This window comes from Pleuronectes platessa, chromosome 9 (assembly GCF_947347685.1).
Source record: "Pleuronectes platessa chromosome 9, fPlePla1.1, whole genome shotgun sequence".
In the NCBI taxonomy this organism is placed as follows: domain Eukaryota; kingdom Metazoa; phylum Chordata; class Actinopteri; order Pleuronectiformes; family Pleuronectidae; genus Pleuronectes; species Pleuronectes platessa.
The window spans coordinates 23,615,729-23,758,834 of NC_070634.1; the positions used below are offsets into that span (position 1 = coordinate 23,615,729).

The window sequence follows — 143,106 nt, forward strand, 5'->3', positions numbered from 1 at the left end:
GTAGTCAGTCCCTTTCCAAAAACGATATAGACCATTGAGTTACTTATAGCGAGTCCCATCCTCTTTGACCAGTTTACTGTGGGAGACATAAGGTTCTCCATCATGATGCGATAGCATAACTTTTTTACAGTTTTCTTTAGAATCATTCTGCATGTGCCTCGATGCAGTGGAAACCAGTCGCAATTCAAGATGTGCAGCTGGGACGTGGGAGTTAAGATTGATGGTCACTTGTCACTGGGAGCTTTTGGTTCTTTTTTTTTTTTTTTTATCTTGCTAACCAACGGCTCATATTGAAAGGTGATTTGGCGAGTTGGGGTCAAACAGGACAAAGCAGCTACCACAATATCGTATGACCACAGAACGACAAGTTGCTCTAACAACCGATTCATCACAATAACGGGGGGGGGCGGTTGATAAAAGAAGAACACAGACGACCGGCAGCCTTTGTTGCTTCGAACTGTCGACTTGACACTAGACAGGCGAACGGGAACGAGTGAATCACTTCCTGAAATCGACTTAAAGGGGGATCGGCCTCCGAGGCGACACTGGTTACAACACTGCCGGTCTGCGTGTTGAAGCGTGGCAGTGACGTGTGGCAGTGACGTGTGTTGATTCTAAACAAACACAGAGTTCAACTTGCATTCTGCCCTGATCTGTCCTCAAGGGGGATTTACAGTAGAGTGTTCTGACTCAACTCCACCTACTTCCAAAGGGCACGTAGAGGGGAGAAGGTCTGAAGAGGTCAAACTCCACTGGCATTATGGTGAAAAACTGAAGTAAGGCCTGAACCATTTAAACTGCTAGGGTTGCAGGAGGTTTCATCTCTCAAGGATGATGTAATGAGCGAACACTGAAGTCCTCCAGCAGATTCATGCTTGATCTCACCAGCCACCTGCACTTTGTGTAACTCTAAGGAAAAAGGAAGAATCATTGAACCTGTGAATCCACAGAAGGTTACGTTATTGTTGACCAAGAACAACTCAAGCTTTTCCTTGATGAGCTCAACAACGAGAAGCTCGAGGACGGTGGATTTCTCCTGAATGTCACACAAGCGTATGAAAAACAGATGGCCTCATTTAGAATCACTTTCCAAAGCTTGGAACTGCAAGATAAGCGAAATATCAGCTGAATGTCCATTTTCTAAAATGTAAAATATGCCTGCAAGAAGTGTAGACATGGTTTCAGACGAAAAGTGTTTGATTTGGGGAAAATGTTTTCCATCCCTTATTCAAGGTCGTGCTTGGTAATTTATCCTCAGTGTGCTTTATGTCAACGTGTCTGAAGAAAAGATGACATCAGGCTCTGGAAACATGATTTTGTGCTTCAGTACCTGCCCGACCTCCTGATCAAGAGCTCTGCCGACGTTTGCCTGGTCCTGGATCAGCCGCCTCAGCAGGGGTGTGCTCTGAAAATGGCCTCGTAAAAAAAAGAGAAAGAAACAGCTCTGCACGCAGCACGGTTGAGCCCTGCCCACAAAATCAAGACTAATTAAGCGCAAACCAACTTAAGACATTTCAAAGGGCAATTTTGTTAAATTGGAGGCATTATTTCCAATGGCTGTGTCTAAAAACAGCTGAGATTTACTTTTAAGAGCAAACAGTAACAAACGCACGGCTTTCGTGTGGTCACACCGAGCGACTTTATTGAGATCGAAAATTAAGAAAAACTGCCCGAAGTAAACGGGTGGTAATTAAACCCAGGGAAAGCTGTGACAAGAGGAGCAGCAGATGTGAAGGCAGCAGAAGTTACCACCCCGGCACTTTCATCCACTCGCTGGTGTTCCTACAGTTTCTAAACAATGGGCTGGTCTGCTTCAGAAGAGGTCACATAAAAAGGTCAATGGGCGTTGAACCCGAAACTGCAAGTGGTCACTGTAACCACAAGGTTCCCTGTAGGATGAAGTACTCCCTCTCTTTGAAGTGAGCCTCATGGCTGTACCGTCACATTTTCTGAAATATGAAATTGACCCTCTAATCCAATTCTTGACAAAAACATATTTTAACAAGACCAATCTGTTACACCACAAAGCTCTAAATCATATGAGCACAGATCATATTGTACAGCAACATGGCTTCAAACACGCACATTCAGATGAACACTTCTCACAGGGGCTAGTAAATGAGTTCGGGTCCCTTGCATCCTCCCTCACAGAGGGGATGCGCAGTCAGATGTGAGATCATGGCCCCCCGACTGCAGACGGGTGGAAAATGCGTCACCGCAGTCATCACAGTGCAGACATCAAAGGCGTCCTGTCCGGAGGGGTTAACATCCAAAGGGGGGGGGGGGGTTAGCAGAGGTTATAAAAACACATCTATAAACGCCGGCCCCCACCACCGGGGCCACGCTGTCAGTCACCTTGTTGTCCTAATGAACCGACGTCAAGTCAGAGGACGGCACAGGGAGGCTCCACACGCGTAATAACATTCTCACAGGGGAGACACGTCAGAGGTGTCAGGGGAAAAAACCAGCGTGTCAACGTCAGCGTTTATTAGCTGGTGGAAAAATTACACTAATGCTCTGACTGAAGCTCGAAGGAGAGGAGACATTCGCTGGTTTCCTTTAAATTAAGACAAACAGTCACGCTAAGGGACACGTTACCTAATTTGTGGTACGTTTAAAAAACACGTAGTTAAGAGGCTAATGTGCAGAGACTCCTTTTTAAATTGTTCGCAATCTAGTGACAGACAAAACAATCTCAACTTTAGGTAATTTTTTAGCTCTTAAATGCTATAATTTGACCAATTGGTGGTTTGTTTGTGAATTTGTTTGTCAGCAAGAACACACACACAATAAAAAACAAGCAGATTTCTTTCTGAGTGTTTACAAAATTTTCACCGTTTCCCCAAAGAACAATTCAAGGATGTTGATGAAAACAAAGCATTTCGTGTGATGAAGATTTTCAACAACAGTTTGAGGTAAAGAAAAAGCCTTGAAGCAGAGATATTCATAAAACAAAAATCTTTATTCAAGAAATTATGATTCCAGACAAGGTTATGATATAAACAGGAACATTGAAAGAACTGTCTGTATCCATCGTAATACACTTTGTGAAAATACTGAAACCACAGGTGATTGACTTCCTGTCAGATGCGTCTGTGTCCTCAATCACTTCATCATGAATATCTGGGTATTAGAGTTCCACTGCACAGCTGTCGGGAGCTTTAACCTGGTATGAAGAGACGCTGACTATTTCCCAGCCTCCTCTCCGGTCTTGCTGCCCATAGCGCTTTCTGTGCCAGTTGAAATATCATCGGTGGAACCAGTGATGTCCTCGTTTACACACTGATCCCTGCTGCTATCACCGTATTTATCCACACGTTCATCTGTGATAACCTGCGTGTCACCAGTGGAGCTTTTATCAGGCAAGTGAGTTTCTGCAGCATTATCTTCCTCCTCCTCCTCCTCCTCCTCCTCGTCACTACTGTCTGTAATCTCCCCCTCTTCTACCTCCTGCTCCCCCGATTCCCTCCTCGCCCGTTTCTCCCGTGGAGGTTCATTCTCCGGACTTGTCCCCCAGTCTCCCTCACGGCCGTGGGCTCCTTGTGTCGTGCGAGACCCGAGCGGGGATGGTGAAACTCTGGTCACATCTTCCTTCTTGTGGTCCACCTCTTCACCCTTTGTTGCAAAACCACTCCGGGCTGACGCAGGATCAGCTGAAACAATATGACCCCATTTGTGTGTTGCAAGATTACACAAGACTATTGCAACAGGATGATTCTGACTTGTTGTTTGAACTAATACACACAAGTGATCAGGGTGATCGTGAAAATTGTCGGGCACAGCTGGGGGGGGGGGGGGGGGGGGGGGGGCATGCTTGAACAGAAGGGGTGAGAAAGCGAGGGTCAGTGCAGACAGTTTGGGATTGATGACGCCATGTTTTTGGCTCCGTGCTCGTTTGCAGGATGAGGCAGCATGCCAAGCAATTAGTTATGTAATAAAGTAGGGTGGACGTGTGTGAAAGAAAGACGGCAGAGTAAACGACTGTAAAACAATAATTGTGAATTATAGCCAATACTCCCCAGAAAGATGTCCCCACAGTCTGGTGGATCATAAAACGCTCGAAACGATGTGCATGAACTAATGTGCGTTAAAATTTACTTTAAATCTCAGAGACGCTGGCCAACGGTTATCTAACTGAGGCTATGTTATGAAAGATTAATGCAATTCAACTTTTATTATGTGTGCTGTAATAGGAGAGAATTAAAAAGATGGCTGCCACTTAATGTAAAGGCTGTACGTTACTTTGACCACATAAATTTGAGGTTCGCTCACACACACACATCACGAGTTTGAGTTATTGATGCTGCGTTCTCAACGGGTCCATGAATAAAAACACACCTGCTGCAGTCAAATGTTGCTGGAGATGTTATTGGTGTGAACGTTTGAAAGCATGAGAATCAATTACAAGCTTAGATTTAGTTGGGTAAGAACATTTTAATAAACTTTTGGGATTAGTTGTGTTGTCTTCCAGGTCTCCGGCCCTGTTCAGGCCCGGTGTTAACATCTGTCTCGAGTGATTCGATCTCAAGCTCTAATTACAACTAAGATGAGATAAGTGACGCATGTGAGATCCGATCACTCAAAACACATTGGGAGGTGACCCGGGACACATCCCACTATTCTTTAAGCCGTGTTAACGCAAATGGAGACACTCAGCGGATGTCCTCTGACCCGATAAAGTTTAATAATGAACCTAAGTTCTTTGGTTTATTGGTACATTTGGTACATTTGGAACATTTCTCAGTGTTTTCTCATTCAGTAGTAAAATCCTATTTCCTAAGAGCAGCATGGAGCAATTTGTTTTTCGCTCAGCTTCTTCTTGCACCGGCAACAGAGTCGTCTGTATTCAAACGTCCTATCCCAAGACAAGTGTTGGGACGTGTTCTAACACCAGATGTGAAGTGAAGAACTTGCAGCTGTCCACTTGTGATCCGATCACTGGAGATGTCTGTTAATACCAAGTGTGAACAGGGCCTCTCAGGGAGATCTCTCAATTTGGGATACGGCTCCGTACTCGTCACGCCAGTCGTCACACGTGTTGATTCAACATGTGTTTCCTTGTTTCAGAAGCTGACACATTTCTCTCTGTGTAACGAGGCCAGCAGACACCAGTTTGTTGGAGAAACTTCTCACCATTGGTAGATTTGACCTCTCTCTAAAAGCACTGGCAGCCTGGAACTTAAAGCTGTGAAAGTGGCTTCAGTGTTTTGATGTTTGTTAATGAGGATAACCTTCTGACCTAAACCGACTGAAGGGCAGCTACAATTCAAAGTAAACTAATTGTTGAGACCAAGTTGCTGGAGTCAACAGTGTGTAGCTTCATGTAGTTTAGACACTGAGCGACTGGTTGCTTCCTGCACGGAGCACTCAGGAACATCAACAGGACTTTATCCTCACTGAACGTGCTGCAGCCGCGGGGAGCGATTGCTTGTTATCACTTCCTGCCCGGCTTCCCAGGCTCTGGCATGTTCAATCATCAGGATGTTTCTATGGTTAACATCGGAGCAAAACAGTGCAGCACCAAGGCCTTATCACTGAAAACACACACACACACACACACTCAGACTAAAATGACAGTATTCGTCATGTAGCCCGTCTGGGCCTGACAGAGTAATGATACTGGGTGACTGTGGTCTTTTCTGACCACACTAACCCGACTCAGAGAGACACTGTTTTGCCAACTGTGCAGATGTGAGTAGACGGAAATGGCTGAAAGCTTCTTCATGGTATAAACACTGGAAGAGACAAACAGGTGAGGCAGAGGAAGGCTGACCTGCTGCTCGCTCTTCTTCTGTCATCTGCCAAAACTCATGAGGTCACTGTTTAACACTAAGCCGTGTTCAATCCTCCGTTTGGCCATGGTCGCCGCTGAGGTTAACATGGTGTGCATGAGGCTGTGCAGAGCACACTCATTTCCGTTGGGGTAGCGTGTTACCATAGTGAAAAATACGGGAACAAGGAGACTCAAAGTCTCAGCTGGAAAAGGACATGATACAACTCAGCTGGAATCAAGGGAGTGGAGATAGGTTGGTTTGGGGCTACGCAGAATTTCATGCACACTTCTGTTTAGTGACAGAAAGATGGGATGAATATAGGGATGAAGAAATTATGTTTTGTAAGTACAGAAAGAGGAGGTTAGTGTGATGCAGAAAATAGCTTCAGGACAGGATGTAGGGAATTTGCAGAAGTTAAAATTAGATAAGGCTTCTTTTTTTTTTACCTGCTCCTTTTAGAGGATACTCCTTCCAATGCTCTCTGAGTACAACGTGCAGCACAGGATATTCAATCAGGGTTTTGTAACTCAGGTTGTCCCTCAGGCTCTTCTGAATGTCCAACTCGTGGTACCTATTTCACACAAACACACACAAAGACAAAGAGGAGTTTACAAGACAACGCAATTACATGATGCTAACGGTAAATTATGTGACATTAGACCCATTTTAGGTAATTTCACGTGTTTAGGTGCTCGGCAGGGAAACGTGGCCGGAACTCTTTCACCAGCAACTGCCGTTTTTCATTTCCAGCCGCGTATGGCATGTTGAGAGGATGAACATCTTCTGAGGATTGATACTGATTTGAGTCACTTCTTGGCAAAGTGAATTCCCTGGTTGGTGCTCGTCTCAAAAGATGAAAATTGGCTTTACAGAGATTCAGAAGTGTCCCTCTCAAGTACATCTCAAGTCCTCTAGCTCTTTGCATGAGATGACATCAGTCGAGTCTCATCTCTAAATAGCCCTGCCAAACATTAGCAATGTTCATAAATCCCTGAATGGTTAACTAGATGTTTCTGGGAGACGTGACGTTCCTCAACTGATTCATAACCATCCAGCTCAGGCTGTCATCACCGAACAGCAAGGCACCGTGTATTTTGGGTATATCTATTAACTGGCACTGTCGCTTCAAGATGTCAAGCCTCTGCCAGACTGACGATTACTGAGCCATTGTTTCTTTTGCTTGAAGCACCAGCAGACTGGGAACCAATGCGGGTAGACACCCACTCCCCCAGGGAATCATAGCCCTCTGCTGTAATGTGAACGTTTTTCACTGGATGGACGGTTTCCAGGAGAGCCCTCACTCCTGGGAGAGCTGGTCTTAGGTGGGCTGAAGATTGATTTCATATGATCCCGCAAATAAACGGCCGTGTTTTGGCACTTCCTCCTGGACGGCATCAAGGAAAGAAAGTAAGAGTCTGAAAACGCACAGGAAATGTCTTGCCACAGTACAATGAGTGGTTGCATGGTATTTCAGACAGACCTCGACATCAGAGAAGTATAAATAGCCTCTGGGAAGCTGGACACAAAAACATGGTGGAAGGATAATCTGTAGAAACCAGCTTGTGGAGCTGATACTGCAGCAGGATATCTAGGACTGCATCTTTTTGTAATGTGGTTGCAAATGGGGTTTCCATCAATTGTCTTTATGTCTAACGTCTGATAAATGGGATGTTCGTAGATGTTTTTGTATTTCTGTGAATAGCCAAGCAAAGAAACAGAACAATGGTAGAACATTGTGTCTCTTCATGGTGTCGATGGGATTACTAGAGCTGCGTCCATTTCTAGAAACACGGCTGGACGGCTCAGCCAAGAACATTCACACATCTGGTCTCTATACAGTGTCCTGGTGGATGAACAGAACAGAGACTGGTGTTCTCTTCAGGGAGTTCTTTCCCGCTCAATTGCCGTGTCGGGAGATGATGGACAGTAATGAACTAGTCCCCACTTGTGGCCATTGGATCCGTGGCATTATTCCCAATATTTTGACAGCTCAGCAGATCTTGGCTACTCTAGGACAGCGTGCTTTTCATTCTGCCTTCAAGGGAGGCAAATTCAGAACATGCATAAAGACTCTTTTCTGCAAATAACCTGGCCCGCGATCTCAGCATAACATCTGAGGCCGACTGCGATGGAGAATTCAGGACAACCACAAATTCATCCAGCAGAAATATTACCGCACTGTAACCGAGACACTGATGAATTAGGCAATATTAACTGCTGCTATTTATTCCCTGCTATTTTAGTAACAATACCCAGTACAAGCTCAGCGCTGCAGGAGACCTGAGGAAGCATCTGCTGTACAGAAAACCAACCTGAACATAGCTCCAGGCAGAGCGGAGGCAGAGCGGCTCGACGGGCTCAGGAGGGCTAAGGAGAGGGTTTGCCACAAATGTGGGAGAGAACAAACTGCTTGTGCAGGACAGAAACATCATTGTCCTTCAGGGCCCAAAACAGTGGTTAGAAAAGTAGACTGAGGTTTCCTTTTTCTGGCTGCTAATGTAAAACCAGCATCTCTTCTTCAAGTCAACACTGTATTAACGGGAGGTACGGGGAGATGGCATCTTCTGGATCTCTGGGGTGGAGTGAATACAAATAAACAGAAAGTAACACAAACACCCAGACGGGTATGAATGCTTCTCTTGATGCTCAGTCATCTTTCCAGTAAGAGGATGTTGACCAGTCACCCGTTTATGTTTAGTTTAGCACAAGAGCTCCTTTATTGGACCTGCTTGATATTCCCGTAGACCTTCGACAACAAATAATGCAATCACGACCTTTGTGTTGTACTTGGCAAATGGCAACTTAGTAGACACACTGGTGCCAACACTAATTAACTTTCACTGAGCAACAGCGCCCCCTGCAACCACACGTGGCTGCAACCACAAACTGGATGTGACCTCAGTTTGGGAGGGGTCTCTCTTCTTCTTCTGTGAGCTGCACTTTGGCCGTATTATGAAACTCCAGCAGGTCACGTAAGGTGATTCTCATTAGCACAAGCATCCTAGTTCCACCACAGGACAGTGTTGACAATAAACACTCACTAATAACTGAATGGCAAACCTCGACAGCTCCTCATTGTGCGAGTCCGGGCTTAAGGCTGTGCAGTTATGAGAGGAAACTGTGACTGAGGTCAGAGAGAGAGCGAGATTTACTCACTAGCGCAGACATGATAAGACACGGTCAATACATTCCTTCTTCGATTGTTTCCTTCATGACTGTGATTGTTCCAGGAAAGCGATTTTCGGAAATAACTAATAAAATATTTTTCCCAGGAAAGGCAATGCTGTAAAGGCAAGAACGGCTGTTATGACTCAATTATATAAACATTCCAAGATAAGGGCTCACCTCGATGTGACTCACCTGATACCAACCCCCTTAGTATCACTAAGTATGGGGGAAACTGGTAAAGCTGCAACACTGGGTGGATGTGGTGTGTATGTACAGGAACATACAGTTAGAAATGTAGGTTCTTGACATAAGTATTTATCTCAACAGGGATTAAATAACATTACATTAAATAAGGCCTTAGGTCATATTGAAGACAATAAACTACTTTTGTAATTAACCTATTTCTGGACCTATATTTAAGCAGCAAACTAATGACAAATATGTTATTACCTCCACTCAGGAGGTTATGCTTTCACCAATTTGTTGGTTTGTTTGTTGTCAACAAGATTAAGCTGAAACTACTCAATGGATTTACAGGAAACTTGGTGGAAGGATTGGAAATGGGGCGAGAGAGAAACCATTATAATTTGGTGGATAGAGGATTTGTTTGACTTTCTTAAACGTGGCAAGATTTGCGTTTTTTTGACATTTTCACCAATTTCTCAGAGAATATTTCACGGTTCTTGATGAACATATCAACAATGGGTTGATGATGAAGATGTGTGTGTGCACGTTTGGGTCTTAATGGAGGTATGTGCTCTATGTGTGCCATTCTAGTTTTTAAAGAAACTGTGTGCAGACACTTGCATAACTTCATACTATTCTTTCCTGGTGTTTTTTTGACCAGGACGACAGATTTTTAGTTTTTTTTCGCCGTGATGTACAGTTATAGCATTTCCCCCCAAAAACTTTATGGCAAATTCCAACTGTTGCATGTTTGTCATTCTGGGGGGAGACCCAGATGATCTCCAGGTGACTGACCTCACATGTGTTCAACGTATAGATGAGTAAATGTGGTTTTTCAGATAAAAAAATAAGATTTGTGAGTTAAATTCCTATTTAATGTAATTATGAAAGCATCATCAGAAACATGTGCACAGTTGTGAGCTATTACACACACACAGCCATGCATGTATACCTGTTACTACAGCCAGTGAGGGGAGGGAATCCATACGTTGAAAAAGCTTTCTGGCTTTCACGCTCCCTTTCTCTGGCTCACGCTGATATAATGTTACAGTGGGACACATCTGTGACTTGTTTGTGGTGTGTGAGTGTAATCAAGTCTTCATATGTAATCATGCAGGAGAAACTAGAGAAATATGGAAAAGATTATTAATCACAAATTTTGATTGCACCTATGTGTAATAATTATTCATTAAATGTCTAAGAACGACTAGAACCATGTTATATATTGTGTGGATATAGTGCTTCACGACGTCATTGAAGTAGATCTTTTGTTATTGTTTTTGGATGAAAGTGGTCAAAGCTACTTATTGCACGTTTAAGACCCACCTGTGAATGGTTTAAACCATTCTAGAGGCTTAAACGTGGTACTTTAAACATAAAACCAATATCTGACATTATTAATTGTGTTTAATTATCATCCATATCACTGGAGGCGGTGGACTAGTGGCAGAAACTTGGACTATGGGCAGAAAAGGTCTCTGGTTCGTCTCCACGGAGAAACAACAAAAAGACGAACCTGGATTGATCTGTCCAAAAATCCAAGAGGATTCTCCCTACCCTGTCTAGTGCCCTTGAGCAAGGCACCTTACTCCCCCAACATCTGCTCCCCGGGCGCCGTACATGGCTGCTCACTGCTCTGTGTGTCCTGCACCAGATGGGTCAAAAGCAGAGGTTAAATGTCCCTACATTGCATGAGTGTGCCTGTGCATGTGTTTGGGACTAATAAATGTATCTTAATCTTAATTTTTTTTTGTTTATCTAGTTTAGATCATAAAAATGTCAGTAGCTTTATGACCTTGCAGTATTTGTGATGTGCACAGTCTAGTACAACAAATACATAGTACTGTTGGATGTAATGTCATTATAATAAAGCTCCCGATGTTAAGGTGTGTGGTATTAGGAATAAATGAAAGATTTAAAAGCATTTAAACTCATTAAATTCATAAAGAGGTTTAGAGGTGACAACTCATACCAGCTCAAACTCGCACTGAGCTGCATCTCCGCTCATCTTTCAGTAATCCCTCTCTATGAGCTGCCATACGATATCATTTATCTTGTCAGAGTGTGTGTGCTGCCACGCCCACTGGGCAAACCAAGAAGCAGCGTGAGTGTTATGAGGATGAAGGATGGGAGCTTTCATGACGTTTCATTCTGGCCCAGGGGGGGGGGGGGTAATGATTATAAACACCGAGGATCATCATTCACTCCATGACTAAGTAGAAATGGAGGACAGCCAAAGCATTCGACAGTAGGCGAGGCAACAAATGAGTGCTACGAATACCATCATCGTGAAACCCTAATTAGACCCTCGTTAAAATATAGAGACAGGCTGAGGAAAGAGGAGACACAGGACACGAGGATGGAGACAGAAAGCGAGTGAGACAAAGAAAACAGGAGATTTAGATCCTATAAAAGAAAATGAAAAAAGTTGCGGACAGTTTTCTCGATCGATGGCGTCTCTCGTGTCTGAAACCCCTTCAGGCCTCGCTCCTGAGAGTCTGTGTAGCCTCGCAGGGATTTAGTGAATTTCTCAGTCACTGATGTCATGCTCATCAACGGATTATGTCGACTTGGTACATTCTGAATCAACCAGTCAGGACTGGCAGGCCCGATCAAACCGTCGCAGCCAAACATGGAGAGGAGGCCTGAGGAGTCGCAGCACGCAACGGTTTTATTTCCTGTAGCACTTTCAACAAGGCATCATTTGTATTTCAGAACTTTATACTGTGGAGAATATTAACTTTATTTCTTTAGTGAGCATATTTTTTTTTACTTATTTATTTTAAAGTGTAATATCAAACAACTCGAATCCCATCCTATATCCCTTCTCTATACTGTTGTACTAAATAAAGTCATAAATACTATAACAAAATGATAAATAAATAAATAACTCTTTAAAAACAAAGAATGTTTTTAAATTCCTTCAGGGCTTTAAAAACAGTAGTTAGAAAAGTAGACTGAGGTTTCCTTTTTCTGGCTGCTAATGTAAAACCAGCATCTCTTCTTCAAGTCAACACTGTATTAATGGGCGGGGGGGGGGGGGTGCAGACCCTGGGCGTGCTGCAAATACAGTCAATGTAATAAAAACTTGTTTCCATTCCAACCATATGATGATAGATGATTGGTTAATCTAAATAAAAAGATTGTGTTATTGGCTGAAAATGCTGAAGCATTACTACACTATATGATGTCATGTTCTGACTCCATAGTGGATCATGTTGATTCATTCTTTCAATATGATTATAAATTATGATAATTGTCCCGACTTCTTGATCGTGATTCCTTCATGATGTCAATGATATGACATATGATTGGAAATAACTGATTTCTGATTAAGATAATATTGATTAAACATAAGCCTTAGATTGTCTCTATTTATTGTTAATCATCTGGAAATGGTGAAAAATCCATTTATCTGTCCACACACACGCAAAAACAAGAGGCCTCACAAGTGGAGAGGCTTTTCTTCCTTGAACTGGAATAAACCCTGTTTACAGCAGGAATTCACCTTCTTCAACCCTTTGTGATCTTGATCTCTGCTTCAACTCATTCAACTCAGTTCATTTCAAGTCAACCGAGAATATTTGACATTGTTGAACATGTGAAATAAGACAGGAAACGAATCTCACCTCACGGAGTTGGCCTTCCTGCCCTCTGCCTTCAAGAAGACCTTCACGTGATTGGACGGGGCTTGCACGTACACCTTCAACCTGGACCAGAAGTTCACATCAACACGGGACATTAGAGACTCAAATCAAGTAAAGGGACAAGAACAAAAGATGTGGGTACATTAACTGTGCAGCTCTTCTAATAGCCACGGTAAAGGTGAAAAGACAAAGAGCCCATTGAGCACAACAGAGACCTAAATGTACACTTGTCTGGCACGTTGACTGATAGGCAGCATGCACGGGCTCTGAAGTATCTGGTGTAAGGGAAACTCCTGAATTGCTACTGACGGCCTCAGCACCCGAGCCTCGGGGAGTTAACCTCCGCTCACTTGACTCCAGGCGAAGCAGGGGCTGTGTCTAAATGGCTGGTGTCTGTTCAAAGAGCTCCACCCGTCTACAATATGCTTTACAGTAGTTTTACATTAGGCCGTTTACTGCTGATTGTTATCAGCACAAAGCTTAGGTCAGAAGAGTCAGATCGCCGCTGTGTGAGAGGGTCACATTCAAAATACAGAGAGTTTCCCGAAACCAAAGAGCTTCTTCAAAGTTCATGTCGGGAGAAACAGGAGCCCGGGAAATGAGAAAGAAAATGAAGCGAGGGCAAAATTGAAAAGATAAATGTGGGGAAAGAGGATCGGCAGGAATCAGACGGAACACGATGAGGAACTAAACGGATCCTGTGTGAGTGAAACTGGATGAAGTTGCTTGATATGAAAGATCAGGATGTAAAATTGCCTCAGAATAACTGGCCCATCGACTCAATGGAGAACATTAACACTCATGTGAGGATGCAGAGATCAGTGTCAAGTGTTAAATGCATTACATGACACATACCCTCCCATTATACAGAATATTTCCAATTTAAAAAGAAAATATTTCAAATTTGTTGTGGAAAGGAGAAAAGAGTCTTCAAAATAAAATACGCTTTTCCGTTCCTTTGTTTACAGGCAGACTGGATTTGTACCGAGTCTCTAACTGACGCATAATCCCTGAACACATTGCTGCCAAACTCAATTACAGGGGTTCTGGTCTGGCGTGACTTGATTCGGGTCATCAAAACCGAGGCCGCAGTAAAACAGCTGATATTTTTAGATGAAGAATGGTGTGTGTGTGGCCAGAAAGTAAATCTCAAACTTTACAGCCACTGCAGCTCTGTGCTTTAACGAGTTCTGCTGCTAATTAACCTTTTACTCGAGGCAATGTTGGAAAATAGAGAGAAATTATGTCTTGAGTCACATTAACAGTAAGACACTAATAAAAAACTGCTGCATATGATAAAGTGAGTGGTCGTGATCTCCTGTGAGACTTAGAAGTTAAAAAACTACTTTTATCTGCAATATTTAGCGAGAAAACTTTTTAAATATCCAGATTTCTAGACAGAGTTTGTTGTATTTGTTACAGCTGGCGGATTCTGGTTCAGGAAGCCGGGGATCATGGGTAAAATCCCATGATATCCGCTCGGACATGGACCCCAACAGAATGAATCCCCACTTGGCAACAGAGGGCGCTACTGCTCAGTAAAAGTTACATAATTTAGTTACATACTTTCTGATAATCGACCGATTGATCAACTAACGATTCTGGCTCTATTTTTAACAGCTGTTTCATATCTACAGCAGTGATGCTCAGGCTGCATGGGGAACAAGTCAGTTTTAAACAATACACTAAGCTCATAATCTGTGTAATGTGCCCGAGACGAGATGATGCAACTACAGACGAATGCAACTGCGTCACACTGGTGCTGAAATCGCTGGTTTGTGTTTATTATTATTACGCTATGCTGCTAAAAGTGCGGATATCACTGTAGCTACATTTCAACAGCAATTACCATGAGAAATTCAATTAGCTCGGTTTTCTCCTCTTTCTCCCTCCAGTTGTTATGAAGAAGAGAATCCACAAACTAAACACAGCTTCACAGCGGTTAACAACAGTGAAACTGCTCATTTGAACTTTGCAAGGGAAGAAAAAACAAGCCGTCATTACCCTTGAACTTAAAGGTCTTCCAAGCCACATATCAAACCAGTGTTGATTTCTGGGCCTGTTATTACATTGTTACGTTTTCTGTTTCTATTCACGAGTCCAGTGACTGAAGCAAAACAACCCAGCGCTTGTATTTCTACCACTGAATGCACGTCATTGATCTTCAGGTTTGTGGCTTTGCTCCACGATTCAGCAGGAGCTGTGGTCAGTGGCAATAAATCGAACTCAGAAACCCACAGTGGCACGGCTAAATATACTTCAGTCAATACCTGTGACTTACTGCCAAGAACTCAGACAAAGTTTTCATTTGAGCTCAAGAGCGCAGAGCGACCTGTAGCTGCCACTCCGGCACACAATGAGAAGAAAGACATAAGATGGAACAAAGCTCACTTCTGGCGAGTCACAGGGTCCGACTCGGTGGGATGGATGTAAGGCGTCAGGAGCTGCTTCAAGGTTTGACTGTCAGACACCCTACAACCAAAGAGAAGGTGGAGGAAAGAGCAAATGTGAGAGAAAACGTTAAAATCAACTTCAAACCACATCATGATTGTTACCTTGATAGTATTCTGACTATTGAAAGGGCCGTTGATACTCACCATTCATGCTCTAACTACATCGAGTATCTTCTTCACTAATTGGAATATTGTGACATGACTCACCTCCTCTGACTGAACTCTGTCTTGCTCTGGATAAACATGAACTTCAGATGCCACATGAATTGTTTTTCCCTGAATGAGACAAACAAAAACAGATTGTTAGTTTCTGCTTTTGTTATATATATATATATATATATATATATATATAAAGAAAACACAGTGTTGCTTGATGTCTGTTGTTCAACAGACCGATGAGGTCACCGGTGCTCTCCCAGTATCCCACAACACAAATGTCCTTGTTTGAATTCTGAGCATTAAATGGATTCAGACTTAATCTCTCCAAGACAATACGCCTGGCTGCTTCCAAGATCTTGTCCATCTGTGTGACTCTGTGTGTGTGTAAATGAATAAATGAGAGTTTCCATGGACACCCTGACATATACACTCAATACTGGGACAGCAGCTGGTGGATATCACAGAATGATCTCTTCTTCTGGGGTAATGCTTTGGGGCAGTAACTATTAAACGTGGTTGGGTTTTTTCTGGGTTGCTGGGCGTGCTCTACAACCAAACATTTATTCCCCAAACAGCAGCTGCTGTGCTCATATTTACTACTGTCACCAGGATTCAGAAATAGCCATAAAAAAAATCTAATATCTCAAACAGTGCAGGAGATACAAGTCGATGTGATTCCAGCCTCTTTAAATCTTTGAGATATTAGGAATTAATTACCAATAAATTGCTGATTACAGTGACTCAAGGTTATTCAAACTGTTAGATTGTTGAAGATAACAGATCATTTTTAAACGGATATACATAAGACAAGAATGACACAAATGCTCAAACAAGCATGCCAGGCCAGTAGGGGGCGATCAACATCAACGCATTGTCAAATACCACAGAAAAACCTTGTGAGCTCAGTGAGCTCACTCTCCTGATAACTGGTTGTTGTTGCTTCTGGTGCAACTTCATTACTCACGCAATAGTGGGCATGCACAAAGTAAACTTGATTGTACTTGTACACACGGATACACAGAAACCAGAGATTTAAAACATCTGCACTTTGAAAGACGTTTGTAAAAATCTCAGTTTTTTCGTGTCTTAGAATGTCGATTGTCTGTGGATAAGAGGCTCAAACTTCTGCAAACAATCCACCGGCTGTATCTGACTTGAAAGACAGGTATGACTTTGTAGATAAAGACAGAAACAGAATATATAAGCTACTGGCACATCCTCAGAAACCCGTCCAGAACAGTATACCACACATGCGGAGCCCTGAACATAACTACAAGGACTTGTGTTCACCAAGACCACAAAATTTGCCACACATAGGGTGGAGCCGATTCATCAACCACTTCTCCATCAGAGGAGGAGGACTGAGGCCTTGATGGATCTGAGGAGTGAAGATGAAACATACCCTCAGAGAGACGCAAGGTTTAATTGTAAAGTACATGCGAGAGACCTTGTTATTAAGGCTTTGGTCCTCACCGAGAGAGATTAAGAGCAGTTGGAGGTTTTCTTTTGATATGTTTAATATAAAACCTTTGTGTCCTCGGATTTCATATAATTCTGGGGGGTATAAAATGTTTTCTTTTTGAATAACACATATACAGATCATTCGGTGCATGTAGTGGAGGACTGTGGATCTTCACAATAAACCAGTAAATAAACAAGGTCATTACGATTCATGCCCTGAGGACCATTATCGTGCGTACTCAATGTCCTGCCAATCTCCGGGTCTCTGTTTTACTCTTGGCCAAATCGTGATGTAAAACTACAACCAGGCTCAGATGCAGCCAATTCCAAAGCTGCATTTGAATGTGAGAATGAATTTGACCCCAACTTGGCCCAAGATTAAAATATGTATTTTACATTTAATGTTATACCCATGTTCCTAAATGGAATCAGGAGAATAACCACAGCAAGTGTTTCATTCTCTTTGATATTATATTTATCACAAAACCCCCTATTTACTGACACAGTGGAATAACACAGCAAATAACGAACAAAACAAAGGAGAAGCTTATTGTCAGAGACTCCGTAATCAGCTACATGTGTATTTTGATTGTTGTGGTACTTGTTCTGTGGATCCAGGTGGAACCAATATGAATCAGGGGGCTTGTTTTTCTTTCTTGAAACAGAAACAGGATGGGTAAGAGTCGTTCAAAGAAAGACAAATATGTGCAGAACGGGCAGAAGACCCAATGAAAGGTAGATCTGAGTTATAAGAAGGGTGCGGAAGACAAGAGGCTGGGAGGAGATTCCCTACGTAATTGTGGGAGGTACCAATCACCTCTAACCCCTTAGTCAGAGGAATTTAGGTGTTTGCTAGGTTCAGGCAGTATTCTTTGGTTTGGTGTACGTGCACTTCGTAGAGGTGTGTGTCTGTGTGTGTGTTTGCAAGCACATAGGGAGGAGCACCAGGTGTGATGCCATTATTCTGTCATTACAACAAATGGAAACTATGTCTTTCATGGAAAAGAGGCTTGCCCAAAGATGCATGCAATAATTTCAGTCAAGGCCACAGTGCATACCTGGGATAAGAGCCATCATTCATTGTCAGGAGAAACGAGGAGAGAGCAGCACTTCCTGGTTCCTCAGCAGTTACTGTAATGCTGAAGGGCCTCGAGCAAAGCATTAAAACTCAAAAGGGAGAGAAGTGGCAAACAGTAGAAAGGTAGTTGTGTGGTGCAACTCCCTCCTAAGCACAGGAAAACATGCTTGTTTGAAAAAAGATTATGCACTTGAATCGCACAAAGATTATGCTGAAAGGTTTATACCCTCCACAGAATTCCTTGCCAAAAGAAATGTCCTGCCTTACATGTCCTGCGTTTAAGGGCATTTCTCTTTCAAGCAGGATTATTCATCAAATAGCTTGTTGGGCCACATGAACTAAGCCTGAGTGAATTAAATAGGATTCGTATAGAAATGGATAGAAATGTGTTTCATTGCTAATACGGTACAAGTGATTAACTACTCCTGGGATTAAATCCTGATTCCTTTAAATCTCTCGGTTCATGATCTATTGAATTTGTGTCAATCGGCCACTGTGTGTTTTGTGTTTGAATACACACGAGGAAGAATTGTCCCAGAGTCTAGATAATCTGAGGGTTGCCATGCAGGACAATTTAATAACAGCCCTAGAGGTAATATTGTGAGATCCAAATTTAAGATTCTGCCTCTTTTGTCTCACTATGAAACTTTGAAATTACTCAAATTATATTGAGTAGCATGGGGAGGGTTGAAGCGGTCACCCCTTGTTGCTTTCCAAGTTTGCTGTCTATGTTCTAAAATGACAGAACAATAACATTTTGTTTTTTCCAAGAAAATCAACACGCTTGACGTCTGAAAACATTAAACCCCTAAAGGCAAGTTTAGAGATAACCAGACTTTTAGAGGCTGTTGTCAACCCCAGCGAGAATGTTCTGTTCTTGCGGTTTGCATTTGTTGATTGGCTGGTTTGTTTGTTTGTCAGCAGGATAACTACTGAACATATTTTCACAAAACTTGGTGGAACAACGGAACATGGAACCAAGAAGAAACCCATTGAACCTGATGAGGATCAACCAAAAGGGGGCAGGTCCAAGTCATATGTAACATTGTGATTATGATATTTTTAACACTTTCACCAATTTCCTTTTGAATAATGCAGAGTTCTTGGAGACATTAGATATCAATGAGTGTGTGAATGTCAGGGCGACTAAATGGAATTGAAGTTGGTCCTTGGCGGAGGTGTGCTCTCTACTGAGTGGCCTTCCAGTTGTAATTGAACAGATTTTTAGGACTGATTTTACAATGCAATCTAGCAATTTCAGTTTTTTTCCCCATTACCAAAGCTCGCCTGAATTCAGGAAAAGTGTCAGTGATGAACCGGAGCACACTTCTGTCTTTTCACACACAAAAAAAATGCAGAGGATGTCGTCATTCCTGGCAACCATCAACTTGAAGAGCTGTATAAATACAAAGTCTGGTGTTTAGGCTGTAAGTGGACAAATTGTGACATTTTTGTGTAAATACATCATAAATATCTTACAAAAAATAACCAACAATATTCAGGCCTCAGTCTGCATGTATAACAAAGAACAAGAATGATATTTTGTACCCGAGTTTTAATAATAAAACATGTCAATCTCGTTTTACACAGTTAAGCTTCTTGTGGTCCAACAAGCTGTTTGATGAATAATCCCTTTTGGAGGAAAACTGCCCATTGACAAAAGGCCATGTTAGGTAGCAGACGGCTTATTGCAATGGAGTTCAGTTTAAATCTGTGAAATTCTAGAAGTAAATCTCTTTTTTTACAGGCATGTTTTCACGTTGGTTTTTTTCCTGTTAGTGCACTTCATGCATTCATTGGGAAGACGTGTAAGAACTCAATATTTTTTCATTTTTAATCTTTAGAAACCCTCATTTTTCATGTGTACAACAAAGTGTGTGATCATGAAAGCCGTTGAGGAGAAACTGTTAAAATGTTATTTCATAGATTAGTTGCTTTGAGTCAACAGAGGCATCCACATGTCTTAAGATCACTGGAGAGGGATCGGACAGCAGCTCTTTTGCTTTGCTTTACAACAGGTGGAAAACTTTCCCTTTCAATGACATGGTCGGCCGAACTAGTTTAAGTCCATTTGCTGCAGTGATCCGTGCAGGAGACGGAGAAATGAAGCAGACTGAGGAGGATGGATGAATTTATTAACAAGAACACACTCTGCTGGTTAAGAGATTAGAGTTGGTTATGTCATCAACACCGAAGAGCAGAAAGCCTTATTGGTGGTTTGGCAGTGAGAGCAGAAATCCATCTGGCTGGATTAAAGGCTGGACAGATCCAACACGAATGGCGCAATATGTGCAAAACCATGTGTCATCAGAGGCCGATGCCAGCAGTGGGGGGGCAAATTGGTGTCTTTGGGGCCTCATAACTGAGATACAACAAATAGTTTAAGTATCCAAGAGCTATGGTTGAATTCGAGGAAGGGAGGGGTTACAAATATTACCGTAAGACTCCTTCTTTCTGCTCTGGCATGAATCTTAATTTTCTTAGTCATCGCCTACTCACGCTGAAGAGGAAAAAGACCAAGGTGCCAACATGTATTGGGTCAAGAATAATAATTCAATAGCTGCTGATATATTTTTGTGTCCCCCTCTTGAGCTGTAGGATCAGTGTGGCATAAATAACGAGGGAAGGTTTCATGGCCAAAAGTCATTGACACTAAAGATCCTCAGTGCAAGAACAAAATAATGTCATAAAATTTTAACTACAAATCGAAAAACCAAATTATTAAAACGTAGTCAACCAAACGAGACACATGGCGAGTTCATTCCTTCTCGAGCTCCTGCAGCACATTCACGTCTCTGGTTAATTTACAGTTTGGAATGTCCCTTGGAGCCAGAGAGCGGCGTGTAGCCCACAGTTATTTGTGATGACAGCGTTCGCAACGCTGATGAAACGGCTGCCTGCCATTTCGATGGGAGTTTTTTTTCCTGGGATGGCAGCCGGCGTAGACTCTGTTCTGCATCAGCAGTGGTTAATCAAGCCAGTGACGGCCAGCAGGCTGTCTGATGGAGTCTTAAACAACCTTTGACGAAAGCTGCTGCTGCTGATTGTTACATTTGAACCAAATTTTTTGGAAGGCAGGAGGCGTGGGGCACTTGAGCATGCAACGTGATGAATAGTCATCTGTCAGCCATGAAATATGGCTCTGTCTGATTTAATTCACGATTGCATTTATTCCTCATGTGCAAGATTACATACCGCACTCAGATTTCTGCAAACCTGTGATGAATGTGGCTACGACATTACAGCATTTTGAAAATGGCATTAATTGGCCGAATGGAGGGACTGAGTTAATGCCCCACATCTACTGTTCCAGTAGCTGTGGACTGTTCATTTCTTTTTTGAACGTTTTCCTTTACTGCATTTTTTCTGTAGAGAAATGCAGCGAAGGGCTTGAACCCATGATGCTCCTGTAATGAGGCACTGGACCAGGTGAGGACCAGGGTTCTTACAGTATTATCATCTGATAGCAGTAGATCTAAGGGATCAGTGTTCTCCAGTGCCCGTGAACAAATACACAGTCTCCTTTAACTGAGAGAACTGAGTTAATTTAGTTTGATTCCAAATATTGCGACATACTGACATACATGGCACTGATCCCCACCAGCTCGTATTTCAATTTAATTGAGTTTTTTTTTTAGAAATAAGTTTAGTTATTGTGCACAACTCTGTAATATGTTGTCCAGTCCACTCAAGTGGTTGCTGGGAAAAATATCCTGCCACGCCAGGCTGAGGCTGTAGAAAACAGAGTTCCACCCTAACACAACTGCTCCACCATGTTCTGCCAAATGCCAGCTGTTATATACTTTCCCTCCAAGGGCTGGACCGAGAGGCAACCTGTATTTCTTCAAACTCTTTACTGTTCATACCTTGTTTTGGAAATTAGTCACCGGCAAGAGGTGGAAAGAAAGTAGCAGCGAGGCCATTACTTTGCGTACAAACATTTAAATCAGAGATACACACGCTAACTAACCCACACTCACACGCACTCACACACACCACCGCCAGGCATGAAAGTGTTCTCGTCAGCTGTCTGCCAGTAATGATCCTTCTCTGGCAGCGTGAGTGCGTAGCATGAATATGTCGCTAACCAGCTGCAGTCACACTGCTCCCACATCTGCTTCTTATATTATGTACTCGTTACATTCTGAAGCACGTTCCCTCTCGGCTCCTCACGATGTACTGTACAGCTTTCATCCCGTCCCTCGTGTCCATTTGCTGATCGGCGAATGGCACACAGTTGCGGTTAGTTGAATAATCTTCACTCACACTGAGACGTGGTGAGACTAACCAGACTAAACAAAGACATAAGACCGTGCAGCTGGTGCATGAGTCCTCTACGGATACTGTCATGGCAGAAGAAAAAAAAGAAGCATAAAGACTCTTCTTGTGTCTTCTGCTGGAGCAGTTTAGCTCATTTCCCAGAGGCTCAACCTCTTTGAAATAACTTCAACCCCTCAGAGACAAGCTGGTCCCTTCCTGCATAAACTGCCTGTCACCGTCTGACGAGTGTTAAGTTGGGAACGAGGGGCGTGCGGGCCCGGAGGGTGGGCAGAGTCCGCTGCTACAACCTGACATGATGTTGCCTCATCCTGAGCTGTGACGTGCACGTTTAAGTCACTGCCTGTGCACACCAGAGACAGACGTGTCACAGTGGCGGACTCCGAGGAGGGAGAAGAGGGTGGTGAAAGGGAAAGTAATGACATGAAACGAGCCCCAGGGAATAACAAAGGATTCTTTTAGTGGCAATCCTGATTGGCACCCAATGTTTTCCCATGGCATTTTAGACTCGTGAAACTTTAATATGCAGTTCAATAACCATTTTCCTCCCTGTCCTCCACAGGGGGATTAGAGTGGCACAGCTCGGGAGTCAAAAGAAAATGAGGAAGAAAAGGTGCCAAACATGAAGAGACCACCAGTGGAATCGAGTTTAATTGGAAAAAGGCCCATGTGAAAGAATTACTCGCTACTTCAGAGTCTCGAGGAAGCAATGAGCCTTGTCCTTTAAATTACTGCAAGACGCCGGTGTTGACTAAACTGAAATCATCTCCCATAAATCATTAAAGCAACAACAGGGACAAGTTAAATAACAACAGCATCTAGATGGTATTTTAATCTGTGAGTTACATTTTAATCTAGAGGATAATTTAGTGATAAAAACTTCTTTGGGTACTTGGTGTCTTTTTTCTCCAGTTTCTGATTATTTTCTCAGTTAAGCCAAAGTCTCCTTATTTAAAGATCTCTCACATCTCATGGCTTTAACCACTGACTCCTGTAAACAATCACTAATACTAACCAGCTACACCAGAGCACATTAAATAACTTATTATCAAAACAAATAACAATTACAATAAATAAATGATGAAACTAATTTCCAACACATCATAGCTGTGGAGATAAGACCGAGCAGTTACACGTTTAATAGTTAACTCTTTAACATGTAGAGTCTTGTGGACTCTTGGTCTTCAGTAATGAAAGGATAGTGAGTGTAATGACGTTTAAATACTTATGAAGGTGATTAAAAATGAAAAGATTAGGATCATTATCATATAATGACAAAAAGGCCAAAGGCATTATTAAAATGTGTCAATTACTGGTAAAACCCTATGTGGGTGGCGGAGGAGGGGGGGCAGCTCGTCCTCTGAATGGGTCGAAGCCCAAATTGCTTGAACCGTGTTAAAGGTGTGTTAAGATCACATTTACAGTGCAGCACATAGTAACGCTGCATGAATGAGTGTGTGAATGTGTGTGAATGGGTGAATACCAGTGTAAAATGCTTTAACCAGACTAATATACTGGGGGGGGGGGGGGGGGGTTTGTCTGCAGCTGTCTGCAGCTTGAAATTCAGATTAAGAGATCTTCAGCAGGAAGTGTGTGTGTGTGTGTGTGTGTGTGTGTGTGTGTGTGTGTGTGTGTGTGTGTGTGTTGTGTAAATACACAGACACTGATGATATCTGACAAGAGCCCACAGACTGGCTTCAGCTCCGCAGCTGGGGAAGACCCCCTGCTGTGCCCAGCTCAGTCAGTTATAGACTGGTGTAAATGCCAGTGAGACCCCCCCCCCCCCCTCAGGTGACTTTACATCACATTGACGTGATTAAATGTCCGTGTTTCGTCATCATGCCTGGAGATAACCTGAGGAGAGGCAGCACTGATGCGGCTGCTGTGAGGCTTAACAAGAGTGCCATCCTGTGGTTAAGTTAAACATCACTAATGAAGCTCGGTCTGCTGCAGACGACAGAGGACTCAGCCTCATCAGAAAATCATGACATGTTGCCATTGTGACCGAGCACAGCGGTAGTCTGACATTGTTCGATGCAACTTCGACTGAAATTCAAACACTGACTTTGTTCCACAGCATGTTCTTGTTTTCTCTTTTCTCTGATACGGTAGAACCGGTGAAGGACATTTAAGAAAATTATAAATACTCCACCATGGATGTTTTAATGTTTACATCCCTGTTTGTTTGTTTATTTATTTGTTGGCAGGATAATGCAAAAAAAAAACTCAATTTCAAACACGATGGAATTTATTTCCAATAAACTTGATTGAAGGTTTGGGGCCTGGAGAGAACTTGCTTTGGATCAGTTGTGAACTAACAGACAGATCCAGGTTTTTATCACTTTCTACACAATCGTGTGTTTGTTTGACCTTAACAGAGGTAAACACTCTACTTAGTGCAATTTCAGTTATTACCTCCATTAAGGAGATTACGTGTTTATTGGCGTTTGTTTGTCTGATAGTTAGCAGCATTGCAAAAATACTACTTTGTGGATGGATGCAGTTTGCTCAAACATGTTAATATCCGATTTGAAGTAAACGTGCAGGAATAAATACTCTGTATCTGAGCTACTTACTTTGAAAGGAAGAAGGTGGAGTTCTCCTTGCTCTTGGTGAAGGTGATAGGGAGGAACCTCAGAGTGATGTTCAACTTTCTGGCGTTGGCTGCCAGCCTCTTTGCCTAAATCACAGAGATGGTTCAAGTATAAATTAGATAAATTCACTGCTTTAAGTTTCTCAAATGTGAATATTGATGATTGTTTATCATTATATCTTTGATTTGGAGCTGACAAAAAACAAACATTTTGAAAGTGTTAATTAGGGCTTCAGAAAATTGGAATAGCCACAATTTTATAGCAAACACAAATCACTTAATAGATTCATATTATAGTGGAAAAAAGCCTCAACCCCCAGAGTATTTTATAGTAGTTTCCAAAAAGATATTGGTACATGTGTGGTTAAGTTTAGGCCTGACAACAGCAGATTCATATACACAAAAGCCATTTGATCTTTAATTAAGATTTCACAGCAGCACCAGACAATAATCTGATTAATCATAGATGCTGCTGATGAGATCGGCCATGTCCAGTGAAACAGGTCGTAAAGAGAAAGCCTCTGTTCTCATCCTTGGAACAGATTTTATTTTGGGACCACAGACTGTGTGACATTTCAGTTCAATGGAAACGTCAGTGGGGGGGGGGACGTCTTGTCTAAGAACAAATTGATCTAAATACCACACATCTGTTCTGCGTCCAATAATCCAGCCGGGCAAGTTTCATGAACAATCAAATTGAGGATGACCTGAACTTCTCTTTACCGCTCTCATCTAAATCTGAAAGGACAAGTCTTTCCTGTCTGGCTCTTCTTCATGACTTCAGATTGACGGGTAGAGAGACACAGTAAAGCAGATTTATTAAGAGCCGGGGCCAGACAAAGGGCCAATAACAGATCGCTGTGCTCGCAGTGATCTGGAATCAAATCAAATCTCTCCCGTCCTCCTGTGCCAAGCCTCTTTATTTTGATTGATTTGTGACCACAGGAACAGTCGCTGCCTGGAAGTGGATTTACCGACGCGCAGCCGCTCGCCTCCACTAACCAGTCGAGCAGCAGTTTACATCCACGTCCGTCCAGACTCATATAAGTCTAGTGAAGTCTCTGAAGGAATTAAATAAACAGTATTGAGTGTATTTTGTCATAATAAATGTATTTTTTGTGACTTTTGGCCATTAGTATGTTTTGATGAGGTTACAATGACCTTCACCTTTGACCATCACATTCTAGCCAGATCATCTCTGGAGCTAAATTTAAAGAAGCTTCCTTAAGACATTGCAGAGACAACATGTTCATGAGGTGATAAACATTTGTATACAGTCACAGTGACTTTGACCTTTGACTGAAGCCCAAACGACATTCACTTTTAGGGCAAGAGCGATTTGTAGATACCAATATAAGTAGGAAAAAAAGGTTCTTAGAGACCTCTACGTCGACAACCAAGTTACAATCAATTAATCTTTGAGTCTAAGTTCATTTGAAGAATTTCCCTCGAAGCAACCTTGAAATATTCTGTCACAGGAACCCGGGAAAAAACATATTTGATCACCAAACATGTTGAACTTGACCTTTTCAAACCAGAAGGTTGATTCTTGAGTCCAAGTGAACGTTTCTGCCAAAAACGAGAGGATTCCCTCGAAGGTGTTGTGGACGTTTCACAAGACAAACACAGGTTTTCTAATGGTCACAGTAGCTTTGACCTTCAACCACCAGAATCTAATCAGTTCCTCTTTGAGTTCAAGTGAATATTTGTTAAGGGTTAGAGAAATGTTAAGGAAATTCCTCAAAGCAAACTTGAAATGTCACATTCCACACCAGGCCACAAAAAGCTGTTCTGTGAGATCACAAGACATATTGACATTGACCTTTTGAAACTAAAAGTTCATCCTTGAGTCCAAGCGAAAGTTTCTGAGGGGAAACTTGAAAGGATTCCCTTGAGGTGTTCCAGAGATTTTGCATTTTCAAGGTTTCTGAGGTCTAATCTAATCTAATCTAATCATTCCATCTCTGAGTCCAAGGGAATGTTTGGACCAAATTAGGAGAAATCCCCTCACAGAGATCCGGAGACATCGCTCTAATACGAGTGGAACGGACAGACTGGCAGAGACGCTGAGCGTTACATAAAAGGGTCTGTGGTTTGGCGTAAGAGCCGAAACAATGACAAACTGCAGAGGACTTGAGAGTACATGTTGAATTTCATAATTGTGTTTCTGTCCAATTACTTTTAGAAGTTATTCTACCTCTCGCACATGTCTTTTTATATTGATTTAGTATTAACAAAACAATTCACTCGGCTTCTCACATTTAAATCTAATAAAACTTCAACTTCAGAAAAACTTACCTCATGGTGTCTGAATGTTACGTCTGGATATATTTATATGCTTTATTAAGTTTCTGTCTTGTTCTTCGAGGATATAAACTGGGATATCTCTGTGGATGCTCACATTAATAAAGGGCCTAAATTTTCTACTTAAAAAATTATCCATTTCAGACTATTAGATACTTTAGCCCATCAGTAGAAAAAGAACCTACTTTAAAAGTGGTCCGAGGAACCCGGACGAGACGGTCCCTGGTGCTGCCATCAGCAAATCGCCCTGTATCCTCCAGAAACCTGTAGTCTGCAGTGAACAGTAAAAATACAAAAGGTAAGAGAGATAATATATTTTTTCATAGCACCACTCATTTTGAAAATACCCTCAATTTAACGAAGGTGCTGACCACTCAGAAGAGCCATTTCATCAAACTGCGACAGGGGCACGAAGGCAGCTCTGTCTCTCACTCCGCTGCATCCGGACTTCTCCTTGTGTTTCTTCACACACGGCAAACTGGAAAATAAACAGAAACACAATCAGAGGCAGAAAATCACTCTAGTATGTCGTGTTCTACGTGTATTTGAGGATACATGGATTCTTTAATACTTTCTCTAACATTTACTGAAGTTCCCAGGAATTATTCAAGGATATTGGTGAGAAAAATAAACAGATTTAGTGGAGTGACTGTGTTTGGTGCAGCTTGATTGACTCTAAGTGGCCTTGGAGGAGGAGGTTTGTCTACTCAGCGACATTCTACTTGAAATTGTAGCTGAATAACCTCCTGTCGATCAACTGTCTCAATCCTACATAGTATTACAAATCTCCCCATAGTGTGAGGAATAAAGGATTATCTTATCTAATCTTGTAAAAATAAAAAGGAGCCATTACACTTTATGAGTACATTTACTTTTGATGCTTTAATAAGATCCATTTACCTATTTACGTATATTTTGAAAGCAAGACTTTAACTTGTAACACAGTATCATACCAGAGTTGTATTACTACTTTTAATTAGATAAAGAACCTAAATACTCAAGTCTGCTCAGGAGCATTTTTGACTGAAACTGGTTTAAATTAAAACCGTCACTGAAGCGGATATGATTATTCCCAAGAGCCTGTAATTGACATTCTGGAAGATGTTATTAGAAAAGAAAAAAAAGAGCCAAAAAAGCATGGAAAGAAAGTTGGATGGAGACAGGTATTTGGCCGGAGTCCGACAGAGACTGTCTCAATAGAGACCAGGGGACAATGAGAGGAGGTTGGACGTCTCCTGGTGAACGTTGAGACGTTTTAATGAAATTTTCAGGTATGACCTTCAATCTGCCTTTTACTATTTCAAGGTTTTTATATTTGTGAACGTCTAAGCTTCCTTAGAAAGAGGAACAGGCCGTGAATCAGTGGCATTTAGAGTTGCATGTTGTTCCTGGCCACGAGGTAAAGAGCAGTTCAGGCAGTAAGTCAGTTCTAAATATTACAGAATCGTTACATAATACTTTGAGATTTGCTGTGTTTTAATCTGAAAGAGCGGAGGTACTTCTTTGGTTTTTATTAGTAATATTAGACGAGCATGGAAGACGATTATTATGTTGTACATGAGCTGAGTGGAGGGACGGAGCAGAGGATCAAGAGTGAGATCTACGGACTAATATCAGAATATCAACAAATAAACAAGTATTTCTCTCTGACGAGGTGACAGAAGGTTTTGGCTCTTTTCTTTCAGTTCTGGACAAACCTGCCTGCAGTCATCCTCAAAGCTGTGAAATAACCAAAGATCATTGACAAAGAGAACTGGTGCAAATAAATCTACAGCCAAATCTATTGGCATATCAAAATTCCTCTCTTTTCCTGATTGTTTTACTGACACTGTCCATCGCAGACGATCAAGCAGACACACAAGATTCCTTCAAAGACTTTGTGCACCCAACCCCATCCTTGTCTTGTCTTGTCTTACGTTACATAACTTTAAATCTCTCTGGGAGATTTCGGGTAAACAGCCGAGGGAGAACATTTTTAGCCTAATCAAAGCTTGGGCTTTAGACAAGACAGATGGCAAAGTCTTTCCTTGTTTTTCTTTAGTATCAAGTGCTTTCTTTTTTTTTCCTCCTCGTAGACTGAGCTCTGTGCCAACAGTGCACAGGTTCATAGAACATTTCAGAAAGAACAGGCCTCATGGAATTGAGGCAATAATCTTTAGTCAATAAACTAAAGGATCAAATTATACAACTTTCATTTTCTTTTGTAATGAAGATGCTTCTTTATCTTTGTATATATAAATGCATGTTGCAATATAAATATACACATTATGTAGGTGTATGTGCCACGTAAACAGTGGTGTAACATTATTCAACATTTTATAGTAAAATAACTGTATAACTTGTATAAAAGATAAATAATCTCACCTGCAGGAATGTGTTAGACAAGCAGGACATCTGTACTTTGCCTCCTCTGATCGACACACAACACATCTGTTGGAAACACAACATGTCAATGGTACAGACAGACACACACACACACTGAGCTGTTTTACAAACTGAAGGAGATAAATAAAAAACTTCTCTGAATGCTTAGAATATGTGCTTCAATGCTTCCTCTCTTATCTTTACCTCCACCATTTCATTTATGCATTTAATTTGCTTATGTTTATCATAGTTATGCAAAAACTACCAGAGGGAGTGCAACCCAACTTGGTACAAGCATGTATTGGTCTATTCCACAATTAAATTCATCATAACACTATAAAATATCAATGTAGTTTCGTTTTTCTTCTTTATGAATAATTGAAGGGTATATTAACCCTTTAAATTAACATCATAGGAGGTGTGGCTCTGCTTTGGAAGAGAAAACCTCATTTGGATTATTGGTCACTTATCCTGTGTGTTATAAATAAATTGTCTTTTCTTAAATCTTTGTAAATTCTCCTTCATTTCTTATCTGACAACTTGTCTATTAAAGAGAAGTGTCAAGAAAGGACTTTTACTTTTTAACTTACTTTACATTTTACTCTGTTTACATTTAATTGATTGATTTACATATTTCTATGACATGCACCGTTATCTGACGAGTTATATATGTTTTTTAAATCAGCGATATTCAGTGTAAAAACCACAAACCACACATCTGTACCTGTGTCTGTGATAAACCAGCTGTGGAGCACATGAGTTAGCTGTTAGCTGTTAGCCGTTAGCTCCTGACTGTGTTAAAACCACTCACCCAGACAGAGACATCTTCCTCTTCATCCCTCTCTGCTCTTCCTCCTCCCCGCTGTCCTCCACTCGGGGCTCCGCCGGTGTCACGGCCCCTGTGGCCGGTGAAAGTAACGCGCACATCCCGGTGCAGCCGCGGAAACACGTTGGACTCAAAGACTCACAAAACTTCAAAACAAACCCAACACTTCCTCACCGGGTGCACGTGGAAAGTACTTCCGGTTTGGGGACCCGCTCGGTGGCGACTCCTAGTGTCTCAGCGGCAGAACTACAACTACCTCAAAGTGATGAAGATGCAGATGGAGCCAAGCTTTCATCTTTTCAATCTTTTAGAATTGTTGTAAAGATTCATTCAGACTCTATTCAATGAAAAGACAATGTATACTTTATGTATATTATTATTATTTATTAATTTATTTGTATTTATCCTTGTTATTTTTGTTTCGTTTTGACAATTTAATCAAATCAATTCAACTTCAATTCAATTCGATTTGCATCGTTCCAAATCATAATCCACTTGATCTCAAGGCATTTTGCATATAAATTCAAGACAGTAAAGATTATAGAGGAGCCCAACCTCAAGCGGAACCAGACTCAGTCGTCTGCCTCGATTGTTTGAGCTGAGCAGAGAAAAATGTGGAGGAGAGGAGAGATGGATGGAAAAGAGGGGAGAGAAGAGAGAGATAGAGGGGGAGGAGGAGAGAGAGACCAGGAACCGTTGTGTAATGATCAGGTTTCAGCTCTGACCGACAACTTGTTAAAATGAAAACAATAAGCGGGGCATTATTATGGATTATGAATCATTGTTAATGGTAGCAGCAACAATTCTTATAATAATTATAATAATTAGAGCACCGACAGACAGTGAGACATTGAGGCCTTATTGAAATTGTAAGGATTATGATTATTATTATTAATAATTTTTTTCAGGCAAATTAACTGGCTTTTTGAGGGCTTTAATTGTTGTTGTTGTTTGTCTTTATATTTATTATAATATATGTAATACAGATATATTTTATCCATATTCCCTTTGTTGTGATGCCTGGTAAATTCTCTATTATTGTTTTTGTATTTGAATGGATATGATGTCTGTCTGGAAAGTAAAAGCAATTGTTGCCCATGGAACTTGCTTCAATCTACCACATTCATGTTTAAAGGTCTCACTCAATGTGGCAATGAAGAATCAACTCAATAAACAATATATACACATAAAGATATGCATATGTGTATTGGTATATGTCACAATACAAATTCTATTAAAGTGTACATTCAAGCATTGTCTTTTCAATTCAACTACACACACCCACTTGTGGATAAAATGTTTCATTTAATTGTTTGACAACTTGTTTATTATTTACACATCAGCATCCGACTGAATCCGCCACAGACTTTATATAATTACACTTTGTTCAAGGTAATATAAGTTAAGGATATGAAATGACTGAGTTGTGTGTGTGTGTGTGTGTGTGTGTGTGTGTGTTTGTGTGTGTGTATTCTGACTCTGGCTTATTGTAGCTGCCAGTCCACTGAACCAACTGTAAATAACAGGATGAAAAACATAAAGTCACAGGTGCCAACACACAAACACACCTTAAGAACATAAATACTTCTTCAGACTGAGTTGTGGTTGACCAAGTATTTCTCTGAGTATAATTTACTGTGATACAGTGATGTGAGCAAAAAAAAAAAGGATATAAATAAACATACAGTATGCTGTCAATATATACACAGGAAATGCAAAAACTCGCTGATGACTCATTGTGTGTTGCAGCACCAATGGCAGGTTTCCCCTGAACAACCTACCACATAGACGGAAAAGCTACAAAAATATGTGGTGTATCAAAAAAGCAAAAAAAAAAAAAAATGGTTCATAAATTAGAAATGACCAAATCAACATAGGTACTTGTACAATTGAACACATCTTGATGTAACCGGTACATACAACACGAAAAAGGCAAAACGGACTAACTCGACATTAGCGACTATTCTAGAAAAAGCAATTGAGCGGGTAGAGGTAGAGCGCCATCCGTCAGGATGAGCAGGTCCGACTGAGCGGGACTGAAACACATGTCATGAAAAACAATGTAAAATAAGGCCTCTGATTGGAAAAAATGAACTATTCAAAAGTCACACGTTATCATCCACATGCTATTGCACTCATATAAACCTTTAGTTAGACAGTGCTCCTGTGTCGAGGCCTGGCACGCTCCTTCGGGTTCGGCCCCTGTGTAGGATGGTGTGTGTGTGTGTTTGTGAGTTTTGGGGGTTCGGACCGGCGGCGGCTTAGTGAGGCCCGGCCCTGTGGCCAGGGACTAATGTGGGTCCATGTAAAGCCGACCTAAGCACCATTTGACTGCAAATTAAAACAAACAAAAACGTATGCTACACATGTATTTGATAAATATTGTTATACACGGTTCTCCTCTTGGATTCTTGGCCTGGATGTTCCACAGAGATCGAGCTCCTGCACTTCGGCCTTCAGCTGGACACAGAGCGTTTTTTGTTACTCTCACAAAAGTCCCATCAACACGCCCGGAGGACGAGGACCGACTCCCGTGGACGCTCTCGCTCAGGCTTGGTCTTCAAGCCTCAGCCATTTTGAAAACCGCCTTGCATTGACGTAGTTTGATGTGAGGGGGTCAGAGGACGGGGATGCTGGTGTCAGAGGAAGCAGACCGGACCGATTTCGAGATGCTGCCGGCTGTCAGGCGATGATGTGGGTGTGAGGTCCTGCACGTCTACGATCGGGAGCTGACGACTGTCCTGAGTGTGGAAGAGGAAACGTGACTGGTGCCAGCTCCCGTCCTGGATCTGAAAGAGAAAAGAAAGAAAAGCTGAGTCACGTGTTTTGTATTTCCAATTTTTCAACGCTGAAACTGTTTGGAAGAAACTTTTATTTAGAAATCTTTATTACTCAAGGGACAAAAGTGTATATTGCCATCAGGACACCTGGGCCTGCTTCTGTACAAGCTTTGTACCTGCAACCAATATTAACCTAGCTTGGCTTCTTTCAGGGTTCATACACATTTTGACCAATGGATTTCCATGACTTTTCCATGACTTTTCAATAACTTTAAACCAAATTTCAATGACCGAACATTTCGTGAATTCTTGTTGTATACGCGAAAAAGTGACAAAATGTAGTATTTAAACTAACAATGAGAATTCCAAGGAATACAGTGTACCTTAAATGACACAAACCCAAGTATGCCTGCTTATATTTTGAGCGTATTTCTTTAAAAGCATATGAATTATTTAAAACTCAGCGTAAATGAACGATATATGAATATAACAAATTTCTATGACTTTTCCAAAACCTTTGGGATTTTTTTTTTCCATGACTTTTCCAGGCCTGGAAAAAGACATTATAATATTCCATGACTTTTCCAGGTTTTTCATGTTACTGTCCGTCAAATTGTCCTGTGTTGTTATTTTTTTTGTCTCTGTTGCCTGTTTCATGGGACGTGGTTGGTGGGGATAAATGTGCAGTGTTGTGAAACTGAGTCAAGACGTTTATTGTTCCCTTTGATGACATCTAACAAACAAACAACGGAAATATTAAAACTAGAGTCGGAGCGATACTGGATTTTTGGGGCCCATATATTGGCTGATAGTCTTTAGATTCATGTGTTAAGAGTTGAATTGAAAAGGTATAAACATGAGGCCAATCACAACAAGAGAGAAAGTTTACAAATTGCCCTCAAGCTACTTTTTCTGAATTGAGTTCTGTAAAAAACGATTGACCACACTTGTCGGTATCACTTCATGTTTGAAAGATCAACGTAGCTTACGATGACATCTTGTATCAATCAAGCTCTAAATAAATGAACTTTTACTTCCTTCAACATAACAACAGCTGTACAGTGAAACCACCTCAGTCCAAATCTCCCTACAGCCTGATTTCCATAAACATAATCAGAGCGAGGGGACATTCCAGGATTAGGAGTAGGAGCCACTCGTCTGTCCTTCCTGTTACCTTGCACTCGTCTTGCAGCACATGTGGTTCGAGTGGCGTGTTTTTCTCGAACGCCTGTTTGTTCCAGCCACGGAACCGCAGCGTGGTGTTTTCGTGGTGCACGGGGCCGGTGGAGGTGAAGCCGTCTGCCGGGACGTTGGGTGGATCGTTCAGGCAGTGGAGCGTGATGCTGTGTCTGGCCTCAGTGCTTAACAGGTGAAGGAATTTCATTTGGACTTTGCCGACACCGAACTCCATCTGTGGAGGAAAGAGTATAAGTTTGATGAATCTGTAATTAGAGTTGTCTCATGTTAAAGACTTGGAAAATGTACATAACATAGAGTTCACAATACAGAGGATTTCTGATTCAAACCCTTTGAGATGAGCTCTAAGAATCAGACATGGGAGAAAACATGTTTTCTATCCCCATGATTCAAAAACATGTTATTAAGCTTCATGAGAATCAGGGTTCAAACATTGTTTATTCCCTTTCCCAGCATCTTGAAAGTTAGAAGTGTTGTTTGACTTTTTACACTAAGTTCTTTTTGGTTTGGCCTGGGTGGAGATCCGAGCTCAGTGCAGCTGTTACCTTATTCGGGGCCAGTGGATGTAAACAGGTCTGTCCTCCTGCGGTGAAGTTACAGAAGACCCTGAAGGCATCAGAAGTGCAGCCCAGATTGGGATCAGCCCAGAACCAACCTGCAGGTCCACATTCAGACAGAAGGAAAAGAACAAGGAGAACAAGATGATGTTTTATTAAAAGGTTTTTTATAAATAAAAAGGTGCACGGAACCAGTTAGTCGAGTCTCTCACCATCTTGGACTTTGTGATGACAGTCCAGCAGATCCTTGCAGACGCGAGCCGGGTTCTCCCTGGTGCCCAGAGGCTTTTTGATGCTCTCGATCACACTGCTCAGATAGTGAAGGGTCTGCAGGATCTCCGTGTTCTGGTCGGGCAGGCTCACCTCTGTGTTCTGGTAACTCTGGTAAAACACGGTGAAACGCTAAAATGCTCTGTTTTCATATGGAGGTTTTCTTGTCCTGATGACCCATTCACACACACACACACATTCAGACAGTGCATCTATGTGCAGCACTTTCTCTGTGAGAAGGGGCATTGGGGGGTCAGGGTCTTGCCCAAGGACACTTCAGCATGCGGACTAGGAAAGACTGGGATGGACCTGCCAACCTTCTGGTAAGAGGAGTGTAAAATTGAATAGGAGGGAGACCAAGCCATCAATCTGCCGACTTGTTTACCATCCATCCAACAATCCACCTACTAGTACAGTTCAGTGCTGACAGAGAATCAGTGTCTCACCTCTGTCCTGAGGTCAGCATGAGAGTCGGATCGACCATAGAACACCGAGTCGTCATATATCCGCCTCTGTGGGGTGAATATCATGGTTATCAACACAACACGCTCAGTATCCTGTTCGTTATTAAACTGAGATATTTTAATCCATGGGGCTTGTTGATAGTTTACAATTTCAACACACGTCCAGTTTACAGAGAAAACTTGAGCAGAATCTGAATCCACTTTTAATAACAAGAGGAAAATAGTCAAATAAGTCGTCCGTCAATAAACCGTCACATTCCTGACTCCGGCGGGGGGGAAGAATAAGACATTCCACTCAACACAAACAGTGAAGTTATCACATAATGTGTGTCAACAAGACAAGGAGTCCATAAGTCTGAGACCGCTGTCCCCTCTCGGACTTCTAGAGCCCCTCGTGTTTTTTTTCCCTCTGGGTTCTTGGAATTGTTTGAAAAGGGAAAACGTCATTCAGACACACTTTATCCAGAAGTTATGACGGATTAGAGACGTGAGGATGATGACTGGATGATTTGTTGGCTCATGCGTAGTTTAGCAAATAAACAGCAAGAGATTCTCGCGCTGGCTCTCGCACACGATCCTGGCTTTGCTCTGCGGTCGGAGGAACGGATCTTGACAGGAGAAGATCTTGGGTTACAGGACGGGATGGAACAGAAACTCCACACGAAAACAGTCTCCTCTTCCCTGAGTTGTGGTGTTAACCAACCACCAGTAAGATATTAAGATGTCATCGTGAAGTTGACCTTTGACCGTCTGGGTACAAAATATCACTCATTTCATTAAAAAATCGATTGTAATTGACACTTTAAGTCTGACTTTGACCTTTGGCCATCAGCCATTAGTGGATGCTTGTAGCAGATATAACTAAACACCCTCCAGATGTTCCTGAGATATTCATGGGAATGGGACTGACAAATGATGGACAGACAACCCGCAACAAACCCAACACCTCCAGCCTCAGCTGTCATTGGGCCAGTCTCTTATATTTCTGTCTTTTACATCGACCTCAAAACAACAGTCCTGCTTCTTCTTCTGGTTAATCCTGACTGTGTGTGTGTGTCATGAAGCACTTACTGTTGGACCGGGAGCTCCAGGGGGTCCCTGAGGTGGGGAAAGAAAAAAGACCCAGTGAAAAATGATCCTATTGTTGTTGAGTTCAGTTCACATTCTGGTGTAAGGAGTCTGTGTCTCTGTGAAGCTACAGTATGGGGAGATGTATGAGGGCCCAAGTGAAGTTAGACAGAAAGAAAAAAGTATTTTGAAATCAAAGATTATTCATATAGAACGCTTCCAGTAATCCAAAATGGTCCCTGAGGTTTTTATGCAGATGCAAATATCTGTCTGAATTGATCTAAAGTGAAATCAAGCTCATCCATGAATCTTCACAAATAGAAACATCACAGAACTTTATCATTACAGTTTGTATTTGTAGAATCAAACTGAAATGTGATCAAGGGGTTCACACTCACTGTGGGTCCTGGATTTCCTTGTGGTCCCTGAGGCCCCTGGACGTGTGAGGCAGAAAGAAAATATTCATTAATATGGATAAAAATATGTAGAAACTGAGTAAGTTAATACTCGTTTACAATTTGTTTACATCTTGTGGACATTTCGTTAACTTTCTCTATACGTGTGGAACATGAGTGGGACTGTGTGTTGTACTGTACGTTGTCCTCTGCTGCCCCCTCTGGCTGACTAAGGATCTGACACCGTTCTGTAGCAGCTACTGTACGAGGGGCAGCTGGACTTTATTAAGTCTGTTTGTGGAGTTTCAGGTAGCTCATGTCAACACACACATACTTGACATCAGTGTCTGAGGGAAAGGGCTCGAAGAAAGGCTCATTGTGTGTTTGTGGTGGTGTGAATTACAGAGGGCCTTAGAGCTGAGCCGGGAATCACTGTTTATATTACAGACTGGATATAGACGTGAATATGCGGATTTCACAACATTCTGATAAGGCATTTCCTTTACAGGGTTTACACGAGTGGGTCGGCAGCGAAGTGTGGGAGACGCCGAGTAACAACCACGACTCAGCGATCGGCCGTCACCTCAGGATGAAGTCACACAAACCAAACTAGCACTGTCCCTAAAGTACAAGTGTCTCTAAACACAGACATTTACACTGAGCTGGTGACGTAATGAGCCAATGCTTTGACAGTGAGGACGTATTGTCACCATGATACGATCACACATTGGCAAATTATCAGCATGTATATTCATATGTACTGAAAATTATTATCATGTCAGTTTGTATCAGACTTTACCATTTCACCGTAGTTTCCTTTTGGACCCCGTGGCCCCTGTGGAAAAGACAAATGACATCATAAAGTTATATGACATAATATAATAAGTATAACATCACACTGGTGAGAACTTATCTTGTGAAAACACACAAACACACACACACATGGAGAGACACACACACACACACACACACACAAAAACGTACAGGTTTCCCCATCGGGCCGATCATTCCTTCAGGGCCAACAGGTCCAGAGAATCCCTGAAAGAAACAGTATGATTGAGACCGAATACTCGAGTTTGTCATATCTGTTTTTTGTTATACGATATATTTGTATTACCACAGTACTGTGATGTACTGGTTCTACATTACATTCAACTTACCAGAGTTCCCATCGGGCCTTTAGGGCCAGGGAATCCTCGAAATCCAAAATCTCCATTCGGCCCCTGTGTGAATTAAGATATGTTAATAAAGAAGACAATAAACTCTGATCTTCTATTATCGTTCTGCTCATTGTTCCTGAGGTTGTTTAACTGCTGCTTCTCTTCTCAGTGCCTCACCTTTGGCCCTGGAAACCCCTTTAATCCAACCATCCCCAGATCTCCAGAGTCTCCCTGCAAGCAGAGAAGAAAACATCACGTCACAGCCACAGAGGAGCCTCATCTCCTTTTTGTACAGTAACACTGGGACATTATGCATTTGACCAACACCATAGAGAACCTACAAGTGTTTTCATGTGTGATTTCCCATCATATCTTGATGATCTACACACACAGAAGAGAGGCTGTGAATTGATCTTTAGAAATGTCCATTTAAATTCTGAGAACTGGGACACACACACACTCACACACAGACACACACACAGCTTCGCGTGTGGAGCGATCGTCAAATCACATTCACACATCCTCCTGGACACACACACACACACACTGTGGGGTTGGGTGGCAGACACTGTGTTTGTACAGCCAGTCAATCACATCCTCCAGACAGCTCCGCTTTCAGCCCCGCGACTTTGGCCGAGAAACTCTATTCATCGAACAGCGTAAGAGGATCTGACCAGAGGGCCTGAGTGCGCTCTCTGTTCCCTGAGCATCAATGGAGATAGCTGGAGGAGGGAGGGGGGGTGGGGGGGTTCTTTTCTCCTCTTCTGAGGAGTTACATAAGTGAAGTGGAGCACCTCTCTCTCTCAGGTCCCTGGAGTGCGAGGACCTTATATAACTTGCCAGGCACAATGTTTCCATTCCTGGTCTCGCCCACATAATTTGTTACTGCACTCGGGGCGGAAAAGTGTCAGACACACACATTTTCAACCCTCACCACCGATCGGCCACCAAATCCCCCTGAAGCTATATTTAGAGCAACAAGGATACATTCATAACCCCCCCCCCCCCCCCTCGTGATAAGAATTTTCTAGGGATGGGGTCGATTTAAAGCCACATTATGCAACAGTTTCACCTTGAAATATAAATATTTTTGATGATACACTGACTTAGCAGAAAGAATGGAGCTCCTTGTTTCTCAGTCTATGAAAGAAATGCATGTTCTGCGTTACGCAACTTTATGATAGTCAGCAATTTTCATATAAACATTAAAATAATGAAGGTCAAGTATTAATAATAACAATTTTTAATTTTTTTTCATGTAAGTAGTTTTCCTAGTGCATATAAAACTTTTTTCCAAACGTATTAATGTCAAATTTTGTAGAACAATTTCAAGTAGATAAGAACATGTGTCAATATCCCTATATTAAATAATCATAAATAATAATCCTTTCCAGAATCTCCACAAGTCTGAATCTTATTTTAAGATATTGTATTTAAAGAAGTTTGCTTTAAATCAGAAATACACTTACTAGTTGTCCTTTGGGTCCCGGGTCACCTGTCCTGCCCTGGTCCCCAGTAGTCCCCTCTATGCCTTTGATTCCTGACGCCCCCCTGTCCCCCGGCAGACCAGACTCCCCCTGAAACAACAAAGGTTATTCAAGGTCATTCGAAATGGTGGCAGGACATATCTTTTTTTCAATTACATTAGATCAATATTTACCTTGTGACCAGTGGGTCCTCCTTCTCCAGAAGGTCCAGGAAGTCCAACCTCTCCCCTGGGACCTGGACGCCCAGCAGGTCCCTCGAGTCCCAACAAGCCTCTCTGACCCTGCAGGTGCACCACAGTGTGTCAGTGTCAAGTGAAAACATCCAATCATGTGAGTGGCTGCATTTAAATACCAAGGGCAAACCATGGGCAACCATGGGCAGACATTTTATCCTTGAGTCTTCATGTAGTTAATATGGTAAAACATGCTAAATCAGTGGTAATGTCCTTTAAATTTAGAAAAACACAACTTTGATCTTAATGTCTTTTTGTAAAGCTGGAATTTTATTAGAAAACTAAACTGCTTGACGATGCATGTACATTATGAGCAGGCTCTCGCGATGTAAAATTTCCTTACATCCCAAACACGTGTGTAAATCATGTCTGCAAACCACAGTGTTCACATCTGCCGGCCTCTGCCTGTAATAACAGCTCCTGACAGCATGCCCCTGAAGTGTGCCCATAAAACTGACTGCCTGTCACCGAGCGGCTCTCGCACACCGCAGACCACCGCGGTTTCCTGCTCCATCAGCATGGTGCTGAGGCGGAGGCGAGCGGCTGATATTAGAATAACAGATCGAGGCGGGTCGTCCCCCCCCCGCCCCGTGCACAGGCTTCTGTTCCTCCATCGCCACGAGGAGAGCTGATAAGTCGGGGGGGATTATACCGCTGGAGGTTCACTGGGCTGATGCCCCCAAACCAGCAGGTGCTGAGAAGCTCTTGTTTAAGGAAACGCCACTGTCACTTTAATAAGGGTTCTCAGAGACTTGAGATTGAACCATCAAAACTTCCACATTCACAGAGAGCAGGACAAAAGCAAGATGATTTATTGTTTCAGATTGTTTCCCGTGTTTTGTGGCTTTGTGCATAGAATCATAAAAAGATAGATGAGTCTTCTTGTAAATGACTAGTGCCTCCAACAATTCCTCTTCTGCATTCCTTCCCCGTTATTTTTAACTTTTACTAACAAGCTCCCTTCTCACTGTGCGAATGCATCCAACTGGCAATGTGAGCAGATAATGAGGAAAACTATAAATAAAGGAATATCGGACAGTTATGGGAATAGTGACCAACAAGTGCAATGAGAGGTTTGATGGGAACTGGTTTGCAGGAAGCCATATTCCAGTATCTTTGCCACAGTTGTGTGAGACTGATAATGGAGTTTCCCGACTGAACTCAATGGCTCAGACAGGCTTATTAAAATATCACAAAAAAATACCATAGAGGCTCACGACTGTTGGCTCGAGAAAACATTTCACAAATAATATGGATAATAAGAAGAATCATTTTTTGAATTTACTCTCTATGTATTTTTTAAATGAAACCTACTTTGTGTGATTTAAGAGCTTGCAGAGTTCTGCTTGAAAAGAGACTCTCCCACTTCAGGCCAAAAACATCACAGGCCAAAATTAGATTCACTTGACCTTTACACAGTCATATTGTGTAAATGAAAGCCAGACAGAAGGGACTTGGCCTTCGTGCATGAAATCTCAATCCGCTCTGGCTGCACATTTATTTGAATAAACCGAGTGTGTCACAAGCAGAGGAAGCCAATCAAACCAAACAGGACATCTAATGATTAGTCTATCTCCGCCACATGTCTCTGTCTTCTTTTAAAGATATTTCTGGGATTTATCTTTGGTCAAAAGAGAGAGAGAAGATGACGTGTTACAGCCTCAGCCAGATTCAAACCCGGGAGGCTGTGGTGAAGTCTCAGCCTCGACGATGAAGGGCTTTGTATACTACGACTGATCGTCTTCAGCTGACAATACTGAACTCACTCCATCAATACACTTGCTGTAAATGATCAAGTAGTTATATATTTGATAAAAAAATCTGTGACCTCAAGGTCCTCACAAGGTTAAGATGAGGATGTGATCGAGGTTCAATCACAGTGCAAAGCAAATGTCTTCTAAATGTCTTCTATAAGCAAATCTTCTGACTATGACCTACATTTATGGTGCAAGGGACTTGAGACGTAGCATAAAACTCCCAATATCTTCAGATATGAATTTCGGTCTAGGGGGTAATGTTGTCCGTTACCTGGCGTCCCTTTAATCCTGGTAGTCCTGTGAACCCGCTCAGTCCTGTGGGACCGTCGAGCCCTGGGTATCCGATCATTCCCACGAGTCCAGGTGACCCACCACGCCCCTGGAAAAGGACAATTCAGGTCAGTGTCAGGCTGAGGGACGTTTACAGATGAAGAGCAAACAACTGTTCTCACTAGATATCAACACCCATGATCAACCCATGGCACTTCTCTAAATAAATGAATGCGTTCCTGATCAACTAAACCATAAATATATATATTTTCCCTGATGTTTTGCTTTTGTCAGCATCCACTAACAGATTTTGCAAGTATTCAAGCACTGAAATGTTTGGAACTTTAAGGAAAGTCAGTTTAGAACAAATTAAAATATCCAGACACCAACTAAACAGTAAGAGTGGCTGGTGTATGGCTTATTCTGATACCTGTTCCATCAACAATCCAATTAAGCCTATTAACGGTTGGATGGTTTGCGTGAGGGTTTCTAGGGATGGAGCCAAATTCAGGGCCTGAGTTATTGTTCTAAGTTCGGTGCCCTGCTGAAGTTTCTCTTTGAGCGTTGAGCGTTAGACGATGTGATACTCACTTCAATCCCAGAAGCTCCGGTCAGGCCTCGTGCTCCTTTCTTCCCCGCTGAGCCCTGGACAAACACGAAGCATGAAGAGTAAAACAATCACGGGCGTTTACACAAACACACAAGGTTACATATCTCAGTCGCCCCTCGAGGAGCAGAGGCGTTAAAGCCCTCGTTAAATAAGAGCCTGAAGAAGAGTTCAGACACTCAAGATAATATACACAGGTTAAAGTGAAATATGTGGCATAACACTAACATAGGGTTTTTTAATAATAGTATATGCCACCTCATGCGATTCCCTAAATACATTGACAACTCAGTGTATGCTTTGAATCCCTGAAACAATAAGTTGCTTCTACAGTTCTGCAGATATCCTTCATGGATCCTTCACTGGAGCAGTTAGTTTGAAACAGGACGATAGAAGATCCTCACGTTTCCAGTGTTTCTTGGCAGAAAGTTGAGTTTCTGATATTTCTCCACTGCTCAGTCTATATGTTGCATGTGAAGGTTTTTGCTCAAACGGACTTTAAGCTCACGCCAGGATGAATTAATTGACAGCAATACTCCCATAGCGTCCGTAACACTTCTATAGCGTTCTGGTTATATAATCCCACTTGCATATACAAGCTTTTTCACATGTGGAAGAGAGTCCTTGGTATCTGGAAACCTGTGAACATTTAAAAGGAAAGAAAGCTACGTGCAACTTGATGAAGGAGGCTCAGCGTTGTTTCACGGGGGAAATAGAAGTTAAGCAATCAGACGGCCTCCGACTAAACAACACGACTGCTATGAAAGCAAAAGCTGTCTGTTCGGGAAAAGTTTGTTTTGCCCAAAAATACGTCTGCTCTGATGCCAGCAGCTCTGATTGTTCAGGATTCAAAGCCATAGAAGAACAAAAGCAAAGACTCTTTAATAAACACCGATGGGATAAACATAGACGAGTGGAATTGTGGCCACGAAAACATCAAAACATGTTTTTCTGCAGTTGCTTTCTAAACTTTCACAGCCTGTTTTTCTTTTAAGAAGTTTTCTAATTTCTCTTCATCGTTACACAAACGAACCGGACACAAAGTTTCTTCTTCTCAGCACATGTGTGACAGGATTAACCCTTTACCCTCTAATTCGCCCATTAAGGTGATTTTCAGCAACTTACCTCACGTCCTATCTCTCCCTTTGGACCCAGTTCTCCAGGAACGCCTGGTGATCCCTTAAAGCAAGAAGAGAAAAATACAAACACACACACACACACAGTCACAAACAACACAATAACACCAAGATGCTACCTGGATACACACTTTGTTAGCAGGATGTGCTCTGGAGATATTGTCATTTGAATTGTTTCCGACAAAACAACATGAATGTAACTGGGGCTGGATACAAGTTAACGCTCTACTTCAAGCTTTATGATGTAAATTACAATTTTCTCTATACTTGTGCTCAAATATATTTACATATTTGGCCTCCTATTGTTCAGGACCCAGAACATGACACAGTTTAGCCTTTTCCACCATTTCCAATCTTTTTACATCAGTGTTTATAGAACAAAACTACTGGTACAGTGGTATGACAGTAAAAGTACTTGGAAAAAGACTATATGTACTTTAGCGGCTGTACTACAGACAACAGATATTCTCTGGCTTACCGGTGGGCCTGGTGGTCCAACCGCCCCACGAGATCCAAACGTACCAGTATGGCCCTGGAACACAATTTAAATATATAATCAGGGCTCTACATCATATTTGCAATATAAAAAAAGATGTGTGCAGATTTAAAACGTATTCAGGAGCATACAGTCCCAATAACACATATTGTGAAATTCAGCATCAACAAAAAAGTTGAGAAATGTTTTCCCAAAGTTGTCAAAAATCCGTTCATATCAACTGAACCTCTGGCCGAACCTGGAGCGAGCCAGAGGACGCTCTTACACAATCTGCTGGACCCGTCACATCCTGAGTCTGAATGCACGGAGCAGACAGGTTTGGAACGACTTCATATAACGGAGGTGTTCACACCCGTCAATCATTTCAGTGGAAATCAGCGAACGAGACAGTGAAACATTATTTGGCTTCAGTAGCAGGCGATCGAGGTCAGAGTCAGAGATTGGACGGATACGCAGGTTCACTCTGCTCCAATGACAATAATCATTAGCTAATCAATGGAGAAAAAACCTTCAGCTGCAGCTTCTCACTTTATCCTGTTGTTAAAATAACAAACGTTGCCGGAGAAAGGCTTGCTAGCCTTTGCTATTTCGAATGCCACCAAAAAACTTGACTTGGTAGTTGACTCTTGAATCGCAGTTTGTCGGCAATTTTTTTTTTGCTGAGTCTGTAAATTAGCCGGCAACCTCTGAGCCGTAGCCGCCCGTTCTTGCGTTGACTGCTTGCTAGCATAGTTAGCATGCTTCGTGGCAAAGTGACGGCTGATGTTGTACTCCACATCAGCCGTCGCAGATTAAACTTAACCGCTGTCCAGTTTGTGTGTCTGTGCACGAAGGTGTCAGCGCACGTCAAAGACAGTTTATGGGAGAAGAACCACCAGGGTTTTCTCAGTCCCCAAAAATACAGAGTGAGACATTTTTGTCACTGTCGGCGGTGGCATCTCCCAACTTTCTGTCATATCATATCCACAAATTATAAACTTTATACTTTTGAAGAACGAACTTCAGTATTCTGATCAAGAAGCTTAAATAAAATAGTTGTGTAAGATTATTTATCTTATTTGACATCCGATAGGACTCATAGCTACAATCTATAAAAGGACTCCAACTAAAAATCAGGGCTAAAAAACTTTATCAGAACACCCCTGTGTGTGTGAGTGTGTGTGTGTGAGTGTGTGTGTGTGTGTGTGTGTGTGTGTGTGTGTGTGTGTGTGTAATTTCTAAAAGTAAAGACTCCCGTAGCCCGTCAGGCATGAAGTGACAAAACCAGCAGATTTACGCAGCCTCATTCTGGGAATGTTTCTACTCCTCTCCACCGTGTGTGGTCCGTCCTTATCTGAGCAGATCCGTGTTTCGGTCGAGCACCAGAAGAGTGCGAACAACAATCAAACACACAAGCGCCCTGACTCGTGACTGCGTGGTATGTTGTGGTGTTGATCTAATGGCTTTTGTCTACCTGATACCCTTCATCGCCCGGCTCTCCGCGCTCTCCTCGTTCTCCTGGAGGCCCCTGAGAAGACACAAATGCACACATATGAACACACTCACTGTAAGCGCATGCCGTAATGTACACCCACAAAGTCTGAATTGAGCCCGGGCGGCTACTTAGGAGTTAGAGTCACGTCTCGGGCGAACACACACGAAACGTACAGACGTGACCTACGAGTCTGGATATTTCCTGGGATAAAGTGAAAAGACGTAATTTCACCTTGAACTTTACTTCTCAGCCCGATCGTGGTCGGCGGCTGCGGCGAGACAGAGGCGGCCATTGTGTTGCTGCTGCTGTGTGCGGTGCCAACTTGATAATCCAATACTACTCATATGGAAGGTCGCTATCTAGACGTGTGTGGACATGCAGCAGATGTGATTCCTTCATGCTTTGTTGGCCTGTGTCAGTGACCAGTGCTGGGAAACCAGTCAACGTGGAGAGAAGTCAGGGTGTTGTCTGCAAAGCTGTTGAGCCTCTTTGATATGAACTGAGCCTCTTGTGATATTAGTCAAGGAATCAATTTGTTTTCTCAGAGGCTCTTGAATGGGCAGAATCCTGGGGGTAACGTGAGGTGAATAAAAGGCCTCAGTGGTCCCGCGGAAATGTTTTGTATGAATTCACAGTCGATTTATTTTCAGACGTGTGTATGTGATGTGTGTGCGAGATTGCAAATGTCTAGAGTCAGTTGCTCCCGACATTTTTGGGACCTTCTCCTGCCAGGCCTCTTGTAAAGTGTCTTGAAAACATCAGAGTGAGCCCATGTGAGAATTAAGCAAGAAAAAGTTGTGGGCGTGTTGATAACATTTCTATCACATTAAGGTTGTAAAGAGGAGCTGGACCCCTGCTGTGTTCTTCATGTTCTAAAGGAAATCTCTGTTCCCAGTTTTCCAGAGAGTTTCAAGAGCTCATACCAGAAAACAGCTCATTAGAGTCACAAAACCTTTCTGTTATGATGACACATCTATTTTTATCTTAAGGGAAAGTTTAAAAACACAAACCTTCCTTTTTTTACCACAGTTTTACCACAACATGTTAAATAATTTCCATAAAAGCCACACAGGTTGAGAATAAGGGTTGATAGTGATTACTGTGCCGGCCAAAAAGACTGAACCCGGCTAATTTGTCGTGGATTAACTTTTACTCCAAGTGTCAATCCGGTATTTACAGCTTGGACTTGAACAGAGCAGAACGTGTTAGGCAGCAGAAAGGAGAGTTTAAAGGAAAGCAAGACCTACTGGTTCACCTAAGGGCCCGGGCGGTCCTGGAATCTTATTGTCCTCGCCTGGGTAGCCCTGGAATGCAGCAAACAAACACACAATCACACGTGCACACACGCAGACAAGAGCTTTGCAACCAGGTGGCGCATAGACGCACTTTGCATTAACACACCAAATCAAAGTACTTGAATAATTCAACTTTGAACAGTTGCTCAGGTGTCGTTTTACCTTTTCCCCTTTAGGCCCCGGTGGTCCAATGGGCCCGGTCTTGCCAAGGTGACCCTACAAAGAGAAAGCTTGTTACTGAACCTGAAGAAGCCGCCATACTTGTACCGGCTACAGCATGTTTCCTCAGAGGAGCTCCTCTGTGACGGCTGTCAGCATATTAATCAGAGCGGCTGATATATAAACACAATTCCTTTTAGAGACGCTCTCTCTTTCTGTCACTCCAGCATCTCGGTTCTGGCACCGACTCAGAAATCACTCAGCCACCAGAGTCAGGTTTGAAGAAGCCTTTGTACAGCGCATACACACAAACTGGCAAAAATGAACTCGAGGTGCCCTGTGTAAGTTACGCAACCTAAACCCAGTGTCTGCTGGCACCGACCAGAGAGTGGAGCTGCCTGGAAAAATTTGCCTGTAGACTCGAGCCTGTGTATAATTCCATCTCCTGTATTTGTATGCTAGTTTTTAAAAGAGGTTTCCCCTCCTGTTATTTTTGTTGTCTTGGAATAATTAACAGTGACATGTAATGGGAAATAAAGGAATGGAAGGGATGCAGTTCAATGCCCTCCGCCAGACTCAGACTCAGGATGTCTGCGGGACATGTCGTGCTTACGCCACAAAGTTACTAGGGGAGGAGGAGAGTGGAATTACCAAAACTATGAGGAGATGAGATCTGTAATGATTCAGTCTTTTATTCCTCAAGGTAGAATCAGGATTTTATGGATAATGGAAGAACAGCTCATTTTCCTTGAAGCCGTGTTCTTGACTTTGACTTTCTACAGCCCCACAGTGATTGAAGCAGAGCAGCATGAGGCTGAACTCTCCTGGATGAAGACGTCTTCTGATCATAAACAGGTGAATATGTCTTTTATTGGTAAAGTATATATGGAGGTGTACAGTTGTTATAAAACAAACAGATAAAACTCACTGTGTATCCTGTCAGTCCCGGTTGACCCTCTATCCCCATGACCCCCAGCTGACCCTGGAAGTGAAGCAGAAAGTGAAGATAAAGTAAAGACTGTGGATCGGTGAGGATTTGTTTTCACAACCTATCACAACATGGTCGTACTGGTTCTGCTGAGACTCTGGAAAGAAGAAAAACAATAAAGGCCTTTCCTGTCTTTTCTTGTTCTGTGTCTCAGGCCTGGAGCAAAGACGAGCATGTGATACTTTGCTGTCAAACTCTTCTCATAAAGACACGTGTAGATTTGATGTATTTAGTATTAAGACAACCACTTCTCTGTGTATTAAAGTTTGAGACTGGTTGGGAGGAAGAAGGGGAACTAACTGGTGTTCCTCGGGTTCCTCTGGCACCTTTCAGCCCCGGCTCGCCCGGCTGGCCGATGTCTCCCCGTGCGCCGAACTCGCCGACAAGACCCGGAGGACCTTTCTCTCCCTGCAGAGACACGTTAGAAATTTGACCTGAGTGATAAGTCATGCAGCTGAAACACGGTGACTCAGTGGTTCTTGGACCAGTGATTCCAGTGCTTCCCACTGTTTCCCTGTAAGAGAAACATACTGTGTTGAAAAGAGGTGTTGAATAAGTTCTTTACCTTCTTCCCATGTCGTCCTCTGTTCCCTGGTGACCCCAGTTTCCCTTCAGGCCCCTGTAACAGGAGATCAACTTCATATTTACCAAACATAAGAAATCTATCTTGAATCCAGTGGCATTGATTGATGTGCATCTGTAAAGATCTCCAATCAGTGCCTCAGCTTTGTGAGCATAAATGAACTTTACCTGCTTGATCCAGCAGATTTCAAATGTAGAGACAACAATATTTTAAGTTTAACCATGTTTGTCAGCCTGTACTTATATAAACTGAGAAATGCTGCTTTCTCTCCCACAGAGCTTTGTATGTGTGCCCAGAAGCCCCCCCCCTCCCGACACCAGAGGGCTTCCTGCCTCTCAACACCCACGACTAGATCTGGATCTGCCTCTCAAAACAAACAAGCTCTTAGATCAGACTTTTACAGGCACTTATCACTCGCTGCTAAAAAAAATTCACTATCTACAACAGTAACTTTTACTGTGGTTGAAGTCTTTGTTGAAGAGAAGGCTGACCCCTACTGGGATACAAGGGCATTAACTGGTTAAGAGTTTGTATTTCAGTAATCCGCTCCGTCAGTTGCAGGCATTTAAGGTTCTGCAAGTAATGATAATTAATGAGCTCTGGTTTCAATTTAAACTGTGAATACGTGTTGAGTCAATGACAAAATCACAACAAGCAGTAATTTATCCTCGTCCTCCACAAGAAAACGTGAGTCATTCATAAACGTACTCGAAAGCCTTGTTTTCCAGGCCCTCCAGTTGGTCCCGGGGGCCCAGGGTCTCCTTCTATCCCTTTGTCACCTGGCTCTCCGAGTGGCCCTCGCTCACCAGGCTCCCCCTGATGACAGAGACAGAAAGTGAGACGGAGTGAGAGACAGTTCAGCTGAGATACAGAGCTAACAGAGACAGGTCCATAATTCAGACAACCTGAGGACGTGCTTTGTTTTGATTTCCTTTATTAGATTAGATTCTACATCCTATTTATTGTGATAATATGCAGTGTATGCTCCTTTTACTTTTTTAAGACTGAACTATTCACTATGCCCTATTAAAGACCATCTACTGAAAAGTTAGTGTAATTCTTTTCATATGGAGAACTCCCATTAAAACAAACATGTGGATCATTTCATGCTCGATTTAATGAGACAGACGTGAAGTTACGTCAATATAAACAAGAGCTTGTTACGTTTACCTTGTGTCCATCTTTCCCTTGTGGCCCGTCTTCACCCGGGGGACCAGGGGAACCCTACAAACACAACAACAACATATCCTTCATCAAGGTCGGCTCAAGGAGAATTGTAAAAGTGGTATTTTCTGTGTGATAACAAATGAGTTTGTGTTTTTACTTGAATCTTTCTCCACGACGAAATTAGCTCTGCATCCTTATAGATCATAGAGATATAAACTATTCAGATTACCGTGTGTGTCAATTAATCCAAATCATCAGTGTGGTTGTTAAAAGTATATTAGAAACCGTTAATGATGCATAAAGTGCACAATTTACCTAATTTTCCAGCTCATCAGTTCAGCTCGTGTAATTTAACACCAGGCTGAGCTGTGTCTAACTAGTCAGGTATGTTGTGTTACACCTGCAATTTCAGGCCAACCAGGAAAACACTCTCCTTTGGTGTGGGTATAAAACACACAGCGTTTCTGATGTGATAGACAATTGTTGACCAGACAAAAACAATTCCTCCGCTCTGCTCTCTGCAGACCGGGGGGATCACACGTCCTCCTCAGAATGAGAGCGAGTTCATATACAATCGGGTCGGATTCACCCAAACACAAGGAAGGAAGGGATTAGTGGTTTGTTTGCAGGCACTCACTCGTGTCCCCTCCTGTCCCTGCTCCCCTTCAGCTCCTGGAGGCCCAGCATCACCCTGAAGGGACACAACACACAAACAAACATGGAGGTCAACACCTCTGCACTATTTACTTGTTAGAACTCACAATTAGCTGCTCGTTCCCTCAAGGTTACAGGTGTGTCAAGTACAAATTGATCTTTACACACGATAGATATTTTCTGAGATTCAGGTGTGCGGGGGGAAAGTTGTGCTGACCTTTGAACCCGGCTCTCCGATGGCACCTGGTTCCCCCTCTGCACCTGGCCCACCCTACAAAGACGTAACAGAGGAAAAAATAGACATATATAAAAGATGTAATAGGTAAACATCAAACCTATTTAATAAAGAATCAATAAACTGTTCTGATTATTAAAATAAATATACCCCAGGGCCTGGCTCTCCATCGGGTCCAGCTTCTCCAGCAGGTCCTTTGGGTCCCTGCGAGATAATCACATGATGCCTTTAGGACTCCAGTTTATTTATACAGTAATATCATTATGGAATTTAGTGTGTACAGTAAACCAGGAAATAAAACGCCAGAACAGACATAATACACAACTCTGGCACATGATGGTAAAACAAACACATTTACGGTTTAAATCTCTGAAAACTGAGAAGGACTGGAGTAAAACTGAAATCCATCCAAGAGCAAGACGAGACCCGTAACATAAACAACGCCCCGAGCGTTACTGAAACTTCTTACCCCAATAAATATTTGTATCTGATTCTCTGACATTCTTGAAGTCCCCGAGGGGGTCGGCGTATTTCCAGGAAAATCAAGAACGTGGAGACTAATCCAAGAAGGGAGGCGCGAGGTGTGATGACTTTAAATAAAACGCCGGTGACAAATCAAACACTCTTCTGTTCGGGAAATAATTCTGAACATGATTCGTTTGAAAGAAAAAAGTCTGTGGAAGATGATCTCACAGTCATTACAGATTCCAGTCGGGTTTCCACAGAGAGTGTGGGTTCGATTCCTGAAACAACCGCATCAACGCACCAGTGATGAGACAAGAGCACTTACTGGTTCCCCGTGTGGTCCCCTCTCCCCGCTGCTGCCTGGAATTCCTTCTTTACCCTGGAAATCAAACACAAACAAGCGTGAGAAAACCTGGCTTTGACCGAGGTCATCCTCTCGTCATCATCATCATTATCATTAACATCACAGACGAAACCACGAACATGACGAAGGACATTTCAGTGTTGCCTTCAAGCACAACACGGAAAACTCTTTGAAGCAACACAAACGGATTCTCATGTGATGTCACATCTCTTTGTTGTAGATCAAAGCTTGATTGAGCTGCCAAGTTCAAACAAGACACACAACTTTGAGAAAGATTTTAATCCGACACACTGACGGAGGACACATTATTTTGTGTGTAAGAGATCCCTGGTTGCTCCGAGCACTGAAAAGTTGGATGAAGAATAAATGGGTTTAGACAATAATAGAACATAGCTCATTATTAAGTTAACGCTCTAATATGTTTGCCTCTATTCACAAAAGCATTTGTGAAAGGAAGTATCTATTTCCTCTGGAAGCTTTGTGGACATTAAAGACGATATTTACATCCGGCCTCTGCTCTGAGCACGTGTCTGAATGCACGTCCTCAATGGGTCCTGATACAAGATCCCCTTTAGATGAAGTCTGGGACACATGTGGACACCTTCTTCACGCCGTGCGAGCCCCAATGCATTCTGGGCCACGAATGAAGCTAAATTCTTCTTCCTCTGTGTCCATATGTTGATATTTTTGTCCCAATATCAACACTGACTACCACATAGTTAGTGACATTCTTTCCCAAATGATAAAATCTTTCTTCACCTGTGCACAGTTCATTCATTAATTCACCCCCTCCTGCTCTACTCACTCAAACACATATTTGAAATCCGACTGGTTAAAAACACAATTTGTTCTTCTCTAACACAATGAGACTCAGGTTGTTGTTGCATGTAGAGCAGGGAAGTGAGAACTGATCACATGGGGTCACAGGAGACACATTCAGGATGCAGTTGAATACCAGGTGTGAACGGACTAACTGAACCCTGTCCACTTGTGATTGGTGTCTCTCAGGACCTCTGTCCTCTGCTGACGTGTTCAGTTCCGTCCTGGGAGAGAAGGATCCTTCACGTGTGGCTCTCGTTCCCCTGTTAATAGGTTTTTGTTTGTTGGTTTTACTTTAGATCTATGAGACTAATTGTGATTTATGAATATGGGACATAAAAATAAAACATATCTGATTGATTGATTGTAAACATGCCTTCAGCAGTGAGCTGAACAAGCTCTGACATCACACATACCGACGTGATTCTGACACAACCGCAGAACGATGTGTAACAGTGGAAAAAGTAAACTTAGACTCAGCAGCCAAACATCACTTCCTTCATGTCACAGCAGTGAGGTTGATAACATTAAATAATTGTTTAACTGTTGAAAGTATCAAGGCTGATTTACTAAAATAAAACTAAAAACATTTCTCTTTACTTCAGCCTCTAACTAGATCTGTCACTTCTTTTTTTTTTTAATAAAATATATTACTTTTACTTTTAAGTGTCATGTTCTCATGATATTTTAATATTTTAATATATTTTAATAATTGTTTAGCTGTTGAAAGTATCGAGGCTGATTTACTCAAATAAAACTAAAAACATTTCTCTTACTTCAGCCTCTAACAAGATCTTATGCTTCTTTTTTTTTTTTATAAAATATATTACTTTTCCTTTTAAGTGTCATGTTCTCATGATATTTAAAATCTGTTCTTTTATATGAATTACATTTTTAAATGATTTTATTCCTATTGAAATGATTTTATCTATATTGTGTGTAATCACCTTGAGCTTCATTTCATGTATGAAACTACTGTACAAATAAAGTGTGTTATTATTATTGTTACAACTAGTGAAGTACGCAGTGTGTGCACGAGTGTCCTGTACGTGTGTGGGTGTGACCGACGGCTGCACAGGACAGTGAAAAGCACAGGCCTGCACGTGTCTGTGTGTGTCTGTGTGTGCGTTTGTGTGTCTGTTCATTGTAATTACAAACAATCCTGTCCCATGTTCGGCCAAAACATGATTAGAGAAAGAGACATTTTATCAGAGGGAAAATCCCACGAACCAAACAAGTGCTTCAACGTGCGGCTGATGGAGCTTTTCTTCAAACTCGTGGTCATCGTAGATTAATCTAAAACAAGCTGCACAATAAAAAAACAAGCCGTGGATATTAAAACAGTTTGGATCATCTCTCGACTATAAAACAGCCCATCTGCCTCTCAGTCTGCTTTCCATCGGCTGTTTGCATGTTTCTACCATCTGTCCATGTTATTATATCCTCTAACAGGCCGTCAAAAGCTCAAACTGCCATTTTTTCTTGATGGTTTAATGGTGGATACATGGATTCAGTGCTGATTCTGGGGCACTTGTGTTGACGTAGTTGTTAACAGGAGATCATTTCTCCTCAGGGGCTGCGCAAGTCTGACGGAAATAGACGAGCTGGCAGATACGATCGATTTTTAATAGCTGGTTACGTATATGGATGCTGGAGACGAGAAGTAATATAAAAGATATAATAAAACAGAAATGAGGTAAAGGGGGAAATAGTTTCACCTTTACATCATTTGTCCACCAGGGAGCACTGACAAGTGTATTTTTAGAACACACAACATCCTGCTCTCTTGTAACAGCCGTGTCAGACTCAAATATGCAGTATATAGCTCTAATATTTATAGTTATTTTAAAAAGCACATCTTAGCAAACATTCAGCTGGACATAAGATATAATGGCAGATTAAAGCTCGAGCTGGAATCACATGGGGAGCTTTGGTCCACCAAGACCCAACATGGTTCACCACAACCCCCCAAAAAACCTGGTTGTGTTCATCTTAACAAAGTGATTCTGATACACTGGAAGTAAACCTCACAACCGCACACCTCTGCTGCGTCAGGTTGTGTTTTGATGAGCACCAGCGTCGTGCGTCACTGCATCTTGTCTACACAACGACTTCCTCCCGAGTGTCTCCGAGTCATAATTATATATATTACAGGTGGAGGAGGATGTGGAGGTGTTTTACGAGCCTGTGTTGTCGGCTGTGGTCACAGTGATGTGTCTCGTTAAAGAGATTCTTCTGATTAGAGACTTTACTCACAATTTTTCCGGCTGGGCCTCTCTCTCCTGGACCGCCGGCCTTTCCCTTTGAAAAAAGAAAATCAATATATATTAACACCCAATTCAACCAGCACCTCGACTCCATCACACAAATCCTCTGATGATTTGTATTCTGGGTTTTACAATGAGAATTTCCCTCTGATTAAAACATACTGAATGTGTTTGCTAATGTGGCTGGAAGCCTTTGAATGAGTGTCTACGAATGTTTTTGATAAAAATGGGGACTTTTAGGAGAAACATTTGCTATTAATTGCTTTGCTCTTTGCAGCTATGTGTCATGTCTATAATCAATTTGTTGTGAGTGCTAAAAAAAGCTGTTTTATTTGCTGTGTTGCCTCAAAGTAAGAAGTTTGAATCCGAGTTCGGCAGAAATCCCCTCCTCTTGCCCAATCCGCTGTTTGCCTCCATGTCTGTGCTCAGTTTCAATGTCCTCATTGCTTTACTAATTCAAAACAAGGCCTCTGGGTTAAGTCTGAAGCTGAAGTTTCACTCGGCTACATCAGTTTTTCATCTTGTTCATCCTCAGCAGATTCAGGTTTCCTCACAACAAGCTGCCAGTCGCACAAAGTATTTACATTTAGGGGAAACCTGATAGAGACAAGAAGACACAGGCTCCTCTCGGCAAATAAAAACTGATTAAAGGGCCAAGCAGGTTTTTTTTACAGAGGCAGGAGGGATTTACTGGAAGCTGTGGTCGTGTTTGAAAATAAATGCGGTCGTGTCTTTTCCACTGAGTTTCAAGGAGGATGCGCTTGTTACCCACGTTTTTTATTACAATGATTATTCTTTGTTTTGGATAAATGAGGGTGAGCATTAATTTGCCTTCTCATTTACTCCACAGCCCGAAGCCTTAGTCCAGATATGAGAGTGAGAAGTAAAACTGCAATTTGGCCAGAATTATTTTGTATATATTTACACCAAAAAATAGCTCAGGCTGAAAAGTAACATTTGTTCTTTTCCTCATTGACAGAATAGTTAGAGTGAAATGAGCAGTTGTGTGATGGAAGAGACAGAGTTTACCTCAAGCAAGTTGAAATGCATTAAATGGAAGACAACTTACAATGAATCCTGGTTGTCCTTTCTGTCCAATGTCCCCCCGTTCGCCCTGTAAAGAAGAAATGAAGAGGCATTAGATTAATTTTAGTTTTTAGAGCGAGTAATGAAATAACTTGTCCGATAGTTAGGACGGATTATTCAAGAAACGCAATGTTTCTGCGATGAGTAAATAAAGTTAATTTTTTTACCCTAGAATGTTCCCTTTATATTGAAATACTCTATATTTACATCGGGAGTGGGTCCTCTTTACGGAGCCCGCCATCTTTTTTTACAGTGGCTCAGACTGGACAAACTAAACTACCACAGGTTCTCAGGTTTGGAAGGGGAGGGTCATGTGAGTGGTATTCAGCTGCAATATGCAACCTCACCACTAGATGTCACTCATTTCTACACACTGAACCTTTAAAATACAGAAAGACATTTTGTGCAAATGTATAACATCCAATATCACATGGTGTAGTTTCCAGGGGTGGCTTGTTTACCTTGGTGCCCTCTGCTCCTGGTTCTCCCAGTGGACCATCAGGACCCAGGGGCCCCTGTGCAACAACAACACAAGAGACACCTTTGAACATCACTCAACAAACACTGAGCAGTACAGGAATATACAGGTAGCATTAAAGAGGGCATGTTGTATTACACTTCACTTTGGAATAACATCAACATCATGGTAATAACTCTATTCTTCATCTACATGGGGGGTTCAACACTGATGTCAGCGCTCATTGTAGCATCAGGTCACAGGTGAGGTGACAGATAAAGATCTGTAAACACAACCCGAAGCTCTTCCCTTCTTCATCCTGTCTGCTCGTCAAGGACCTTTTCACTCTCAGTGGTTTGCATCTCGTCTCTATCTCTACTTTTGACCTGATCAGCCCCTGGTTTGTCTGGGCCTCTGGCTTCAGACTCCCATTACTCCCAGGTCACTCATCAAGTCTCTCCCATGCAGACAGAACCCAGCGTTATCTTTCTGTTCATTCTTCCTCGTCTGCATCTTGTTGACCAAGGCTAATGTGGCGTGTCTCTTTAAAATTACTTAATTCTAGTTAATTAAAGAAGTTCAAATGAAACAGCTTCTGGACATAATTACAATTACAGTGACAGACAATTACTGCCTGGTTAGTTTGCCAAAAAGATTTAAACAAAAAGTTATCTGTGTCCAAACAGAATAACCATTAACAGAAGTTATATAACTTTACACTTTATGGTTTATAGTTTCCTCCTCTCTTGCAGCAGCAGGTGGAGCATGTGAATGGAAAGTGATGTTTTCAACCCGACCATTCAGAGTTAATATGGTTATATCCTTAAAGCAGCAAATAGATAGGAATTGTATATTCAAGTAATAAATACATAAATGTAAATTAGGTTAAAATCTGTATGAGAGGTAAGAAAAAGTGTTCCTGTAATAATCATCTGATCAATTAGACTCAGCCAGACACGAGCACTGCGAGCATGTTCCACTCCAACCAAAGCTGCGGCGTGTTAATTGCTGCCACATGTTTTCCTTGGAAAAATGTTCATCTATTAGAAAACACGTGAATAGAGGATAAAACTCAGTGACGTGTGAGGACCAGTGATGAAGTGTGAGAAGCAGAGCGGCTCTGAATCGGCTTGTTAGTGTTGCATTAACTGAAACTTAAGAGCTTTGGCAAAAAGCACAGTCTGGTCGTCTGGAGCGAAGCAAAGAGCAAAACCATCAGATCAGGGATAATTAACAGAAAATAAAAAGTATTAAAAAGAACGGAAAAGGAGAAACTGCACACAACCTTTGACTGTGATGGATAAAACCTTAGTAACATGCAGTCAATAGTTCAACAGTCGATGACAAGCCACAAGACAATGGTTAATCTTAATGTTAATGCACTAAAAGACTGGGTGGACTGGGTGGACTGGGTGTCTGATCCCAGAAAGTAAAGCAAAGAATACAGGGAACTACTACACTGCAGTGGGAGCTGCTTCAAACTAAAGGACAATAAATGAACATATAAAAATTATCAATTAAATTAATTTGCATATGCACATGATTATTATGATTTGATGAGCCGACATGTTGGTCCAAGACCGATGTGTTTCATGGCCTCACATAATTTGAGCTCCTCTAGAACAGACATGATTAGATTCTACTTTTATATGTTTAACAAACTTTGTTATCTCAGAGTTTTAACACTTGAAGATGATGTGTTGAGGAACAAAAACTAAATGTTCTCCTCTATATATTCTTTATTCTGATGTGGAACACTATGGTTCTCTGCAGAGATTTAAGTGTCAAGAAGCTTTTTTAACAACTTAAATCTATAAATCTATCTCCACCGCCTCACCTGTGGGTGTCGTTCTCCCTGCAGCCACACGGTGTCCCACCAGTATCACGGCACCTCATCCATATGACTCATAATGTCTCTCAACATTTGGCTTGTGAAACAGTTGTAAATGCATCAATAAAGAAGCTCGGGCCAAGTGGGAGGAGAAGCGCGTGTGTTTTAATGACTTTGACTTTTTCTCTTGTTTTGGGAACGGAGCTGAGATGCTAAACAGACGACCACAGGCCTGAGTCGTTTTCATGGTCACCGTTGAGTTGAAACGTTCAAATTCACAACATGTGATGGACCCATGCAGCTAATGTTCCCAGAGGTAATGACAGCTCTTACCCTCCTGCCCTTCGGCCCAGCGATGCCCTGAGTGCCCCTCAGCCCCTGAGGACCCTGCGAGAAAGAAGGAAGAGTGGGAAATAATGAGCATTTGAAGTGTGGTAAGGTTTTTATATCCCGTCTGTGACCAACTCTTGATACAGAGCGTATGTCGAGCAAAACCTCTCTATCCATCTCTGAACCCACATCAACACTAGTCAAATGAATCTCATACAGAGGCTTCACCAGGACAACTGAATCAGGAACAGCTGGAGACGAACTGTTTACACCCGTCTAGACCAAATTGGGGGAAAAGTGAAAACCACCTTCTTAAATTTCATGTTTACAAAAAAAACTTGTTTTCTGTTTGAGTGTCAGAGTAAATCTTTTAAACATTTACAGCCTCCCGCCAGGACACTTTGAAATAATCCATTTACTACTAATGTGTGTGACTCGATCCCAAAATTGCATAACTGTCAATACAAAGAGTCTCTATGTGTGATGACCCGGTGACGGGGACGTGATACTTACAGCTGCCCCTTGCAAGCCGAAGTCTCCTGGACCTCCTGGTATTCCTGGATAGCCCTTTTGGTCCAAAACGAAAAAGAAAGAAACAGTAAAGAAAAGATGCACAAGAAACCAACTCACTATTTACACTGGGGAAATAAATATTGTAGCGACAAGGTTTTCTGGTTTAAGAGCATAATAAATTAACTAAAGCATGGACAAAGCGTTAAATGAACATTCAAGATCCAGTGTGTTTTATCTAGATTGAACAAATTGTGGTTTTCTTTACCCTGGAATGAATCCTTTATATTTAAATACTTCATATTTACATCTGGAGCGGCTCCTCTCTACGGAGGCCGCCATGTTTTTTTACACTAGCCCAGACTGGACAAACTAAACTTTTTGAGTTTTTATGGCAACTGAAGGATACCACTGGTTCTCTGTCATGATTGGAAGGGGAGGGTCAGGTGAGGGGGTATTCAGCTGCAACATGCAACTCCTCCACTAGATGTCACTAATTTCCACACACTGAACCTTTAACGTTTGAATGTCGGTAAACGTATTTAAGACCTAAACTTATTTAAGGTTGTCACATTTTAGACTTTATTAGACTTGGTAAGACCCAGCAGAAACCCCTGTTCTACTGTATAACCTATTCAGACTATCTTACATTAGAGTTTGGGGAGTTTTACAATAAGTAGTGATGAGCAACTGTGCAGTAGCAGCAGCGTGAGACTTTGCAGGAAAAGGGAGTGAATAAGGACTGTTCTGTAGAACTGTGTTTCATATTAAGTTGTGTCACACTGGCTCCAAGAGCCGCTGGAAAACAGCTGGAAGTACAGAAATCATCACAGCTCCCTACACCGCCTCCTCTCTTCCTGTAATAATCTATTAGAGAATAAAACCACGATAACAAAGAAAACCTGTGACGGCCAAAGTGGCGGAGATTTGCCAGAAACATTAATCCCGGCGAATCGTCTTCAAACGGAAACAGAACGTTGTGGGATGATCGTTGTGATGAGGAATGAAGCAAAGTCTTTATATTGAACTGTCACTCCTCCAAGCTGTGCTTCACACAACTCACCAGAACTCCTCACATGAGTCACTAAACTCTCTCTCAAGCACACACAGCAAAGCGTCAATCATCAGCCATTAGAATCAGTCATTGTCTCCTCCAGCCAGCCAGTTGGCCCATTAGCCAGTCTGCCACCCAGTGAGGTCAGGACCAGGGCCCGGAGCCACAGACAGGGACTTAATCCAGGGCCCCAGGACCGAGAGGGAGACAGGCCAGCCTCAATCTATGGGCTCAATGTTATGACATTGCTCAACAGACAGAAACAGGGATTTCAGGCCTTTTTTTCTCTATCACATCCCCATCTTTTAAAGCTAGGGTTGGTAATAATGCCTCAGTGGGTCTCTCCGGCTTCACGACTCAGGTCTTGTGCAGTAAGTACCCGAGCAGGGTGAGTGCAGGCAGACAGGTCAGTAAGTGTCAGACAGGCAAGCTGGCCAATAATTTCATTTGTACCGATTCAAGGTTGTGTTGATAAGAGAGAGCAGCTTTTTTCTATATTTCGTGCCTATCGGAAAAATCGAGATAAAAAGTTTCCAACCCTTCATTTAGGGTCAACTCATGTTCTCGATCTGGCGAAACGAGATTATTCCTATCATCAAAGTAACTACTTTGACAAAGATTTGTCTCTACATGACTGGGAAGTCTGGAACCCTTTAGGTGCTTAAGTGGCTCTGCTTTCATTCCCACGACATGAAGTAGCATCAGCCAAAGAATTACAGCCGAATGTACTCAGTGTTTTGGTTTTAAATTCATCATCCTCAGACATTCGTTTACTGGACCATGTATCCAAAGCTCCTCGTAAGCGCTCCAAGCTTTGCTGACTTCCTGGAAAAAGCCTTCCTCACTATATACAGGCCGGGTGTAGGGTGGAGCGACTCTCAGACGAGAGGCAGAGCTCTGCAGTGCATCCCTGAGCGACTGAGCTTTCTTACCCGTGGCCCCGTCTCCCCGAATGGACCCGTCGGCCCAGCTGGTCCTCGGTCGCCCTGGGGAAAAACAGCAGAACAGAAAAAGAGCGAGCGGATCATTAAACTATGACCTGAAACCTTAACGCAGCTTCACGTACACTTTACCTAATAAAGAGAAACTGGAGAGCGGCTCCTTGAGCGCAGAAGGTAAAGAGTGGCAGCTGGTTTAAAGCCAGCAGGTACTTTGAAAACCCAGTTGGTGGCTCTGTGTGCGCCGTGTTAAAAGCAGAGGTGAGCTGTAAACCTGCCTCTCTAACCCCAGGAGCTCTCAGAGATGCTCTAATCCTCCATGAATTGTGTAACTTTCATGACTGTACAAGTAGCTCTGCACGTCTTGCTGCCCTCCTCGTAGACGCGAATAGTTTTCAGGCGCTGTATTGGAAACTCGTGTAAATTAGGGGGTGGTTTCAAAAGATTAAATATATATATAATGTGAAAGGAATTTGTGAGCTGACAGGGTATGGCTGGTGCTGACAGACTGAATCAGGAGGAGGCGGAGAACAAGCTTCCCATTACAGGAACATGTTCTGACACACAGGGGGCTTCTGGATGGGAGGGGGAAGAGTTGGAGATAGAGGGAGGGAGCGGGGATTTTTGGAGGTCTGTCAATAACCAATTAATAAACTTTATTTATATTGCACCATTCAAACTAAAAGGAGCTTTAAATCCTTCGTGATTCAGAAGGAAAACAGGTTTGAAACATACACAAAGGAGAGTTTATGTGTGTGCATGGTACCATTTAAAAAAAGCACCAGCACAGTAAATGTCCTTTGTAAAAAATATAATGAACACAGATTTAAAATTTCAGCTGTTTGTTAGACGTTATACTGAAAAGATACAGGTGGATTTATCTTTTAAACTGTGTCAGCAAATCTGAACTTCCCCTGTTTCATATTTTTGTGTAGTGTCTAAAAGTGGCAGATAAAAGGTTTGAGTGGAAAACACTGGGATTGTTTAGAAAGCTGAGATGTGGGGGATCTTATGGAGTCTGTGATATCAGAGGGGGTGAGGTTGTTAAACTATAAGAGAGAGAATATATATTACATTGTTATAATATTTAATTAACAAAAGATAACAAATAATAACACATGATGACTTGACAATTATAAGAAGCATCTAGGCCTGAAAAAGAACAATACATTAATAATACAACAGTAAATTGTGATCGTGGGACCAACAACTTGTATTTACTTTGTGGGTTTACTTCTAATATAGCCAGTAACATATGTTTCATCATAACATGTGTTGTATGTAGCATTTCATTCATAGTGTCCCATCTTCATCTGATGTGAAAACCTGTGTGTGTTCACTTTACAGCACAAGATGTCACCAGTGAGTAGAACTGCTCCAGTGCATCTTGAGTTCTAATCACACAGGTCACGCCCACTGGCACAAATCAATATTGCACTTGGCAGCTTTGGGTTCACATGAGGCCCCGGAGTTCTGCCCACATAGTATCTGAGAAAGTTTGACCAGATGGGAATTAAGCTTCGCATATTCGGTGTTTGTGGCTAAAAATACTTTGGTTGACCGGTTCCCAACCAGAACCTCTATGAGGATATTAAGATTTAGAGTGAGTGGTCAAATTCTCAAAGAGTTATGGCCAAGATGAATTTAGCCCTCGTGTTTGAGAAGATATTAAATATGATGGCTGCCATGTTTGAGTCTGACTCCTACAAGGCTGCATCCCCGGCTTATTGTTTCACTTTGTGCAGGTGATTTATAAAAAGCTAAATACTGCATAAACTAAGAAACTAAAATGACACTGAGGTTTCTGACTTTCCACCCAGTTTAGCTTGTTTATTTTCTAAGGGCGATCTCAGTCTTATCTCGATTTAACTTGGTGACACACACAAATATTCCTGCCACATATTCATCCAATGTCCAAATTGATGTTGTAACATCATTTCCCTGAGGCAGGACGGCTGCTTGCAGAACTTTTCTGTCGAGCGGAACACGGAGACAGGGGCAGTACCGGTGACACGGCTTGAACAACATTCTAATAGACTTGGATGTGAGAGTGTTGAGTGTTTATCTAAGCTCGTGTTCTCGGCTCTCAGGGGCCTCGAGCCAGGGCTGCTTAGCACGGCCCTAATTACAGGGGTCCGCCGCCGACAAGCAAGCGGCTGATGCTGACTGACGGCCTAATGACAGAGAAACACACTCGTTACCTTTTCACCAGGAACTCCCATCGCACCAGCTATTCCGATCAGGCCTGCCGGACCCTGGAGAGGAGACGAGAGGATGGGGAGAAACCGTATTCAACACAAACACATGAGGAGAAAGTACGTCAGCGTGAGGATCTGCATTCATCTGAGGATTATTCTCAAACCGGTTGCGACACCTGGAATGCAAGAGGTCATAGATTACACTGAAGTGCTTCACGTAGGAGAGAGGGAGGAGCTGAGGAGACACATGAAAGTGGAGTTCTCGATTTCAAGGAGTTCTAAGTTTGATTCAATTAAAAAAATTGGGTTGACTATTTTAATAGCTCTACCTAAAACAGTTTTTTTTTTTCCTTAAATTTCATAACTAAGAAAATCTGTTTGCATTTCAAAGGATTTCAATTTATTTATCAATTCTAAGTAAAGGTTGAGACACAGAGAACAGAAATGCAGATGCACGCTGTTACTGATTAGAAACCTGTTTTCATAATCCATATGGAATTGATATTAAAAGTCCGCTCAACTAAAAACTACAAGAACTAAAAGAACAACTGCTTGGAAAAGCTTTTATGAGTTGAGGGAAAAAATTATATTGACTGACTAGGAGCAATAACAGCACTGATGAGGAATCATTGTGGGAGTACTGGTTTCACAGCCACACGGTAACCGAGTACCGCCGGCACCAATAGAGACACACACTCCTCAGACATGGAGTCATCATGGGCAAAACACAGGCTAATGTGAATATGGGAGTTATCAGGGGATGTTAACCACTTCCAGATCAGCTTGTCTGGGACGGGAGCTGTGGTGTGGACGTGAGCCAACGTCTCCACTGGTCTCCAGACCAGCAGCCTAATGGGACGCTGGGTGGACATTGCACCAGAAAGGGCAGGTGGACATCTTCACAGTGCTTTGGTTTGTTAAACAAGTTAAGCTTGTGAAGATTTGTCAGTCAATCCTGGTCAAGTTATTTTTGTGTGTGTGTAACTGGACACAACGTCCTGAAGTCTGCACATACACACAACTCCTGAAAATAGAGTCCCTGTTGTTTGCAGAACATTCGAACACAACTGAATATTCACAATTATCATAATAATATATTTATATGATTGTACATTTGCAGATCATAGTTTTAAGAAGAGATTTATTTAGTAGATTATCATGTTTCTCTAGGTTTTAGGTTTAATGAGATGTGTTGCAGTCAAATAAACAAATAAATGAAAATGAAATGAGAAATATGATGTAAGATATGACAAGTTGCTTTAGTTGACAGAAGTTAAGGTGTTCATGTGGTGTCCAAATAATCTCAAAAATAAGATAAAACACTTAATTCACACCTGATCCCTATTCCTTGGTCTTAGTTCTTATCATGCAAATATTAGACAGAGGTGTCAGTTATTTAAATGCTTAAAAAAAACACAAACAAACACAGAAAGACACCTAAAGAGAAACATTGCAGCTTTACAAAGTGAAAACAACACAATCACTGGAATAAACACAATGAGATTTCGTTCCATTTGCTTCTCCTGAGCTCAGCTAAAAAGGCAGAGAGCCTGAAATGTGTTATTCATGCATCATCACCTAAAGGCCATTGTCCTGTTGGATGTGAGTGAGGCAGTGGATTAGTCGCCTGTGAGTGTGTGTGAGGGAACGCAGCCTGCAGCCGGGGGAACAGTGACTCTAAATTGACCTCAAATCCCTTAATTGGGACGTGGAGTGGGGACACTGTGGTACCCTGCATCGTTAAACTGGAGGAAATGGTTTTTAAACAGGGTTTTCATGTGACGGGGCCTTGACTTCAGGGTTTTTACAGGACCGCTGTGAAGCTGATCCGGTGTCTCGGGCACAGCTCGGGTTACAGATGTTCGGCTGCGACCGTTAATTCAACAGCTCGGGAAGAAATACGGCCCGAGTCCCACAGCGTCTGGAGAATTGAGGGGTTTCACCCTCGTACATGTCTCTTCCTCATGCACATGTTTAAGTTCAAGTGAGTCACTGACATGAGAATCAAAGCGCGGCGTCCATCACGTGAACCATATTTCAAAGAACACCTGTGGCTGCCGTCAGTGATCGACGAGCGACAGATGTTTTATTGCCCGTTGAGCGGGAGGTGACTTAAAAATGGAACACGGCAGCTCGTTCTAAATTGGCCTAAAATACATCACACTGTAAAAGCCTCCAGTAAAAGGTCTCTTTAAACTGTTTATGGGAGGCAAAGGGGTGAACGTCGGCCTCGGGCCTCCTCGCATCGACCCGGCAGACTCTCTCTGGAGCGTCTAATCTATCAGGAGAGTGATGTAATGGCATTCATTAGAGCCTCCATATGTTGTGGAGTCTTTTTCTGCGGCTTCAAAGCTCCGTCTTGTCAGTAACTCTTTAATCCTTCTCATATGTGCACTGCTGCAGCAACGCGGCCCAACGCGGCCCACGCTCTGGGGCCTCCACTATGCACAGAATGCAAATATTAACATTACGAGGCCTCCAGGGAAAGACGGACATACTTTGGATGCTCGGAGCGGTTGTGTCCGTTTGAGGATTCTACAAAAGGGGGGAGACATGTCCTGACATTTCTCTCAAGGATTCAAGTTGCGTATATAAAAGGCAGCAAAGCAAGCAAAACAATGAAAGACACACATGTTAATCTGTGATTTGGCTGTTAGTCCAAACATGTGTTGCAAAGTCTCTTAATGTGCAAAGGGCAACGTCTCTCTCGGTCACCGTTTCCTGCTCAAGCTTGATAACATGAACAGTTTGATTCTTGGACAGCGGCGTGTGTGTGCAACCCGAATGAGGTCACTTCCATAGAGGATCTCTGCCTGGGCTGTTCGGCCAATTCCCTGATTAAAACCCTGTTTTGTGATGATGGCTCATCAACATCTCTCTCAACAGTAAAAAAAAAAAGTGGGTCAAGAAAAACGCAGAGACGTCAGAATGTTCCCCTGAAACTTCACTTCACTGCAGAAGCACTTCACGGTTATCACCATGTAATGTTAATGGAAAACTATTAAACAGGACTTAAGGACATGGAAGGTAATAAAGACTTTAACTGAGGCACCATGCTAACATCTGCAGGAGGATTTAATGAAAGGTTGCTAATCACCAGCCGTCCTGCGGGGGGGGGGGGGGGGGGGGGGGGGTAATCACATCATTAGAAAGTAAAGGGCAACTTACTTGTGTTCCGATTTTTCCGACGTTTCCCAAGTCTCCTTTCTCTCCCTGCAAGCAGAACACATCAAACAGTGCCTTGGTTAGTTTCCTGTAATTAGAGAAATCTCTGTTTGCAATCCTGCCACATACTACTGGCATTACACGTTGCAAAGGGCCCACACACAGACACACACACACACACACACACACAAACAGTATGGGACTCTGAAAAGCTTTGTGTTGATTCTCATCGTGGTTTATGATGATGATGCTCCTGGTAGAGATCATTTTTCTCTCCTCTAATTAAAAGCATGTTCACAACGAAGCACGTCTAAGCATGGAGACAGTGGCGCTCAGTGGTGAGGACCAGACCACAGACCATAATTTAGAATCATTAAATCTTGAAACACGCTGATAACACCAACATGCAGCTGTATATTTGTGGTGGGTACAGGTGCTAAATATAGCCAATGAAATAGATAGAGGAACAGATATGGCAAATTGTGGTTTTGTTGAAGCGAAACAATCAGAGAACAATGTGACAGTTAGATAACTAAACAAACTGTAGAAGCCATGAAACTTTCCCCGTGGTAGAAAGATAACAGGTGACATAAACAGGAAGTCATTTCTGAACAAGCAAGTTCAGAAAAGAAGGTCCAAAGAACAGCGGCGTGAAACTAGCTCATCTGCAACATCGAATGGAAAACCAGGATCTAAGTAACTCACCTCTAATCCGTCCGGTCCAGGTTCCCCGATGTGGCCTTTCCTCCCGGGTCTCCCCTGAAAACAGACACACACGGTAATGATCAGAACACAGTCAATCTCATAATGGGTTTATCACATCCAGCTGCTTCCTGACACAACCTCCAGGTGAACTATCACTCACATCCTCAAGCAATAAGGTAAAGTGTGTACGTGCATGTGTGTTTGTGTGTCTACAGTGTGTTAGTATGGGAGCTCTTACAGTCGGGCCGGCGCTGCCAGGTGGGCCGAGTGGTCCTTCATCCCCCTGCAGGACACAGAACAGATATATATACTTATACTCTCAGTGCGTACAGCCTCACTGCGACTACCAGACAATTCACATATAAGAAAACAAAAATCTATTTACATTTAATAGCATTATTGATTCTAGACCCATTAAAGATGCAGTTGATGTGGTTTTGGGCAGCAACAATCACAATCAGGTTTTATTTCCAAGCAGGTTTACACATACAAGGAATTTGCTGTGGTGTATTTGTACAAGTATAAATATAGAAAATATAGAAATAGGAAACAACATTAAATAAGTAATAAAAGAACCAGGAGCTGTTTGTGCAAAGTCCAGTTTGTCCATTATTTGCCACGGGAAGTTAACGTGTCAAGTTAAAGTCATCCATTGCTCCAAAGTCCAGTCACAACAGCCACCTGACCTAAGTGCTTTCAACAGTGCACAAGCTTGAGTGTGGGGACTGTGTATGCTCTTCCTTGTAGGATCTCATCCCCCCCCCCCACATCCAGCTGAGGAACTGTTTAACAGAGCTTCACATGCACGACTGTAACATCGGCTCCATCTGGGACTCGTCAGGTCTTTGCTCATTTGGTGACAGAAGGTCAAAAGGTCATAAGATACATGTTGAACCACAGAACCTCAGTGATCACGGCTCGTTTCTGGACAGTGACCTTTGTTTTACGCCACATTTTATTTGATATTTAAATATCAAATAAGTCTGAATCTCCATTATTAATAACAAATCCAGGCAATTATCTAAAAACAAACCCTGCAGTAACATTTCAATTGTTTGAATAACTAGCTAAATATCTGTGTTGTCTCTAACAGGATGTTTACGATCCCCGTGAGGAACGGCTGAGGTAATAAAACTGATTTACTGAAGTCTCCTACAGCTTCTAAAACCAGAGACACAATATTAACTTCAGCTGTCAGATAGATGCTAATCCTTTAAAAACTTATTTGGCCCGTCTCACTAATTGTTTTCAGTTTATCAATTTAAATGTTGAGGCAACTGGAGGAAATGCACTTTGTTGCTAATTCTCTCAAAGATTTCAAACAGCTTCATGTCTGTAGTTGTGTATTTCCACAACAAAACATGTGTGTGAGAGATGAGCCGACACTGCACCTCTGAGTGGCTGAGAGGTCAATGATATGAATGTGTGTGTGTGTTTTACACCTTCCTAAGAATCCTGTGTCTTTTTCTAGAGGGATGGAAACGTTTCAGCTTTGTTTTCATAAGCACCCAAAGGTGAATCACCCGGTGGAACATGCCCCGAGAGATATCACAGAACTGAGCAGCCACTGTTTGAGATACAAACACTCTGGATGCTGAATGAGATGTTACACTAATGATCCAATGGAAATCTCTGGATGAGCCATATTTTCCACCTTCCCTCTAAGTGAGGTAAGATGATCCAGGTGCATCGTCTCACCTCTGTTCCTTTTGGCCCTGGCGGACCCTGTGGCCCTCTGGCTCCCAGCAAACCCTGAAACACAAGCGAGTGCAGGCATTACTCTGGATGAACGGATGGTGAGAGAGTGAGACTCTGATTTGAAGCGTTACCTTTGGTCCAGGTGGACCGTTGGGCCCTGGCACTCCGATGTCCCCAGGAAACCCCTGGCAGAAGAGGACGAGAGACATTAGGACGGATTATGTCATTATTTCACCTGTCATGAGTCATTGGAGTCATTTGTTGCACTTGATCCCAGATAAAATCCACTCACTGCAGCTCTGTGTGCATTACAGGAGGGGCAGGATTACACTGCATTCAAAATGTGGCCGGAATAAAAAGACACACTCTGTTTGTGTGTTGATGTGTAACGATGATCCCTTTGTGGAAACCACTGGAGGCAGCGTCCTGCACATAAATCCGTATCAGACACTGAAGACAGTGATGGATTGCCACTGGGGCGATAAAAGCTGAACACCTTCAGGCAAACTTTCCACGAAACAATCGCTCATCTCAGCAGAGAGCGCCTGCCGGGTGTGTGCGGCCTGCAGTGACCTGTGGTCGTGCTGCGGAGTGTTCGACACGTTACACACTGTGCAGCATCAACAGTGACCTCACTGACCCCAGGTGAGTTATTCTACATCCAGAGTTCAGACACGTGAGGGAGATGCCAGAACAGGAAGAGAGAGGGACGCTGGTTTGTGATGCAACACATGGACACGATCAAGCTCCAGGGACGGAGACACAACTCGATTAGTGGGTCTGTTGCCCACAATCGAATTGTGTCAGTGAAGTATGAGAAGTTTAACTGAGACGCCCTGAAGAGAACTTCCATTCGCTTCCCTTTCTGAAGTTTTTCTTTTGTATTGTGGTTTGATACAAATAGAGTTAAGAGCTTAAACTTTAACGCTGCACTGGAATCCCTCGTTTCATTAGTACATAGTTCAAATTGTATAAATACTGAACATACATACTGAAATCATTTGATGTCTTGTTACAACAGCTCAAAGATGAAACCTCAGGAAGGTTTAAAGTAAAAGGCTGCGTTCAGCCAATGTAATGACAAAAGGTCTTGTAATGCACGTGTATGTTATATATCATATTTCTTTTGATCTGATGGTGGAAGTAGAAAAGGGAATTTTAATAAGCTCATGCTCAAGCTGCAGGTCTTTATGTAACACCATGTTTTATGTGTCCATTTTCACATATCAAAAGTCCTTCCCACCTGAGGCTGTAATATGTGTGATTTATAGAAAGCTACATCACACAGCCACCGTCTCAAAGGAAAGTACAGATACAGCAAGTTAACTGTGTTTTATAGCTGTGTCTGTGTTTGGGCAGTTTCGCTTAATTGCTCCAAACTTTCTTATTTCTATTTAGTCTTTTTTTTAGTAAGGCTCCTTTTTTTTCAATTTCAGTATTTTGCCACAATAATCCCCAAAATATAGAACATATTGCAAATCAAGTTTACTAGCCTGGGAATAAATAATGATACCTGTCCTGTCCCATCGCAAATTGACTTTGAGTAAAGTGGTCCGGACTCTAGATAACTGGAATAAGTTGTTATCATCACAATCATCCACCTTCTGTAATAACCCAGTGTTTCTCTGCATTAGACTTTCAAACACCAAACATTATCCCTGTCCCCTGATCGTGTCCTGCTCCTGTCCCAACCAGGTAAAGGACATATTGAATATTAACACTCTGATGTCCTCTTACCTCCGGTCCTGGAGGCCCAGCTGGTCCTTCTGCCCCGAGCTCACCGATTTTACCCTGTTCACAAAAGAACAAACGGAAAGAAATCACATATAAGATATTTATTTCCAGCTTATGTTCTACTCTCTAGTCTCTACCTCCTACTCTGCCTTTAAGTGTGGGTTGATTGTGTTACTGCATTTGCGAACCTTAGGGACATGAGCTACTTTGCTATTGAATATTTTGTGCACCCAACCGCAGTAAATCCTTTCCCTCTTCTTCTTCACATGAGACAGGGCAAACACTAACAAGCTGGTAATTCTGCTGACTGGAGATCTGTGGTAACTTGTATAGAAACGTCTGGAACCAAAAAGCATCTGGACTTGTTTATGATGCACTCAGGGAGTTTTCAGTGTTTTATATTTGTTTTGCTTCCACTGACAAGTAGATGTTCAAGTGCTTTATTCCACTTCTTTCTTCCCTTGCCGGAGCTCACTACCCAACAAGTGCACGATTACGCCGATGTGCACGAGGACGAACCGACTTCAGTTTACAAGCTGACACAAATGGGCTCCAGATTTCATTGTGGTGCACTGTTCTGTCTATAAAAGCTGCACAGACACAGACACACTCACACGGACATACCGATGGTCCTGGTTTCCCTTTTGGCCCGGCGGGACCAGGTGAACCGGCAGCTCCCTGAAAACACAAACACAAACCTCTCAGGATCTTTGTGCAACTTTGTGTGTCTGTTTGCAGCCATTAGCGTGTAATTGAGTGGATGTCTGAAACACACATGTGCCCATATTCACATGGGACAAGCAGTTTGTGGTGACCTCAAGTGAGCAAGGAATCGACATCTGCCTCTAGTCAGACACAGAGAATGCAGATTTTGTGGAAATGCTCATGTTTTCTCGATTTAGCAAAAAAGCAAATGCTCAGTTAAAAATTCTGCTGCACTGCAATTACTTGTCAAAGCCGTAAGGAAACGATTCACATGTTTAATCAAGATGGAAAAATAACAAATGTTCCTTTGTTGCAAAAGTCTTGTCGAGTGAGTTATTAATCGTTTATAATCGAATATGCAAGTGACGTTTTCCGTGTAAATAATGTTTACAAATTAATTTCCTTTAAAAGTATGTTTGTGTGACAGGGTGCTTACCTTGTCACCTTGGTCGCCCGTCTCTCCTGGCTCGCCCATCGGTCCAACTTCACCCTGAATTTCACAGTATTATTCAGAGATATAACACAACTCTACCCTGCTACAGTGATCATAACACAACTACACATAAAACATAGATAAGCAGTATATCCACTTTATCCATAAACTCTTGTAAGGTGTTATAACAAGATGCTGTCAATAGTCAGGCTGCTATAAATGGCACGAAAACAACAACAGACAACTTGGTGCTAGTGACAAGTTATATTAAAACAAATACACTGCAATAATATAAATATTTAGATCACCTTATCACCTTTCAATCCAGGCAGGCCGGCTCGTCCTGCTGGGCCCTGCCACCGATATAGAGGAGGGAGGAGAAGCAGAAGAGTGAGTGAGTGAAAGAGAAAGAACAAAGGGGGGGATTCTATGAGCAGTAATTTTAAATTTATTGGGTTTTAGTCATTAAAGAAGACTTGTTGGATCCTAAACGAGGTCTAGATGTCACAGCATGACATCCTCTGTCTCTTTTTGAGGTTCTAAAGGTCATTGCCAAGGTTTTAAACATCCTTATTAAAGTTGTGGTGACCATTGAGGAGGTTCTACAAATCCTCTATTGGGTCTCTATGTCCTTTAAGAGGTCCATATGTCTTCTGGGGAGGTTTCTCATGAGCCTGCAGGTGATTGTGGGACTCCTCTTGGTTTACCTTTCTTTAGTTTGTCCCCTGATACTTTAAAGTACACTTTATACTCAACATATTCCAAGAGTGCTGTAAAGTAAACTTTCTAAACTTTAGAGCTTCTGCAGTAGCCGCCGTCTGTCCTACCTGAGGTCCCATCATACCAGCCAGCCCTTGTGGTCCCTCAGGCCCTGAGCCCCCCTGTGGAGAGAAGGAGGCACACAATGTGATTTATGCATCACAAAGACACAAACCCACAACGGATACTGGTGAACCTGGCATAGGGGTTGAGGCCTGACACTGAACGGCATTTCCTCACTCTCCAATATTTCATCTCTTCATGGCGATATCTGCCGTTTCCATCACAGAGCATTCCTTCTTGTCAGAGCGGCGCAGACAGAGTTTCCTCTTTGTTTTGTGTGGGTCTGCACTCGGCCCTGCTCACAACATCCGCTCTAATTGATGGAGGCAAGGTGGGAACAGCCAGGACGTGTGGCTGGATGGAAGAACTACCCCTTTGCAAGAAGTCAGGCAGTTTGCTGGCAGCTGACTGGGTGGGTGGCTGTCAGTGTGACTGTCAGGGCAAGGTCAGATTTACAAATACACACAGTAGGGTCTGAAGGGTTTAAGACTTTTTTGTCTTTTAGTAACAAATAAAACTAACTGGGTACAAATGTTTGGATTGACTTGATATTATGGTAAACGTATTTAAAGGACAACCAGGCAAACTTGTTCTCTTTCCAAAGGTTTAAATGCAAATTAAGTTCATGTATTAACCTCAATGTCACAGGTAAAGTGACATGTGACCAGAATCAATAGCCTTGTACCTTGAATAAAACCAGGGATTTCTCTGGGTTTAACTTGATAGAAACATTTTGGATAAAACAAGTCAACGAAATATAATATCTCACTTTACAAGAATTGTTACATGGTATAGAAATAAGGAAGAAACCTACTCCAAGCCTCAGACCAGCGCAATGTGCTAAAATAGTGAAAACACATGCAACACTCATTAAGAACCTTTAAACTTCTTAACTCACTTCTCAGCAGAAAGAGGCCATATGCTGAAAATGTTTCTATCCACACTCGAACCTTTACTCTCTCTCTCCGAGAACACAGAACTCAGCGAGTGAGAGAACATGGCTTCACGTCACGTCATCAAGGACATGTGGTCTGAGCTCAGAGTCCATCTGGAACCTGTCAGGACCGTGTTTGATGTTTCAGTTCCTCTGTAGAAATGCAGCAGGATATGGACTCGATGGTGTAACGCTGATTGTTTAAGTACCAGAATGCACTTGTGATGCGCGCACGCCCCCCCCCCCCCCCCCCCACACACATGAAGCAGGTTTAAACTGTAGCTTGTGCCAAAGGTTAGATAACCACTGTTCCTCTGGTGGCGAGTTCACATACATTTATCAACTGTAACTGGTTTTACTGGCCTTAAGGCTATAATAACTCAGCAGGCCATTTTTCCAGCAGTCGTTGTTGATGAAGCACGAGCTGCCCGAGTTTAATAGGCTTTGTAATGTTACTTTGCAAATGCATCACAAATTAAGACACACGGGCAGACATCAAAATGACAACCGTTCCCTTTGTTATTGTTGGATCTCATGCACGACATACAGTTTAGTGAGGATTTAGATATTGCAAAGTTCAAACACTGCACTTCCTCACGTGGAGAACAAGTCTCGTGCTCTGCGGAAGTAAAACACGTGCAGAAATAACCGGTGCTCCATCAAAACAGGCTTTTGGCAGAGAACACAGTAAGAGCGACAAACTGGAGGAGGAAATAAAACCTTCTCCTGAGTGACTTGATACATCAACAGAGATTTTTTCCTCCGAGCTCTGACAAGGCACTGACGGTTAGAGATCCTCCGAAAACATTTTCACCTTGGAACACGGGACGACAGGTGATTAAAGACTTGACAAAAACCAGATCGCTGCATTGACACACAGTGTTTTAACAGGTTCCACTGTAGCTTCACACAAACATCTCGTGAATCATAAAAGATATAACGTATTTTATTGTAATTTACTATTAATTACTGTTTTATTACTATCATAATTAAACCAGTAACACACACACAGAGAACAGCATTTCAAACCGCTTCCCTCTCGGTCTCACCTTTGTGTGTTTCATTCAGCCGCACACTGGCAAAGACATCAAGTGCATACCAGAGCGAACACCGGCTGATTACTGAACTAAAGTTAAACTAACTTTGTGTAATGTGCCTTTCAACTGAAGCCACGGGGGCGAGATTGACACCGGGAAGTGAAAACGAGATTTAAACGTCAAATTAAAGTTCTTAGTGAGATCGTCTGTCAGAATCGGTCGGCTGGAAAACCACCTGCATACGATCTACATCAAAGACTGGATTAAGGAGTATTTGGGGCTCTGTGTTGCAACTACTCACCACCAATTAATGTTATAAAGCAACTACTGCATCAGATTTCATGATTCATAATTGATTTATTCCGCTCTGATAGAATACAATAAACAATTAGGTGAGAAAACACACAAATCTCTGTGTTTCAGCCATTTGTTAAACTCAAAGGCTTTTCCACTGCACAGCTCTCTCTTCCTATTCCACTACAAGTCATGTAAGGGCCACCCACTGCAGAGGGACTGGTTTCCTGCTCCAGGTACCAACATGGAGCAGGACTAGAACCAGACTTTGTGCCTCTGGCGCCTTGTGGTCACAAGCAAGTCCACAACCCCACTGTAACACTGGGAGCTTCATTCTGAGCATTATTCAATATTCAAATGTGAATTCACCGCTGGTAGTCGACTCAGGACTGATAGGAGCCCACGTGGACGTCAATGTGCATAATAACATCATAGTTTTCAAAATCTCAGTTTGTCCGTCCCAACTTAAATGCAACCCCGGAGATTCTTAAACTGGAACAGGACCAGCAGCACCAGACATAAACGTTTTAAAACTACAAATCATCACAATAGAAGTAAACCACAAATCACTGTCTTTGTGCTTAACAAAATGAAAGTCAGTTAATACAAAATGTCAACCGAATGCAAAAATTGCTTATTTTCTCGAGCCATATTCAGTTTCCAAGGCACGGGCAATAATTTACAATAAAGAAATAAAGATTTTAGCTTGTGTCACAAAGTCTGGTTCGAATCTCATTGTCAATAGTGTGAAAACCAATCGTGTGTGAACATCTGTGTCACATCCCCCAAAAGTCGTTATCAGTTTTCAGTGGGAAAACTCTGCATCATAACCCGTGATGTAAAATAAGTGAACTGATGTTTGTGTGCGACTCTGAAATGAAAGTGTTATATTGATATACAGTCGATGTAGTGATGTCGCCCTTCTCTGTGATGACGACCATGTTTCAGTTAAAACTTCCACAATAAAAACTTGTGTCAGGATGTTTCCTGTCAGTAGTAAATCTGACTTACAGCCAGTAGGTGAGGTGAGGTTAGAGAAGCTCGTATCCATCCAGATGTGTCTGGTGCCACCCGGTGACCCCTCCAACACCTCAATAAATCCCCCCCACCCCCTTCCCCCCATGCTGTGAGGACGGCCCACCAGTGGATTGATGACACGGGGGAAAAGGTGTCATATACGTTTGTCGCTCTTTTGGTAATAAGAAAGATCCCTCCTGCTGGTTGTGTTCAAGTTAAAGTCTGCAACTGAGACAGTTCCAATGACCCTACTTTGCTGTTGGTAATTTCACTTAATTAGAAAATAGAAATCTGAGAAATTTGATGTAATGGAGCTGGAGCCGTGTGACGTTGTTGCTGTGACGTCCGACCTCTGGTCTCTGAACATCTGGCCAACTGGTGATTGGATTCTTCCTCTTCCATTAAAACCTCTCAGCTGCAAATCATCAACTGTTTTTCACTTTGAGGGAGTTTCTGTTTGTTGGTTTCCTCTACGCACATCGGCCAAGAAAGAACTCCTCTTTACAAAATGGTGATGCTGAGTAGGACAAAGTGAATCCAGGGATATTTGATCACTTTCTTTAACCTTGGCGGAAATATGCGTTATACTTTGTGCCATTCTAGTGTCAGGCCCCTGGAGTTCCTAAATAACATGCAGCAACAATGGTTCCTATTTGTATTCTACTCAATTAAAGTCCAGTTGATTACTAGAGGCCTCGCCGACAGCCAAACTCTAACAGTGCATGAACTACTCACAATAAACCCCTTGGTAGTCCAGGGATTTCAGCAGTGAGAATATCTAACAATGAAAAATACATTACAGCCAATCACACAGACACACACACACGCACACAACACCCTGGCTCTACTCTCAGCGGAAAATAGCTGGCATGGAAATTCCCACTCATCCTCCATCAAGCACATCCTTCTGTCTATCATCCGAAACCACAATCGAATGAGTACAGACAGACTAGCAGAACGAAAGATGGAAAGGGAAGCGAGGGAAAAATACAAAACAATTATACAAATATTAACCGATACTCACCCTGAGACCTGGAAAGCCGCTGATGCCAATCCCACCAACAGGCCCCTGTGAAACATCACAGCAACATCCTAAGTACACAGGACAGGACACTTACAGCATCAGGCAGTTCTCTTTCCTGAGACTACTTTGGAAAATCCTGTACGTGGGTCTATGTTTCCTTCAGCTGCAGCCTCCTGCATCTCATCATACTCATGCAACTCAATGAAGCAAGGCAGCCCAGTATTTAGAGTAATTGTCCACTAGAGAAAAACCTTCAGACTAATTCATGCATATCCCTGTGAAAACTACACAACTGGATATTATGACATGTCTCAATACAGTTGTTTGTTGGATGAGAGAGGACACGGGGACGTGCAGGGAGACCCGAGGAGGCAGGAGAATAAAATATGATGAGACAAAGGGAATAAACCTGAGAACATCTCACCTCATTTCCATCAGGACCAGGAGGCCCCCTCTCGCCTACAACGCCCACCACACCCTGCAATGGGAGAACGCCTACATTAAATTGAAGAGTCAAAGCAACAATGGTTCAGTTTGTTTTGTATGATCTCCTTTTTCTGATTTCCCTGTAACCTCATCAACACTTCCTGCTCTACATATTATCCAGTAGTTATGCATTATCTCACAAACAAGCCCCCTGCATCACACTGACTCTGCTGACCCACCCCCCCCCCCACCCTCGCACATAATTTTTAACTATATATTATTGGCACTATCACCAATCTCTGCACCTTAGAGCCGCACGTGCCCATAACTCTCTTACTGTATATTTTGTTGTTCTATTGTTGTTTTTTATATTGTTGTTTGTACAGTGCACCAACCACACCAAGGCAATTTCCTGTTTGTGCAAATATACATGGTAATTAAAATAATTCTGATTCTGAGATGCAGTTTGTCCGAGCTGTTGATCGGTAATCAAATTCGCGCTGACATAGAATGAAAACAATGCTAATTTAATAAAGCTAAATTAGCCAGTGTGCGGTGAGCTCGTGGAATACACCCCCCCCCACCACCTCCCTGGGCAGCAGACTTGGATCCAGCTCAGTGTGCCAGGAAAAAAAAAAAAACTTCAGATAAAACAGGCACTGGGCCGTCTGCCCATTTGGCAACTTTAACACAGCTAAGATTTGTTTTTAGAACATTAACTTTTCACGGTGTGAGAGCCCAACCAGGACATTCTATCCGTCTCTATCTTAAACTGCCTGATTGTCTATTTTCTTAGTTCCACCAGAACACAGAACATGCCATCAAACGTTTCCAAAGTGATTTGCCGCATCTTGAATAGTGTAAATCCCTCAGAGAGAGAGTTATTCCTCTTCCTCTTTTCTCTCTCTGAACCATTTAACCACTGGCTCTCGGTGTTATGCTGCATCAGCACATTTAAAACAGATGCGGAGTACGAATTAATCTCGATTGGATGTTCTCTGGAATCACGTGGAGCTCTTCAAAGGGACTCGATGGAAAGATTTTCATAGGCTTTTACTATCCTGTATTTTTACGATGAAATAACGCAGATAATGACGGCTGCAGATTATCCCCATATTATTGACAGATGGCAAAGATCTATAACAAAATGTTTGTCTTAGAAGCATTTATGAACTATTCCATTAATCACAATTGATTCATTATTACGTGTCTTCCTTTGGGGCCAGGTTTTCCAACAGGACCAGGAATCCCCTAGAAGAAGAGGAAAAGCAGGATGAATATCTTTGGTTGCAGTTTCGTGTCGTGTCCCAGGGGCCATGTGTGTTTTAGCCACTACACTAAAACTTAGACACCTTGAGAGGTTATAGAAGAGTGTTGGTTAGGCCGGTATTCAATAAATGTGTCATCATATTGAGCCAAGCTGATACGCAGCTTCAAATTTTAGATGTCTACAGCCTGGAATCAGAACAATCGAGGAGAAACTCACATATTAATGTGTAAAAATGTAACATTTTGCCGAATTTTCTTCTGTTACCTAATAATTTTTAAGCTGTAATTGAAAGTTTTACATAACAATATGACTATTACCTCAAAAAATGCAACGTAAAACAAACAATTCTCTAGTAAATGAGTTATAAATAAACGAGTCTCTAACAAACATCTGTAAGTGGTCGTCATAAATCCAGTCATGAATTTATTAAAGATAGTTGAGAATAGGAATAAAACCAGCATGAAGAAAAGGCTTAATAATGATTACTCACTTTCTCCCCCTCCAGTCCAAATGGCCCAGCAACACCAGGAAGACCAATGAAACCCTGCAAATTAACAACACTGTTTAATGACAACACCGCCTGAACATAACCACAAAACACTACAAACCCCCCACCAGGCTGGACTGCTGAGTTATTTCTGTTCATATACACACAAAAACACTTAAAATAAGTAATTCAAGCTAAATCCCTGTATCTTAGTAGTTGTACATGTTTTACACTGGAGCTGTTCTCATTCTTCTGCTACTTGTTGACTGCTTAAGGACGACACTTCCTACATATTGAAATTTGTTGTGCATGCACCACAGGTTAAACATACATATGAAACAGTCAAGGGAATATCAGATACAACAGAGAAAGGTTTGTACCTTCTTTTTCTTTTCTTTTTTTTAGTAAAGACAACCCACAATTTCCTGCAGCTGTCATTTTGGACATGATGGGTTTTTTATCAGTTGCTATAAGACAGCATGTATGAGTCATCTGTGCACCCCCCCGTCCCCCCCGTCTCAGCCTCGCTCTCGAGTCTCTGTGGCTCTCGTTCACAATGCCTCCTTCAGTCTGACACAGTAATCCCGGCTCTCTTCTTTCTACGCGCTGCACCGCTCCACTTAAGTCCCTCGTCTCACTCGCTCATTTGACCTCATTCCCTGGGCTTCCATACTTTCATACTCTCCCATCTGTTTGTCTTCCATCCACTTCTCTTCCCCTCCATTCTCCTGTTGTGTATGTGTGTGTGTGTGGGGGGTGGGGGGCATTCCTACTTGATGAGGGACTGAGCCATAGTAAGGAGAAACAGTCGGCCTTCACAGAGGCAACCCAGAACCAGGACTAGACCCCCCGAAAAAACATTCTCCCATCAGGCAGCATGTCCCTGTCAGATTGCATGACAGGAATTCTACTCAGATCCCGAGCAGAGCCCTCTGAAGGTGAGAGGGCCTGACACTGTCCTAATCCGTTCAGGAAATGAAGTGTTCAAATCCCATGCAGCCGAGTGAAAGAGGGAGGAATGAGAGCAGAGAGCTACTGGTACTACGCGGACACCTTTAGGACCTGGGTTACCTTGCGGCCCGGCTGAGCCTGCAACAAAGCAAAGACTCTGGTGAGGAGCTCTTATTGTCACAGCGCACACAAGCTCGAGCACATGTGAGGCGAAGCTAAACACAACAGACACAACAGACACGACAGTCCGACGGCGGCCTGATAATAGATGCAGTGAGCCTGACTGACAGCGAAAAGTAAACAGGTTTTATACTTCATACGTCACGGTGGTCTTTAGATTTCACCCATGAAATACATCAGGAAACAAGTTTCATTGGTTTATGTAGTTTCACATTTAAAGTTTCCGTTTGTTTACAGGTTTGTTATCTTAACTTGGGGGTCTTCTAGAACAGGGTTTTTATCCTGTAATGAACCAAATTTGGATTATTTGTTATAATGGAGCACTCAGCTTCTAAAATGTTCTATCGTGGCTCATTTAGTTTCCCGATATAAATCCTCATCTGATCAGATTTTCAGCTGACTCATTGTTTTGCTCTTAGAATGCATGTCGGAAATTTCATGCACCTTCTTTCAGCAAAAAACAAAACAAAAATAAAAAAGCTCTGATAACAAAGGCATTGGTTCTAGACGATTTAAGTTGGAAGTTGAAAGTCAATACAGATGTTAAATCAGGATGAACCGGCCGACACACTCAAAGCACCAAATAAGATTAAATCAGGAAGTTCAAAAAGGCCGAGTTCATATTTCATGCAGATGTAAATAATTGTGTAATCTCTCAGTCAAACTGCATGAAGGCGGACATGCTACTTGGTGACTTAGATGCTTTTAAGAAATGTAAAGGAATGCCAAGACTGCAAAAGAGCTTTTCGGGAGAAATTCAGTTCTGCAGGAAAAGACAACTCTTTGGACTTTGGCAGACCTTTAACACAACATGCACAAACAGTCATTGAGGTAAAAGGTCAAACCCTGAAAGCTAAATATTGGCACTTTAATTCCAAACGCAGTGTGAATCATGCAGCTATCATTATTGCATTCTCTGCGGAGCTCTCAGCAGAGCAACGGAGAATCTCAGGGGGATCGATGGAGGGACTGAAGCATATTTGTTGTATTTTTCACTGCACCTGCCTGCCAGGGTAACCTGCAGCTCCCGCTTCCCCAGGAGGTCCTGGTATGCCCTGCAACGGAGAGAGGGAGTGAACTGTGAATGGGGAGATTAGATGGATGGATAAAGTGAAAGAGGAGAAACACAGACCCTCTTCCAGCGTTGCAACTGAGGAATAAAACAAGCACTGTTCATTGTGGACGGCCTGGACCAAGACAACCCTGTCTGTTAACTTTACCTTTCTGCAACCTTCTCTACCCCCCCCCCCCCCCACCCCCTTTCTCACCGCCTCACTCTACTGTTCATTCAGCAAACTGTAAAAATGATACTTTACACTTTAAACCTTCAGCTGATGCCACAATTTAAATCGATCATTGGTTGCAAAACGTATTAGCTACTTTCCTAATTGCCCTCTAAAGCCATTTCCAACTGCTGTTACCACTAATTTGTAAAAGCACAATTCCAAAACACAGATAGAATAGAATAGATACAAATACAGATTAGTCACTGAGGACAAACTCTTAGTTTTCCTCAGATCTATAGAACTGTAGAGCATAACTAACACGTAAACAATCTCCAGCTTTAACAGAAATTAATATTTTCCTTCCTCTGCAAACCTGCGTGTGTGTGTATAGTCTTCAGATGTGTTTAGAGAGTCTGTGTAACCTGGTTCATTAATTGATGGGATGAAGAGATTTTCCCATCACAGCGCACAATTAAAGGCTGAGAATAAACCATGTTCTCTCGTCCCTCTGGCCCTAATGGACTAATCCTGTTTGTGTATGACTGTTAATAAAGTCTGTGAGTATAATTTCTGCATCCTCAACTGGAAAGGTTCAGTCTTTTGGACGCACAATTTCCCATCGATGTATGAATGTGAATTGCTGGCAATACACAACTTGTTTACACGCCGATATAACTACTTACTTTTTCTCCTGGCAATCCAAGGGGGCCTGGATAACCTTTAGGACCCTTGAAAATGAAATGAAACAGGGTTAGGGGTACACGTATGTTTAACCAACACCCATCACATAAATAACACAAAGAGCCTGAAGCCATGACAGCAGCTCCATGAGGCTGTTGGACCGATAAGATGGTTGAGGGATGTTAAGGACTCTTTTACCCGCAGGCAACAGTTTGGCACCACTCAAGAGTTCAAAGGATGTTGGGATTGCCAGCAGGATAATACTGAAAATGGGTTTGATGGTCAATGTTAAAAACCTGACATGGTTTGTACTTCTTAGTGGTATAATTTGTGCATTAGATGGGATTGTGCAAAGTAAGTAATAAACCATAATGAAGTGTGTCTGCGTTGTTCCAGATTTCTCACATTATCCAATTTGTGCTGTGCAGCTCGTACCAGTAATTGGGTCTTGATCAAAAACGTATTGCACAGAGCTCGGTGTGGGGGAGGTTTCTGTAGGAGCTAGTAAAGTCTTCTTCGATAAAGTGGCTCATTGTAATCCAGAGTCCGTTTTGTACGAGACCCAAGTCCCACATTGACTTTAACAAGCACTTCTCTGTACACTAAACAAGATTTATTGTTTGTTAAATCTGAGCTTGTTCTACTCTTCAGCTCTTTATTCTTCCTTCTTTACACAATTATCAACAACAAATGTTTATGGCTATAAAACCCAGGGTCAGGGCCGGGTCGGGATCCATTCGGGGGCGGCCGAAGACCTTGAACAGTACCACCGACTGTGTCCTATGCTTCCGAGGTTGTGTCACCCGAACCTTCACAGTCAATAAAAAAGGGCCACTTGGGGGTAAAGAGCACGGGCCCAGAGTCAGTCATTTCCTCTGAAAATACCTGACGGGCCAGAGTTCACATGCTTAGTATATTAGGTTCAGCTACTGCAAACACTGGGATGGCCTCCTGAGAGCCGAGCCGGTGTCGAGATAGAGTGGAATCCAGAAGTCTGAGACCACTTAGAATGGTCTCTTCAGACGTCTCCCAACCATATGTGGAGACCAGACTCAGACCTTCAACGCGGGGCTACCTCCGCAGCTTTGTAGACATAGCCATGGGGCGACAAGGAGACCTGCAACAATTGATGTCTGTTCTGCATCAAAAGGCTGCAAGTTCAGGTCCAGCAACAGAAACGTGGCTTCACGAGCGAGCGGCAGAGCATCTGTAAGAATCTGAGTTAACAGATGCAGGATGTGAGTGTGTGGTGAAACCGGCAGACACAAGATGAACGCCAGCAACTGTCATTTTACTGATAGAAGCGCCCGGGAAGTTCTGCTTGACGAATGACGGCCCCTGACCTGGGTCGCTGCCCTGACCCTGGGCAGGTTGCCTAACTGCCTTTCCTCTTTCGGATGTGTCTTTTGACCTTGACCTCAAAGCCTATCAGGTTTAAGCCAGACGGCAAAACATCCCAGCAGCCGGCTGAGACGCTCCAGCTGACATGGGCGGCAGCACAGATTGATTTATGCCGAGACGGAGGTATTTCAGAGGTTGTGAAGAAGCCGGCGTGAGGAAGAACCATGGAGCCAAAGAGAAAAATGTGTACATATTAGGCTAATGCTATGTTTATTTCTAGAGAACAATGTAGACGGGTAGAGAGCAGGGTGGGCTGTCGGCAGTCTCTGACCCGGTGACCTTATACTGACCACACGAAGAGGCGGCTGAGGCCTGAGCTGACGTCTCGCTGAAAGTTTGGGGACAGCAAAGTGTGCATGTGTGTGTTTGTGTGCATACAACTCTTTCTATGGTTGTGTGGACATAAGTTTTAGACCATAATTGTGAGGACATTTTCTTCAGTTTTCCCAAATTCTAAAGTTTTTTTAAGGGTTAAAACTTGGTTTCAAGGGTCAAGTTAGGTTTCTCCTCAGGATTCAGGTCACACATTTATTTGTAATCATAGATCAGGGAGGCCTTGTCTATTTACTGCAGAAGCTGCTCGTTCAAACACAAAACAACAGTTTAACACAATAAAACTCACCGGTAGACCTTGAAATCCATTTGACCCGGGCAAACCTGGAGGACCTCTGTCACCCTGAATGAAGGAGAGCGATAGAGACTCTCAAAAAACTGATAAAACATTTGTAAATATTGAGGATCACAGAAAAAGTCCTTATGTTCAGTCACAGAAGGTCAATGGGATAGAAAGTTACATGTCTGTATATTAAGATACGTGATTCAAACAGCAATAGAGATGAACTTGATATCTGAGGAGATGCCAGCGTCTGTCACTGATGTTTATTAATATTCAAAGATAGTTTGAAGAACCACTAAAACAAGTAAAAGCTTTTTGATAAACAGGGGAAACAGACGAGAGACACAATCATAAAAGAAGAAGAAATACAGGGATTCAGACACGTGGACCAGAGGCTGTTTTCGTACCTTGTCTCCTGGTAGCGCCTGACCTGGGGACAGTCCGGGGTCTCCCTTCGAACCCTGGATTAGACATTATTTATTAGTCAGTTTGTTTTTCTCAGGTCAATGAGGTTGTAAATAACATTTTCCTATTCCACGTGATAGGACAAGCCATGAACAGCTGTTTGCTCCCCGCTGAGGGAGAAGTTCCTCTAACACCTGTGCATACTAGAGATGCCAGTGAGGATATTTTCAGATAATTCAGAAAGTATTCTCGACACTTCCTTCCGCTACGTTGGCAAGAAGCCCAACAGTCAAGGATACAAACGTCACACTTGGAACCCGACTATGCACAGAAGCAATCAGGGGGTGGAGCCACGATAGCAACGTCCCAGTGAAACATGGGCTTGCTTGACCAATCCTGACAGAGTCTCAGCTGTCAATCATGATGTCTCAACCCACATCAAATAACTAATTAAAATCAAACTTACTGGAAATATGAACACGTGAACATAAACCAGTGTGATAAGAGCTAACTAAAATGACAGAAACCATATCAAGTCTACTAACATGGAGCAGGTGAGGTATATGACCTGCACAGCAACCAGCCACCAGGTGGCGGTGGAGACACTTTGGCTTCACTTTTGGGGTGAAGCCATGTCGTCCATCTTTATTTACAGTCTATGGTTCCATAGCCGACACATGAACACAATTACCTGACAAATGCAAAGACTTTAAAGACAGTTTAAAGTGACATTTAAAAGGAAAGAAATCCCAGTGTCTTTTCTTTAGTTTATATAATATATAAGAGTAGTTTATATATTAATTTCGGTTCCTTTCTCCATGAATACTGCAGCTTCGGACATTCTATAGCTGTACCTGCTCCAAATAGTTATTATCTCCTTGGATCTTCAGCTCATGTTCCCATAGTTTTGACTGACAGCCAGTGAGCCATACAGGATTCAGGGGGCGGGGGGGGGGGGGTAAGTAAATGTTCTACGCCAACTTAAAACCAGAGTTTCTTTCTGTTTGAAAGGAGGAGTCAACAGTGCATGAAGCACATTGAAAAGCTCCTTCAAGTCCTGCGAGTACATTGTCACAACATTTCTGCCTGGGCTTAGAACACATGTCAGCTAAGCTCAGAGTGTGGGACTCAAGCATGTTCCTCTGTATTTGTCCTGGTAACCAAACACATTTCAACTCAAGATGTTTTTCCAAATTGGGACAAAGAGTCTCTCGATCTCTTTTCCACCTCCACAAAGGGGGTTTGGGGGTGTTTGAATGACTCACTCGATTCACTACGGCATTGCATACACTTTGTTTTATGCATGTGTACACACAAATGTGGGCGTGAAGCCTAAAGGAACACACAACTCTGTATTTCATAACAACCCGTCACCGGCCCGTGGCCAAATGTGCACAGCACGGCAAGGTCAAAGGTGACAGGGATCAAAGTCATCTATCTCCCTGTGCAGTTCATCTCATGAAGCAGGGAAACAGAACATTCTTTGCTGTGTGTGTGTGGGGGGGGGGGGAGGGGGGGTTTGAGGGAGGTGAAGAGAACATAATTCATGAGGAGTAACTTCATAACTTTGTCTCATCTTTAGCTACGTACGAGCAAGAAGTGAACCACGATCCACATTCACATCAAAAGACATGAGAAAGAAGAAGATCTGTTCCGTGTTCCTGTTCCTTCACTGATTGCATTTTAAATGTGGGAACCAGTCGGCACCACAGTCACCACAGACATCTGCATGCTGCTGCCCACATCCTCGTTTACCCATGTATCCGTCACATCTGGTCCAATGAAAGCTCAAACTTATCAAACTTTTAAAAATACTCTCTTTTTCCCGCTTAATAGGAAGTTAATGATCCCCTGTGGTAAATCTGTACCAGGGTAAGAGATTTTTGATATTCTAACAACCCCTCATGTTTCCTCTGGTCTCTTGTGGCCACTGTGACAAGACAGTTGGTCCTTATCATCCTTCATGATGCCCTGTCACAGCTAATCCCACTTGTTGTGATTAGTTATTTGAGTAAAAACACGTCAGTTTCTGCTAAAAAATATTTATTTGACATGGAATAGGAAATTCACTTCCATGAACAAAAGCCACAAGGTAAAATGTTTGTTATGAAAGAGCGTGGGAGCAGAATGTGGCATTGAAGTGATTGATCGGTGCTGATTCTGGTTCAGATGGAACTCAACTGTCTGACCGTGTCTAACAGCTGTTCATGTCTTCCTAGGCTGAGAGAAGGCCACTCACCTTGGGCCCAGGGGGTCCAGGCTCTCCTGCATTTCCATGTGGACCAGCAGGACCCTGAAGAAAGGGAGAACACAACATGTCATTGATGTGTATTGTTGACAACAGAAGATCAGTATTCAGGATGAGTTTCTGGCAAAAATGTGAACCAAAGGGAAATAACAAGAAACAAAACTCTTATTTACTACTTGCTATGTGAATAAATCTGACTAGAAAAAGCACATTTACACTTCTTCCGATAAACACATGTGCACATGTATATGTGTGTTTATATTTATGCCATAAACAAGCCACATTCCTACACATTCATAACTGAAAAAGTCAAAACTGCCACAGCCGGTTTCTCCAAGTATCAAGCACCAATCACCACCTTCAGAGTGATGTTAGAATCCACAACAACTGCCCACAGCGAATGGCACAGGCTTAAATCCTGATAACGTTGAGAATCAGAGGCAGGGTAATAAGTCTGCTGCTCTGTGCTGAGACAGCAGAGACGTAACCACAGTATCACACACTGTGCCCCGCTTCCACCACATAATGGTTCCTCCCTCTGGCTCCACTTTATGAGTTAACCTATGGGCTTAAGAGTTTGTTCTGTATCAGTCATGTGCTTTCTAAATCTTTACTGGGAGACTTTACTGTCTGCCACCTCTCTGCTTTCCAGTCTACTCATCGTGTCCTCTATCAAAACACAGCAGAAGATCGGGACACTTTCAGAGTTAAAACACAGTCTGTCCACCAGGAGCGTTTCACCGGACATTGGGGGCTCCAGGCTAAAGGGAACTATTGGGGGCCTCTGCAAAACTCTTCCAACAAAGTGTACACAAACATATACTGTGAAGCCAAATATACAAGTGCAATCCCCCACCATCCATCGAAACACACATTTTTGGGGCTCTCACAAAATGATCATTGCTGTTGATGAACATAATTAGCCATTCTTAGGGGCCCCCTCTCAGCTCAGGGGCCCCCAGGTAATTGCTTGCTTTGCCTTTGCGGCTTGCAGCACCCAAGGATGCAACAACACAAGTATGCTAACACAACGCAGGGGGAACCATCGAAATAATGAAGTTGGCTTCAGTTGTGCAGCAAGAGAACACAACGTATTTTTAACAAGATGCTGCCACCACCAAACAATATATTCCCTGTAGAGTCCTGGTGTTAAGGCCTTAATCCTCCTCTTTACCTCATCATCAGAAAACATAAGTTAATTGCTGCCATTATAGCATTTTTCAGACTTGTAAAGTCTTGTCGATGAGTTTTACACATTTTGCAGCGTTCATCATTCATTGTCTCATTATAGATTAAAACAACAAGTCAGCCACACAAAAAATACATAGTATAGACAAAAAACAACAAGGACTCAAAACCATTTCCAACATTAACAGATAAATAAAGCTTTTAAATAAACCAAAGCTTCTGCAAAGACCAAGAGTGAACTATTTATACATGTCCCCTCTGACACATACCACATTCATTTAGTAAAATGTGCCTTGTTCCGTCTAAACGTGCCTCCAGGGCCTGTGGTATGATCGCAGCATTGCATCATGACAGCTTGGCAGCTGCATTCAGCGCAGGGAGGAGATCAGAGCGGAAACTCGCCCGCGTTGCCAACGCTGGCGCTGGTCGAAGCTGGTTGCACCTGGAGCAGTATGGAAACAGCCTTGATGCTCTGGAGGTGTTGACAACCAAACAAGGGTCCCTGCATCCTCAAAGAGAACTGTCTCAGTGTCATGCACTTCCACAGAGCTCAGCTTCTATCCTGACTTGGATTATCCTCACCACAAACCATCAGCCAATCAATACTGACAAAAACCTGTTCATTGCCAAAGCAAAAGATGAAAATACAACATTAAAATCATAAAATCTGATGGCCCATGCAGCGTGGCTTCTATTTCAGAAAGTTATGAACAACTGTCTTCTCTTCTCCTTTCCTGACTTTCCATGTTTTCAAAATGAAGATGTCCGCAGTCTCATTTTCCAGATTGTGACATTAACCAACAACACAAATCCAGACAACATTCACAAACCAGTATAATTCCAGCCTGTGATGATTGACTAGAATTACTTGTCACCATCATAACGTCTCTTTCCTGAGTGATGCATTTGAAAAACAATTCAACGAGAGCTTAGAACCATGGATGAAGAGCTGGTGACGAAAAAAGACTCAACGTCAGTCGAGCTGAATCAGTCGCTGACCCGTCAATCAAATGAGATTTTGACAATTCAATCCTTTCAATTTAAAACACAATCAACACATCTGCACTTTGCCACAATCTGAAGATATACTTGTGTTAGTGGGTGACATTGTACGTGAAAAAACACAAACTCTTATTTTCTAAAGCTACAGTTTACACGTGTCCTCAAACGCCTCACTTGGACAGTATAAGTGCAGTTACTACAAGAGCTTGAGCTGAATTTTGTATTGTAATTATTTTGTAATACCAGTTATTTGTATTAGGTCACATACTTCTAAATACATTGAACAATTTGCACACATTTATTTTTTTTATATATCGCTCTGTATCATCTGGGATCAGTCTCAGATACAAATTATTGGTATGTAAACATAGAACTCAAGTGTTTTCTACTGCAGAGATAAAAAACACATTTTAATTTTACAACATACACAGAAATGATATAATACTTTCTACTTTACTTTTCTTAGCACATGGTTACTCACCCGAGTGCCTCTTTGTCCCTGAGGACCAGGTAAACCAGGAGGACCAGGAGGACCCTGAACCAGAGACAGAGGGAAAGAGACAGAACAAATGGATTGTTAATGAGAGAGAAGAGGGAAAGAAAGGACAGACACAGTTTGTCAATAGTGAACAATAACACAATGTCACTTCCCAGTACTCTGTATTGATAAGGGATCCATTGATGTCAGAGGTTTGAAGTTCACAGAAAGTGAACCAAGTTGTTTCTCTGATGTTTGATCAGATAAACTCACATGGAGAAAGACAGAATTCATGAGTGGAAACTAATCCTGGTTCAGGAAGATGTGAAATATCATATATAAAAAATTCATGCAAAATAGCTGACTGTACATTTGTGGTTTTATAAAACTGTGATTGTACAGAAGGGACAATTCAAAACAATATCCACTTCACTCACCCTGAGTACTGTCATAAAATACAGAACACATAACAATGATAAAAGTCTTACATGTGGCTTTTAAGGTTTTGATTAACAACTTTTAAATTCTGGTCTTTGCTGAAAACAAATACTTGTGACAACTTGATAAAAATAATTATCTATTTTCGTTGTAACCCGAATAGGACAGATCCACATTATCTCACTGAGGAACCAAGCCTTACTTAATCTGTACTTGGGGTACTGCATTCTTGTTTTAAAATGTCAAATATCCATCTTCACAAGTAAACACGGCTTTCGCGGGATGAAGTTTGTGTACTTTTATGTTTTATCAATAACAAATGCTGCTGATTGATTTTAAATAGTAAATAGAAGACTCTATCATATAAGCATTGGAACATGAATCTGAATATATGACAGAACTCTGATGTTCCAAAGTTCAGCTGAGGAGTCAGAGAGAACATGTTCAATATTCTGAACTGTTGCTATAGCCCGAGTCTATAACGAGGTGCTACAGAGCATCTTTATCCCCAGTCCGGGCCATGGACGGGCAGAGGGGGACACATGAATAAAGACACAGCTGTTTGTTCCTCTGGACTCCCACACACAGACACATGGAAACTGTGAGCACAACACCGCCTTCACTACAACAACAGGGACCATAGACACTGAGGCACTTGAGGAGGAAAGTGATAATATTCACAAGTTTAACTGTGCTACTGAGACACGGGTCCAATCTTTTCCCCACTGGAGTAAATTCAAGAAGTCAATCGAAGGGAGGAATGACTCATCCTCTGAACTTGAGCTGAATCTCAACAACCTCATTGTTGTCACCCCCCCACATGTCGTTAATAAATGGGCCTGATAACAAACTGTGTAACCGAGGGAACATTATGGACGTGATGAAGGTGTGAATAACCCGAAACCACTAACCTGAATCCTGTGAAGCATTTTTATAATCACTAATAATAAAACCAGATCCAAATAGGTCCTGTTTCCAAGATTGCTTCAGAAACACGAGCAACACATCAATATAATACTTTTTTTAACTATGGTCACTGCAGCTGTGTTAAAGAACAATCAGTCCAATGTCTTTTAAAACTCATTAGCAATAATGGCATTAAATAAAGTTTAACAATAAACTGTGCTATTTTCTGTTTCTACTTTAAGATTCATCAAGTCCCAGTGAGTAGACCTGTGTCAGGTACTTGGATTTATGTTACCTCGTATAAAATGATCCAAATGGATTCAACATGGTGCATTAAAACCTAAAAAGTCACATCACCATCTTTATTTAAAACGTTATAACCTCATAACTACAACCTTGATGAAGGATTTCAGTCATATCAGACGTCTGGATCTTAACTTAACCCTTAACTCAGCAGAGAGTCCTGGAGAAATACTTATTTTCAATGTGAAAACTCGTATTCAGTGTTTTTACCTGTTTTAATCACAATGTCAGTTTATTTTGGAGAGTATAAGACCTCTGTGGATAATTTGCCCCTGAATAACCGCCGCCCCCCCAAGAACACTGAAGGAATCCTTACTGGACCAGACCAAATCAGGCAAACAGCCCACAGACTCTCCTGACGCCCTTTATCCACAAAAGACTGAGAAACACTCAGAAGTTCTACATATTTTAATCACCTGGTTTGTTTTTAGAAAGGAAAAGATCTCTGAGGATAATTTGGCTCTCGGTAGAACCCCCCGAACAATGACCACTGAGGGACTCACATCCTAAAAGCAACTAGCACCTAGAAGTAAGCTGAGTTAACTTTAGCAGCAGCTTGGCTACCAGCCCTCATTCGCCTCTATCCGCCTCTGTCTGCCAAACAGTGTCGGAGGAACTGATTTTTAACTTAAGTGCTTTATTCAGTGCTTCTGCCTAATGTATTCACCAGGTCCATTTGTTTTGGAGCAGAGGAAACCTCTGTGGATGATCTAGCTCTTGGAAAAAAAAAACTCCTGGACAATGGACGCCCCCAACACACACAGAGCTGGCTACTGTTTTCACCCAGCTGGCCAGAAGAAGCCTCTGACCTTCAGCTAACCCAGAATTCAAAAAATGCAAACATACTGTTTTATTCATATTTTTTACCAAGTTGAGAGCCACTGGAAAAGTGATCGTGCTCGTAACATTGCAGTGAGTTGTATTCAGGCTCTGAGACGTGAAGGTAAATGGCAACCTCTCAGTCGCACCTACAGGCCTCAAGGCGTTTTATATCTCATATAGCTGCACCATGGAAACAGGTAGGTTATTAAAAACATATTACATCATGACTCCACGATTTATACAGATTGGATAAAGAGCTCTGACGCTTCTCACTCATGGAAACATAAGCAACACCTTCTACATCTGAGTGGTAGAAGTGTGTTCAGGGGAAAGTTTCCCTGACAGCCAGCGTTATTTAATACTTCTTCTTTCTCCAGGATATACCTTCAACCTTCAGGTGAGTTTTCAAACCTGTCAGGCAGTATTTCAGCAGAGGGAATGACATGTTATTATAGCGACTTGTTGATACATGAAAAAAGAACAGTGCTTGGACATGATAACACTGATAAATCACTGCACTGCACTACCAAACTATTTTTTCCATATACTGTACCCATGTAGGAAAGCCACATTTACATATCGTTAAACTGGTGTGGCCATAAAATAGCTCTGATTGCCACGCGACCAACTTTTATGTGAAATTTTTTTCCATAAACATCAGAGCATTCATGTATTCAGTCACTTACCGGAGGACCTGGTTCTCCTTTGGGGCCGGGGAAACCGTCTTCGTAATCGTACAAGAAATCCGGTTCCTCATATCCATAATCGTACCCTTCCATGTCGACATCATCGTAGCTGCCATCCGGATCATGCTGTTCGGAGGTGTCCACCTGATTCTCCCTGTACAACGTGGTACCGTTGACTCTCACATGAGGCCCTTTGGCCTGATGGGTGTGTTCGGAGTCAAAGCCAGAGTCCCTGGAGCTGATGATGGAGTTGTTCCTGAGTCCTTCCTTCACTCGACTTAGCCTCACATGAGGGATCAGGCCTGGGTTGGCGTCTGGAGTCGGCAGGCTCTCTTCCTCTGTGCTGTTTTCTGAGGAATCGTTATCCCCTTGGGGCGTACTCCCTTTTATCAAAACGTTTTCCGTTGTGCTGTAGACAAGATCCAAAGCTGCTTGCGCCCTCAGGGTTGCTAAGGTAGGACTTTCCGGCTGAACCCAGGATGCGGTGGAGTGAGCAAGGGGATCCAATGCAGAAAGGTGGCTCTGGTCCCCCAGACTAGGTTGTACTGATGGGCTCAGAGCCGAGTTCTGTGTGACCAGAGTACCAGGGGACAGGTTGATAGCCGCTGTGATTTCGGTGGGAGTCTGATGAGTAGCTGCTACTCCAACAAGGGAGTTTGTCAAAGCAATAGAAGGGGGTTCATTTGCCTCAGTAGCCAAACCGGGATGTGGCAAAGGCAATCGGTAAGTGTCGGCCAGTCGGCACTGTTTTTTAAGGTAGCTGCAGTAGTGCGCAGCAGCCTGGGCTGAGGGATAGATATCTAGTTGGCAGACTCGACCGTTGAATGTCGCGGATTTAGAGTTCATCCTTCCCAGAGTGAAGAGACCCCCAGAGTCCCCAAGCGACTGAGACCTCCCCAGGGTTTGCTCCTGCTGATGCACGGCTCCACAATCTGTGTAGAAGGACACCGAGCGAGGACGAACGGCAACAGCGAAAGGATGCTGGCGTCCATCCTGCCAGTTGTAGTTGAAGTAGATGGAGGCCTTCTCTGCAGTGTAGACCACCACCCTGCGCGGCAGCAGCTGGATGCCAAAACGCAGCCTGTCCCTGCCATCTTTAACAGTAAAAAGAAAAGCATTGTTCGCTCGCCAGGAGCTTAGACTAATCACGACGGAAAACTCCTCACCAATCTCTGGTGGGAACAGACTTCCCGCCGGAGCCTCATAGAAGGAATTTGAGTCGAGCAATACTCCATATCCAGAAACAGGAAGAGTTAAGTGTGAGGGAACAGTGGTGTAAGAAGTCGAAGGTGAGCTTTCCCTCTCGTAGGGATCGTCTGTGGTTTGATCCGTGAGCCCCAATCGATAGAGAATATCGACTCCTGAAGAACAGAGGAGACACTGGTAAGGTTGACATGCAGGAACTGGATCACAAAGCAGGCAGACGACAAACCAAAACTGTCCTGGTCTTATATTACGATTCCTTGCAAGATAAAGACACCGAAACTTGTAGACATATTCAACTTTACTGGAATAAGATATAAGGCAGTCTTTAAGCATTTCATGTAAACTTGAGGTAGTTAGTTTGGAAAGGACAACAATTCCACTGATTGTATTTGAAGAAGAAAGAAGAGGGTTAAGTTCGCTACACCAGTCAAATACCATGTAGTGGTGAAGCACCCAGTTCAAGTCCTACTGGGGAACTTCGGCACATAACTTCTCTCGCTTCCTATTTCCTGTCACTTCCACTACACCTGTCTGTTGTATTTAAATGTTCTTGTGAACCACTCATCCAATCAACTTGAAACTTGACAGGCGTATTGCTGAGGACACAAGGAAGTGCAGTGTCGACTGTCGACTGAGGTTTTATGGATGAGTGGTTCTTGAGTAAGCTTCAAACATTTTCACTCTGTGAAAGGGATGAAACGCTTCTAAACTGATTTAAAATCAGAATTTATAAATGGATTTTGCTGTATGTTTCTGTAAAGGCTAAACTTGCCAAGTTTAACAAATCCTGGAAATAAAACAAGACAATCTGCAGAACCACAATGTAATGTAGAATTCAGCTGTTACAGTAGACCAGTCTCCTGATGACGCTGGTGACCCCTCCCAGTTTTTCACTTGGAGTCAGTACCAGTAGGGCACCTGGGGCCCAGATGGGTGGACGGGACTGGAGAAGGACGGGGCTGAACTGGGATTCAGGAAACACAGCCTATCCGCATCAATCTGCCACCAAAGATTCATGAGAGCAGCTTCTCTCCAAACGCTCCTGTCATTCTTTACCCGCTGCCCACGGGGAATTCTTTAGAGAATTTATGCCGTGTGTTTGAGAGTGTGTGAGAGAAGGAGAGGGACACATTGTGAGGGAGTATGTGTGTGTGTGTGTGTGTGTGTGTGTGTGTGTGTGTGTGTGTGTGTGTGTGTGTGTGTGTGTGTGTGTGTATGTGTGTGCACCTCTACATGTGTGTAGGGGTGGTTTTGAGGTATTTTCCTGACTAATCCAGAAACATTGTGTTTCTTTGAACCAACTGCTCTCTGTATTCAAGTAGGTAGATTTTACTGTTGTTACGTTTAGCTTTTATTTTCATTTTATTACCTAGATTTACCTAGTTTTTCTAGATTCTTTGTTTCTTTTTTAACAACTTTTAGGAATGCAGACATGAAAAAAATACCAGACATCAAAGCTGGAACATACTTCTGATGAGTTGCACGTGTACGACCTTTTGACCTTTCACCTTGATCATGGATCGAATCAAACTGCCAGTAGATAGATGAATGTCAACAGAAGAGAAGCCTCAATAAAGAACAGTGGGGGGACTTTGTTGAAGCAAGTTTTAAAGAATCCTATTAGTCACTTAAAAGTTATATATTAGCTGTCAAGGTTCTGTGCATACTGATAACCCTCCTGTTACCTAACGTGTGATGTGACGCATCAGCTGCTTCTGTAACAGATGTTTTTTTATTTTAGTCTCTGCAGGAAGGACGGGATGAAAAGGAGAAATAGAGCCACAGACCGACAGATGTTATAAACAGAAATAACATGAACACAATCTTCTTAGATGTGGTTTCACAGGGAGTTTAGACGTTCAACCCAAGAAGGAAGACTCATCTCTCTGCAGCTGAATCAAGCACGCACTGATATGTCTTTGACATTCTTTGCCCCGGGTAATGTCAGCCCAGATTCCAATCAACCTGTCTCATATGAGAAGATGAGCTGCTCCAGCACTCAGTGTGCATCCCTCCTCCTCTCGTTATGATTGATCCTGCCTGGAATGGGCTCATCAGCTACAGGTACACGTTTACCTCCTCTGTCCAGGGAGCTACAGACAATGCACATGCATGTGGAGATGTGAACAGGTATGTAAGAATTCATCAATGAGGTCAACCTGACACTAGTGTGCCTGCGTGATGGGGTATTCCTGGCAGCAGACTATTAATGTGCCAATCAAAATACAATGCGAATGCTCAGAGAATCCTCAAAGGAGTGAAACATTGGTTCAGAACTTAATGAAGTTTTCTAAAGATTGTTTTGACAGCATTTGGTCGCACTGAGCACAGGCAAGTTGTTCAAGGAGGTTGCATCCAGAGTGATACGTGGAGTTATCATCTATCAGATGGCTACAAAGAAACTAAAGTGTACCGACGTGTGACGCCCCTTTCGGATTGACTGGTACTACTCTGTGTTTCGGGTTCTCTCTCCCCCCCACACACACACACACATATCCTGGTCTAGTTATGTTCCCTTAATTTAAATGTTATGTTTTGACTTGAACCTTACACCTGCACCCACATCCTTCACGGACACACACCACACACAACTGATGTCGCTGATTTTCACATCCCATGCAGAGGGTGGCTGCAGCTCTGGAGGTGAGGCGTGAGTTGTCTACCGTACCAGGAATGCCGGTGGTTTGATCACCCGGCTCCTCCAGTCTATATATCTCTATATGTGAGTGAATGAGAATGTGTGTGTGGTAATGAGTAAATGTGAATCGTAGAGAAAAGCAACCAAATATCAGTCGGTAGGTTTGCAGTGTTTGCTTTTTGTTGTTCACACCAGAGCCAGGTCATAACAAGCAGGGGTTCGTCCTTTTAGTGCCTGGTGTTGATGGTGGATGCAGATTTGGTGATGTGGTCGACCATCATGCTGGTTTGGGATGTGTGCCCATCAGAGGAGCTGTTGTTTTGAGAGATAAACCAGCTGTTTGTTTTTCTCTCAGTGTCTGTATCAGTAGTGAGGGCTTCTCTTCTTTGTTGCTGTGGACATTTCATATCTCACCGCACAACACCAACACTCAAACTGGTTGAAACCAAATAGATGTGAGGGGGATACAGAGAAGAACTAATGTCTCTGCTTATTATCAACCCAACTTGTGTCTCTCTCATCCTCAACTCCTCTCATCCCTCTTTGAGAATCACCTCATCCCTTTTATCAAACAAGCCAAGCTCTCATCTGGTATTTCCACTTCTTCTTTCTCCAAACTAATTGGTGTACTTTCCCAGAGTGACCTTCCTTGCATGTTTTTCAAACTATGTTTACAAGTGGCATATTTCTGATTAAGCAGAGATGAGAGGGGGGAAAGGAGAACAGCGGCCGAGGCTGAGAGGCTATTTTGGCTGTTTCTACTCGCAGGCTGATGCAAGAGCTGGAGAGCGTGAGCAGACATGTTGAGGGAGAAGGTTGGAAATGAGAATAAAAGCAAAGAAAACGAGCTCCTGTTTAAACCCTCTCAGATAAAATATAAAGTTTTAAAAATCAGCTTTGAGTTGTTGTCTGTGTGTTTTTTAATATTTGGATCTTATCCAGAAGAATGTTTCCCCCAAAAGGTAAATGGTTCACTCTGAAGAAATGCACTAATTAGACTTTTATATCTAAGTGCAGCTTCTGAAATATCTGCATATATTGCCTTTGAATCTGAAACCAGTTTGTTTTTCCTTTCATTTAAAATCTATAAAAGTATAAGCCACAAGTCATGAACCATTATTCATTCAAGCGGAGTCACACAAGTCAGAGGTCACCACCAATTCAACTATTTCCTGACTCAGGTTAAAACCCAACAAAGAAAGGGACCACCTGGATCCGTTAAACTGTAGAAATTGTGAAAATCTCAAGGATCAGAGAGGTTATCTCACTAGCTGCACAGACAAAAACAATATATAGAGAAAGGCCTTTATATGAAAGTACCAGGTAGTACTGGCAGTATAATGTTAACTTGTGCTGGAGGGTTTTGTCTTGTACCTTGAGATAGATAGTGTTCGTCTCCAGAGAGCACTGCTGAGCATACTGACAGGAGCAGGAGGAAGTTCCACCTGGAGGAGCAGAGACACACACATTAACAACACATCACTGACTTTTAAAAGCAACCAAATGAATTATAAAAGTGTAGAGAAAGGCGATCACTGATCAAGATGAGTAATTCTGACAGGGACAGGTGGCCGGTCACAGGAATCATATAGATATTAATATAGATATTGACACATATGACTTATAAGGTTTAAGTCACTATGTGCGTTGCAGCCTGGGACTAAAAGACAGACACATAACACCCTGGGGAAAAACATTAGGAACATGACAGCTGTACACACAGAGGACCTGGACTAGGACTTCCTCTGTGCTCCTTCATGCTGTGAGGCAACACACACAATCCCTTTTTATTATAGAGAATTATAGAGACATTTTATGTGATAGTGACTGTATATCATGAGACTGTTAAAGAGGAGACTACACACAGAATATGATGACTGCCATGAGACAGTCACAGGCAAAGTGAGCCAACACTGGAGTCTGATACTAAAACAACTCAACAGAAAACATTCGCTGAGGTTTTCTCTCAGTCACATGTGAAATATGGTGGAGTAAGTGGTAATTCTGAGGAAAACACTGATGACTGCAACTGTTGGCTCTTTCTATTGTGAAGTCTGGCCTCTATCCTGCTGACAGGAGGAGAAGGAGTCTCCCTGGAATCATCCATTTAGAGTAGCGGGTGCAGATCTATTTGAAAAAACAGCTGATACATAGATATAGTGTGAGACAGAAGTTAGCTGGAAGTTGAAAACATTTCCTGTAACTTGGCAGGATCAGGAGATCTGTTTACAGCATTATTGAAAGACCACTTGAGAGATAAACTGACACCAGCAGGAACTAATGGGGAAAACGCAACTGTACTTTCAATTGTTAAATTTAAGTGCGAAGCTAAACTATTGAATCACAGCTTTGGGTCTACGCACGTGTTTACACAATAAACTTATCGTTCCATTAGCGTCAAAGTTCAGACACATCTCACTGCTGCTAAAGGTTTATCTTAGCTTCTATAATTGTGAAATAAAAACACAGAAGGTTGTTGCATAAAAAGTTTACAGCCTTTTTTCTCAGGTCAAATAGCACAAGGTAACTACTTTTTGTTTCCTTCAAAATAAAAGCATATCGATAGTGGAGCTGCATCACACTGAGTTCAACTCAGGTGTAGCTCAGTAAAGTAGCTGCTACACTGATATGAAATGTTATCTGTGAAATGCAAAGGAGTTCTTAAATTGAAAGTAATGATTGATTTGATTATCACCTCATACTCATTACTTTGTGCTGATCTAAACAATATTCAATGACTGTGATCCACACGAGCATAAATAAACCAAAAATAACTGTTGTGGTACATCTACAAATTCAGTGAAGAGATCAAGAGAGGAAAAGAGAAAAGATGAGGAAGAAAAAGAAAGATTGAATTATTTAAAGTCAAAATTTTCAAATGGAACTTATGATTATGACCTGTGAATTCACGAGAACCCGGCTGCTAAGCAGCAGCAACACAGAGGCTAATATTAACACCAGTGACATTGTCTGGCAACCATTGATCACGCTGGCGGGCATGTGATGTAATGCAGCATGTGTGAAAGACAAAGTAACAGCAGGGAAACGTTAATTAGAAAGGTCTGGTTAACCACTCATTTTGAAAAAAGACTTGGAGAATTAATTACCCTTCAAGACTTGAAAAGAATTGAATCGAAATCAAAAAGCCAGACGGGACACGTTCTCTCCCTCCACATCTCAGACGAGGCTTTTCTCCTTTTCACCGGCATAACTCATCATCAAACTGCTGTTAAGCGAATGTGACTTTGAGAGAGAATCACATAATTGTCTGGAAACGATCAAACACGACACAAGTGTTCTCTGCATGAGAAGGACGAGTGGGTGAAAAAATTCAGCAATGAGGCCAAACAGCTCAATTTTGGTTTCATCAGACTAAAGACTCTGGTTTCTCACAGTCTGGGAGTCCTCTGGGTGCTCTTCAGAAACGTGCACTGTGAGACGCCTCGGTCTGGTCACTAGAACCAGAGCGGTGGAGAGATGCAGTGCTGGTGGTTGTCGTTGTTTTGAAGTGTCTCTCATTTCCAATACAACATCTCAGCCAGACTTACCACAGCTCTGCAGACTCTCCACTGCCTGGTTGTTGATCTGATACACAACATCGGCCGTGTGACCTTATCCACCTTTTTTTAAATCACTGAATTTACCACAATTAGAAACAAATAAAGATGTAGAAACCTGAATCGAATTTCAAATGTCATAGCAACATCTGCTTTTTCCTTTTTTTTATATTCATTCCCATCCTATCATCTGTGGAGATTATCCTTTGAGGGTCACAGGGTCGGCTGGAGCAAATCCCGGACAAGCCTCCAGTTTAACAAAGGGCCAACAACATACAGAGTCTCAAATTAAACCCGATCTACATGTCTCTGGACTGCAGGGGACCTGGAAGAACTCATGCACATACAGGGAGAAAATGCAAACTCCACAAAGAAAGAAACCAGGAAGTGAAATGGGAACCTTCTTGATGTGCAGACAAGATGAAAGAATAATCTCTTGCAGCCCTTGAACATTCAGCTCTTTGAACCCTGCCTACCTGCCTCCTCCACACTGAGCTTGAAATCAGAAGTCACAACTTGTAAATACTCAACCTTGGAGCCACTTTAAAGACAACCTGAATCCTGTGTTTACCAAATTCATTCAAATTGACATTTTAACATCGGAAAATGCCACGAAAAGTCACACAGAGCGAATTATTGAGTCGTGTTTCATTGTTACCAGATGATTTCGTCTCAAAGGCAAAGCTGGTTAATAATTTAATGTTGTTCAGCAAAGCTTTTACCACAAAGAAGCAGAATCAGCCCCAGCGATGATTCAAAGAGAGAAATTGTCTCGTCTGCTTTTTAAAGATTTATTCTTACAAGTTGAAAAGCACAATTAATTCTCACAGAGTTGAGCTCATTTAATAAACAGGATATAATGACGTGCTAGCATGTTCTGAAAAACCTCAACACTTTGTACTGGGAGATGATGACAGTGATCTAGATACAAAATATTGCATCTCTAATGCTGTGACGCACAATCCCCCCCTCATACTGATGGTTTTAAAAAAATCATAATGCCAAAAACATATAAATTTAACTATAAACCTTATATTCCACTAAGTTTGACGATTCCTATCAATAATTGACCTGTGTGGTGAACTCTGACCCTAACTGACCCCACCTCTAGGTGGCACTGCCCACCACGTAGTGCATCGAGTCCAGAGGAGAAATTAAACATAAATCTGAAGTTATTCAAGTTGTTACCTTTTAATATTATTTATGCGCTGTGTTGACTCACTCCTCTTTTTTATCAGTAGCATTAATAAAACATGACACATTTAACTGGTATTCATTCTCTAATTGCAACACAAGCAAAACAAGCTGAAGTGGATTCTGGGAACTACTGTGATGCTTTTAAACACTGACACTGAACAGTGGTGTTTGTTCAGAGTCTTACAAACATCTCTCCTCCAAGAAGATTAACCCGGCAAAGAGGCTGCCGGTGTTTGTGTGGCCCGAAGGAAGAGAAACAGAGAAGTAAAAACAATAACTAAGGAAAGCTGCAGAAAAAACGAAAAATGCAGAGTGTAAGCATGATGAGCTGTGTCTGTCACCTGCTCCCCATCGAGAAACTGGTGCGACATTCCACAGCCGGGAACTCAGACAGATCCCCAGAGCAGGAAAAAGCTCAAACTAGGGGCGGGGTGGGGGTGTGTGTGTGTATGTGGAGGGGTTGGGAGGGTGTGGGGGGGCAGGGGGGGGGGTGTTATATACATGAATACAATCATTCATCTTTGGCGAGAGGATCAAAATGACATTTATAAATCCAGTGAGTAGCTGGTTGCGCTTAAGAGTTGGCAGGGTTTGAAAGTAGACCAATGAAAAGAAGATAAAACTAAAAATATAACACCGAACATTCCCCGCTGCAGAGTCGAGTGGGGCCATCTGATGCTGATTCAAGCAGATCCTCTTTTCTCCCTTTCGGCCGTCTGTCACACATTCTCCCTGTTGGGGCTATTTAAGGCGTCCCCGAGGCTCAGGTCTCTGCTGCAGCACATCCACAGTGATGTAAGAGCAGGTGGTGGGAAATCTTTCCATCAACCTGAACGCTACCCTTTACCATCCATCCGTCTAAGTGATGGTCTCTGAATACATCATCACTCTTTGACATGTTGTTAGTGCTTTTTGTCCAGAATCAAGGGAAGGAAGGAAGTGAAGGAGATGAAGGAAGGCTGCGTGGCGTCCATCACGGCCTGCGGATGATTAAAGATGATGAGGGAGGTGAATCCCTGTGACAGCACATGATGCTTCCCAGTCCTGGCAGTTAATGGAAAAGGCTTCTGAAGGCGAGACAAAGCTCCCCAAACACTGCTGTGTTGACTAAGGGAAATACCACTATGTGTGTGTGTGTGTGTGGGGGGGGGGGGGGGGGGGGGGGTAGGGTTAGGGTCCTGAGAGTCATGTCAGGACTATAAATAATCACAACTTAAAAAACTGCCCCCTCTGCAAGGAACAATTCCAGCACTCACAGGTCTTGCATCTTATATCCCCAGAAAATTAGCTTGGATCCCCAACAATGGCTCAGTCAACGGAGGCAAAGGGATTAATTTGATTTGGCAAACAGGGGCAAACCCACTTGAGTTCTGTTTACAGTGCTCATAAGACACAGGAAACAGTTTCCTTCCGTTCATCGCTGACGTCGGCCTCGTTTTATGGTGAGCGGCGACGCCCCACGTGTCCATGGAAGCAATTATCCAATCCAAAGGAAGCAGACGCAGCTGTTAATCTGCTCAAGTGTCTCTGAAGTGTTTCACTTACTGAAGGAGGAAGGAATAAAATCAAAGTTAATCTGAGTTTGGTTTTGTAGAAAGTTGAAGGAAGCTTCTCTTTGATTTCCTGAAAAGGTTCCAGGACACTTCTTAAACCATCCCACTGGCAGTTTAGAGATAGTACTCCAACCTTTTACTCAAGTAAAGGTACTCCAGTAAAAGTGAAAACACAATATTAACTTTTCTACCCAAGTGAAAGAAGCCAAGTACTTCTAAAGCAGAGGTGGAATGTAACAAAGTACATTTACTTCATTACTTTTCTTTATGAATATGTACTTTACTTCATGTGTCAGCAAATATCTGTATTTTCTGCTCCTAGTAATCAATTACAAGAGGGGAACAGGTCCATTGATCCAATCAGAGCAGTCAGGGAACATTAGAGTAGAGAAGAAGAAACTAAAATGGATTCTGAAGAGACCAATTACATCAGGTAGTAGACCACACTCTGCAAATACTTTTACTCAAGTAGAAAAGTTAACTTGGTACTTTGAATTTTACTTTAGCACATTTTGGTCTTTCAGTCATACTTTACTATAAGTAAAGGTTTAAATCTTTCCTCTACCACTGGGTAAAAGTGAAAAGCACCCAAAAGTAGATCTACTCAAATAAAGTACAGTTATATGAAAACTGTACTTCAGTAAACAAACTGCTTGTTGTTTCTTCCCTCTGCTGCCTGAAGGGATTCACTTTTACTAAACCTGTCATCTTTTCACCCCGTCCCTCATCTTCAAAACATCACCACAGTTCAGCAGTCGTCTGCAGAGCTGCTCCACATAGAGCTATCTCTCAGAAGATCGAGGTTTATAGAGCTGGACCTTGGAGCATGTACCTCACCTCCACTGTTTGATGCCCCTGTGGCAGAAATGTGGCTCAGCTGAGCCCAAGTTTTAAATAGAGTGGAATTCAAAACAGAGGGAAGACTCCGACGCAGGAGCTGACACAGCGCTCAGAGGAGCTGGAGTACAAATCTATTTGTATCAGAGGGTTAGAGATAGAAATCTGCAGAATTAGATCCATCATATATACAGTAGCTATGTCATCCCTACCCTGCATCACACACACAGACACACACACACACTGTTCACCAGCTACAGGTGGATTTCGGGGAAAACATCTGAGTTGTGAATCATCAGGAGTTCCATCCCTGCATGCTTCGCTTCTCCTTCTCAAACACAACATTCCTGGACAGGAACAAGTAACTGATCCGCCGCCAATATCTGCTCCCACTGGCTGCGTTTCAGCTTTAGCACCTGTATCCTGATGGTAATGACTAAATCATTGAAAGTGGGATTGTATTCTTCTCATGTCCAAATGGCCGCGAGCAAAACAATCAGCGTATCGACCATTTCCAGGTTTCAGTTGGCTGATCAATAGCTCTGCATTAGCCAAGACTTGAAATGTGTTGCATATGATTTCCACACTACCCCCGTGCAACCGTTGAATTCAAAATATGAATCAACATATGCTATTACCAAAGTCTGCATGTGTGTCAGTGTGTCGTGTCCGAGTGCTCGGGCCTCTGACAAAGAGCCGAGCGTGGTTGGTGTTTGTCAGCTCTCACAGATCACCGATCTGGGGTCAGGAGGTCACGGCAGAGCAGAGCAAAGATTGACTCAGTCTACAGGACAGCGAGCAGACAAAGGGCTGTGAGTAAACTTCCACGGGGCTTTATTAGTTTGCCCTTTTCCTGTAGCGGTCGGACCTGCAGATGTTAGGAGAGTTAAATACACTCCCTCAGACAGACAGGCCTGAAAACCCTCTGGCCGCTGGTGTGGAGCGAGGTGGACTGGCTGTGATCCCAGCATGCAACATCTCTCAGGGGAGAAAGCTGTGTGTCTCTATTACAGTTCTTCACAACCGGGTTGTTGCCAATGTCGCCGTTATGATCACACAAATAACAACATCCAATAAGTGGCGCTTAGTTGAACACCAGACAGTTTTATTATGTTTTGGCAGTTGTAGAAGAATGTGCCTTATGACATGTTCACATTGAGATCTGTGGAGCGTTATCCCGATTAACTATGTTTCTAGAAAGATACTTTTTGAGTTTACGAGTTTTCTCATGTCTGAGCACCAAAAATTCAAATTCCAATCACATCCCTAATCCCCTTATAAAGAGATCAGCAGATAGAGATAAAACAAACCATAACTGGCTGCATGTGGTATGTTTTTATTTGGTTTAACTAAAGTCTTACAATAGATCAACCAAATAACTTCGATCCGTCCCATTACTTGGTCTAGTTTGCCTTTGACAAGATTTATTTCAAAGTGTGAGGAATTACCAAGAGTTTCCTTTAGCTGGATTTTCAGCAAGAATGAAAACAAAGGGGAAGACAAAGGCTGGGGGCCATGTTTAAGTAATTACAGTAATTAAGTGTGCTGGTCGTGTCACAGTGAGCCACAGTATCTGTACTGCATCTGTCTACAAGAGTTCCAGACTACTGACATGTTACATAGGGGGGGAAATCTTTACAGATTGTTTGGTGGTCGAGTCGAAGGGGAAATGTGTGTTTTGATATCCTCACATTGAGTTCCATCAGTCTCAGTGGCGTGTGTGCACTAAGTACACCATGACCATTGGTGGACTCAGGGGTTATCACAGTTACACTTATCAATGGCTGTCAGGAGATCGATTGCGACAAAGTGGCGCGACTAGATTGTCCCAAAGTTGACGAATGGGTTCCTTATATCCCCGAGCATCGAAGGCTCAAACCTATCCCAGGATTCAGTGATGAACACTTTTTCAAGGAATTCAAATGTCCACATGTTAAAAAACAAAGGGGCGTTAACACTTTCTCGTTGTATCCGACTGCAGCTCCGTTGCTAGGTTAAAAGGCGTGACTAGTGTCTATAAACAGATTCTGTTCTTGTGAATGTGGAAGATCTGTAGGTGAGGGACAAGATGTTGGGGGAGGAAGCCTTCTGGTTTCTGTTTCTACTTGAACCAATCAGGTTTGAGCAGGCTCTGGTGGCCTGCCTGTAAACAGTCGATGCCTCGGCTATTGGCTCATTGATTTCTATGCAGTCATGTGCTGTAAACTGTCAATGCAGATCAGCCAAAACTTCATCTGGACCTAAAGCACCAACAGAAAGTATGGCTGTTTGTGTTTTGAGTGGAGGATTCGTTCGCCTTATGTGATAAAAGAAACAAGTCAAGATTCTAGACAGTGTCTTTGCCCCATATCTCCGCTGTCTACAGCAGAAGCCCAATAATACTGGCCATTTCTCCCCAGAGGCTGTTTTGTCCTCAGATGAGAGCTGATGGGCTCCGAGCTTGGGGACAACCTCGTGACGCAAATCAGGGAAACCTTCCGTGGACTGTCTCACAAAGACCGTGAAGACCGAACCTAAATGAGACATTCTGCAGAGGATTTCCCTGATTTGTATTTCCCTGATTGTCCCATTTCAGATCAGCCTTCATGGTCTACGCAGTCCATGAAGTAGGCGTCATTGGTGTCCTGCGTAGACCATTAAGCTTCCTTGGAAGGAGATGGCCCCTAAACTGAAATCGCAGCTACTGGGACTGTTGAAAACCACAGGGAACCCACATATTCCCAGCTTCAGCGTCATCGCACCAACTTCAACAATCAATAAAGCAAAGCTCCCGACCACAGCACAGAGATTTGATCAGGCATGCACAAAGAGCGCTGGTGTACGACAGATGTGAGGCAGCTGCAGACCTTCCTTGAACTTTCTTTTGATTCTCACTGCTGTTCTGAGATATGAATCATGTCATTAGTGGTTTGTATTAGTCATCCTCCTTTTAATGGACCCCCAGCTCCAGGCAACAGAGATCTTCCCACATCTACTTCCTCAAGAACTCATCGCTCTAATATGTGGTATTGAGAATACAGTCAAATGTACAGTGTACACAGTTCCACCACTGGCAGCCATGGAGCAGCAATGCCTGCAACAGTGGGGGATTGTCTGCAGCTCGGGAGCCAGTCAACCACTGATGCACACACACTGACTCTCAGTGAATCCAAGGGAGGCCACACTTGTTCCCAGTCAACTCACTTCCTCCATAAGGCTCTGGTTTTCACTCTCAAGGACACACAAAAAAAAACTCAGGATTTTAGGTTCCACTTTGTTTTCTGCGCTGAGCAAACACTGTCAGCGAGAGAACAACAGGACGCTTTGTGAGATCAGCTCTTTTTTCCGGGTCGTGTCTGGAGGGGATTCATAATGGAGCACAGACGACTTGAACTCGGCTCTGATAGCATAAAATAAGTTTCCCCCCCCCCCCTCCCCTGTTAAGTGGCATCCGGAAGGCGTGCACGTCTCCCTGCAGCTCCTCCGACCCAGCTGAATGTAGCAGGACAACAAAACCTGCATGTTGGACGTCAACAATACACACTTCCATGAGGAATGTTCAGCTTTTAAAAGGCTCTAAATAGATTTTCTTTGGTCCATTTAAAGTCAAAACACTTGTGATCCTGAGTCACTGAGCACTTCATCCCGATGCTTTACCAGAATCATTAATCCCTGACATGCTGAATAAGCATTATTGCTCCCAAGACATCCTGATTCACCCTCCTCCTCCATGCTCCACTGTTTATTCCCCGGCTTATCATGGCTATGTGAGAGAAGAACAAATGACGGGAAGGGGGTTCAGCGGTCGGCCATATGGTTTTCAGATTATAATGTCGGAGATCTCAGGCTGCATGTTCACAAGGCGAGTTTAAAGCCAAGGGGGGGGGGGGGGGGGGACTGGATACATGATGAACCATTAAGTATACAGGAGAAGTTCAATTACATCCAGCCAATCAGATGAAAAGCACAGATATCAAAGGGGGGAGAAATGAGGACATGCACAGTTGCACATTAAGCAGGAATTTAACAGGTCAATAAAAAACAAACTGGAAACATCATGAAAACGTAAAATAATGATTAATAATGATTTAACTTTTCATTGTAAGTCAAGTTTCAGTGGCAAGAGCTTTTATCTGCAGGGTCTATGTTTAGTCCAGCGGCGTCCCTGTCAGGGAAAGAGCCACAGACCCCAGAACAGAAATAAACCCTCCAGTTGCCATGTTCTATTGAAACTGCCTCCAAAAACATGCATGCACCATGAAACCGCACTTACGTTGCAGCCGCGGAAACGTGTCCACTCCTTGTCCGTTGAGCTCCTAAATGCATTTGTATGCATTTGTCCAGGCAGCAGAGATCTGGGTGAAAACAGAATCACACGCGCGAGGATGCCTGTTCATGGGCTAAGCCTGGTGGTGGTGGGAGCCAGAGGAGGCGTAAAGTGGACGGAGGAGAAGTGCCACCTCAGAATTTCCTCATCGTACAGCAGCGAGTCCTGAGGAGAGCTCTCTCTCTCTCTCTCTCTATTTCTCTCTCTCTTTCCCTCTCTCTCTCTCTCACTCTCTCACTCTCTCTCTCTCTCGTTCTCTCTCGCTCTCTCTCTCACACACAAACACACACTCCTTCAAACCCTCTCAGATCATTTACGCACGAAAACGCGCGGTGGATCCAAACTTGGAGACGCGCGACGGTTACGCACGGTGGTTCGAAAAAAAAACAAAAACCAAAAAAAGGTTTGAACACTTAGTTTTTGTTTGTGTGTGTTTCTGCTGAGTTAACTCGACTCAGAGAAGCAGCGCTGCTCTCACACTGCGGTCTCCAACTCGACTGCACATCCAGCCCTGCGCGTCTTTACCTCCAGGCGGTCGTTCCTCCTGCTATGTGCCTAAACTTGCACTGATGCAAAAGGGAACCGTCTTCACCCCAACACAACTCCAGCTGGTGGTGTTGGATTTCACCAGCCACTCGTGACATCACGGGTAGACTTAAGGCTTGTGTTCACCGATGCCCTTTGTCTTCTTTGACTCGTGGAATTAGACCAAAGCTGGTATAATGCCTGTGTTTGCTCTGCATGTTGCGTTCACTGTCAGACACACACACACACACACACACACACTCACATACTCACACATGCACTGCACAGTTAGACTGAAATAATATCAGAGAGGGGATAGAAGAGATCAGCTGGCTCAGGCTCATGGTGTTTGCTGACAAGAAAATGTGCCAGGTGCTGCAGCTGTTGCTCTGGCGTCCTGGCAGGAGAATCTGGTCTTCATCATATGGAGACTTGTATTCAGGACATTTTATTTTGGTCTTAAAAAATGTTCTAAATATTCTGCTGGACGGGATTATCGCATCAGGGGCTGAAGACCCCGCTGAGGATTTGATCAGAGTGAGAGTCTGACTCTCTAAACATCTTTTAAACTCTTTTTACTGCTTTATATATCTCATGTGGACAATTTCCTTTAGTCAACTGTTTTTAAATTGTTCCCAAACCTGCCTTATAATAATTCATATGATTTATTCTTGCTTCTTTAATGGCTACCTGTGATCCTTCATGTTTCCAGTTGTTAAAAATTCTGTTGCCAATCATATAATACTGTAATGATGTTATTACTGTAATTGGGGGATTTATCAATTATGATTTTATTTGATCCAAACAGACACAGTTGGGCCTCCACAGTGAACATGTGGAACATTAGAGACAGATTTTCAGTGTCTCCATGTCAGGGGACAGGAGGTGGGGTTGTATAAACTTTTCATCCCATTTTTATAACATCAAGTTACTAATTAAAACCAAACTTACAGGAAAAATATCATTTGAACAAACTTCCTGTGTGATGAGAATTACCTATGATGACAGAAAACTGTTTTTGACATGTACTTTGACATTTTAGTTTGGTGCGTCTCCCATCCAATAACATGGAGGAGTCAGGATTTATGACCTATACCACCAGGTGGCGATCAAGAGGCTTCACTTTTGAGGAGATGTCCTGCCCATATTTAAACAATCCTAATTTTGTTATTTGTGTTAAGATTTCCGTGGTGTGAGTCTTTTCATCCACAACACAACGCACACAAAGCTGAACTCCACACTCAGTCCAGATGCATGTGGTGGTGCTGTATATAAAACGGCTGATTGCACACTGCTCTTTAATTTCTTTGTCCAGCCTCCAGAATGATTATGTTTTACACGGGGCGTCTTATTGACTGTTTTTGTACGCACATAAAAAACAAACAGTAATGACTCGGACCTCTATTTGTGGTGGTGCAACACTCTGGGTGGTATTCAGTGTAGTGTGAGGGGTTTGGATTTAGCATCAGATTAACACAAATACACATTTATCAGCAGAAAAGTCGTGTTTATTATTAAAAAGTTGCCTTTGCCTTGATTCCTTTGGAAATGAAACTTCTCTATTTCATGTCTGAACACAGCTCGGCCACTTTTACCCCTTGGAAATGCCTCAGTGTCCAATTCTTTTGATCTCTCCTGTCTATTTTTCCAAACAAACAGCCTCTAACCTCTCATGGACTCTAACCCACTTCCTCCACTTCCCAGTCAGGTTAAACCATTAACCCAGAGTAAACAGGGCCTGGTTGGGTCGCTGGAACCTCCTGCCCCACGCACCCCATCCTCCCCCAGACATCCGCACACTGACGGAGAGGGAGCCCATATGGTTTGCAGTTTAAGGAGCTGATGGGACGAGGAGCCGGAGCAGTTCCTGCCTCTAATCCCAGGTGGAGCTCACCGGGTTTCTTCTCCTCGGGAAAAAAAAGAAGAAGCGAAGACAGTGAACGGCTCCGATGCCCAAACATGGAGCAGGACAGGGGAGGTCAGAGTGACATGGAAACTCCAGCCGGCCAGCCACGATAAACAGTGAGGTTAATCAAGAGTATTCATTTCGTGATGGCTACAAACAAGACATTTGAGGCCGGTCGTGCCACGGAGGTCTGTGTGTCTGTGTGTGTGTGTGTGTGTGTGTGTGTGTGTGTGTGTGTGTGTGTGTGTGTGCATGTGTGTTTGTGTGTGTGTGTGTCTGTGTGCGTGTGTGTGTGTGTGTATGTGTGTTTGTGTGTGTGTGTGTCTGTGTGCATGTGTGTGTGTGTGTGTGTGTATGTATGTGTCTGTGTGTGTTTGTGTGTTTGTGTTTGTGTGTGCATGTGTGTGTGTGTCTGTGTGTCTGTGTGCATGTGTGTGTGTGTGTGTGTATGTGTGTGTCTGTGTGTATGTGTGTGTCTGTGTGTGTGTGTGCGTGTGTATGTGTGTGTGTGTGTGTGTCTGTGTGTGAGTGTGTCTGTAATAGTCGGTCAAACTCTTCATCAAAGAAAGTTGCCTCTGAGGAAGAAGCCTGTGCATGGGATGTTCTCTTTCCCCTCCTCTCTCTCTCTCTCTCTCTCTCTCTCTCTCTCTCTCTCTCTCTCTCTCTCTCTCTCTCTCTCTCTCTCTCTCTCTGCTTTTGCCATCAGCTTTTCGAGATTCGACCAGATGTAGGTTTTTTTTCCAACTTCCCCGAGAAGAAAAAAGGAAAGATCTTTGAGGTTGCTTGTTCTCTGACAAGGCCGTGAATCAACGTCATGAACAAATGAATTTCACGACCGGGTTTGTGACAGAACCCTGCGGCAGGTGAGATGAGGCTGGGACGGCGTCTCCCTTCGAGGAGCAGAGCGCCCGCCCGGCACTGATCGGCCACATTTGGGAACGCTTGAATCCAGAAGTGTGCGTCACGTTGATAAAACCTCGATGAGATTATCGACATGGGCCTCTCCAGCGGCAAAGAGGTCGTACAAAGCTGTTTCACTATATTATACTATAAAATGACATCAGCCAAGTATGCACACAGATTTACAGCAAACTTTTCAAGATGATTTCTCCCCCCCCCCCTCCTCACATGTCCAGATGTGCACTAATCAGTCCATTGTGCATGGAGCACCAGAGCTAAAAGATCACCTCTCCCTCTTTCTCTCTTGAGGAATGGGGCAGATCCAGATGAGCCCCCTTCTTCCTGAGACATGTGGTGTCCCCCCTCCTGCAGTCTCATAACGTGAATGTGTTGTGATCAAGCCAGGATCACAATGGAGCGGTCAATGGAGCTGTGTTCTCGGACAATGACCTCAGAGTTTCACACGTACATGAAGGCCGGGCTGGAGTGCGATTAGAGCAGCATGTGGTCCGGGACAAAGTCCTTCCATATGATCAGATATTACATAATGCACAGAGCGCACATGCACATTGTAGTTTGATTCCTCACTATAACAAACAGCTGATCAAATAATGAGAAAGGGGCAAAAACTTTCCTTTACATTAGCTGCATGCTTAAAACAACTGTTTCTCGTTAAGTTCCTCATGTTCAACGAATAAAAAAAAGCCAAACTTTGCATTGGCGGTTGGAATCTGTAGTTAATTTGGAACTTCTTTGAGATGTGGCTGGCCGGCTCCCAGGAGCTGCTTGTATTCCTACCTGCACGTCGCTGTCTCTGCAGTGATTTAACCTCCAGAGGTTTCCCACAGCAAGGCCTGAATCCAATCACCATGTGCTGGCCGGAGAGCATGCTGTCTTTGCTTCGAGGGGGTTTAATATTTCATCGTACAGTAACAGCTTGTAAGTGCAGGGGTGTGTGGAAACTTTGAAGCCTCGGCCTTGTGTGACCAGGTTGACAGCTGACTCTATACCTGAAGACCAGCCAGACCCTGAACACTGTCTCTAATTACAAGACACGGTGCTGGGTGATTTCTGCCTTGTGTGCGTGTCACCGGCTCGTAGGGCTGTTATTCTGCCGAGCAGAGAGAGTGTGGGCAGCAGCTGGGAGCGTGCTCAACAGATGGTGGAGCACGGAGCGGTCGATAGCCGAGACAATACTCCATGTAGGAGCCTGTGTGAGTGTGTGTGTCTGTGTGTGTGTGTGTGTGTGTAGTGAGGTGGTTCGCAGAGCTTAAGGGACCATGGGAAAACAGCGAGAGAGGGGCCAGGGGAGTCCAGGGTGAAGGGGGTGTTTGGGCTGGGAGGAAGTTTGGGAGTGTGTAAGGAAAGTGAAAGTCCCTGTGGGGGTCATGTGTGGTGGAGAGGGGCCACAGGGGAGGAACACACACGCGGCACAGGGAGGTGTTCTCTAAAGGAGCCCTCTAATCACAGCAAGTGGATTTTACAGCTAAATGACGACATGTTGCATCTTTACTTTTCAACACTTTAACTCATCATCACCTTGATAATCTCATTGTATTGTATCATAATGTATCGCGTTTTACTTTTTCATGGGTAATTTTTATTGTGTATCTTTCGTCTTGTCTTATCTTGTTGTGTCTTTTCATATAGTATCGTATTGTCTTTTCATTTCATATCGCATCATTTATATATTATATATTGTTTATATTATATATATATTGTCTTTTATTGTTTTGTCATGTTGTGTTGTATCGTATCATATTGTACATTATCGTGTAATGTGCATCTTGTTATGTCTCTTATCTTGTTATTGTTTCATGTCGTGTTGTCTTACCATGTCATCATATTGTATTGAATCGTATTGTATCATTTATTATAATATATTATATTATAATTGCTATAACATAAAGAAATGACCCGACAGTGATCTCTCCTGCAGCTCTGACTGAGGCTACATCAACAGAAGTGTTTGTGCATCACGCTGAGCAGAAGTCAAACAAACCAGAATGTCAACTTTTAAAAACCTCTTCCACTCAGCTGCCGCCATAATCACATGTTGCTGCGTCTTAAAACTTACAATCAGGATGGATGTACGGCCATTTTTTGGGTTTTCTGAACATCACCAATTAGCAGCTCTTGTGAAACCAGTGCAGTGTCTGTACTTAAAGTTAAATACATCCGAGAAGAAGAACAGCTTCCTGGCAGGAAGACGAGAACAGGAAGAGAAGAAATGTGCTGAGTAAGACAAGGACCTTTTTATACCGTGGATGTAATTATTATCCCACACCTGCTCATCCGCTGCGGTGTTTCCCTCGTGCCTCTGAAACCACCTGCTGTTAAATCAGGTCTCACCTCCGAGGAATCACAATAGTTCTCCCATGTCTCTCACCGAAGGGGAAGTAGAAAAAATGAGGGAATTTAAAGGGGAAATGGTTTTATCCCAATGCTTCCTTCAGATGACCTGATCCACCTTGGCCAGAACTCTGTCTGTCCTCAGTTTGGGATGAGAGGATGAGAGGAGGAGAAGGGAGCGAGAGGAGAAGCTTGCTTTAGGGAGGAGGAGGAGGAGGAGGTGGAGGAGGAGGAGAAAAAAAGCCACCTTGACCTCTCTTTCATCTCTGGAGCTGATCCTCTGTCTGGCGGGAATTCTCCGAGGAGCTGGCCGTGGAACAGAGAGTGGCTTTATGCTTGCTTACCACAATGTTCCTCATACAAAATCCCATTTCATTTCTCGAGAGGGTTGAGAGAATGGCTTGAAAGGCATGTTCTCTCTTATCTGCGCTGATACCATTAGGCCGGAGGGTAATTTAGGCCTGATCCCGTCTATTTTTCCGTGTGAAGTGAAGCCAGTGTTGATGATGATAATCTTTACGCGGAGATAAAGCATTGAACAATTGTGATGGAGGCGGAGGAAGTACACAAAGAAAATCCTTATATCGCTGAGCCTGTTGAATCCTCATGTCCACATCCTGGGATTCCTTCAGGTATCTGCCCAATAACCCCTGCCTTCACTTTAACCATTGAAGAAAAGACCGATGACATATAATGGAAGTAGCAGATAATTGTAGTTTGGGTTGAAATCTGCTTATTTACCTTTTATCCCATGAAGCTAGAGGGAATCTCTGTCTAACTTAACTTAGCATTAAGACTGGAAACATTAGCAAATAGCTTGTTTTCCCAAAAAGAAGCTAACTTCTCCCTCCAGCATCTTTACAACTCACTCATTAACATGTTATATCTGTTTTCTTACATCCACAAAGTTACATTTCAGCATTTTCACGGTTTGTGGTAAAAAATATACGTTGACATATAAGGTTGGTCCATGTTTCATCTGTTAACATGGAGTAGGCCGGGTTTATGACCAAGACTGCAGCTAGCCACCAGGGGCTGATTAAAATGATGTGGCTTTACTTTAGGGCAGATGTGATCTTCCAATCCAGCTCTGGAAGTCCAACAGCAAATGCTTTTGTCTTAGCTCATTGTGTGAACTGTTGTGTTGGTCTATAATATTGCGAGGTCTCGGCCTAACCATGTAAAGAGTATCGAGATAATGTGTGTTGTGATGTTGGCGCCATACATCTAAGATTTTATGGAATTTCTGAGAGTGTGATCATAAAAACACATTTTAACAAAGCTGCGGTCACTGAGAATGGATGTTGCATGATGATGTCTTTACAGAAAACAAACACATGTTCAGTTTGAATGCATTTGCCTCTCGCCAAAGTTATAAATCAACAACACATTCTCATTACGTTAGAAAAGTTTCCGACATTGCTGGTACAGTTTATTTGTAAAGTAACGTGTTGTAGAAGAAAGTGTTGTTTCATTTAAAGCTCAGATAGAAACATATTTCCCCAAAAAGTAGAAGTTCTTCCTGGAGTACATTTTTGAGAGAAGATGACCTTAACAGGGAAAGTCTTAATCAGCACGGACTGAAAAGGACGTGTGTAAAACGTACATTTTATAATATTTGGAAGTATCTGAAGTGGGATTTACAAACACCAAACCAAACTCAGTTTCACTCAGATACTTGGAGAACAGGGTGGGACGTGGCTCCGGTTTCAGAAGCAGAGGAGCTGTCAGAGGAGACCACACAGGTGCGGGAGCGACAACAGGACACAGAAGTTTGCCACACAACAGCGACCTCGGTGGCCTTGGGAGCCATTTAGGGTTCGATGATAAGTGTCCCTCTTTCATGGCCCGGAAGCTTTCGACCCAGGAGAGATTCCACACCAGCTCGCTGCCACAGCTCCCGCACTTTAAGAGGAACAGAAATATTTCACATGTCTGCTCTGACCGCAGGCCGGCTCCACCTCTCAGGTCGACCTCCGCCCAGCCCTCGCTGTTCATCTGTCGATCAGCATCCATCACGTATTGACAGGTTTTTAGAGGAGACCTCTGCGGGGGGGAGGGTGCTTGATCATTCAATGTTCACGAGACAAATGGATTCCACATATTTCCTCTTCTCTGTCCTCATATCAGCTCAGAGATCCAAACGGAGATTAGGATGTTTGGAACCGGGCTAATGAGGCCTACAGGATCTTCTCAATTCTGAAAGGTCTGACACGTGTCACAACATCCGACACAAGCATGGCAGCACTGAAAAGGAGAATGGCGTCTTCAGCTCGCCTTCCGCTTCTTCTTCTTCAGTGCTTTACAAATTCGCTGGGACTGTGACTCAGTTTGTTTTGCCATCAAATCAGTGCGAGAGCCAAAGAAAGTTCAGATAACGTAAATCAAGGCTATTTTTAGCTCAAATCTATACAGTGTACATCTGCTACTTCAAGTGGATTTCAACCAACACTCAGAATGTTTGAAACTCTGTCTGGCACAGGTTTCAAAGGTGACGAGCTCGAGGAAAAAACAGAGAAAGAGGACACAAGCAGGAAGCATCGTGTTTATGACTTGTCCTGGAAATGAATATCTCAGCATCTATAGCTGTGAACGAGCCCCGTGAGGCCGGCGGACGGAAAGCTCGGCCACACTCTTCCTCTCGTAAGACTCGTCTTCCCACCTGTGCATGAAACTGCCGCGGCGCCGAGCCGGCAGTGAGGCCCGAGTGCGTCCATTCAGAACTTCAAACAAAAAACAATGAGAAGCAGACTCACTATTTATTTCTTGGGAGAGCAAACACACAAAAACAATGTGCTCTGTGGAAGATTAGAAACAACTGCAGAGAAAATTGTTCCCAGTTTCGGTTTGTGGGAGTGGGCGGGTGGGCGGGGGGGGGGGGGGACACACTTATTGCTGCAGGAGAAGAAGAACCGCTCTGATCCATGGATTCAACAATTGCACCCTCAAGGAGGAGGGAAGTGAAGGAGACATGAAGAAGAAGCAGAGTGGATCAGAATCAGATTGTGACTCTTGAGCTTGGATTCAGAACTGTTTAGAGTGTGCGCAGTTACACAAACACATCATCATACACAATGAGGTACACTAACCTGCAACAGCTGGCCACGACTATTGCCACTTGAGGGTGGTGGAAACAAGCTATAAATACACCAGAGACATATCTATTGGATGGATATGACCCACCTTGCCTCTTGCCCAATGGCAACTGTGAACTGCCCCCCCAACCCTTGAAAGAATAAGCAGTATGGCTGATGGATGGCGTGTTGGTGTCCGTAGGTGTAAGTGTCAGCGTGAATAGTTGTTTGTCTCTGTTATAGACCCACAACCTTTCCAGGGTGTACACTGCCTCTTGCCCAATGACAGCTGGGATTGGCTCTAGCAACCACCTCGACCCTCAAAGGATAAGTGCTACTGATAATGGAGGAGTTACGATCTCACGTAAGAAGTAGAAGCTTCATTCTGAGGCTACAAGGAGGAAACATTTAAAAACCAGACAAAACATTATTCAAGGCCAACGAAAGCAGAAAGACACATGGACACATCTGTCTGCGCTGAAGACAAAATGGCTGCTTGTCATAGGCAGATAGCTAGATTCTAGTCATAGAACTCCAAAAAGAACGATAATGGATGGATCTATGTGATGAAGTTCAGGGGACATCATCATTTATGTAACTTTGACCACTAGGGGTCTCTCCATCAAAACAATAATGAAAGACCAAGTGTGATGATGTCATGAAGCAGCAAGGGATCATGGGAGTTCCTGTCTTGATTCACGGATGAGGTCATGTTTTAAAGTTTTGTTAATGTTAGCGTTTGCTAGCTGAGAGTTTTAACTTCTTCATAAATTGTTCGGTCCGGAAGTTACAGCCGAGACGGACAAAGACACGGTAAAGTGGACGACGCAACTAAAAGGCAATAAAATTAAACTTCTCTTTACATCGAATAAAATTGTCAATTTCTGAGCGTCTGAACACTGATCAAAACATTTGGATTAATGTAAGTAAACAATTCAACAAAGTATATAACATAGGTCAAGTTGTTTTTAGACATTTTAATGAAGACTAGTTAGATATATCTTTAAGGCTGTAAAAAGCCAAAGCAATGAGTAGGAAGATGTGAGCAAAGTCAATAATCACTATTTGTTACTTTGTTAACATATCAAATATTGCTTATTGCAGCTTTAAAAGCAAAATTCCCTTTACAAGATTTCCAGGAATTCAATGAGATTGATGACACAGTAAGTTTCCACTTCCAGCAAACAGCCCGTGCCCTCTGTCCCTCTCACCAGTAACTCATGGGTGGCAGGGACCTTTTGTTCCTTAGATGTCCGGCACTACTTTAGGCTCTAGGCTCTCTATCCATCAGCTGCCCCGTGTCACCAGGGCAAAAAATAGCCCTGCCCTGCAGTCTCTGTGTCCACCGGGGCGAAGCGGTGACACCTGTCAGCCCGGACACAGGTTAGAACTCCAGGCTCCAGACGCACATGGAGGATCAACACTACCTCATGTGTTTGCTATCAGGGCTGCAGCCAGGTTTGGTGTGGCTGGCTCGCGGCAAAAGACATCATCATTACGGCATATGTGTGGGTGTGTGTGTGTGTGTGTGTGTGTGTGTGTGTGTGTGTGTGTGTGTGTGTGTGTGTGTAAAAAAGAGTAAAGGCTTAGGTCACCTCTTGGATAAAAAAGGACAAGAGATTAAGAATTTCCTTTTACAGTGTGAGTGAACAGGCTGAAAGGCCTCCATTCATAAATCAGAGACGTCCGGAGGGGAAGCCTGATGGAGACGAAGGTTTAATGAAGTGATCGGTGGAGACCAGTCACTGCTGTGAGATTAAAGACTTCAATTATTCAACCTAAAATCTGCCTAAGTAGGTCTGAGATGAGAAGATAAGCAAAACCTTCCTTTAGTCTGTAGCAGTTGTCATATTTGTATTCATTTTGAATTCATCAGCATCAACAGTGCTCAGCTGTCTTTACAAATTTCTGAGACATATCTTTAAATTACACTATAGATCCCGAACACACTTTTAACAACAGAGATTTAAGCCACAGGAGAAACTTTTAAGTTGCTGTTCTTAGTCTTTTCATGTAATTTTTTGAAAAAGATTCACATAAAATAAAAGCCCATCAATATGTTTATATTGTTACATACTGTTGGTGTCTTCTGAGTTATTATTACATTATCATTATATCATTAGATCAGTAGTAAAGACGTCAGTGAGGTTGAATGTGACAAAACATTTTTCTTGCTCTTTAATAATATAAAGTCCTTTACAGAGACAATTTTTTTGTTTAAGATGGAAACTTAGGACTTTCGTAATTTATATAATAATATTGAGACATAGTTCAGTTTTTTCGACTTAAAGTTACAGATTAATTTAATGTAACTTTTTAACTTTAATTAGAACAAACTGATATCATTTGTGTGTCACTGATTGAACTACTTGTTAAGTTGGTAAACAGGTTTCTTAGGTTTTGGATTTTGTTTTGATTTTGCTCAGAAACGTTTCCAACATGACACCACTGAGATGTTCAGGAGTTGATGAACTGCTCCGATCTCGTGGCCCAGTTTGACCTTCGCCTCATTTCACGTCTTCATCCATTTTATGGAAACACGACCAGATGATTGGAACATGTGTGGCTCATCTTCCTGCTGGATTCTGCCAGAACAACATGGATCTTCTTCTGGGAACGCGTCCCGCTGCCACCCGGAAAACAAACTCTAGATTCCCTCGTGAAGTCTAGACGGAGTTACCCCTGCAGTCAACGCTGTCATGACTTCCAGACTGTTGTGAGCTGACGGGCTCTGCTGGACACAGGACATGATGGAAACCCAAACAATACACTGGCCAAGACAGAGGTTATGTCAGCTGTGGTTACTGTATATTATGTAACAAGCTCTATAAAGAGGCTTAACAGTAACTCTGAAATGAAGATTTTTATGTACACAGACTTTTAAACGTTATCTCAGCATCCTTAACTAGTGGTTAAGTGGTAATATCTGGGTATTGAGAAATATCTATTTGACTTGTTATCCGGCTGATTTTGTAAATATGTTTTAGGATAAGATTAGATATAATAAATCAGTATTGATCCTATGAAATTAATTAGTTACAGCAGTGAATAGTCACAAATGAGGCAAGTGAATAGCAAATAGAATACAAATAGGGGATAAAATAAAATAAGATACAAATAAAAACTGGGATATATACATAATATACAACTTTCAGTACAGACTGAATATTGTGGGTAGAGAAAGTGTAGTAGTCTGATATTTTTGGTACTTCAGAAAAACTTCCAGGAGATCGTCTCTCCGACCAGCTAGCAGCCCCGACACATCAGCAGCGGAATGTCCACAAAAAGTGAACAATACATACAAATCTGTGTCGAAGCGTCAGATGTGGGCCAACTGTGTCACTTCAGTCGATATTAGTTGAAGACGCGACAAAGTAAACCAGAGCTTCTCCAGAACCAAAAAGAAAGAAGAGGCCGGTGACATCGTCCAAATGTGAATTAAAGGAAAAGATTCCTCTTTGTTGATCGAGACAATGATCAAGTGAAGATCTGTGAACAATTTCCTCCAAATGAGTAGCCTGTGGCACCAGTTAAACACACACACACACACACACACACACACACACACACACACACACACACACACACACACACACAGTGAAGGAATCCAGCCATTATCTGTGGCTCTCATGTTGTGTTGAGTGCCTGCTGGTGGATCTGCACAGTGACTGGATTCTCCCTCTGCACAACACAAAGAAGCTGAAGCTAAATTAAAGGGAATGCACCTAAATGAAAGAAGATGACTGTCTGAGAGTGTGTGATGCACGTTGCAGGACTTTAAAATAAAATCCCACGTTCCTGATTTATTTAGCCAATTTCCAATAATTTCCACTAAAAGGCTGTGTGTGTGTGTGTGTGTGTGTGTGTGTGTGTGTGTCGTCAGGTGTTTCAGGGATAAACAACCAGAGACTCCGGCTGCTCGTCCACTCTAATTCCTCTGCATTTATTTACAGCACAGAGACAAGGACACTTGATCTTTCCATGTCACAGAGCTATATCTGTTAAGCTCCATTATTCTGCCCCATCCCCCCCCCCCCCCCCCCTCAAACAGAAACAGTGCCAGGAAAAATAAGGGTGCACATTTGTGAACAGCATCGGGAGGGAAGAGAGGTAATGGGTCAAACAAAACAGGAAGCTGGTAATATTCCCATTAGGAGGAAGAGATTTAATCTTCTCAGCACCTTGGCCTGTTTCTCACAGTCCTGCTATTTACTCTGTTTGAATGCAGGTCTGTGGTGAGTGAGCGACTCCAAGAAAGAGAAGAAGGAAGATCTCTGCTGCTGCTGCAGGTTTATTTAATATATAAAATCTAACACAGCACATACCTGCTATACAGCCGCTTTACTGATCTATGAGCTGCTGTTACCATAGACTGTAAATACAGATGGACGATGCATCTCCACTTCCTCCCACCCTCCAGAAGTGAAGCCAAAATATTGCGATTACAAACGTTGCCATCGTGCACGAGTGAGCTATAACTTCTCTCTTTGTCAGAGACTCCAGACAAAGATGGACGATGCTTCTCTGCCCTCGATCAACGTCAGCTGGGATTGGCTCCAGCTTCCCTTCAACCCTCAAAGGATGAGCGGTATAGATGATGGATGGATTTGCATAAATCATCCATAAGCAAATCAGAACACACTCACTGGACATGAAAAGCACAGATAAGGAGCAACTGACCTCCACAAATGAGATGATGTTTTAGTTTGTGTATGTGGAGCAGATCCAAATAAAGCGGAGGTAGTCATTTAAAATTAGGTTTTAAAAAGGGGACTATTGGACCTTGGCAGAGGTCTGCGCTCCACTTAGTGCCAGTCCTGTTCATCCTGTGCTTTTCTTTCTATAACAAGTCCAAAATAAAGACCAACAGTGCAAAAAAGGCTCATATAGGCTCCATTTAGAAGGTAGCGACAACCCGTTTTGGTTATTTGGCTGCACAACTTATTGCTTCTGGAGCCTAATCAATGTCTCCTTTATGTGATTAATTTGTGTGTTTCTGTATCTGTCGCTCTGGTTTGCTTTGGAGGAAATTGTCGCCTGGTAAAAGGAAGCAAACTCTTTGACCTCTGCCGCCGACAAGCAACGAGGATGAAGTGTGGGTGGAGTCGTCCAGCCTGGAAGGTTCAAACCACAAAGCTTTCACACGTCCATGTCTTTGTTGAACTATTGACCTGTAAACTTAGTTTTAGCCCCCCCACAAAAAACAATGTTCAAATGTCAGAGAACATGTGATGAGAGCGAGCGTCATCTTTTTAACAGTTCGGGTCAACGCTAAACCTTTGGGGAATGTCGGTGTGAAAAAGCTGCTCCCCTTCTTCTCGTGTAGCTCTTCGTGCTAGTCGCGCTCCTTCAAGCGGTCCGGGTCAACAGGACAGCGTCTCCACATGAGACCCAGGGTCAAACAGACACCTGCTGCCGAGACGAGCGGCCGGTTAACTGACAGGCGTTAACACTCGTGTAACTACGCTGCTAAGCTGTGTTAAATACGCTGCACTGCGTTAAGGTGCTGCCCAGAGCCGGCTGCATCAAACCTGCTAAAGGCCTTGATTAGCACCACCGTGTTCCTGCTCCTCCTCCTCCTCCTCCTGCTCCTCTCCTCCTCCTCCTCCTCGTCTCATTTCACCCTAAACAAAGTCGCGACGGGGTCCGACGGCTGGACCCCCTCTCTCCCATCACCTCACAGTCGGGGGCCGCCGGCTGGGCTGGTGAACTTGGCTGGGAGGAATCCGCAGGGCTGCTCCACTCGACTGAGCAGAGCTAATGAGTCAGAAAATCCCACAGCCGGGGCTCCAGGGTTCAGCGTGAGCGTCGGGGGAAACAGGTACTTCACTTATATGCACGGGAGGGAGGATGAGCCTCAGATTGTGGAATCAGGCCGAGCGAACACGGAGACGGGAACGTGAAGCGCTCTGAGGACTCTGAGGACTCTGAGGAGGAGAGGGCGTGGGAGGAGGACGACAATGTGGGACAGGGTGGAACAGGGATTACTGCTTTGATCTGCAAACCATGTCTGAGGCTGGCTGGCACGGGGGGTGGGGGGGAGGGACCTCTCCTTTTTTAGCCAGGTGCACACTCTGTTCATCAGCCCCCCACCATGCTGCCCCCAAGGTGTGAAGGGTGCCCCCCCCCCCCCATCCCTTTCATGCACGGCCCATCACACAGCAGACCTACAGCAGGAGGACGACTGGCACAGGAACAGACAGGATAAGTGAAGCTCAGGCCAAAGCTTCCAGTCGCTCCTCTGATGCCAGCACCACGGCAGAGGCAGAAGAATTCTAAATTATTGTGTGAAGGAATAGTTTGACACCTCAGCAAGAAATCCAAATGGAGCAAAGCCTCACTTGACCTCTTTTCTATAGGCTTCAGGCTTATGGATTCTAGCTCCAGACATAATGACGTGTGTTCAGGTGTTTTGAAGATAACGTTTGTCCGATGTCTGGGGCCTGAGGAGGTGCAGCGTTGAATTTGGTGATTTTGACACACGACACATTCAATATTAATAAAGTTTGAACAAAGTAGGCGACCGGTGCTCTGTAGGGACGTGAAGTGACTTTGACGATTTGTCCATGGACCCATAAACTCTCATATTGACTATTGATAAGATGCCGTCATGTAAACAGCATTTTTTGAGTGCCTTCACCTGAGTAAGGGCAGAATAAGCAATAATAAAATTAAGATTCTTGACCTCAGTCACATAATGTTGACATGTATGAGTCTTAATCTCTGCTTGACGACACTGGCCCTGTGCACAGGAAGGCTGGGGCTCTGAAGAGGTCACATTTCTGGGGTGAGGGAGAAATCGTATGAATGCTACATGTTTTAAGAGAAATTGAGATAATTAAGTTTTAAGATGGAAAAAAACTGATGTAAACATTGACAAAGATGGAAAAACTTTGTCAAAATAAGGTCAATATTCTGAATAGACGACGAGGAGGAGGAGGAGGAGGAGGAGGAGAATCAGGAATATTGGTGTCTCTCGCTTTGGTTTGAAAGCTTCACGTGCAGGATTTGAATGAGGGACTTGACCTGCGCTTCACATCCTCCCCCTGTTATGGAGTTTTTTTTTTACACACTTATCAAACTCCAGGATTCCCCCGTCTTCTCTGTCCTCTCCGGTTTGCGAGAGATGACTGTCGGACGGAACTGATCGGGGGCCATTTGAATTATGCCTCTGAAAAGTCGATGTCTCTGGCCCCAGCTCAAAGCATTCCTCTGTGACATGTGCAGAACATACAGATGGGGAGGCCTGTCCATGCAGTGACCAATCTGTTTTGCAGACAGCCCTGAGACTCATCGGCAAACCGGATAGAGAAGCGCCCTCCTCCAGCTTGTTTTTGTGCACCACCAGCTCCAGTGTGATTCTCTCTCTAGAAAGGTCAAGGTTGGATTTCACTCGGTTGTGATTTGAGCATTTGATTTGGACTCTTGTGCCTTTGGGGTTAAATTCTCCACCGAACTGCTAGACTATACTTTAAAAGTGCATCTACATCTGGAAAAGAAAAAAGATGCATCATTGTCACATGTTTTCCGGACATCAGACCACACAACCGGACAACAGCTAACAGCATAACCAGAGAAAAGAGAATAGCCAAGAGCCAAAAGATGCAAATGTTCACCACCACAGCCAGCAGAGGGACGGATTCAGACTTTGAACTGGATGGCACCATTAAGACTTAAAAGACAAGAAAAGATTCTTCAGAGAGCTTCCCTGCAGACATTCATTTAAATGTCAACAAGCTGTGAATGCACATGAAATGTTCTGGACACTGAGGTTTCGTTGGACTCTCTCTCTACCCCCCCCACCCCCCCCCCCCCCTCCCCTGTAGTTTTCCCTCGGCGTGTTTTAACGCAGTGAAACATGCAGACAATTAGAAGCCATAATCAAAAGCTGACAGTGCGGTTACCTCATGCAGTAATCATTTATCATCATGACATCCATCCCGAGCAGGGGAGCAGCAGGGGGGGGGGGGGAGGTGGAACTAAAAGATGACCTGCCTTTGGAACACCCCCCCGACTAACCCTATCAAACGTGTCCTTCTGTATGAATGAGCCCGGGTGTGCGGTGCCTCTGCACAGACATGTTGTGGAGGCTGCGGCGGGAATCAAAGCCTGAGGGAGGGCACGTGGGGGGGGGGGGGGGCTGTGTGTGCTTAGCCATCACGCCGCGGGACACCGTGGAACATGTGATTGGGATGATCGCTCCCCAATGCCGACCCCCCCCCCCGCCCGCACCACACCTCCCAAACTGTCCTTTTGACCCACATCTCACCCAGCGTCCTGCAGCACCCCTCCTATCTCTCCCCCTCTCTTACTCTCTCTTGCCACACCAGTTGGATGGATCCCTTTTCCCCCGGCCTCCAGCCACGAGCCCAGACAGGCCGCACGGCAAACAGAGCCCAGAGTTAATGTAATGAGCTGAAGAATGCCACCTCGCTGGTTTGAAATGGTCGTGTTAGATGACCAGAGGAATCATGGCCGGTGGAGGATACGTGTGCACGAGCCGAAAGGAGCTGTGGATACAAAACAGAAGAGAGGGCATGAACGTTTTTAAGGACAGAGATAGAAAAATGTTACTCATGCATGTGCACTCAACCGGTGTATTTTTATAAAAACGCATGTTTTGACATGAATGTCGCTTCTGCACTTCCAAAAGCTGCGGCTCTTTTCTTTCTCCTCTGTTTTCTCGAGTCATGATGCCACATGTTATTTCCACCTCTTCCACACTTCACCGTGTGAGTGATGGATTCAAATGGAAAGATGGATGGAAAAAGTGGGAAATTACAGATACTGATTAATGCAAGGGGAGGACGTGAGGATGAATACATCATTTCCACAGGTGCTACTTTGAGTTGGATCTTTTAATTACCACCATTATATTTTATTGCTGTTGCTGTGGAAGACTAAATAAAACACAAACTTGTATTTTACATTAGTTTTTAATTCTTTCAGCTCCGGCTGCATCACACTAGTCATTTTGTTTTTTTAATTTTAGTAATTGTAATTTTAACAATGAATAATATTGCAACATTGTATGAAAGGTGCTATATAAACAAAGTCAGTTAGATGGATTGATTGATTGGCTCTTTGGTTGGTTGGTTGGTTGTTTGGTTTCTGGTTGGTTGGTTTGTTGGTTTGTTGGTTGTTTGTTTGGTTGTTTGGTTGTTTTGCTGATTGGTTGTTTTGTTTGTTGTTTGGTTGTTAGCTGGTTGGTTGGTTGCTGGTTGGTTGGTTTGTTGGTTGTTAGTTTGGTTGTTTGGTTGTTTTGCTGGTTGGTTGGTTTGTGAGTTGGTTTGTTGGTTGTTTGGTTGTTTTGCTGGTTGGTTGGTTTGTGATTTGGTTGGTTGGTTGGTTGGTTGTTTTGCTGGTTGGTTGGTTTGTGAGTTGGTTGGTTGGTTGTTTGGTTGTTTGGTTGTTGGTTGTTAGTTTGGTTGTTTGGTTGTTTGGTTGTTTTGCTGGTTGGTTGGTTTGTGAGTTGGTTGGTTGGTTGGTTGTTTGGTTGTTGGTTGGTTGGTTGGTTGGTTGGTTGGTTGGTTGGTTGTTTTGCTGGTTGGTTGGTTTGTGAGCTGGTTGGTTGGTTGGTTGCTGGTTGGTTGGTTGTTTGGTTGTTTTGCTGGTTGGTTGGTTTGTGAGCTGGTTGGTTGGTTGGTTGTTTTGCTGGTTGGTTGGTTTGTGAACTGGTTGGTTGGTTGGTTGTTTTGTTTGTTGTTTGGTTGTTTAGTTGGGTGTCTGTGCAGGAGAGGGTGGAGGCAGTCTCTGTCATGTAACTCAATCCATGAGATCAGCAGGTAGCAAAATTCACTTTGCAAAGGCAGGTTTCAACCAGTAGAGGGCAGTCACTATGCATAATAACTCAATTAACTCTTTTCTCTAAAATATCCAGATTGAAAACAGTGAATCCTTGTATACATTGGTTTTCAGCTGAAAGGGTGGTTTAGGGGTTAAGGTGCTTGTTAACTGTTTTACAGTCCAGTCTACCTTTTCTCTTATGGAGCCTTAACCAATTACAGAGGACATGTAGATAAAAGAGCCAGGAATGAAAGAGGACTGGATCTCTGTGACAACAGCTGGATTTTACCCCGAAGAGGCTGTAACATCAGGAGGATGCCTCGGCCACATCATTATCTGTTGGTGAAAATAAAAAGCACAACGTCCATCTGTGTTTTATGAGCACATAACCAGACCTCTTCTTAGTTTTCATCCTGCAGGTGTTCTCTGGCATCTTCAAGATGGTGACCATGTGTTTAATTATGTCAATTGTAAACAGGATTTTTACAATTAGAGTCCAAAACGCTCAGAAACACTACATTTGCCTTCACAAGTTAGGAAAACAAGAACAACCAAGACAGAGAGAGAGAGAGAGAGAGAGAGAGAGAGAGAGAGAGAGAGAGAGAGAGAGAAAACATCGACCTTCTAAAACATGAGCGAAACCCCCGCTGCTACGTGCACTGTCACAGATGTGCTCCTATCTGAGGCCCGAGCATGAAATGAAGCCGTCCGAGATATCATGAGCAGCTTCAGAGGATTAAACAGAGACATGGAGAGGTGTGGCTTTTTGTCTCCATGGGGAATTTCTCACACCAGCGTCGAACTCTGCAGAGATCGAAGAAACCAGAGTGAAGTCGAGGGGAAGAGTCAGTTTCTGTTTCATTTATGAAGAGGTCCAGAACCCAGGAGATGATTAGAAAACCAACATGCATCCATCAGAAAGTCCTCAGCTCCTGGGGGAGGAAATGGAGCCTGGTGCTGTCCATGCAGTTTATTATTCAGCAGTATATCTGTCAATGTAAGGCTATGTACATAAAGAGAAATATACAGGAGGAAAAACATTATAGGTTTCCTGCAGTCCAACAAAAGAGCTGACATGGACAAAATATAATCACTTGTGAAAATTATTTCTTATAATAAAACCAGATTTTCTTAACACGTCACATCCTGGTTCATTTGGATGAAACGCTGGAAATTTTGTCAAAGTTGAACAATTTATTTTAGCACATTAGCAGATTTTCTGACTTGTTTTAAGAAGCATAAATAAACAAAATGACAATAAAATGCTTTTATTAATTTATTAATTTCATATCTTTGTTTATACAGAAACAAATTGAGGATTAAAGCTGACTCGACTATTTGAATGTATCTGGACCTCGTGGCTTAATTTTTCCAAATAATATTATAGCATTTGTGGACTAACATTGTTGTTAATATTGCATCTGATATGTTACATATGATATGGAGTTCGTGGAGTTTATGTTTTCTTCCCCTTTCAGTTTGTTTGTTGGTTGGTTTATAAGAAAGAACTACAGGATAGATTTAAAGAAGATCCAGGAAATACTTTTTTATATCTATCTGTAGCATCACAAGATTTTCACCCCTTTCGCCTCATGAAACCTTTTAGGTTTTCTAATCTATTTCTATTGAGTATGACGTCTTTTTGATTAATTTCCCCAACGATAGTGAGCTAAATGCAGCGAGGATGAAAGAGAAACCTCTTCTGATGGTTTGGTTCCATGAAGGTTACGTTTTTCAATCCCTTTTGCACAAAGGTGCAGGATTCATAGAAGGATTCATTGATTCTGCAGCTTCGATTGACAAAAAAGAGCAACAACAAGACAGTGTGAAACCATTGCATAAGAAGCAGAGTTCTCCCTGTCAAAACAAGAATATCTCTGTATATAATCTATTGGCCTTTTAGCTTGACGTGCAGTGACCAGAGCAGAGACTCCACTGGCAATAAATAGGGGTTTTAATAATATGAAATACTGTACGTCCCGGCCGTCACACGCGTCCCGGTTTTACACTAATTTATGTTTCCAGACATCTTTTTTAAAGCAGAAAGGTATAATCAGCCAGTCAGCAATCTTTCATAACTACAGAGCAGTACCAGCTTGTCCTGGTTAAATGTGGGCCCACGTTTTTAAACAATTGCGCCCCATATTTCTTTCACATGCACGTGAACTTAACCTTCAGCTACAGGATCTGTTCAGACTGGACTTCCTGTAAATCTCTGCACAGATTTGACCTCACGCTCACCCAAAAATGCAAAAGCACCTCCTCTGGAGCGTCTGTATTGTTATTATCGAGCAGGCGGAGAGAAATTGGGAAAAGTATATTTGATAGATTTATGTTTCAGTGCATTTTATTCTGTGTTTGACCTTCATGTGAGGGCAAAGGCTGGCCCTGCTCAGTCTGAATAGAAACAACAACAGAGGCTTTTAATTTTGGTTTTCTTGACAGCTTTTAATTATTTGGAAGTCATGATGTGGCAGGAACGAGCAGTGGGTCCCTAAGTTGGTCAATATGTTTGTGAGGAGGTATGTGATGTATTGCAACGCTTCATGGAAACAAACTTTGAATATTGTGAATATATAGAGACAGTTATGTTCTTTTAGAGACTATTTATTGGCTATCAAAAGAAATTCAGTTTATTCATGTGCAGTAAATTTGCAAACCTGTTTATTTTCACTCATGCTGTTTTTTTGGTAAATCACTTCCTCTGGGCCCCTTTAGTTTCACTGGTGATACCACATTGCCCTCTAGTGGTCAAAGGTTGTACGTACATTTGTTTCCTTGGGCGTCTTCCAAAAACTCCAAACATTCCTTTGTGTCCAAATGATCCACAAACCAATGATCATGCTGCTGCACTGAGCTGATACACAATCAACCATGAACACAACGGAGAATGAGGAGACATCAGATCTTCATGGCTCAGCAGAGGGACAGGGCTCAGACCAGACATCTTTTACAATATGTCTGTCATTCATAGATGCACTGACACTGCACACTCAACCTCTCTCCTTTTCCACTGAAGAGTAATCTATTACATGTATGTACCGAGCCCCTGAAGTCCCAAAAAAATGAGATATTTGTATCTTGCGCGCACAAGATAATTATCTAGTGAGAAAAACATAATTATCTAGCGGGAACAAGATACTTATCTTGTGCAGACATGAGTTAGTATCTAGTAGAAAAGACATGACTGACAGATGCTTTGAAGACAACACTAAGATGTGTTCTCAAGTTTTATGATTGGAACATGGTCCTTTCATCAGCTGAGCCTGTTGTTCTTCAGTATGAGCAGCAAAAGATTCCTCACAATCCTGTGTATCCTGCAAAAGAGTTTTCTCTATGACATGGTAGAAGTACTAGTAGTAGTATTAATAGTAGTAGTGGTTTAGTAGTAGTAGTAGTACGAATAGTAGAAGTAGTGTTAGTAATAATAATAGAAGTAGTGGTGGTGGTAGTAGTAGTAGTAATAGTAGAAGTAACAATAGTACTAGTACTAGTAGCAGTAGTAATAATACTAGTAGTAATATTAGCAGTAATAGTAGTAGTTAGTAGTAATAGTACTTTTGTTATAACAGTTGTAGTATTCTGGTGTCTTAAATGAAGTTGGTTTTTACATGGCCTGCTCCTATAATACAAATCTTTACGACAGTCGTCACGACAGTCTCCCTCTGCTTTACGACTGTTTGGGAGGCTGATTCAAAATGGAGTAAAATCCTGCGGCACCTTCTCCATAGAATCAGGCTGTTTTCTCCTTCTCGTCGTTTTTCCCGTGAACCAGTTCTCCTCTTTCGGAACATCTCACCTCCGCGTCATGTCCGAGGAGAAGACCTCGGGCTCTCTGGGCTTTTTTTCCAGCTACGACGACCTGAGCGACAGCAGCGACTCGGACGAGGAGGAGCGGGGCGGGAGGAAGAAGAAGCCGGGCACCGAGGCTCCGGGCGGGGAAGCCGAGTCGTCGCAGCCCGGCGGAGGGAGAGGGGCGGCCGGCGGGGCTCCGCTGCCCAAACCCGACGAGCTGTTCCGCTCCGTGTCCAAACCCGCGTTCCTCTACAACCCGCTGAACAAGCAGATCGACTGGGATAGTCTGAGCGTCAAAGCCCCGGAGGAGGTGAGTCGAGCCCCCGCAGACCCACATGTGTCCAGGGGGGGTGCAGGGCAGTGAGTGGAGGGTCACACCAGCTCATAACCAGCATGAGCATATGTTAATAACTAACTCCATGATTGATCCGGTCACAGTTACCTCTGGACAGTGGGGGTCCAGGGGCAAACAGCTGCTGATGGGCCCCCTGACCCCCCCACTATAAGCTCCTTGGATAAAGGGATAGTTCACCCAGAATAAGGAAATTCACTCATTATCTCATCACCACTATGATGGAGGAGGTGAAGTGTTCGAGTCCACAAAACACTTTTGGAGTTTCAGAGGTTAACTGTGTCAGAGCAGAATCCATTCAGGCTAAACACTTTTTATAAATGACCTGGTTTGCAGTTTAATTTGAATGTCTGTGCTTCCAGACACTGGGATGAGACCTCAGGACCAGTACGGAGAAATTTTATATTATTGTCTGTTGTGTTTTACTTCAATTGTGTTAGATTTGGCTCTAAAACTATTTCCCCCGTTATCTATTTAAAACTAAGCTGGTCAGAGATGGGCCAATTTGAATATTTGCCAGTTTTTTAATGAGAGTTGTGACTAATGTGTTATTGTCTATATTGTAATAAACAGGTTAGGGACAAATGTTTATATGTAACTCAGCAATGCTGCATGTTTACTTCCCTCACACCAAAGACCAGCTCAGTTGTTGGTTTGTACCTTTTCTGAACCTTTTCTTTCCACACTCTACCTTTTCTCTCGGTGACCTGAAGCCTGCCAGACAGTTCAAGCCGTGGAAGACAAACGCTGTGCCGCCTCCTGACAGCTACGCTGCAGAGCCAGAGAAGAAGAAGGGACCTCCTCCGGGAATGGACATGGCCATAAAGTGGTCCAACGTGTACGAAGACAACGGGGAGGACGCGCCACAGCCTTTCACCGGCAACGCCCAATTCTTACCAACAGAGGAGCAGCAGCCATCAGACTCAGGTCAGAATTAACACTTAGCTCTCCCAGATACTATCCCACCAGGTCTCTGATAGTAGGTCAGCACACTAACATACTCCTTGGTGATTTCGATAAATGTGGACATATTATTGAGAGGTCTTTGCATGAGCCCTTTGCCAATTCAAACCTCAGTATGACCTGAAAGGTACCAAAAGCTAAACACAACTCCAGCTTCAGTCCTCCACACATCCAACAGAAACAAAAAAAATCCCCCAAATAAGACTTATAAGCACTTTCTCTGTTGCTATTATCCATTTTTATTTGTAAATACCACGATGTCCTTCTGATTTGTAGATGAGGACCCAGACCTAGCAGGCGCCTCTGCCAAGAAGAGGCGAGTGGAGACCTTCAAGCAGAAAGAGAAGAGGAAGAGGGACATGGGTCAAGCCACCTCAGACAAGAACTTCGTTGAGGAAGAGAAAAGGATCCTCAGGCAAAATATCGACTGAGACCCCAGGCTGCCGGCAACAGGGCACCGTGATTTAATCTCTGCAGAGAACATTCACCAACATTAGCAAAGTGGTCAAGTAGGAAGCGGACGTTTTACTATTTTGCAATATTATAGTATGTTGTTTTGTTTTCAAGTGCGTGGCAGCTCATTTGAAAGAAAAGCTTTATATCCGTGGGATTTTAGGATAAACAAGAGTTTAGGAAAGTCTCACTGCAGAAATCTCAACCTAAGATCTTAGATTACGGTAAATCCCTGTAACTGTTTTCCAAATATTTAAAGGTAAATTCCGGTGTTTTACTGTTGTTTTTAAATTTTTGACGAGAGTATACTTCCCGACTCTCTTCCAGAGACACTGAAGCCGTTTTCAGACATGAACTCTGGAAAACGTCCAAACTATTGGGTCCGGACTTTCTCCTGAGTTCACCTTTCACACACAAACACAGCAGCAGGAGGTTCTGCTGGAACATCTCTGTAATGTCAACTTTCCGCTGTAGAGATCATGTTCTTTGGTTTGCACCACATCGACACACTTACCAACAAAAGCTTCGGAATCCTGTTGTCTTTCCAAGTCTCTTTTTCTTCCTGAGATATTTGTATCTTTGTGTTTTGTCAGTTTTGTGTTTGTCCTTCGTTATAAACGTCCTCAACTCGTCCGATCGCTCGCGGTGAATCCTCCAGACAATCTATTGCTGTATTCTAACAGACATCCACTCCAGAGAATGAATGCAGCAACTGACTCAGACATTCGTGTTCTTGCGCACATTCCCTCTGGATAATCTTAGGGGATTATCCGGAGTTGAGTGAGTGTCTGAACGCAACTTGAAACAAGGGATATCATCTCATACAGCTTTACTTCGCTTTACTTCAGAAAGCGTCATTTACATTACAGGGTGAAATTTGACTTGTTTAGTTTTGTCCGATTTTGCTCTCGTCCCAAAATGGAAACGCCAGAAGTAAAAAGTGAAACACCTCAGTTGTCCTCAGAATGAGGCGTTCGGCCCTCCTGCTGTGATACATTCAAACTTCAGTGTGGTCATGTAGGCTTTGTGTCTTTGCTATTTAATGACTTAAACAATGACGTTGCTGTGGTGGTTTCACTTTGCCTGTGAGTTGTCTTGTATTATGCAGAGTATCCACCACTGAACTCTGACCGTGCTTGTGTTGTGTTGATGCAGTGACTTTCCTTTTAGAAATGTGAGTGAAATGACTGTAAATATGTGGAAATTGTCATTTTTTGCACTGCAGACATGTTGACTTGTCACAGGAGGAAATGCAGAGTTGATATTATTATAATAACTAATGACTGTGTTGTGTTTAAGTGGATCATGACAGTGTGTCTGAAATCATAATACCAGGGCCTTGAAACCAAAAAAGGAAATTCATCCTCTGTTAATGTTATTATTTGTTCCTTGTTTCTCTGCTGTGACGTGTCAAAATGTCCTCAATGTAAAAAAAATAAGACCTTTTCATTTTTAGAAGCGCATGTTCTTCCTGCTAATGGGCACAAGGTGGCGTCCTTGAGCTGATTTAATATCCACTCCCTTCACGTTAGAGATGAATTCTGCTGCACTTTGGTTTAAATGTTGAAATCACAACCAGGGTCTGTGTGAAAAAAGTGGAATTCTGACGAAGGGAGTGACGATCTTCGATTTGGAAGTTTGTCTCATCTCAGTTCTCTTGAGATACTCGATGCATTCTGACTGTTTGTTCAGTCTCGTGTAGCTTGTATTACACACAACACTTTACATGTGATCTGAAGAAATAAATGAAAATCAGCTTCGTATATATTTGGTATTAATACGGAGGGTTATTGTAATACTGTACTGTTTTTATGTCTCTGCCCACGAGTCTTCTTATTTTGTGTAAACTGTTGAATATGGAGAATTTTATAGTTTTGTTTTCAGTGAGATATTGTTCATCAAAAACCACATAGGCAATAAAAGATATTTTAATGTCTGTCTTTTAAAAGTATCTTTTAGTCCACTGTCAAGCACATTCACTATAAACCAGGTATGAAAATTATTTTAATTGCTTATTGTCATAATCCCGAGATGAGATAACACAATTTCTCCGTCCACTGGAGCAAATATAATCATTTTCGGAAAAAATCCCTTTGCACTTTGCAGGCGTTTAGTGATCAGAGGAACTCCCAGCCTATCTGTCAGCACGGCCTGACATGAAATAGTGGTAAATATGCTTCTGATAAAATTCCGGCCTCCAGGTATGTGCCTGTTCTTGTCTGAAGTGCGTACCTGCTCCTGCACAACAGCAGCAGCCGACCGATGTTATCGACCATATTTACGAACAAATGACTCCCCTCTCTGCGCCGAGCAGCTGGGTCACGTCCGTCAGAGTTCAAGACATCTGCCCGTCAGTCCTGCAACCGCAGATTTCCCAGAAAATGTGTGTTTTGTAAAAAATCACCTCTCCTTGGAATTGTGTGAAAAACTATTCCAGCTTAGTTTTTGAAGCCTCTTTGTGTTGTTGATATTGTGTTAACGGAGGTAGAGACCTTATCTTCATTCATGAGAAAACATCTCAGTCTTGCGTTAGATCGTTGTTACACAAAATAGCTCAGATCAATATTGATTCATAAGAATTCTCAAAACAAAATGTCACGGTTAAGATTTCACTGGTGGATCAGAACAATTGCGACTCATTAACCAAATTGAAAAGAGTCTTGCCAATAACTCACGAGTCCGTCACAGGAGCCGTTTATCACCGTGACACATTTACTGGAAGGTCAAGACCTCCTAATGGCCATTGAGTATTCAGGGATTCAGCCGCGCTGGCTGCCTACAGCTGCTACTTTCTGACTTACGACTTTTTCACACAGTCGGGACGAAAAGTCGCAGCTAGTATGTAAATGTAACTGTGGCTGTTTTCTGGTGCTGTGTCAGGGGAGGCGGTTCATGTTCTCTCCTCTTTTACAAGATGCAGTCTGCAGCCATGCTAACATGTTCACTATGTTATTAGCCAGTGATATTTACCAGGTTCAACATCTTTGTTCAGGTAACATGTTAATTAACACTAGTCATTAACTTTGCAGGTTTATTGTCTGATAACCTGAAATATTGAAGCAGTGGGAGTTTGGAGCTGGAGATGGTGCTCGTTGAAAATCTGAGAAACTTTCATACTAGCGACTTAAAAAAAGGTCTCAACAATTTCATCCTCTACGGGCTATATCTCTATAGCCCGTCCACCTATTGTTTAGGTGTTTTACCAAAATTTGCTGCAATTTACCCGGAGGACAGTCACAAGGTAGAAATGAATGAATTGATTGGATGAGTGAAGCTAACTGATAAAAAAAAGCCACATTTTATCTTAATTGTAGCAAAACAATCAGAAATGAAATGATAAAATAAATATCCCTTCATTATGCCGATGTTGCCTACATCTTACTAGCATTCTGCTAATGCATGCTGACTGGTCAGATAAGGATTTACAATTCATTATTGACAGGCTACTCTTCTTCAATGGTGCTGAGAAACAAATGAAAGTGAATGAAGTCGTGTGACCATCTAAAGAATAAGAATGTAAACTTGGCCCCTCCCCGTCAAATCGAACGCATAAAGAAAATAGGCAAACAAAAATTAAACATCATAAAAGTTGCATTCTGTAGCCTCAGTGCCAGTGACTCCCATTCATTCAGGACTTTACCTCGTTAGCACTCCCCCAACACAAGAGTGGAAGTTCTCCCTATATTAGAAATAAGATGAAATGTCAACTTCATGTTAGCGATACAAGAAAGAATCCGCAAATCACTAAAGTCGGTGTGGGTCATCGTCTTTGGAGCCATGAATGTCTGCATACAAATTCAAATCAATAAATCCAGATGCTGTTGAGAGTTTGAATGGAATTATCTCACCTATCCTTGCATCAGTTGAGAAACCTGGTTCCACGTGAGCTCCTCGTCTGACTTGTTGACCAACCTGCCGTCGGCCCTGGATGTTGTCTGGAGGCAAACAGTCGCTCTTCACACCAACAATCAGGCCGATCGCGTGAAACAGATGTTCTGCAGAAGAGAAAAACCTGGAGACAAACAGGCTGCTGCTGTAACCTGACATTTCAGCTTTCACTTCAGGTTGGAGCCATGTTAACAGTGTGTTATCATCAGCGTGTGTTGTTGGTGTGTTGAAATTGCATCTTTTGGAAGAAAGGGGGGGGGGATCAAAGTTTCCACACGGCCTCATGGTTCATAAACCACAGGTTAGTCTCTCTCGGTCCCATATTGAGCTCTGAGAGGTTTTTTTTCCAAACGGTGGTCGAGCAGTAACATAATATTGTAATTTGCAGTAACATTGTGGTACAGGCCACTGATTGCAGCTGCATTTTTTCCAAACGTTCCCCCCATGTTTGAAGTGGAAATTCCACTTCCATTGGTCCATACCACCCAAGAACATCTGTGGCATTTCATCAGACGTTCAGAAAATAAGTGCATCGGCCGGTATCACGACAAAAAAATTCATATGGCAGCCAAACATCTTCAATTACAGTTTATTTTTACACTCCCTCGCCTCCAAGGAATTTCTAATTTAGTTACATCTGTTTATTTTATGAAAAGTTTCATCTCTGGCAGAATTTTTACACATTTCCTGTTTGAATGTTGAGTTTTTTTGGGGCGGTAGTTGTCGTCATAGTTGTAGTTTTGCCTGCACCGAACCAGCTTGTATACGCATGTTACATAAGCTGATTAGTTTCAATGGCTGGAGCCACAGAACTGCCAGAAAGACAGAAAACCAAGATGTAACCATGTTCCCTTATTGGCTAGGAAAATATTTCCCTTCTTAAACTAAGTGCACAAACCATTAAAACGCTCCTCGGGTGAGTTTAAGAGCTGAATACCCATGAGTAGTGGATGTTGCAGAGATGAAAGCTTTTAGCAAGACGGTGAAAGTTGTTTCTAAAGTAAGAATCTTGAGCAAAATGTGAATTAATTATATTTCTTTTAAAGAATTCATAGGAATCTAAGTATTTCAAGGTATTTTATAAATAATAGGCTTATCAGATTGGTAATTTTCTTAAAAACTATAAATAAGTGAGTTTATTATCATCCACAGAGATGGTTCAGTTTTGATTCAGGCAGTATAATCATTATGATAAACTCGTAAAACAACATTTTCCTCCTGATTACATAACGACAGCGTTAGGGGACAGGGACGTTAAGAAATGATGGAGAACAGAAGAGACAAGCAGTCTGACGTCCTGATGGACACATCAGAGGTTGTTGATAAGGATACAGAGGAGACACAAAGACAGTGTGTGTGTGTGTGTGTGTGTGTGTGTGTGTGTGTGTGTGTGTGTGTGTGTGTGTGTGTGTGTGTGTGTTTGTGTGTGTGGCTAACCAGGCTGCCGGTCAGTAACCCTGGAGATAGTATCTGTGTGAATTATGTTATCTTGACCCTTGTTCTGTGCTTTTCTCTAATCAGGCTGAAGTGGGTACAGTGAGTTGTGTAAGTCTGCTTACACACACACACACACACACACACACACACACACACACACACACACACACACACACACACACACAGAGACACACAAACACACAGACACACAGACACAGAGACACAGAGACACAGATCCTCCTCAGTGAAGGTTTTTGTTTCTAATTAATCCAACTCGAGTCATTTTTGCCCCTGACTGAGGCAGCAAGTCGATTTACAGAAAATTATTTGGCTTGGTCAGGGTTGGTTTATAGTCTTGGATATTTTTGATATAAAAATTTGATAATTGAAAGATAAAAAATAGATAAAACAATATCACATAGATATATATAAACATTTATAAATATAAATGTTATTTATTTTGAAAATTGTGAATGTTCAGTATACTCTCTCTAAATAGTCTTTATGTTCCGATGGGAACAATATGTAAAAAAAAGAAAATAGCACAATATATTTATCTTATGTGTGAACTCTGTCTTTCCTGGAAAAGAGTCTTAAAGTTAACAAAAAGTAAAAATGAATAAATAGCAGTAGTAAGGTTCAACATCATTCTAAAGCCAGGAATGAATTAGTTATAATGACTCTGCTCTGACTGAACTTCTCTGAGTCACTTTGTTTGCTTCACAGGTTCTTCAGACCTGGTGTGAACATCAACCCTGAGTAGATCCAATCTGAAGTGGACATCTCTAAGTTCACATGTGAACTCACTCAAGACGCATTGAGGACGTGTCTGAGATCGGATCCCTTTCAGAGGTTTGTTGTTCGAACATGAATGTGTCCACGTCCTCTGACCTACAGTTTCATAATGATATGAAAATATTTTTACACCTTTCTGTGTTTCCTATACTATGTTTCATTTGTAGCCGTTTCCACAATGTTAACCCTGACGGTCTTGTGTTGACTTTCTGTTTTGTTCAAATAGGTAAACACCAGGTTAATACCAGGTCTGCACAGCTGCTTTGTTTCCTGCTGCCACAGCAAACAAAGGCCATGTTTGGTTTTAATTTTGCTCTGAACCTTCATACAACAGCCACAGATGTTTGAGCCGACATGAGCAAACAGGGTATTTAGGTTAACATCCCACTATCCGGCTCAGGTTTATCTCTCAGGAGATAAGAACTTATCGGGTTTGATGTTTACATGCACAAAATCAAACATTAAATTCAGATATTGACTTATAGTATAGTAAGGTTATTTTATGGTGTTTTTATGATATTATATAAGTTTAATATAATTGTCCCTAGCGCACTTGAAATACATTTAGTTTGATATCGAGCTAAGCAGCTCCTTTAAAACTCACAAATTAAGAGGTTATATTTAGTAATTTTTAATCAGAGCAAACTCAAAATTTTGAATCTTACGTATGTGCTCGACTGTTTTTCGTATTTAAAGATGGATGACATGACGGCTCCTAAAAGTGAAGCCAAAGTGTCTTGCTCACACCTTTGTGGCTGGCTGCAGTAAGGCTCATAAACCTCACTTCCTCCATGTTAGTTGAGGGGACATAGATTATAGTAAAACGTAATGAAATGTCATGATTGAGCAGGATTGGTCAGGTGACGCAGTGGTCCCCCGGCTCCAAATGGCGTCATTGGCACAAGATGGCCGCTTTCGTAACCAGGATATTTTGGCTTCTTTTCTGTCATCTGTCTTTATAAACAATCTATGTTCCTGCAGATGTTGAATTATTCCTTTAATTACACTGTTTTGTGTTAATGAACAGCTTAAATTAACTTGAACTGTTTAGCTGAACAGTTTTAGTGTCTGAATGGCTTTTAAACTGTGATGAGGATTAACTTCTTGGGATATAACTATGTTTTCCCCTGTATGAAAATGATCAAGAAATATAATATTAAGTGCTTCTTTTAAATAAAACTAACTCTCACATCTTTAACATGACACTGGTGTGGATATAAATGCAGTGGTGCCCATTGAGGTTTTTGGTTTTTCTCGGTCAGTAGTAAAATATGAGTGAATGGCTTTGACAATGATGTGACAGGGGAACGTAAAGCTCCAGGCTCTTGGCAACGCTGCGCTGACAGGGATCATCCAGCCTAATTTATACCCTGAGAAAGGCTTGTGTGCAAGGACATAAATTTAGTTGCGGTGCGCTGAAAAAAAAAGAGGGAAGGCCCATAAAGCGTCTGTGACCGAGAGTCAGAGACACAGAGAGAGGGAACAATGGGCGGCCATCAGGAGGAGAGCCCCAACAGCTGCAAAGCCCCATATCACAACACACCCTCACGTGCACACACATATACATTCTGTCCCTCTCCTGGTCACACACACACGCACACAATCAGTTCTCTTTCTCATGCACTCTCCGGCCAGGTCTCCTGAATGGAGGCCAGCTAAGCAGATGTTCTGCCCACTGCCTGCACAAAGGGCACAAGTGACTGGTGGAGGAAAGAGAAGGAAGAGAAAGTAAAGAGGGGACAACGTTCCTCATTTTCCCTTGAGTCAGCAACTCCTGACAACTGCTGAGTTTATATTCATTTAAAATCACTGGTAAATTGTTAGATTGATTTTTTATGTTATTCATATATTTGTATTTCTATCTTGTACCGACACAAGATACCTGAAGAGTGAAGTATTCAATATAACAAAACTCATCATTTTTGTGTTTACAAATCTGAAATGAAGTAGCTGGCTCCAAACTTAAGCCAGCTACTTTATATCAGATTTTAATATAATAAAACTTATGTCATATTTGCCTCAGCAGTCCAGAGAATAAAATAAAATATACCGAGTTACATTCCACTGCAATCTCACAGCCAAGGTTTCTATTTCCACACACACAACAATCCATCACGTGCGTAACCCTGAGGTACTCTGAGGTATCACGAGACGAGATCTCCTCGTCAGGCATGTGAAGCATCTCCACTATGAAAATTGCACTGATTTATTGTTGTTGGTCGAGAGAAAGAGATGTCGCTGCTGCCCTGTGGATGTGTGTTGAGCGACTGCACAGTCCTTCTCCAACCTGCAGGTTTGTGTCCATCCCGGTGTATTATACGTCTTTTCCCCCCGACACTCGCACCCTCCTCACCCCCCTCTCCATTTTTCTCTCTTTCGCACACAAATGCTCACTATTCAGCCTGCAGGTTTTGACCTGTAAATAACTGCCCAGACAGGGTCTAGTCAGTCAGTCGCGGAGGCAGGCCGAGGCGTCAGGGCCTACACGGCTCCTGCAGAGCAATAACAGATGCTTATCATGTTTTACTGAGGGGAGTGGAGGTGGAGGTGGGTGGCGCTGGTGGAGGGGGGGTGAATGTGGCACATTGGGGCCCTGTGGATGAATGGCCCTGACAATAAATGCCCTCAATCACGGGTAGACTTTAGAAAACACAGACACAGTTATGCCAGAAGTGTTATAATGGATTCCGATTAAGTTTGAGTGTGTGTGTGTGTGCTCTTGTTCAGCTATCTTTGTGAGGACCACTTGAAGCCTACAACCTACGGATTGAGGACATTTTGGGAGAGTAAGGACATTTTGTACCGTCCTCACTTTGTGACCCACCTTTAATGGACTGTTTGGGTTTAGGGTTAGGGTTAGGGTTAGAATTAGGTTCAGGTTAGTAGGGTTAGACGTTAAGTTTGGATCGTCAGGGTTCAGTTGGGGGGCTAGGGAATGCATTATGTCAATGCGTGTCCTCACTAAGAAGAAGTACTAACGTGTGTGTGTGTGTGTGTGTGTGTGTGTGGTGCAGGTATTACTCATATTGTAGGGACCTAGGACTTATCTTCCTTTTGGGGACAAGAAGCAATCATGTTATCATAACATTTTAAAGTGAATAATTATGACTTATGAGTTAGGGTTAAAGAAAGTATTAACTATAGTTAAGGTGGAAATAGGTGTGTGTGTGTGTGTGTGTGTGTGTGTGTGTGTGTGTGTGTGTTTTTGTTGCCTCCTCCTCATAAGGATCACAACCCGGTCATGATGAGGCAAATCATCATTTCTGAGGTGCTGGTTAAGGTCAGGGGTAAGATGTGGATTGTGGCGAGGTTGAGGTCAGAGTTAGACGTAAATTGGTCAGTGTCAAAGTCAGAGATAAGTGTATGTGTGAGTGAGTGTGTGTGTGTGTGTGTGTCCGAGAGAGTGTGTGTGTGTGTGTGGAGCAGGTATTACTCATATTGTGATGATCTAAATCTGTGTATTTCTTAATGGGACAAATAGCAAGTCCCTATAATGTAAATCATAACATTTTAAGGTGAAGACATGTTTTAAGGTTAAGGTTAATGCAGGTTAAGGGTTAGGTAAGTAGCAACTAGGTGGGATAAGGTTTCGCTGTCCACAATAACTGGAAGGCAATGCAAAGTCCTAATAAGGAAAGCTGCACAAGCCTGTGTGTGTATGTGTGTGAGTGTGTGACTGTGTGTGTGTGGGAGGCACACAGAGCGCGTGTGCACTCACACACCCACTGCAGCTTTTCAGCAGCTCATCCTCTTGCACATTCCTTGCAGAGGCAACAGCAAACAAATGGCTTAAGGTTCAAGTGAAGTATGTTTCATTCCCTCTCAGGCCCACGGACTGTGCTGTGAGTGGGGACAGGGGTTAGACGCCAGGTCAGAGAGGTGAGGATTCCTCAAGATACACTTCAGATAAAAGAGTCACCCCAATAATTGGCCGCGATCCATCACGATGGAGGCTTTTGGGTCGGTGCATAAAAAATAGCATTCGTGTGTGTGTAGTAATGAATACGACAGACAAATCCCTCCTGACTTACAGGATTCTGCTCATTTGTTAAAGAGGTAACAAACCATTCAGAGCTGAGAGGTTATCGCCGTCCTCATCATTGTTTCTCGCTGAGACACACATGTCTTCCTTTCTCTTGTTCCTGCAGAGGGTCAAACACGTTTTCCCCCTGAGAGCAGAGTTGTTTTCCAGCTGCTGTTTTCTGAAATGGCTTCGAAGCCACCAGAGAAGGTGGTGATTTGAAGTCTGGGCTCGGCGCTCTCCAACTGAATTGAATCCACATTTCAGGGACAAATGTGTGTTGAATTTCAATGGAGGAGCCGGAGCGCTCACGTAAAATCATCCAGACCTCAAGATTCAAGATTCAAGATTCAAGATTCAAGACTCAACACTCTTATCCTGGGTGTAAGACTCTACTTTTAAAGCATCCTTTATAAACATTGATTTATTTACCTGTCATACTCTATAGATGTGCTCCTTTACATTTCATTGACTCAACTTTTGGTTCCTCAACAATTATTACCTGCTTACGCATCATATATAATATATATAATGATGCTTTATGTACCAAGTTGATTGGAATTAGACTTGGTGAATATCTTATTAATGTAAACAATAGATATATTATATATATCTTTAATAAGGATGATTAACACATCTTGGCAAGCTCCTCTTATTCATATCTTAGTGTAAAAGTGTAAAGTTGAGCTGTAAATATCAGTCAATCAGTTGATTAGTTGATCCACAGAAGGTTAATCTGGAATTAATTCAAGTAGTAAACACATTTATGAGGCTTCACATTTCCTCTTGTTCCATATTCTCATTTATATTTGCTGACTTTCTTATGTGATTTTAAACTGTCTGGGTTTTGGGACTGCTGCACAAAACAAGCTATTTAATAAAACCATTTCTATTCTGTACTTTCAAAACACATGAAATGAAATTTACAGCTGCAGCTTTAAATCATTTCATGTCAAACTCGGTTTAAAGTTTATGTTGAAGAAGCACGCATGCAATTTTCAGCAAATATGAAAAAATGTGCAGGGTTCCTGAACTTTGATCCAGGGAAATATTCCAAATGTTTTAGCTGCAATCATGAGGGGAAGGAGAGGTGAGGCGCTAGAGAGGAAGAAGAGAGGGAGGGAAAGTGTGTGAGTGTGTGTGGAGCAGAGAGAGGGAGGGAGAGAAAGAGAGGGAGAGAGAGGGGAGGGAGGGAGGAAAAGTGCGTGTGTTTGTGCAGCAGGGAGATAGATGGGGGGGCG

General features: G+C 42.7%; 3 protein-coding genes across 3 annotated transcripts; 1 reads left to right on the forward strand and 2 right to left on the reverse strand.

Moving 5' to 3' along the window:
* Nucleotides 1–3,003: 3,003 nt before the first annotated feature.
* On the reverse strand, nucleotides 3,004–30,458 carry znhit6 (zinc finger HIT-type containing 6). The gene is made up of 10 exons (XM_053430580.1): nucleotides 30,277–30,458; nucleotides 29,466–29,531; nucleotides 27,473–27,579; nucleotides 27,287–27,372; nucleotides 24,781–24,884; nucleotides 15,436–15,504; nucleotides 15,167–15,247; nucleotides 12,758–12,838; nucleotides 6,221–6,345; nucleotides 3,004–3,653 (listed from the first exon to the last, which is right to left on the reverse strand). The coding sequence occupies exons 1-10, from the start codon at nucleotides 30,390–30,392 to the stop codon at nucleotides 3,187–3,189; spliced, it is 1,302 nt and encodes a 433-aa protein (XP_053286555.1). The 5' UTR covers nucleotides 30,393–30,458; the 3' UTR covers nucleotides 3,004–3,186.
* A 1,118-nt stretch (nucleotides 30,459–31,576) lies between these two features.
* LOC128448055 (collagen alpha-1(XXIV) chain) lies at nucleotides 31,577–108,398 on the reverse strand. Its single transcript, XM_053430581.1, has 60 exons — nucleotides 107,565–108,398; nucleotides 97,543–97,613; nucleotides 92,325–93,685; nucleotides 89,173–89,226; nucleotides 86,493–86,546; nucleotides 84,256–84,309; nucleotides 83,855–83,908; nucleotides 81,834–81,878; nucleotides 80,925–80,979; nucleotides 79,839–79,882; nucleotides 78,797–78,850; nucleotides 78,243–78,287; nucleotides 77,035–77,088; nucleotides 76,611–76,655; nucleotides 72,310–72,363; nucleotides 71,791–71,835; nucleotides 71,486–71,539; nucleotides 70,969–71,022; nucleotides 70,348–70,401; nucleotides 68,742–68,795; nucleotides 68,611–68,664; nucleotides 67,151–67,195; nucleotides 66,913–66,966; nucleotides 66,211–66,255; nucleotides 63,046–63,099; nucleotides 60,839–60,892; nucleotides 58,856–58,909; nucleotides 58,346–58,399; nucleotides 56,186–56,239; nucleotides 55,708–55,752; nucleotides 54,628–54,672; nucleotides 51,514–51,567; nucleotides 50,874–50,927; nucleotides 50,706–50,759; nucleotides 50,472–50,525; nucleotides 49,838–49,891; nucleotides 49,376–49,483; nucleotides 48,650–48,703; nucleotides 48,385–48,492; nucleotides 48,025–48,078; nucleotides 47,100–47,153; nucleotides 46,890–46,946; nucleotides 45,622–45,675; nucleotides 44,151–44,204; nucleotides 43,662–43,715; nucleotides 42,521–42,574; nucleotides 41,931–42,038; nucleotides 39,843–39,950; nucleotides 39,652–39,759; nucleotides 38,360–38,413; nucleotides 38,183–38,245; nucleotides 38,007–38,060; nucleotides 37,822–37,857; nucleotides 37,026–37,061; nucleotides 36,631–36,657; nucleotides 35,542–35,607; nucleotides 35,038–35,206; nucleotides 34,814–34,923; nucleotides 34,246–34,482; nucleotides 31,577–33,080 (listed from the first exon to the last, which is right to left on the reverse strand). The coding sequence occupies exons 1-60, from the start codon at nucleotides 107,615–107,617 to the stop codon at nucleotides 32,931–32,933; spliced, it is 5,163 nt and encodes a 1,720-aa protein (XP_053286556.1). The 5' UTR covers nucleotides 107,618–108,398; the 3' UTR covers nucleotides 31,577–32,930.
* A 21,437-nt stretch (nucleotides 108,399–129,835) lies between these two features.
* Nucleotides 129,836–133,660, forward strand: c9h1orf52 (chromosome 9 C1orf52 homolog). The gene is made up of 3 exons (XM_053430238.1): nucleotides 129,836–130,266; nucleotides 131,022–131,235; nucleotides 131,548–133,660. The coding sequence occupies exons 1-3, from the start codon at nucleotides 129,970–129,972 to the stop codon at nucleotides 131,700–131,702; spliced, it is 666 nt and encodes a 221-aa protein (XP_053286213.1). The 5' UTR covers nucleotides 129,836–129,969; the 3' UTR covers nucleotides 131,703–133,660.
* Nucleotides 133,661–143,106: the final 9,446 nt, after the last annotated feature.

Coding starts and splice junctions, on each gene's coding strand:
- znhit6 (XM_053430580.1), bottom strand. CDS start 30,392: ATGTGCGCGTTACTTTCACCGGCCACAGGGGCCGTGACACCGGCGGAG. Junction 29,532..30,276: donor AGGAAGATGTCTCTGTCTGG/GTGAGTGGTTTT, acceptor TGTTTCCAACAG/ATGTGTTGTGTGTCGATCAG. Junction 3,654..6,220: donor GTATCCTCTAAAAGGAGCAG/GTAAAAAAAAAA, acceptor ATATTGTTTCAG/CTGATCCTGCGTCAGCCCGG.
- LOC128448055 (XM_053430581.1), bottom strand. CDS start 107,617: ATGCATTTAGGAGCTCAACGGACAAGGAGTGGACACGTTTCCGCGGCT. Junction 54,673..55,707: donor AAGGACAACCAGGATTCATT/GTAAGTTGTCTT, acceptor CTTTTTTCAAAG/GGAAAGGCCGGCGGTCCAGG. Junction 47,154..48,024: donor CGGGACTGACAGGATACACA/GTGAGTTTTATC, acceptor TTCTCTTTGTAG/GGTCACCTTGGCAAGACCGG.
- c9h1orf52 (XM_053430238.1), top strand. CDS start 129,970: ATGTCCGAGGAGAAGACCTCGGGCTCTCTGGGCTTTTTTTCCAGCTAC. Junction 130,267..131,021: donor GCGTCAAAGCCCCGGAGGAG/GTGAGTCGAGCC, acceptor GGTGACCTGAAG/CCTGCCAGACAGTTCAAGCC. Junction 131,236..131,547: donor GCAGCAGCCATCAGACTCAG/GTCAGAATTAAC, acceptor TCTGATTTGTAG/ATGAGGACCCAGACCTAGCA.